Here is a 144,179-nt window from a genome sequence, read left to right as displayed (position 1 = left end):
CCTCGCTATGTTGGTACTAGTTGGTGGGGATATATGTTACAAGGCGGGTTTAAGAAAAAACGCTGTTTAATACAAGGCTAAACGAGAGACATAAGTTGATAACATGAAAATGTACGGTACTTCCCCGGATAAGAAGCAATTTCTTCGGTCAATATTGACTTAATTCCGTTGTCTATGTACTAGTGAAGACATAAAGTGTTCTTTTAAGCCTGTTATATATATATATATATATATATAAAAGCCTGTTATATATATATATATATATATATATATATATATATATATATATATATATATATATATATATATATATAACAGGCTTAAAAGAACACTTTATGTCTTCACTAGTACATAGACAACGGAATTAAGTCAATATTGACCGAAGAAATTGCTTCTTATCCGGGGAAGTACCGTACATTTTCATGTTATCAACTTATCAACTTATCAACTTAAGGGTGTATATATGTGGAGTGGTATATTATATATATGGAGATGGTACAGTGGTAAGAACGCGTACATCTTAACCGATGATTGCGGGTTCAAACCCAGGCAAGCACCACTAAATTTATGTTTATAATTCATCTCATAACTTATTCTTGCGCTTCAGACTTCATGCTCCTAACACCCTCAATGGGGGCCTTAGACCAGCATTGGGAAATATTCAGGCTGTTATGGCACTGCACTATGTTAGACGACTTTATTGTTAAGTGAAGTCGTTACACATTCAAAAGGATGAGTTGATAATTGGTTTATAGTTAAATCGAAGGATTTCTCTGTAGAAATGTTGCCCATGGATAATTAAATTCGACCATAGACGACAATTCGGTTCTCTGAGGTTTCGTCTTCTACTGAATTAATATGCGTCACACCCCTGTTACAACTAAATCATTGAATTTGAAAGCGTTATCGGTATATCTATAATATTGATCAAGCAGGTATTTATTACTAGATAAAAGAAAAATCAGGATAAAACCAGATAATATGGGCAGTCTTTCATCAGGGATGGTTTCAGAAGACGCCTTCTTTTCCAGACCGATATTGAGATCAGAGAGCCGAGATGGTCCGGTAGATAATACACGTACATCTTTGTGTTAGTTTGTGTTTATAATTCATCTCGTGTTCGGCTATGAAGGAAAATATCAAGATGAAACCTGCATGTGACTAATTTTGTGTATCCATCAACCCGCATTTGAGCAGTTCCATACCTTCTCCTCAAAGAGAGAGGAGGCCTTAGCCTTGCAGTGGAAAATTTACAGGCTGTCATGTTTTTGTAAATTGAGATCCCTAGACCAATAGGATATTTTTCTTTAAAAACTGCACATTTAAAATTGAAACATGATTCTTCATTTGATAATATCGCTAATGACGACCTCCGTGGTCGAGTGGTGTGTACACCGGTTTTCATGGGTAGGCCAAGTCGATGTATATTATAATTAGTTTTCTATGTTGTCTCGGCTATTAGTGGTACCTTCGTTACTTCTGATTTTTCACAACACAAGTGCTTTAGCTACTTACATTAGGATCAGAGTAATGTATGTGATGTAAGATAAACTGGTAGTAAGACAGTATGTATATTCTGGTGGGTACAAAAAATGTGAAACTATTTAATTAACTATTCACATCTACTTTACAATTACTTATGATATCTTCCTGGTCAAAATATCATCTCAGATCAGTTTTTGACTATGCACATATTTTTGTAATAATACGTCATATTTTGACAATACTATGCTTACTTTAGAAAACGTCATATTAACTCTATCAATGCCTGAAACGGATTAACTTAAATACAACAATACATAAATAATTACGAATAATAATCAGCAAATAGTACCTTCATAACGCTCATTCGAATCGCAAAATTTTACGTTTTCTTAACATATCATTAGCATAACGAGAGAATTGTATTACACAAAAGCTTATTCCCATGGAAACGGAATGAGGAAAATCGCTTGAAATAGCGAGAACAATTAGGATGATTACAACACTTTCATCAGGACGACAATCTGCCAAAGTAGTTGGATGGAGAAAAGAAAAAAGCCTCTTTTAACTCACAATGAGTAATAAAAATAAAGTCATTTTAATTAATCACGCGCAATTGTATCCATCCATCGAACTAATGATAAGAAGGAATATTCTGAAACGAACAAACTATCTACCAGTGGAGGCAATACGGTGAGGTACGGGACTTCGTGTTAATAATTATTTTATAACTATAATAATAATTAAGAAAAGAAGCATCTAATTATTATAAAACGAAACAAATAATTATTATCTGTCGTCTGTTTCGCTGTGTATATTGTTTGCAGGATATACATATATATATATTAATATTTGTGTATACTAAACTTACTAATATATTTTAGATTATGATTTTTTGAATTGTCACAAATACAGTCTTTGGAACAGATTTGGAACGGATTGGATTGGATTTTCACTGACTAAGTAGCCTTAGTCATTACTAATGCTACTTTTATTATAATATTATATATAAAATAATAATAAAGTCAACCTGTATTGTCCAAATACTGTCCACTTCCACGGGCAGTCCTCGCGCATACCATCACTCCGCCGTTCCTCACGTGCCTCCTACCAACGACTCAATATCACAAAAGCTGCCTAAATATAAATAATAAGTTAAACTAATATCTGCGAAAATAACAATAACTTTTTTGTTAAATTCAAATGCGTACGGAGTCGTGGGCGCAGCTTGTATTGTTATAAGATAAAGGGAAATATGAATAGAATATATAGAATAGTACGTAATTTGATAAAATTTAGTTCTGTAACTACTTGTGGAAAATATGGAAATTGTTCAACATTATTTAATTTTATAACAAAACCGCAAGCGAGGATTTTTGTGGCTTTGGTCGTCCACATCAAATACGTTTTATTTGTGTCAGTTGGTCATTGTTTTATTTTGGTAAATCAGTTTGAAAGTAAACTATTAAATGCCTTTTCGAATAACCGAATAACCTTTCTGGAATGAGGAAGTTAACATTGTTATTGTTTATAAAATAAGTTTTTAAAATAATCATAATAACAACTATATTATGCTAAAAATAAATTGTAGTAAATGAAAGTAATGAAAGTACTTTATTCAAGTAAGCTTTTAGAAGCTCTTTTGAATCGTCATTTAACAATTATATTCAGTGAAGCTAGCATCAGTGATGATATTAACTTAAATATTTAACAAACAGACTAATTTATTGATTAGAAAAAATAGATTCTTTTTTATATATCTTTTATTTTCTATATTATTACTGAATGCGATAATTTAATTTATTTTTGCAATATATTAAACCACTATTTTCAGCAAAATATGTGTAAGTCTTTTTAGTATTTTAGTGACTATATTCTACTGCCTGCAAATACTAAATACCAAAGTTCAAATTCTAGCCCAAAATGTTTTCAAAATTTTCTGTTAACCAATAGTCGTTTGCTTTGATTAAATTTTTTTATGGTATTCGTTGGCGGACGAGCATATGGGCCACCTGATGGTAAGTGGTCACCATCACCCATAGACAATGACGCTGTAAGAAATATTAACTATTCCTTACATCGTCAATGTGCCACCAACCTTGGGAACTAAGATGTTACGTCCCTTGTGCCTGTAGTTACACTGGCTCACTCACCCTTCAAACCGGACATATTGGGAATATTTATACGACTGTGCCTCGGAAAGCACATAAATGTATTAAATCAATGTTTGTTAATAAAGAGTTAATAAAGAGTATAATTGAGTTTAAGCACTTATGCTCGAGAATACGTTAATATGTTTTAAGCAGCCGCTATTCATACTAAATTTGAGCTACAGAAGAGGGCTATTCGCGCAATCTATAACCTAGGAGCTAAAGAATCGTTAAGGAATAAATTTAAAGAAATCAAGATATTGACTGTTGCTTCTCAATATATATTATGCAATGTTATGTATGTACGGAAAAATATTAATGATTTCATGAGAAAATGTGATATTCATAGCACTGGTACCAGGAACAAACACAAACTTGTTACTCCTGTTACTCGACTACATAGAGTCAGTAACTCCAGAAAGCGTTCAAAATGCCTCTGTTGCCAAATTTAAAAAAAATATTAAGGAACGCTTGTGTGCAAAAGGTACAAGTAATGAGTGTATGATCGATAGCACGCCTTGGGAATCAAAACGATCGCTTCCTGGCTATTTCATCTCATATTGAATTGTTTATATAATATATGAGACAAACAAACAAAAAAAAAACCGCTGAGTTTCTTTCGCCGGTTCTTCTCAGGTATTTTCTTTTCTGAACGGTGATAGGGTCTCAATTGACCATCAATAAGAAAGTGTAATGCTTCTATATTGAATAAAGTTATTTGAGTTTGAGTTTTGCTGCTTGCTACATCCTAACTGGTGGATGTTTGTTAAAAATCCTATACTAAACATTATTATTATTATATATTTACGGATATAATAATTATTATTATTTATATGCTGCTGAATAACATACGAAACAGAAGTGTTATTATCAATAACTTTTCTCATATTCGTAACACATGTTATTTTAAATAAATTATGGTAGATTCTTATTCAACACATAGTCCACAAGATAGGTTATCGTCTGTCGTAGATAAAATGGTGATTCGGATACAAAATTGGTAAGCGGCCTAAATTTACGACCTATGTCATAAGCGATGAAAGAAATAGAATATATTGTGTGTAAATAAATTATGATATACATGGTAAAAGATGAGATGGCCCAGTGGTTAGAACACGTGCATCTTAAACGTTGATTACGGGTTCTAACCCAGGCAAGCACCACTGAATTTTCATTTGTGTTTATAATTCATCTCATGCTAGTTGTTGAACAAAAACATCGTGAGGATACCTGCATGTGTCTAACTGCATCGAAATTCTGCCACATGTGCATTCCACCAACCTGCATTGGGACAGCGTGGTGGAATATGTTCCAAACCCTCTCCTTAATGGAAGAGGAGGCCTTATCCCAGCAGTGGGAAATGAACAGGCTGTTGCTTTACTTTACTTTTTTATGGTAAAATTAGTGTACAGAACACGATAAGTATGTATATACTTATAGTGTTCTCAAAGATCCAGTGTAGATAAAATCGATTTTTGAAATTTTAAAGACAAGATAACTCACTGATATGACTGATATAAACCCTTGATTTTATAACTATCCAAAATAAGCTTATTTACTGTGACTGCTTAACAACTTAATCTAAACAAATGTATATGTTCATTAAGTGTAAATGACAAAAAGTTGCTATATCATAGTGATTGTTAATTTCGTATAAAGGACATACAAAATGTAAGGAGACAATTTTTGTTGGATTATCCGATGATGGTTGTTGATTTATACGTGTACAAAAACGAAGACCAAATACTCTTTTATTTTCAACATTAGTGTTATTTTTATATAATAGGTAATTTGACTGGAGATAGAGCTGCTTGATAAGTCATCATTATATACATCGAAGAGATATCTTGGGAACTTTAAATGCTCTTATGGACAATTGAAATCGCTTTTGCCTTTTTTCTGTACCAAGCCGTAATTTTATTCTGAACTGAATTACGACTCCCGATTTTTTTATTGCTGCGCTAACCTACTTCAAGGGACGCCTTTAAATATTTACAAGCGGAGCGTATGTCTTAACTTTATTGAATGATTTCGATTGAGTTATTTGATTATGGTATCATCTGTTATTTTTCTTAATACAAATATGTGTCCATATTTTCTTATTTGCTTTGAATATATTTATACTAGTTGTCGCTCACGTTTTAGGGGTTTGTTGTCATGTGTCAGGCAAAAAAAGTAAAGCCTCCCTTGGAGTTCAAGTTTTCTTCATACCAAAATTTTCTTCATTCTTCGTCAAAGTCAATTTATTGGATCGGCTGTGAAAGAGCGACGGAAAGGGACAGAGTCATCATCCTCCTGCCCTTATCCCAATATTATTAGGTGTCGCCGCAGCATGTCTTCTCCTTTCTCTGTCAGACGTCATCTCACAAGTAACATTCTTTCTAACTATATCCTCTTTCACACAATCCATCCATCGTTTCCTTGGTCGTCCTCTACCTCTGTACCCGCCACATCCATGCTCAAGGCTTTTCTCGAAATATGTTCCTCATTCCTCTACATTACATGCCCATACTATGATGCAAACATGGGACAGAGTACTTTCACATTTATAATATTAGTATAGAAGTATAGACTGACTGAAGGGTGTAAGTGGAGTCGACAACAACCTAGGCTCCCTACCGTTAACCTCACCTGCTCGTGGTGCATCCTGCTAATCAACGAACGAGGCTCTGGCGACCGAAATCGTGGCGGTATAACCACACAAATGCTGAAATCCGAAAATTCTAATCCTGATAGCGGCAGCAGCGCTATTAGTGAAAGATTCCAGCCACTGCGGTCACCAACCCGCCTGCCAAGCGCGGTGACTAAGGCAAAAACCCCCCTATGAGCGACGACACAAATTCACGGCCCCCAATTCCCGGTAATCGCACTATTCCTGGCCACGGTACCGGCCATGGTAACGGTGCGATGGGGGGTGCTTAGAATCCCCGGGCTACGGCAGGGTACCACAAACGGCGACTGTTTCTGGCCACGTATAATGGACGCTCTCTGCGGCTGGACGAACACCTGACAGAATTGGAAGTAGAGTTAAGTCGTATTAACTGGGATATAGTAGGACTATCAGAAATCCGAAGACAGGGCGAGGACATGATGACACTAGATTCCGTTCACTTTCTCTACTTCCGAGAAGGACACCAACCATCCCAAGGTGGCGTCGGCTTTTTGATCCACAAGTCACTCAGAAGCAATGTCGTGGAGGTTGGCAGTGTGTCGGCAAGGGTGGCATACCTTGTCTTAAAGATAACCGAGAGGTATGCCTTGAAGGTAATACAAGTGTATGCCCCAACGTCTACATACACTGACGAAAAGGTCGAAGCCATGTACGAAGACATATTGAAAGCTATGTCTCGTACCACTACCTTCTACACAATTGTTATGGGTGACTTCAATGCCAAAGTGGGAGTACAAGAAGATGGTGAATCGAGGGTAGGAAAATTCGGCTATGGGCACAGGAATCATCGGGGGCAAATGCTGGTAAACTTCCTTGAGGCTCAGGGATTATTTCATTTCATGAATTCATTTTTCCAGAAAAAGCCCCAAAGGTCCACTTCGGACCTGGCGAAGCCCCGATAACACAGCGATGAATGAGATCGACTTCATTTTATCCAATAAGCGCCAAATATTCAGGGATGTCTCCGTGATCAACAGGGTAAACACTGGAAGTGATCACCGCCTGGTCAGAGGCACCCTGAATATTAACACTAAAATCGAACGATCGCGGTTAATGAAGTCGACTCTTAGACCAACTCAGCCCCAAGTCGAAGCTGGTTGCGAAAGCTTCCAGTTGGAACTACAGAATCGATATGCCATGCTGGAAACCAGGCAGGACATTGACGACGCCACCAATAGTCTGGTGCGTGTCATCCGTGAAGTGGGCCAAAATTACTTTCGACAAAAGAGCAATGGACATAAGTCGAAGCTATCAGGCGAGACTCTGAACGATATGACGAGGAGACAAGAACAGCAGAATATGACGCCATCTGAGTGCCAGGCACTTAACAGGAAGGTTAAAAAACTAATAAGGCGTGACACAAGACGAGCTAATACCCGGAATATTGAAGATGCCATAGCACTCAATAGGGGCTCAAAGGTTCTTGCAAAGTCACATACCTACTGTTGTCACCTAACAAAACTCAGAACCACACAAGGCACAACCGTCACCTCAAAACCAGAGATTCTCGCTGAAGTCGAAAAGTACTATGGCGATTTATACTCATCACGAGTACCTCCACCTGAGTCCCACAGTGCGGATGACCCACGAGCCAGACTGACACGCCACCTATCAGACGATCTTCCCGACATCGATTTGGGCGAGATTAGTATTGCTCTCGGACAACTTGGAAACAACAAGGCTCCAGGAGATGACGGAATTAACTCAGAGCTTCTTAAAGCAGGAGGCACACCAGTTCTGAGAGAGCTGGCTAACATCTTCAATTCTGTCCTCCATAATGGTACTACATCGAAGACATGGAGCAGAAGTGTGGTGGTTCTATTTTTCAAGAGGGGTGATAAAGCTCTTCTGAAGAACTACCGCCCCATTTCACTTTTAAGCCATGTTTACAAGTTGTTTTCGAGGGTAATCACGAATCGTCTTGCCCGGAAATTCGATGACTTCCAACCCGTTGAGCAGGCTGGGTTTCGAAAAGGCTTCAGTACCGTAGATCACATACACACACTTAGGCAAATAATACAGAAGACCGAGGAATATAATCAGCCTCTATGCCTAGCGTTTGTGGACTACGAAAAAGCCTTCGATACCATTGAGACCCGGGCTGTTCTGGAATCCATGCAGAGGTGCCTAATTGACTATCGGTATATCCAGGTGTTGAAGTGTTTGTACGAAGCCGCAACCATGACCGTCCAAGTACAAGATCAGAGCACAAGACCAATCCAATTGCATCGCGGGGTAAGACAGGGGGATGTAATCTCCCCGAAACTTTTTACCAATGCATTGGAGGACGTCTTCAAAACGCTCGATTGGAACGGACGCGGCATTAATATCAATGGCCAACACATTACACATCTGCGATTTGCCGACGACATTGTCATCATGGCGGAGACTCTGCAGGATTTGGAAGAGATGCTAAACAGCCTGAGCGATTCTTCGAGACGAGTAGGTCTCGGGATGAACATTGAAAAGACCAAAATTATGCCAAACAATCATGTATGCCCGGGACCAGTGGTCGTAAATGGCTCTCCACTTGAAGTTGTGCAGGAATATATCTACCTGAGCCAAACTATACAACTTGGCCGGCACAACTTTGAGAAGGGGCCTAAAAGAAGAATACGTTGGGGCTGGGTGGCATTCGGGAAGTTGCGTCATATTTTTGAATCGTCGATCCCACAGTCGCTTAAGACCAGGGTCTTTAATCAGTGCGTCCTACCTGTAATGACTTACGGTGCCGAAACGTGGACACTCACCGTAGGACTGGTCCACAAACTTAAAGTCGCTCAGCGAGCGATGGAACGCGCGATGCTTGGGGTTTCTCTGGGCGATAGAATCCGAAATGAGGACATTCGGCAGAGAACTAAAGTTACCGACATCGCGCGGAGAATTAGCTCGCTGAAGTGGAAGTGGGCTGGTCATGTCTCCAGACGCATTGATGACCGATGGAGCCGACACGTGTTAGAGTGGAGACCGTGCTTAGGCAAACTTAGTGTAGGGCGCCCTGTGACAAGATGGACCGACGATTTGAAGAAGGTTGCGGGCACGGGATGGATGCGGACTGCCCAAGATCGGGATGGTTGGCGTTCTATGGGGGAGGCTTTCGTCCAGCAGTGGACGGAAAAAGGCTGAAAAAAAAAATAGACTGAGTGTTAATTACTAATTATTACATTGAACAGATTATAAAGAATAATAGAATAGTAGAATTGTCGTTGGGTATGGTTTGAGACAAAACCATCTTTTCGGTTAACTAAGAGTTTATTTTAGGTATTCTGAATTAGGTGGTATAAATTCGCAAGCGTATAGTACCATGTGCAACATTTTATTTTTTATTCAAATTTAAGATGACGAAGAAATTGGATGCTGCCTGAAATATTAGTATTCTATGCGATTGGATTATGATGATGAAGTCCTCCTCAACGATTTTGGTCACGGTGACGATTTTCAAGAGTTCTGTAGCTGCACATAACGTGTCAAAGTGCACAAGTATTTGTACAAACACAAATGCACTCTCAATTCCCCTGCTCTCATAGTCCGATGGCATGGTGAATCCGGAGTAGAAAAACTAGTCGCAGAACGGCTTTATAATAATAAATAAATCATACTATGTCAAAAGACAACGTCACACATCTCCATAAAGGTTTGAAGAAATAATAATATTCGTTTGAGAGATTTACCAGGTGAATCAACCAGATCAAATAGAATCAATCAAAATCAAAGGAAAATGTTTGGCATTGTCAAACGTAAAAACAAAAAGTAAATCATGTCAGCTTCCATTTCTTTTACTTTCCGGGTTTATGTGGCGGAAAACTGCAAAAGGCAAATTTGCAACTTTTGTGTTTACATTATAATAAAATTTAGAGTGCACTTTGCTATTATGAAGTCGTCAAAATATTTTTGGTTATATGTGAATTTTATGTTTTCTTCTTAAGAGTTATTATTGACTGTTATCACGCCTCATGTAATGCAGCTAAATAAAAAAGATACATCAATGATGCATCTTTGAATTGCACAAAAATCCACAACTTGAAACATCGGCATCAAATACCTTCTACAGATTATTTTCGGAGAGTGTAAAATAATTAATGTTATTGTATTATATTGCTATGACATTGTATTCTAATACAAAAAAACAATACTTTCTTTATCTTTCAAACTTTAGTAACAAATTTCGCAATTCAGTTTAAAAAATAAATTGGTTACTTGATATCCCATTGATACATCAATATGTATTAATGGGATAACACTTATATTCAATGATGGTTCAGGCGTTTGTGGAGTAGTTGAATGTGAATTTTAACGAAGTACGTTTGTGTTTATAAATGTAGTTGATCTAGTAGTTAAACAATATGGAAAACATTCTGAAGAAATTTATTTATTGGATGTAAATGCCACATTTTTTTACAAACCTGCATTTGAACAGCGTGGTCACATAGGTTCCTTACTCTCATTAAAAGAGAACTTTCTAATAATGGTCTTATTTACCATCAAATCTATACTAGTCACAATTCTGATTTCTAAATGAAGTTCTCTATTTACCTATTTGTGGACATCGACGTTGGAGCAGAAGGAAATTAGCTTCGGTCTTATTTCCTGACAACACGGCAGCCTCTGTTTCAAGCTTTAGATAAACTGATCAAACTTCGAAATAGCGTTCCGTTTTAGGTTGCATTTTAAAAGTAAAATCAATACGTATTCACTTAGCTTTGTGCGAGTAATGTTTGGTATTCTTGGGTCACGATTTGAAGAGTGACTGAGCGAGATTTCTGGTACAAGGGACATAAGCTCCTAAGGTTGGTTATGCATTGATAATCTTGCGGCACCAATGTCAAAGGCTAGTAATAACTACTTACACTAGGTTGACCCATATGTTCTTTTCGTCTACCTATATATTTTATTAAAATATTGTATTTGTATTTTAGCGACTAATATTCAACTCAACACACAGAAAGTTGCAAAGTCAAATCCATTGAGTAACAATTAAGACTAAATTTTAATGTTCATAATTGATGGGGGTGGGGGGACATCCATGTAATTAAATAATTATCAAAAATACTTTTATCATAAAGAAGTATGCTTAGACATTATATTTTAAGTATCCAATAGCAAGAAAATATAGCAACGTCATTTTTTTTAAATCTATCCTGATCTGTCTTGTTTTAGCTTGCACGAATCTAAATAAAGTCAAGATGTATTATGAGAAACTAGAATAACAAAGTATGTATGATAATGCATTGTGTAGTAAAAACGTACAGCAGCGTCCATTAGAGCGTAGTAGATTATATGTTAACTATGTTATATGGCGAGTTACGACGTTATTCTATTACCTCGTTTGCTTTCTACGTTTATGGTGCCCTGGTACGTGAATAATTTGAACTCGTTTTTATACTAGGTTTCAGTCGTGTGTTTTATTTTACCGGTGATACCGTCTGTTTAAGTATATCTATACTCAGACACTAGTCATATATTCACATTTAAGTGAGCAGTGTAATTACTGTTACAAGAGACATAATGTCTTCAATTGTATGGTGAAAGAAATTGACTTTTACGGGGGAATATAATCACTTATCAAATGTTTCATTTTTTGTCTTTTTTTATGGTATAGATTGGCGGACCAGCATATGGGCCACCTCATGGTAAGTGGTCACCATCACCCAAAGACAATGACGTTGTAAGAAATATTAACTATTCCTTACATCGTCAATGTGCCACCACCCTAGGGAACTAAGATGTTATGTCCCTTGTGCCAGTAGTAAGACTGGCTCACTAACCCTTCAAACCGGAAAACAACAATACTGTTATTTGGCGGTAGAATAACTGATGAGTGGGTGGTACCTACACAGACCACCACCACCAAGTAAACTGAGTTTGCCTTATTAAAGTATGTTAAAAAGTGCCTATAATTCTTTAATTATTATTAAATAAATAAAGCAAACCGTAGGCTAGGTGTTGATTTTTCTTCATCGTTGAAATGGTGACACAGCCTTAATTCTCAACTGAAAAAAAAATCATTTGCAGAAATGGCGGATCCAACTTGACTTAAAAGACTTCATGAAAGTATCATCACGTAGATTCCCAGGAATAATGCCGAGAACTCAATGTCGAAAAACTCAGAATTTAGATCGAAAAACTATATTTTTTTAAATGACTTTGGTTAGCCTCATCGATCTTAGAAATTTTTCGCAGGAGAAACGAAGGAGATTTTTTTCTAGGAACCGGGTTATACTGGGTCATACAGTTTCTTTGACAGCTATTCTCGACACTGGCTTGGATGAACTATGGGATTGTTTTCAAATACGCACCCTTTCCAGTGCCTTGTTCTCATCAGTGGGACATATTGACCTCGTCCTTCTCTCATTCTTCGCTACAACCCCTCTACACTGCGCTAGGCTATTCTGGTTAGTGTTTTCCTCTAGGTTGCTTGAAATTGAACATGGAAGGCTCTTCCTCACACAAAACTACATATATTGAAAGTCACAAGGCTAATATAACGCCTAGCCTACTAATTAGGCTTGCCATAAATCCGAAGAGGATCCACGTATACTCGTCCATACATACACAAACTTCTTTAAATAAAATCAGTAAAATACCATAAACAACTTTAAGTGAAAATACGTCGAATTTCCAATAAAGAAAATATATATGTATCATTATAACTTCCAAGGGATAAGTGTAATGATATAATACGTAATGTAAGTGAATATATTTCCCGGAAATAAATATCCTGAAAAGTTATTTAGGTAATTTATATAATGTTCGAACTGCGGACTCGTTTTGTTTATTGTTTTATTATGCGTATGGTCCATTCATTGTTCTGGACCAATGCGTTTAAAAGATATATGAAATGAAACAAAATATATCTAATCGAGCGTACTCTATTAGAGGTAAGGTTTATTTGATAATACCTCATAGTTAGACTTATTTTAACCATCGAAACACTCCAGCTGCCGTCTTTGCAGATTCAGGTGTAAAGAATATATTGATTAATTTTTTACTTCAGAATATATTTAGATAACTAGGAGCCGAGATAAGCCAGTGGTTACAAAGCGTGTATCTTAATCGATGACTGCGGTTTCAAATCCAGGCAAGCACCACTAAATTTTCATGAGCTTAATTTGTGTTTATAATTATTGATCTAGAGCTTGACGGTGGTGAAAACATCTTGAAGTAATAAAACTATTTATAACGGATGAATCGCGTATATTAATTATTTTTAAACATCCCGACGTTTCGAGCACTTTGCAGTGTTCGTGGTCACGGGCAGACGGTCTGCCCGTGACCACGCGAATCATCGCGAAAATTTAAGACAACATTATCTTGAAGTAACCTGTATGGATCTAATTTTAACAAAGATCTACCACAGGTCTGTCTGTATTTAGTGTAATATACTCCAAACCATCTCCCCAAGTGGGAAATTTACAGGCCGCTGCTGTTGTACCGTTGAATAACTGGTGAATGCTACATATCCAAATGAGCTAGATCATATTTGTAGCATGAGTTATTGAGTTATCAATCCTATTAACCAATTCTGATCTCATAGTAAATTACAAAGGCAAGATGTTGGCTATTCCATGATTTCCTTTAAACATATCATCGCTTAGTAGCCAAAGTTAACCAATATTTTAGGGAAATCACACGTCAGTTAGGATAACAGAAAAGACTTTTACTTTTTGAGTTATTGATGTTTATATCGCCATAAAAATGACATCTTTGAAGTTTATCCAGCATGTTTTTAACCTTATATAAGTACGCTAGAAATACAACGAAAAAGATTGTCCGTATTTTTGGTTAGAATAAGTATTGTAGCTTTAAATAAAAGTTCTATTTCACACTTCAGTGAACGTCTACATTTTACGGGCCATAGACCGCAAATTTGAAATTCAGTAGTATATTAAGTAGACTGACTAGTTTAAACGTTTTACCGGTAATTAAGAAAATATGAAGATATAAATTAGCTTATTTAAGGTTGGTATTGTAAGTGAAAGCGACTTGATAGAACAAGACTGAATTATATTGCAGCTCTTTTCACAAAAGTATATTTTCTCTGGTGCAGTCAGGAACGGTAACTTAAATTTTTGAATGTCTTGTTATTTTATAATATCAAAATAAAAACTGTAAAGGAAAAACTTCTCTGTATATGTACGTTTATTATGTAAAAGTCTGTTTTGCGTTTTAGCTTCGAAAACTAGGAACATAGTCTTTTTTCAATCATTAAATTTATTTGCTGAAAGTCAAAAATATTTAATGGACGTTTTTTAAACCGGGATAATTTGAGTCGACTTCATGCATTGAGGATTTCATACTACTAGATAGATAGAAAAATAGGTTACGATTCGTATTTTGTCCTATATTGGTATGCCTAATTTCTAAGTAAAGAATACATTGCGGATGCTTTGGTTTTGAGTACCTTTGCAAATGGGAAATGCGAAATAAATACTTGGTAGTAGTGATTTGTGCAAGCCCGTCTGGGTAGGTACCACCCACTCATCAGTTATTCTACCGCCAAATAACAGTACTCAGTATTGTTGTGTTCCGGTTTGAAGGGTGAGTGAGCCAGTGTAACTACAGGCACAAGGGACATAACATCTTAGTTCCCAAGGTTGGTGGCACATTGACGATGTAAGGATTAGTTAATATTTCTTACAGCGTCATTGTCTATGGGTGATGGTGACCACTTACTATCAGGTGGGCCATATGCTCGTCCGCCTACCTATACCATAAGAAAAATGATCATATCTTTTGATTGCATAGAATGATTTAATTTATCATAGTTCCAGGAGACCGCAGAGCTTAAGTAGTTTTAATTTCATAGTTCTAAGTGTTCCTTAGAAAAAACGCCTTGTCAGACAGACATTAAGGCAGACAATGAAGTGATCTTACAAGGGTTCCTCTTTCTTTTCGAGATACGAAACTCTACGAAAGGAAATATTACATTTTGTTCTAAGACTGTAATAAAATTGATTGGCCGGTCAACCAAAAGGGCTGCTTTGTATTTTGGTTAAGCCAAATGGACCTTTACAACTTTTCCTGATAAGATAAACATATTCGACCCTACTGGTCCCAATTTAAACTGGGGCAAACATATGCAGGAGGTTAAGGATGTTTAATTTTGTTGAATTTAGATAAATGAACACATTTAAGTGTTCTTTTACGTAAATAACATTTTGTATGTTACGAGTATTCCAAATGATATGTAGGCAAATGCAAAAATTACACATACACGGATGTTTTACACACACATAAAAATAAAAATGCATTTCAAATTCAAAAATCGAACGAAAAGTAGCAAACAGCCAGTTGGGACTACACAAGATTGTGAAGCTAACGCTGCACTGAAAATCACACCACGCGATATAAATCAGCGCCACACCGCGTAAAACATTGTATCTAGCCACCGACTTGCCAAATGGCTAGTTGTGACATGGAATTGTAAGGCCAAGTTTGCTCGACGAAATCACATCTAGCGGTTTTTATTTACGGGGTTTAGATCAGGATCAAACCGCGTGAAAAAACTAATCAAAGTTATCGAGCATCGAGTAAATCTTGTTGAGTGAATTTTAATAATTACGTTCAATTGAATTGTTATCGTCACGTTCATTGCAATGAAAATTTCAAGTGATCTGTGTACTTGAAGTGTTTTATAATTAAGTACCTGCGTCACCGTAAAACTGTTGATATTGTTCGATTATAACCTAACTCGCCAGTTTGTAAGCCGTCGATACATACATTAAAACTTATGAAAGTCCGACAGTTTATAACCTTTCGGTTAGATTTAGCTCAAGTTGTTACAAGAATATTATATATATACAATAATTCGATAGCTTACAATCTCGCGAGATTGATTATGATCTAACGATATTTACACTTTTACGGTGACATATAAGTAAGTTTAAATTTAGAATTAAATCTTTAAATATTTTTTATACAACATAAATAAATATGCTGTCAAGGGTTAACATTTATAAATCCATAAAAAATCTTTGATTTCAAATTAATACAAGATTTATATTTTGTCATGTCATTCCGAATGCGTAAATACTCCAATATGGATCACAACGATTTCTAATGTGAATACACGTCTAAAAATCGTAAAGGCTGTCAAAATGGTGTTGTGTTCTAATCAAGATTTCCACTTAACCGATGTTTAATTTATACAAGAGGTTTACGACTGACAGATGAATAATTAAATTCAATCTTGGGACTGCGTGTTTATAACAAAAGGACGTACTTTGTTATGTTCTTGGTCCCGTAAATTGTTTTAATTTTGGCACCAATTTACGTTACACAATATATAGGCACCTATTTGTTGTATGAATACTCTTTAAACGTGTTTTACTTCACAAGTATTTATTGTATTACACGAGTTCTTTAAAATATATGCTTTTGTGTTTATTCTTAGCGTGTTAAAATAGACATTACAACGTAATTTTGGTTCTATATAGTACAAAACCTACTTATAACGCTCTTTCTTGTTATTTAAATAATAAAATAAAAAAAATATTTTTATCCCAAGCCCAGTTTTTAGTTATAAAACAACTCAAACAACTGTAATTAAATTTGAAAGTTGGAAAACTAATTGAAGATCTAAATTTATATTAACAGTTTGTAAAACCAGCTAATTTATTTTTGACTTTTAATTTATATGAATGAAAACTTCTTTCCGAACTAATTTTAAGATAACAAGGTTTCCAATTCTTCTATTATTTAAATATAAATTTGTCATATCATAATTACGAACAATATTTCGTTTTTTAATCATTACATAGTATAAAATAAAGTCGCTTACTGCTGTCTATCCCTGTGTATGCTTAGATCTTTAAAATTACGCAACGGATTTTGTTTCGATTTTTTTAATAGATAAGAGTGATTCTAGTGGAATGTTTTTTTTATAATTCATGGACAATATAGTAAAGAAACACTGATAATTTTAGAAATCTCTAATGTGATGTCGTAAATAAACAAATTCTGTAGTATACTTAGTATCAGCATTGTATCGATCGCTGTCGCTAGTATGATATAAATTTTAATGATTAACATCAATATAGTGTAGATTACTGGCGTAGATTACCAGTGTAGATACACTAGTGTAAGGGTAAACTACTCCCAAGCATAGATTGTAAAATACATCACCCTTAGCCGTTCACAATAATTGCCCATAAATGTACCACTACTGGTTCAGTGCCTCCGTGCTTGTTTAGAATTATCGGTGCATCTTGTACTTGTGGTTTGCAATACATAAAATATTTAGTTTAGTTAGTTAAGAGTATAATTAGTTCATCGGAATTGAGATTCAAGGGAAAAATACTGTTGGAAATATCACCATTCGAAACGGTCAGGATTTGTACTATATTTTCATTTTTTATTTATTTTTATAAATATATATGTAATGTGTTGCATGATATTGGACAAAAATAACACAAAATTGTATATTTAACTTAATGTAAAATAAATTTCTTGACAAGCGGGCTTAAAATACACCTTTTTGAGTCCACTGTAATTGTTACTACTAAGTTCCAGATATCAAATGTTAGGCAGCGCTCATATACTTGTACTTTAGTCCATGTACACCATATACAGTGTACAAAGCTTACATATACATATTATACATAAATATCATGTATGCATGCTCGATATTAGGTAATATACATTATTTAATTTTAAATATATTATCTCATTGTATCTCACTGTCCCTTACCTCTTTCTGTATCTGTTTACTTCCTCTACTTTAATGTTGCCTGGAAGAGATTGCGGTTTTAACAATAAGGCCATCTCTTGTGCTTCTTTCTTAAACGTGACTAAAGTATGTGTTTACTGGTGTACAATAAAGAGTATTTAGATCACTCGTAGTATATCGATCAGAGGAAAGGTCAACCCTATTATATCATAAAAGTTACTTTATCTGTACAATTTAAAAAAAAAATGAGCCAGTATTACTGAGGGTTCAAGAGTTCATACCCGTAACTTCGTCGTCTGAGGTGAGATAAGTAACTGAAGATCAGCACTGGCTGATAACCAGGTACTGACCTGGTCACTCATTAGACACTATCTTACAATAAATATCTAAAAAAATATTTGGCATGCTATCGTATTTAATTTAATTTAACAAAATAGTTATTGTTGTAGCTTAATTTACTTTTTCTTCTGTCTGCTAGTGAAAGTTCCGTCAATATCGTTCAGCCGTTCCAGAGATCAACCATAACAAACAGATAGACAGACAGACATGGAAAGTGTAAAAAAAAATCAAATGTATTTTATTTATTGATTTTTTTTAATATTACAAACAGACATTCTAATTTTATTATATGTATATTAAGAACGCACCTGAGTTCGTGTTGGGCTTAGTGAGTGGATCACTCTTGAGTAAATTAAGTGTCTATTGAAATTCTAGGGTTAAGTAAGTCGGTAGGAAAGGATGAAATATTATAGTAGGTCATTTATTAAATAACTAGCGACTCGCCCCGGCTTCCCATGGTTGCTATACTGATACTAAATATATTGCATAATATCTACAATGTTCACAGTTTTTCAGTTATTCTCTACTATATTGTCTATATCTGTCGGCGCGAAACTACGAATTTAAGGAAAAAAACGTGTCCAGAAATGATTATTTTAATAATTTAAAACTGTTTGATTGTTGAATTAATAATTAATTTTTAGCGAATTTTGAAATGTTAAATTAGTCTGAAATATTCTAGTGTTGGTAAACAGCTGTTACTTTGAGTGAATAAGTCTACCCACCTATTTTTGTTATAAAAGATCAAGCGCCCGCCGGTATCGACAGGCTTGGTCGAGCCGTCGGAGCAACCGGACCGCCTCATATTGGAAAAAATCAGAGAGGATTATTTCCTGAGTTTTATTTCATACCACCGAAGATGGTTAAAGATCGAAACTCTGACACTCGTGACGTCAGCTATGCTGACGTCATGTTTTTTTAAAAAATGGATTTGGACATGCTACTCCGTTATATCAATCCAAATCAAAATAAACTTTATTCAAGTAGGCTTTTACAAGCAATTTTGAATCGTCATTTTACAATTAACTGAAGCTACCACCTGTTCGGAAAGTAGATTCTACCGAGATGAACCGTCAAGAAACTCTGTAGTTATTATTTTTCAACATTTAAAAAATACAAAGTCAAGTTAGTTAAATACACTTATTTAAATTAATATATCCTGCTTGGAAGTCAATAGGTATTAACTCCACGCTTTTTTATCATTTTTAAAATCTTGTATCGAATAATACCTATGCCTTTTTTACCCATGTGTTTTTTTTTAACGATTTGAATTTACGAAATGGCAAAGTTAAAAATGTCTGCGGAATTTTATTATAGAAACGCATACCTTGCTCCAAGAAGGATTTATTGACTTTGCGGAGTCGGAAACTTGGCGCACAAAAACCTTCCTCTCGAATCACTCTATCTATTTAATTTTATCTACAAAAACCGCATCAGAATCTGTTGTATAATTTTAAAGATCTAAGCATACATAGGGACAGACAGCGGTAAGTGTTCGAGCCGATTAAAACCAAGGAGGTTTAATGCCATTCCATGTATAATATTCATTACGGCGAGACATCATTGTTTTAAGAAGAAAAAAAGATTGCGCTTGAAGATTATATATTGAACGTAAAACATTATTCAAAATTATTATACAACAAATATTATATCTCATAATTAAATTAATTATTTCAAAAGATATTCTTCTTATTTCTTCAAATGAATCATTGTCGCAATTAGTAAGTGACTTCGTTTTCAACCGACTTCAAAAACCACGACACCGGCTCCAAATATAACAATAACTATAACTACGTTATATAATCGTAAATCGACTTTTAAGTAGTCTAATATTTTTCATTACATTTTACTTAGGAGGACTCTAAAAAATATGTTGAATACGCAATTATTTTTATTACTTTTTAGTGCATATTCATTTGTTTTAAAATAGTGTTTTGTTTGAAGTCGGTTTTTCTTTTTGTTAAAATTTTTATATACTACAATATAGATATAGAATAAAGTTACGCAAAAAATGTCGTAAAACCCTTGTAACATATGAAGTTTTATTCGTTTTACATAAATTCAAAAGCCATTAGGGTCTCATAACGTGACACCAGACACGTACCCATTACGTGTATCGTTTTAACGTCGTTTGAATAAAACAGCTTTGTGTAATCAACTTTTAAAGTGTTTTGTATTTTAATTGTTAAACAATATTTTTGGTAATGTCAAAAGCAGAAAGCCTTAGCTCATATAATATAATGATAAGCATGTTTATCGTAGTACAGTTTTTACTAAAACGTTACTTAAATATCCATATAGAATATACAGTGCAACCTTCAAGTTGCTCTAAAATTTGTTATAAAAAGCTAAAAATAGTTTTATTTACATACATAATACATTACTTTCCATCAAACAACGATGATTGTTTTACGAACAAAAGCGTGTCGAAATCTGTCGCGACATGAATCACATACTATGAGATTAAGAGTCATACATTGGTATGAAATATGAAGGTTTTGGACTGACAATATTTGTTAATTAGAAGTATTTATCTACAGTTTTTATTGATTGTTGAAAATTCGTTATAAAGAGGTTGTTCGCAAAAAATGTTCAAATGCAATTGTAAATGTATATATTTTTCAACCGACTTCCAAAAGGAGGAGGTTATCAATTCGTCTGTATTTTTTTTTTTTTTTTTTTTTTTTTTTTTTTTTTTATGTTTGTTACCTCATAACTTTTCACTGGGTGGACCGATTTTGATAATTTTTTTTTTGTTTGAAAGGTAGTGCTTCCCGTGGGGTCCCATTTTTTTAAATTTTTTTTTTCCGATGATGGTATCCATGTGAAAACGACATAAGTGTTAAATTTGCATTATGTATATGCGCGACAAATAGGTGAATAACTGAAAATCACGTTAACCAATTTTGATAATTCTTTTTTTATTATAAAATATATACTTCAAGGGTAATTTGGTGAAAGTTTGGTAAGGTTCTGAGCACAGGATCCATGACAAAGTAACGGAACGGAAGGGAACGGAACAATTCTGAGGAGCACGTTAACGATACTCGGTCGAATCTTTTATGTATAGGTTATTTGGATATTTGAGTCACCTTCCGTAATGTGGTTATGTTTATGTAATTATCATAGTCGAATATAATAATCAACTAGCTACCCACCCCGGCTTCGCACGGGTGCAATACTGATACTAAATATACTACAGAATTTGTTTATATACGACATCACATCGCAAACTTCTAAAATTATCAGTGTTTCTTTACTATATTGTTCATGTTTTATATACACAAACCTTCCCCTTGAATCACACTATCTTTTAAAAAAAACCGCATCAAAATCCGTTGCGTAGATTTTAAGATATAGGGACAGAGAAAGCGACTTTGTTTTATACTATATAGTGATGGAACTCCTATACGGCTCGCAGTTAGGGTGCGATATGGGGCAGAATTTCTTACTATCTTTAATCAAATTTTGTGTATGTGATGTGATGTCATATGATGTACGAAATATAGTTGGTCTTTTTCAAAGTTTTTTTGCTGAGTTCGATTACAGCTCTATCGAGGGATCCTTGTAGTTTACGCCGCGTGACGTATTAAATCCGCATTTTCGAAAGTCTATTTTTGCTTTATTCGCAAGTTTCCTTTGAAATTGTCCTCGAAGTAGTTTCTGACTCATATAAACGGAACGTTTAATCTATCCATATTAAAAAAATTAGTTAGTCAACATCAGCTTCACTTAAAATCAAAAAATAAATAAAATTTTAACAAAAAGAAAAACCGACTTCAAACAAAACACTATTTTAAAACAAATGAATATGCACGAAAAAGTAATAAAAATAATTGCGTATTCAACATATTTTTTAGAGTCTTCCTAAGTTAAATGAAATGAAAAATATTAGACTACTTAAAAGTCGATTAACGATTATATCATGTAGTTATAATTATTGTTATATTTGGAGTCGGTGTCAGCCAATAAAACCCTACAGTATATCTATCAAAAAACAATACGAGAATACTTTGACAAATATGTTTTTTACAAATTACCTTTTACACAATAATATACTGGATCAATCAAGGGGCTCGTATCGCTTCTTTCTTTTGATTGTTGGGACAAGGGCACCGTGGCTGACACCGGCTCCAAATATACCAATAACTATAACTAAATGATATAATCGTTAATCGACTTTTAAGTAGTCTAATATTTTTCATTTCATTTAACTTAGGAAGACTCTAAAAAATATGTTGAATACGCAATTATTTTTATTACTTTTTCGTGCATATTCATTTGTTTTAAAATAGTGTTTTGTTTGAAGTCGGTTTTTCTTTTTGTTAAAATTTTATTTATTTACTCTTATGGACAATTCAAATTCAAAATTCCAAATATATTTTTAAATCGAGGAAGTCGTTATATTGATGTATATTATATTAAGGTTGTACTGTAGTATGTCCGGACGTAACCTGAATAAAGTATTGTTTATGACTGTTTAATAATATAAATCAAAATTGATTATATTCAAAACCATTTGGAAAACAAACAATTATAATTACACTTAATAATGAAAATACAAATATAATTAAACATAAGTCAAACATAAGTTACCAATTCCATAAATAAAAACAAAAACAGATAATGTAAATAGCAATTAAAACAGTTTAAGTTTAATCAATTTTTTTACGTAAGTAGTTAAGTATAATAATAACTCACTTGAATATAGTAAGATTTCATTTCATTTAATATTTGCTTGAAATGTATAACGTTCAAAGAAATTATATTTCAATGGATACGTGTTTAAAAGCTAGTATCGTTTCTTAACTGTAGTATGTTTTTTTATTATTCCAACTTAAGTTCAGATACTTAAAGATAGAATGGGAAAGAACTAACCTTTTAGCTCAAATAGCACTCCGACCCAAGAGAGCAAATTCCATTCATACTACTAAAAGTAGTTCAGAACGATATACTTCAGAAACCTATAAAATAAAAATGGAGAAATGAATTATATTGTAAATAAAGAAAAAATAAATGACGGCTACAATTTAATGTAATACAGACAACTGATAGAATATTGGTACTACAAGAAATATTAGAAGCGCTTATTTCATTTTAAGCTTGTGAGCGTGTAACTGTGTGTGTGTGCGTGTGTGTGTAAATAATTAAATTTCATTTGATTTTTTTTTTAAATAGAAACTATGAATAAAATATTCAAATCGATTGTCACTCATAGTAACCGTTAAAAATACAATTGAAATAACAATATCTTTAGCGCCAATTTCAAAATAAATAAGTAGCACAAGTTAATTCACCCGTAATCATCGGTTCGACATTCTAATACTGAAATATTTTTTCAATTTTCCTTGATATAGGTGCGTTTAATCCAAGAAAGCTTTCAGATAATGTTACGTATAGATAATTAATTATTTATTCGAATGCGCATTTCATTTTTTTTTTAATAATATAGGAACTGGCCTTTATTTAGTGTTAACAGAAAAAAAACTTATCTCTTTATATGAATAAACTAGCGTTCAATTCGTAAAACAAGTTGTAAAAGTTTTGCAAACAAAACATACAATTTTAACAAATATCTGACAAACATGCGTATTTTTTATTTAGTTTATAGTTTTCTTTGTTAAAGTAACTCATAAATATTTGGCACACAATCCATTTAAGAAAACTCGTGAAAAGGGCTAATCCGACATAAACACTGTGAACTTTACTGAAAAGTAAAAAGTGCTAGTATTAATCATTAATCCTTATCAAAGTAGATCTTTAAATTTTTCCAATTCAGTTTCGGTAAATAAGCTGTAGATGGACCGTCCCTATTTTCAGCAAACTTTCTTTTTTAAAAATACATTAAGACAAAAAACAATATATTCATATGATTGAGTTTTGTCTATTTATTAATTATTATATATTCACTTGAATCATTTTTTAAACCATTTTTGGAAACTAAATAATTTTACAACACCCAGACAACATAGAAAACGAATGATAATCTAGATTGACTCGGTCGGGAATCGAACCCGGGACCTCGGAGTGGCGTACCCATGAAAAATGTACACACCACTAGACCACGGAGGTCGTCGAATATTTAAATAATAGGAGTGTACTGTTTTCATTGCCGTGTTAAGGCCACCGAGGACAAGACTAGCAGATTACACACGACGCGTTTCCAAAGCAGGTTTTACACCCAACACAAAGTTTCTTCTCTTATTTTCTTCGAAAATGAGAAGTTGGTGTTCCTTACTCTGGTAAATCTGCAACTTCTAGTTGAGATTCATATTTGTTTTAAAGACATAATGATTTTGGATGTTCGTTAGTAATCATGATATGATTTGTTATGGTTTTCGTAGACGAAACTAGGTGAATGTACAACAGTTATTTATTCGGTCTTTTAAGGAGTGCTTACGGTTTCTAAGACAAAATATTTTCTAAATCTTTTTATGCCAATTTTATATAAATTTAACTAAGGAAATAGATTTTACTAGAAACCAAGATTGAGTAAGAAATAATGATATCGCGCTTTCCTGCAGTGTGCTTTTAAATACCCTTTTAATATTTCTATACTGTATAGCTTATACTAATTACTAATGACTGTAATCAAACAATCAATTTTAAAAGGCATATTTTACGAAATATTGTGCTATGAATATAATAACTTTTGAATTTAAAAATTCTAAATTGTTGTGTCTTGCTAATTGTTTCCAGTGAAAAGAAAACTCTGTACCCTGATAAATATTAGAAAAAAAAAGAAAAGTAACAGGCTGTAAATTTTCCACTGCTGGGATAAGGCCTCCTCTTCCCTTAAGGAGAGGGTTTGGAACATATTCCACCACGCTGTTCCAATGCAGGTTGGTGGAATGCACATGTGGCAGAATTTAGATAAAATTAAACACATGCAGGTTTCCTTTTCTGTTTTCCTTCACCACCGAGCACGAGATGAATTATAAACACAAATTAAGCACAAATATATAGTGGCGCTTGTCTGGGTTTGAACCCGCAATCATCTGTTAAGATGCACGCGTTCTAACTACTGGGCCTTCTCAGTTCCTGATAAATATATTAAATTGTATTCAAAACGTTCGTTGCCGTTATAAGATTATTGTAAATATCATTAAAGGTCGACAGTCTATCACGGGCGTGTGCAAAACTATTCAATAATTTTCATCACAATCTGATGAAAGGTCTAGGATTACATATAGGGACATAAGTTTTGTTTTTTAAGATGCAACAACACTTTTTTAATAAGTGGTTTTTATAGCATATATGTAAAAATATTATAGCATAAAACTTAGTTCTGTTCAAGACCACTTTAGTTAACCCCCTCATCCTCCTCGGCTGTTTTTCTCAAAAAGTTTTTTGTCTCACTCAAGCGGTAATATACTCGACCGAGTATTACTTGCGTAAAACTTATTCACAACTCGTGGGAAACTTTAGTTCTGCAGCTCATTGTAACTTGGACGTTCGTATGTGATATATGTTACGGTTACCTCATCAACATATATGGGGGTTGACATTACGACTTTATATATTAGCATATCTCGATATGTTTTTTTAGAAAAAATGTTTGCTTATATTGCAATGAACTTGATGTCTCATAAATTTATTTATTTGCTTACAATTACTTCCACTTCGTAAAATTATGCGATCGTTGACCCCCACTTTTAATTCTTAATGGAAATTTCTGAAACTATGAGGCAACTTATGAAAAAGTTAATAATCTACAATAAATATAGGACACTCATTGGTTACTATTGTCTTCATGGACAGCTCCAATCGACTTATGACCAATTACACTTTGTCTATACTTAGGTAATATGACATTTATCACCTTTTCAGATACAGAAAATAGTATGTTATTTTGCACTGGAAAAATTGTTACGAGTTTCGTTATTATCGCGGTTTTTAAAGAGACATTACCACGTTTCGTTTAAATATAATATAACATAAATAATATAAAATAACGTCAGATACACTTTCAAATTTGAAATTCGAACACAGGATTGGAAAGCGTCAAAAAATAAATTGTCTTTACTTGAATATTATTTCAAGTAGCTGAAAAAAAAAATTACGTCAGTTTCACTGTCAAATTTGAAATTCGAATACATGCTTAGAACACGTTTAAAAGAAAAATCATTACTTAAATGTTATTTCCGTTGGATTCGTTAAAAATATACACGTTTGATTAAAGGGACCAATAAAGAAACTTTGCGATCTATTGAACCGATTTCCTGCGTGTTACGCATTGCGGACAATTTCGTTCGTATTCTTTGAGGTTTTGTCGACTTCAGACAATACACCCAAATAATGCGTAAAAATCACATCATTTAAGGGAATGAAGTAACTCAAAACTTTCGAAAAACATAAATTTTTTTTGCACCTATATTTCCTATGTTATTAATGTAATTGTGTAGACGTACTACAAACATATTGTCGACAAAGATAAATAGCGACGAGATAAAATTAAAAATAAATATACTTTTAATAATTTAATGATTAAATTATATATAGATAATCTATATAAAAAGTATGTACATAAAAGTCAGTACGAGGCGAGAGCCTCCGGCAAGAAGACATCGGAGGCGGAGGAGATCTTCGCTGCTTTTCGATCTACAGTAGTTATTAAGCTAATAATGTTAGAATAGTTACTACTGTAAATTTCTGTACGCCAAAAATTGTCACAAAAATATTAAATTAAATTAAAAAAAAAGGCACGGGCAACTATGAGCGCGTGAATGTAGCGTAAAATAAAAAAAATCTCTCTTTTAAATGTAAATCAATATGTATTGTTATCAAATTAATATCGTCACCTGTTTCTACACGAAGTATAATTGTCACTTTATGGAAGTCACGTCAATTCACGTATAAACTAAATATTTGCTTCGAACATTAAACATGCTTCGAAGAATAAATACAATTATAACTTAAAACCTCACCGTCTCGAATTCGGTTCGAAATCACGAATTTATCGTCAGCAATTTTTTTTAATAAATTAAATTAAAAAAAAAAAATCTATGAACTTGTACCTACGTCATCATTTTACATAAATACATCGTTTTTTTTTAAAACATGCGATACGAATTATAAAGGCAACGTTTCTCTTAAAAAACCATAATATGGGCAGCGTGATGGAATATGCTCCAAATATTCTCCTCAAAAACTCAGAGGAAGCCATATCCCAGCAGTGGGGATTTACAGGCTGTTGTTGTTGTTCTTGTTGTAAATGTAATAATTAAACTTGATTATAACTAAAAAAACTTAAAGTGTATATAATATATCTATTTTATCTATCTATGTTTTAATTATGATTTATCTCTTAGGGTATGCTGGTATATGTAAGTCCCTTTGAGATATCCTAAGCATTCTTTGACTATATTTGTATTTGTTTTATTTTAGTACATATATTTATTCTGGGATAAGAAAAATAACTAGAGATAGAGATGATAGCAGAAAACAAAACAAACTGAATAAATTATTAATAGCGTCAGCAAAATAATAATATAATTTAAAAAATGCAGAATAAAATTTATTTTACTTCTTTATTTAACAATGTACCATATAGTTGTTGTGTTGAGTTGTATCATACGGTTGTTGTATTGACTTTGTGATTGGGACTGAGTCAATAAGTGAATTATTTACACTGAAAACGAGATCCACGTATATTCTGGGTCAAGATGATCAGATATCTATAGTGAAATTAAACAATGGGTATGTTTGTATGTTAGGTATTATCTTATAAACGTTATTTTACAAAAAATATCATCGATTTTTTGTTTACCATAATTTTATTTTTTTATTTAATCCGTGATTTGATTGCTTAACACGGTTCAATGCGGAGCGAGGTCTAATAAGCCTCGTATGCGTCTCCCTTGTGGTGTGGCTAAGAAAAACATATATTTATCTGTCGTGCGTGCCGTAATGTCTATTGTATATATTGTAGGAAAGTGATAAATATTTTTATATAATGCCTATTAAAAACAGAATGCTATGGTGTATCTACTTGGTACGGGGTCATCATGTACCCAAATAATCGATTTATAGTTCTTAAACGTTACGGGGTCAAATAAGCCCCGTACATGTATTATGATAGTTTTCATAAGAGGTGTTAAACGCCCCGTACCGCAGGACGAAAAATTAAAAAAAATAATGCCGCATCGAACAGTCGAAACTATAATGTACAGTCGGGGTAAGAAAAAGTTCGTCAACTTAAGATCTATTTTCGTGTATTCAGTATGGGCGATAATCTGCTTTACCGATCGAGAATGACATATTGCGTCGCAATGATTTGATGTTTAGTTCCAAAAGGTACTAACAGCTTAAGACTCGATAAAGGAATTAATTTGAAAACGGACGAAGGTTTTCTTACTCTGTACAATGATATTAATACCACGTAAATTTCAAGCATCAGAATTTGTTTAACACGCCTACACCACCGCCTTCTTCGATACAAGTTTAGCAAATTCTATTTTTAAAATTCTTGCGGTTATTTTTACAAGCGAATAAGCCGGCTCTATTGAAATAGTTGTCTTGACCCATCTGTTTTCATACCACCGCTTTTCTAGACTTGTGAGCTAAGTTGCGATGGACGATTTAACTTAAATCTATATTCATATTATTAATGTGAAATGAAAGTAATTCTGTATGTCTGTCGCTCATTCACGACCAAACTCCTGAACAGAGTTTGATGAAATTTGTTATGATCAAACTTGAACTCCAAGAAATATATGAGACAACATCACATACATTACTCTGATCCCAATGTAAGTAGCTGACGCACTTGTGTTACGGAAATCAGAAGTAACGACGGTACCACAAACACCCAGACCCAAGACAACATAGAAAACTAATGGTAATCTACATCGACTCGGCCGGGAATCGAACCCGGGACCTCAGAGTGGCGTACCCATGAAAACCGGTGTACATACCACTCGACCATGGAGGTCGTCGAAAGAAAGGACACGGGCTACTTTTTTATGCCTGAAGCATGACAACCAACATTCTAAATAGACGAGCAAAGCGAGGGCGAATACTAGTTTAAAAATAATTTCTACGATACCTGAAATAAAAACTTTTTTTCATATATTATAATTAAGGCACGATTGTCTGTCAAATTTCCGTTGACATAGTTAATATTATGTTTATCCATATTTTTCGATATTAGATATAAATACTTCCAAGACTTGAAAATTTATATTTTTCAATAGTAAGTTATATTTGTCCTTCTACTTAAGCTTTGCTTCGAATCTTAGCGTAATACATAATATATTTATATACGATTTCAAAGATCCTTAAATGGATGCATTTTTTCATGGTTAATGCATGTAAAAGAATAATATAAAAACTCTATACATATATATAGTATCGTATTGTTCACATTTGTTGTACATGGTAATATAGCACCACAAACAATAACAACATCCTGTAAATATCCCACTGCTGGGCTAAGGCCTCTTCTCAATTTGGGTAGAAGGTTTCGGAACATATTCCACCACGCTGTTCCAATGCGGGTGGTGGAATGCATATGTGACAAAATTAAAAAAAAAAAACAATATAGCACGAAATGTATTAATGTTTTATTAGTTACACAGTAAGAGCCTAATTGACGCTATAAAAAACCCTTTAACGCTGAAACAAATCTATTTGACAATGCACACGCACCCTTAACAAGGCAGTAGCGTTTTGACGTTCGTATGGAACGCACGCTGGTGCGTTGTGCTTTCGCGGTAAAAGTTCGCTCTGATCATCAGCGTAAATAAATCTGTGTTTAAATAAAATAAAACACTGTGGTTAACTGTGAGCGTGAATTTTTATTTATTTTTAACAATGGTAAGTTATTTATAATTAATTTATTAAAATATTTCGATATTAATAAAAGTGTAAAGTTTTATACGTTGCAAAAATATCTGGCATTACAATTGATAAATTGATCAACTCTACAATAAAAAAAGCTTTTACAAAAACGACTATTATTGCATAATTTTATTTTTGAAAATATGAAAGGAAATTTAAATTTAAAATGAAAATATGATTTTCCGTAGGTATGCGATTTTATTTTCTCTTAAAAAGTGCAGGCTATGTTATATTAATTGTGTTCAATTGCTCACTCAAAAAGTGAACACGTTGAATATTCGTTATTCTTTTTCTTTTTAAATTTATCCTGTAATATTACCAGCATTAATCATTTTAAAAAAATATTACTTATATTCAGTGCCTTAACATAATTCCTTAATTTAAAAAAAATATAATAATCCTACACTTAGCTATGTTTTTCAAAATGTATTTAGTTTTTTGTGATTACTTTATATAATACATGATGGTTAGTCTGTTTGGTAGTTTCATATAAACCTTTAAAAAGAGCTGCACAATAAGAGCACAGATATTATTTTATGGTATATGGTATATTCTTTTTAGCGAGGTGATTTCTATATTTATTGAATGCAGATACCAGCTTAAAAAAACAATAAGGGAAAATAAAAATTGATGTACTTGATAAATTGTTATACCCAACCGAACCAGAAAATTAACCAAATTATTTTAATATAATGTTAATTTTATTCGAGAGAATGCAAATAAGAAATAACTATTTGAAGGGTGGAAACGATTTACGTAAGATTTAAATGCAAATTCTGATTTTATTATTGTAGTTTAGTATGCAAATACTAAACAGTTCAATCTAAGGCTTTATTGTTTTTCAAGCGATTTTCTTTTTTTTTCAAAAAAATTTCTCAACTCACTTTTTTTATTTATTATCTTTTAAAGAGCATTGTTGTTCATTCTTAAAGAATAAATCGAAACAAATTTATAACTATGTACAAGAGACATACCCTGGCTTCGCACGGTTGTCAATGTTAATAATTTAATGTAGTTATTAAATATACAATTAATGTTTTCATAAAATTTTTATACATAGTGACTACGGTTGTATTTCGATCGCTAGCTCATCACTATGTAGTCGTCAGTTTCGTGCAAAAAGGATTTATATCCAATAAAAACATATGATAAAATGCAATTTATATTTTAATAAAAAAAAAGTATTTTCAGGAACGTTGTAATGTTCGATTCAGTTTTACAATAATTTATAATCTCCTTAGTGTTGAAGCCTTTTTGAATAACATTTTATTTCATTTTAATTTTTACTATATATACGATTAAGAAAATGCAATAACAGATATAAATATTAAGAATAATATAAATAAAAATAAATATATCATCTTAAAAAGAACATACATATAGCATTTTAATTATGTTATTTATATTGCGAAATTTAATAATATAAAACTTTTTAATAAAAAATCCAGTTGAGCTCTATTTCACTTTTTACTGCTAGAAGTTAATAGAACTGTGGTCGACGATAGCTGTACTTGATATAATTATAGTGCAGTATTATGTAGTGTTATTAAAAGAGATGTTAAATGAGCTTAATTTTAAGCAACTATATGCCTTAAGTATATAACAGTAGATGATATTGTTGTATGTCGTAATGTTGAATTAAGTAAATTTATCATCTAACTGCCTGCTTACTGTTTATAAACTCTTCTATTTTTACAAACTGTCAAAGGAATTAATACGATTTTAAATAATTAATCGAGCCCAGTAGTTAGAACGCGTGCATCTTAATCGTTGATTTCAGGTTCAAACCCATTCAAGCACCACTATATATATATGTATATGTGTTAAATTTGTGTTTATAATTCATCTCGTGCTCGCCGGTGAAGGAAAACATTGTGAGGAAACCTGCATGTGTCTAATTTTACCGAAATTCTGCCACACGTGCATTCCACCAACCCGCATTGAAACAGCGTGGTGGAATATGATCCAAACCCTCTCCTTAATGGGAGAGGAGGCCTTAGCCCAGCAGTGGGTAATTTACAGGCTGTTACTTTACTTTACTTTTTTACTAAAATAATAAATCAGAAGCAATCCAACAATCGATCTGACTGTTCTATGTTTCGCGTTCTTTTCAACCGACTTCAAAAAGGAGGAGGTTATCAATTCTTCTCTATTTTTTTATTTATTGTTTCTTGAAACATTCTCTATAAACAATATGTACATATGAATGAACCCATTCAAGTATTTCTGATCAGTTAGCGAAATTAAAATAACAATTTAAAAAATATATTCCAATTTTTTTTTCTAATTGAACACGTACTATTAATAATTTATAGTAATTGTTTTGTATAGCAAATTCGTTTTCACTTTTGAAAATAAATTAGTGGTTTATTTATTTAGAACATAAGGAATAAACGCCTTACCTATTTCGTGAAAGCTAGCCAATCTAAATGATTAGGCTATGTTGGGCTATGAATATGCTATGAGCTATGAGATAGAGTGAAAATAAAAAGATAAAACACAGGAGACCACTTACCATCAGGTGGCCCATATGCTCGTCCGCCAACCCATTCCATAAAAAAAAACACTCTTATAGTCCAATAGGATGGCATTCTCGCTGAAGTATAGAGAAATCGGACCAAAGACAAATAGCTTAACATGTTTTAGAAAATCAGTAATAAAACTGGCAATTTTCCAATGCCAGAATTGTCAATTTTATTTGGTGCAATCTCATTTAGGTAGGTATTACCAACTGGTCCGAAATTCTACCTCACAACAGTAGCTTTCATTGTTGTTGTCTTCCAGTTTGAATGATGATTGCCGGTAATCGGTAAGCCAGTATAACTACAGGCACAGAGCATAGGTATAAGTGACTACTTACCATCATGTAGTTTATTTGTACACACTTATTTAATATAAAATTAATGTTATAAATTTGACAGTAACCCTGTCTGTCGGTCTTTTACAACCAAATCGCTGAACCGATTTTGGTGAAATTTTTTATGACGCAAAATTTAACTCCAAGAATGGTCATAGTCTACTTTTTTGCCTGTTACATGACAACCAACAACCTAAAACGTGAGCTAAGCCGCTGGGGACTACTCGTATAAAAAAAAATTCATACGCGATCCGATAACTTCTTCAATGAGATTTGAATCCGAAGTCCCCGATCCGATACCCATCATCAATGGAATACGCTCAGACGCGACGTTAACGAGCGTTACAATGTTTTGCGGTTTCAAACATCTATGTAGCAGCACTTAGACGTTGCCGAGCATTCCACACCTGAAATATGCAATACACAATATATTTTATGACAAAGATAAAATAAACTGGCGTTGTTTAGAATATCCATTTTATTTGGCGTTTTCAGGTTCGTTTGTTAGAAATAATAGGTATATATCAGGCAATATTTGCCGAGATGGCTCAGTGGTTAGAACGCGTACATCTAAACCAATGAATGCGGGTTCAAACCCAGGCAAGCACCATTGAATATTCATGTACTTAATTTGTGTTTATAATTCATCTCGTGCTCGGCGGTGAAGCTGACATCGTGAAAAAACCTGCATTTGTCTAATTTCAAAGAAATTCTGTTACATGTGTATCCAACCCGCATTGGAACAGCCTGATGGAATATGTTCCAAACCCAGCCAGCAGTAGGAAATTTACAGGCCGTTGTTGTTGTCGTTAAAGTTTGAACTTGGAACTTGAAATTTGAAATATAAATTATAGGGAGACACTGTCACACAATATTCCCAATCGAAGATAACGCGATGTCTAACGTGACCAGTTGATTCCTGTCCAAAAAAATTTAGTTATTCTACCGCCAAATAACAGTACTCAGTATTGTTGTGTTCCGGTTTGAAGGGTGAGTAAGCAAGTGTAACTACAAGCACAAGGGACATAACAACTTAGTTCCCAAGGTTGGTGGCACAATGACGATGTAAGGAATAGTTAATATTTCTTACAGCTTCATTGTCTATGGGTGATGGTGACCACTTACAATCAGATGGCCTATATGCTAGCCCGCCAACCTATACCATAAAAAAATTTATCATACATCTTGTCGAATGTTTTTTTATCTTCTCTAATAAAACGTGTATCACTTAGGAAGTAGCAATTCTGTGTGGAGCAAGGAGGGAGCTAAGTGCACTCCTTACTCTCGAAGTGCTTTTGGCAATATAATGGAGGAATTGTTAAAATATTAACATGATATCGGAACTATATTCAACAATATTTTTTTTTATATTAAAGAATGTTCTGCAGATGATACCTGATGATGATAACCACGTTTGTTGACGCTGAAAAGATTCTGAAAGAGACTAGGTATCTGCCCAAAGATGTTGTAGCATACAACATCACATACTTTACTCTGATCTCAATATAAGTAGCTAAAGCACATGTGTTATGGAAAATCAGAAGTAACCACGGTTCCACAAACACCCAGACCCAAGACAACATAGAAAACTAATGAACTTTTTTCTGCATCGACTCGGCCGGGAATCGAACCCAAGACCTCGAAGTGGAGTAGCCATGAAAACCGGTGTACACACTACTCGATCGCGAAGGTCATCGGTCATATAGTTGTTTGTGTAACACAGATGCTTTATTTCATTGCTTTCGACATTTTGACACAACCCGCGAGACCAACCAAGTGCTTGGCTAATGCCTTTCGAGCTTAACTTAAACATAAATTACATGTCTAAATTTCTCAAGTGCGATATAACTTCATCACTACTTTCTTAACTGGAGTTATTATATAATTTTAAGAATTAAATATTTCTTCGCGATCATAATCAATATATTATTACGATTTTATTTTTGTCGTATTATACAAGATAGATACATTGGCATGACAAAGAAAAATAATGACATCTGTCATAATTAGTAATTACGCGAGTTACATGGGAACATCTAACAATTATTTTTACTGTACCTTATTATTAACCCTTAATGTTTGTGTTGTTCTAGGTTAAGGATTAACAAGGAAATTACTACGACTATGCTAATCTTCAAAATTTAATTGAGTTTGTTTCCTCAACTGTACCAATCAATCTCTTTCGTGTCTTCTCCATCTTACGTGTCATTGGCGAAATACTTTGTGCCCTGTCGGTACAACTAAAAGCCATTAAACCAAGAATTGAATTGAATTACATGGGAACAGATAAACAGACACATAATCCGAGAAAATCATAACGCTTTTTATGTGTAGTCAGTTAAAAATAAATAGAATAACAGTTTCGTATGAATAAAACCATCTAATTTGAATACCTATTGTTTTAAGCACTCGAACGAGATAAACATCGTTTCCAACAATTGAGTTAGCGAGGGAAAATTATTTACGAAATTCCCCATTTTCATGTTGACACAGCTATCTCGTGGGAGTGTTTCTATCAAGACACGTGTCGCGAATCCCGGTCACGCGGGTACTTTTGTCACGGCACGGAAACACGTCCATTTTCACTATGTTTTTCGATTTCTGCTGAAATGGAACACCGTTTCTTTTTAAGCTTGACTGTTTGTGACTCTATTTAGAGCTACATTCGTTTAAGAGAAAACTGGTTTTAAATAAGTTTATATTCTTTGAATATATTTTGCATTCAATTTAGAATATAAACAGTTTTTAGAATACGCGAATGTTAATCGAATAGTATGGGATTTTCGAACTCTATTTTGATCCCGCTAGTAAAAACTTTTTACACGTTTTACCCAGAATGAATTGTAAGAACTACCCAGAAAAAGAGCACCCTAGTACAACGGAATACCCCTAAAAGCTATCCTTTCTGTCTACACGGGAGCATCAGGAGATCGCTTTCGTATACTTCCGTGAAGTTTCATATGTTCCTAAATTGTATTTATCATCATGAGGCTTATGTAGGATGCGAGTTTGCCACACGTGTATCTGTTACTCCAATTATTGTAATCCCAAGGGTATTTAGAATATAAATAAAATAATATTTCGAATATTCTTTTAATATACATATTTCCTGTGAAATGTTACTATTCCTGGGAATTGGATGCGATTTTATGTTTATACTATAAAATTTATAAAAACTTAACTAAATCGAAACTATTAATGCTATGTAGTTTTGTCGATCTTAAGAAAACGAAGCCTCGAAGCTTTGATTGTTGGCGTACGTGCTTTGTTAGGCAAGGTGAAATTGCTGCACATCCCATAGCATCGAAAACTACACGTTTTGAAATATTGATAATGCTAAATAATTATATAATTGTATTGCAAAAGCAGGACACACTTTGATGAATAAAATAATTTTCCGAATTATTGACATACATTTGCGTCAACAGCTCAAAATATTTGCCGCAGAAGACGAACTTCTTTAAAAAAAAATTGTTTAGAAAAAATACTATGCTAACAAATTGATTTAATTTATTTTATATGCTCTAAATGAACATTGTCTTTTTTTAATATGGCGCAAAATAAAAATCTTGTTCATCTTACTGTTTACTAAGCGGTGATCAAAGCCAGTTTAACTAAATAACCGTTAGTTAGTGGTGAGATAGCCAATAGGCGACCAATGAGCATTAAGCTTACAGCCGAATTATGTAACCAGGATTTGATCGCCACTTAGACTGAACGTTATTGTACGAATTAGATGTCAATTAAACTTCACGGCGTGTCACGTCTGACAAATAACTTGTCACGTTGCCGAGGCATGTCACCCGAATATTTGGAGTTGCGAAATTGCTAACAGTGTGATGGATTGCTTACAAACAAATACTGCGCGCTGGTAATGTTTTTGTTTTGCCGTGTGGGCATGAAGATAGGTTTATATACAAAACCTTATAATGAAGTGTCTTTTCTCGAGCAATTCTAAAGGGTTTTGCTGGTTCTATTTCGTAATTTTTTACTATATAAAGGAAAAAAATAAAGTGTCCATCGCTATTGCTAATTACTGGCTAACTACTAAATATGGCATTGTATTGGTGCCCAAAACCAAAAAGACCAGTTTTGGCGGTATATGTATATGTGCGGGCTAATTTTCAAAAGGGATAAACGAAATGAAATCTAATCGAAATCAGTTTGGTTTATATGCCGTGTTTACTGCTTAAGCAATATACATAAATAGGTAAGTATATAGTGTGAACTCTAAAATTATTCTAACTATTCTAATTAATATAAAATAATTGTTTTTTAAGTTGATATTGTTTAAAGAGATGAGATGGCCCAGTGGTGACGGCGGGTTCAAACCCAGACACGCACTGTTCATGTGCGTAATTTGTGTTTGTAATTCATCTCGTGCTTTGCGGTTAAAGAAAACATCGTGAAAAAACCTGACAACTTTCAACGAAATTTTACCACGTGTGTACCCAACCCGTATTGGAGCATGTTGGAATATGCTCTCAAACAAAAGTAAAGCAGACCTTAGCCCAGCAGTGGGATTTACCGGCTGTTACTGTACTGTTGTTTTGATAGTTTTAAGTTTTAGAATATCATATTATTTTTAATACAAAGTTAGCACAGCTGTTACAAGTTTTTATTTAAAATTATGACTTTTATTATTTAATTACAAAATTAAAAACAGCATAACTTAACTATATTAATGTTACTAAAGGTTGAACTACTTAAGGAAAAAAAAACATAGAACCACTAACCGTATTTTAAATTAAAGTTCTAAATTAAAAACTGGAGAGGGAAAATTTCAAATTGAGATTAAAATATTTCCTTGAGCGGGGAAATTTCAATGAGTTCAGATGTTCATCGACGGAAAATGTTACCGCGATGAAATTCAAATTCATTAGAACACGTATTCATTGATTTCGGTTTTCTATTAAAATTCACCTGTACTTTGATTTTCGTTGAAAATTCGTACAAGAATTTTATGACGTCATCGTTTTTATTCTCTAAAATGTAATTATCACTACATAGTATAAAACAAAGTCGCTTACCGCTGTCTGTCTTTATGTATGCTTAGATCTTAAAAATTACACAACGGATTTTGATGCGGGTTTTTGAATAGATAGAGAGATTCGAGGGTCTTAAAATTTCATAACGGATTTTGATGTGTTAATAGATAGAATTATTCGAGAGGAAGGTTTTTGTATAAAACATGGACAATATATAAGAAACGCTGATCATTTTCGAAGTTTCTAATGTAATATAGTAAATAAAAAATCCTGTAGTATTATATATATAGTAAATTTTAAAACGGACATGGTAATAGTTAACATGCTGGTGTTTATATTTTACAGATAAATAACAGTTACTATTTTAAATTAGGAAAATTGAAGAAAGTTAAGCGTTTTGCGTAAAATAATAATATGCATGTGTTTATGCACGTTCGTGAGTTATTCTAATTTTTCAGTTTTAATAATTATTATAATTCATAAACACTCACAAAAAACCTTCACAGTTTAAAATTGTAATAAAATATACTTTGTAAAATAAGATAAGGTTGTCTATTTCGTGATATTTAGCACTTAATTGGCGGCTTACCGAGCTGCTTCACACTTCGTGATTATTTCGTGTCAAAATTGTCAAATATTTGTGCGCAAATAAAAAAAATAAAAAATAGGCTCATAACTTTTCATAACGCGCCCATAGAATTACATAGCTTTAAAAATTGCTGCTTGTATTTTGAAACTTGACCATTTAATTTAGATGCTTTGTATATTTTATTAAAACATATTATTATGTGTTTTTATTATCCTTAATAGTCTTGCCTAATGCTAAACATCGAGTGCTGTCTTCAATATAGTACGCTTGCCTAGAAGATATCTGTTAACTCTAGAAGACAACAACAACAACAAAGGCCTGTAAATTTCCTACTTTTGGGCTAAGGCCTTCTCTCCCTTTGAGGATAAGGTTTAGAACTCTAGCAGACACCATAATTATAATTGAATTTTTTAAAGATATCCTGGGTACTGTACTTGGTTATGTGCTCAGAATCGTCTGGATAGGTTCCCAAGATTGAGGTATTGAGAATGTTGAACAAAGGAATGATTCATAATAATGTATGGGGGTGTTATTAAGATGAGTTACACTAAAAACCGATGTTTTTTTATAATACAAAACACCATAGTGTATGTTGTCTAATTCATATTAATTAGATCTTTTTTCAATTTAGGTTTTTATGTACTTAGAGGTAGAAGTTTCACTCGTACCAACAACATTGAAATCAGTAATTAATTAAATGAGTAATATAACGCAACAATGACTCAACGAATTTTGATGAAACTTTGAAGAGATAGCTTATATCCTGATTTAACACATATAAAGTCCTCGTGTTTTTTGTCCCAAGATAATAAATAATGAAATCTTTTCACCCTTGAAGTTGAGTTTGAGTCAAATGAGGTATTTGTGTTGTATTGTTAAAGTTAACGTGCAATTTCATCATTTTAAATTTGTGAAGTAATTATTATTTTGCTTTAATTTAAAACAACAGTATAATTCTATATCGTGCAAACTCCAACGGACACAAAGGTAACCTAATATGATAGCGAAATTACTGACCTAAACGGTCCCAGTCACGAAAACGTGGAGTCGATAACAACGAAGGTGCTTCTCAAAATCTAAACATTTACCTGAGTCTAGACTTTGTGAAGTTGGAGGCTTTGACATGCGATCGACTCGTCCGAAATTAACTTCGATTTTCTATCAAAATTACCATGAACAAGGGCTAATTTATTCATGGAAACTAATTAACGGACAACATTATATTATCTTTTTCATTGGTGATTATAACAGTTTTAATGTTATTATTATTAATGTTTATAACGGTGGCAAATGGTTTAATGAATATTCGGTTCAAACGGTGATCGTAAAGTTTAATGATTATTTGATTTTGAAACGAATATTTTCTCATGATCAATGATTCCTTTTAATGTGGAACATTTATTGTTACTAATAGTGACCCGCCCCGTCTTCGCACGATTGCAATACTGATACTAAATAGGTATACTACAGAATTTGATTATTTATGATAGCACATTAAAAACTTCGAAAATTATAATTGTTTCTTTATTATATTGTCTGTGTATTATATACATAAACCTTCCCTCTCGAATTATTCTATCCATTAAAAAAGCGCATCAAAATAAATTGTGTAATTCATAAGGTACAGGTCAGTAAGCTACTTTTTTTATACTATGTAATAATAAAGATTATAATTCAAATAGTTTGTAAAAAAGACATTTAAAATAAAGCATATTTATTTCATAATGATTAAAATGCATCTTTAGTAGTCCGAGCCGAGATGTCTCAGTGGTTAGAGTGAAAGAGAATTTTAACAGAAGATTATAGGTTAAAACTCTAGCATGCGCCATATTGGGCTTAATTTATCTCTGCAATGCACTCGTTCTAGGCGATAAAAAATAACTTCCGAATAATAAAATCTCTATTAAATACTTGTTCTATTAAATTTGTCTCAATCTTGCCATCACTACATAGTATAAAACAAAGTCGCTTTCTCTGTCCAAATGTATCTTTGTATGATTAAATCTTTGCAACTACGCAACGGATTTTGATGCGGTTTTTTTAAGCGACTTCAAAAAAAGGAGTGTTCTCAATTCGACCGGTATATACGTATATAATTTTTATGTTTGTTCGCCGAATACTTCGCCATTTAAGAACCGATTTTGATGATTTTTTTTTAGTGAAAAAAAGATACTCCTGGAATGGTACCATGATGAAGATATCAGATTCTGATGATGTGATCCTGGAGAAATCGAGGGGTACCCTCAAATTTTATAGGCACATGTACCGTGTTTTACATATTTTCTGAAATTATATTGGCATTTGCTTCTGCCAATCATAGTGTTATACTGCTGAGCTGATGATGGAAGGTGTAAGTCCTCAATTAATAGGAGTTAGGAAATAGTTCTTTCAATATTTATATATGGATTTATACTCCTCTTCGTAGCTTTTATGACGAGAAGTACAGGTTTACTAAACATTTCTTTTGTTATGTTATTGTTTGGTATATCATGCTCCAGAACTGGTCCCATATAAGTTTTATTGAAATACGTTCAGCGCTTTTTGAAAAAATCAACAAATAAACATTTGTTACATAAGGACTTTTAATTTCTATTTTGAGAAATAACACTAAAAACAGTAAAATAAAATATTTTTTTTTTTAAAAATAACACCGACCTCAAAGTCGGTGCTACTTATTAGAAAAAATATTTTTTTTTTAGATAGAGTGATTCGCGAGGAAATGTTTTGTATATAATAATTTGACACTATATTCAAGAAACACGGATAATTTTAGAAGTTTCTATTGTGTCATCATATCATTGCACCCGTGCGAAGCCAGGGGGATATTTTATTAAGTGATGATTACTCTTAAAATACTTACAATTCTTCTTAAAGGTTTTCTTTGTCCTGAGTTATCGTTTCGCTCACTTAATATCTCACAAACTGCAATAACTGCGTGATAAATTGTGCTTATTACGCGAATTTAACCCGTATTTCAAGTACTTATGATTTATATTTCTATACTTGTCAAGATATATAATGTTTCTACAGGCAATAAAATTATTATTGGACTCGCAATAAGACAAAATGGGACTTTGATGCCATTCTAGTATTCTATATTTGGCAAATTGCCAGTGATATCTGTAAAAGCTTTATATGAGGTTGAGGGCTTTAAAATAGAACTTTATTATCGGATCATTTCATAGATTTTTATTCAAATTTAATGATATTGAGTAGTTATCTTGAGTAGATTTTCATGATTATTTTAAAATATAATCCAATTTTATACCTTTTAAATTGGTTTCGCAGTTATGATTTAAATGTTTACGCACACAATACTTTCCACAATGGTTTTAGTAAAATTTTATTAAAATGAATTGAATACAAATTGAGATATAATTAAATTAATTAATAGTCTAATTAAAAATTTATAATATAATAAGAATAAAAATTAAATTAACTGTTTTAATTAATTTTATTAATAAAAATTAATTAAAACGACTAAATGAATACGCATGGATTTGTCAATAAGTCCGTTAGTCAACAAGCTGTATCTCGTGAACTGTGGTAGGTAGACAGACGGACATATATATTATATAAATATTTAGGGTCTCCCATGCGACACTCATAATTTTGTTTACAATTTTTTTATAGGTAACGGCACGGAACCCTTCGTGCCCAAGTCCAATTCGCACTTGGCCGGTTTTCGACGTTATCGTGTTCAGACAAAGAAATAGACGCAGAACGGAGACTTAGTTCTATGATAAATTAGTACTAGATTGTATCTGTTGTAAGTTCTACACTAAATCAACTGCCACCTCGAGGTACAAGCAACAACATTGTTGTAACTTCTACCTTAAAATAACATACTAATCGCGTGTTAGACAAACAAGAGTTCAGAAGACAAATAGATACGGAGTTTCGAAATTGTTTACATTTGATGAATTAATCACATTGCTTCGTAGTGTTGTGATTTGCTATAATGTCGTCAATTTTCGGGCTATTCAGCGAATGTTACATAATCTCCAACTTACTTTATTTTTGATATATATTTTGCAATGCAAAGCATATTTATTTCATAAGATTAAAATGCATTTTTAGTAGTCAAAACCGAGATGTCCCAGTGGTTAGAAAGCGTAAATCTTAACAGAAGATTATCGCTTCAAGCCCTATCACGCACCATGTACTTAATTTATCTCTTTAATACATCTCGTTATCGGACATAAAAGAAAACTTCAAAATCATAAAAACTCTATTAAAGTACTTTTATATAGATATTAAATTTGTCTCAAACTTGTCATCACTACATAGTATAAAACAAAGTCGCTTTCGTGTTTTGATATACAATAAAGTATATCGTCAATTTTCGGGCTATTCAGCGATTGTTACATAATCTCCAACTTACTTTATTTTTCTGACACCGACTCCAAATATACCAATAACTATAACTACATTATATAATCGTAAATCGACTTTTAAGTAGTCTAATATTTTTCATTTCACTTAACTTAGGATGACTCTAAAAATATGTTGAATACGCAATTATTTTTATTACTTTTTCGTGCAAATTCATTTGTTTTAAAATAGTGTTTTGTTTGAAGTCGGTTTTTCTTTTTGTTAAAATTTTTATTTATTTTTTGATTTTAAGTGAAGCTGATGTTGACTAAGTATTTTTTTTAATATGGATAGATTAAGCGTTCCGTTTACATGAGTCAGAAACTACTTCGAGGACAATTTCAAAGGAAACTTGCGAATAAAGCAAAAATAGACTTTCGAAAATGCGGATTTAATACGTCACGCGGCGTAAACTACAAGGATCCCTCGAAAGAGCTGTAATCGATCTCAGCAAAAAAAACTTTGAAAAAGACCAACTATATTTCGTACATCATATGACATAACATCACATACACAAAATTTGATTAAAGATAGTAAGAAATTCTGCCCCATATCGCACCCTAACTGCGAGCCGTATAGGAGTTCCATCACTACATAGTATAAAACAAAGTCGCTTTCTCTGTCCCTATATCTTTAAATCTACGCAACGGATTTTGATGCGGTTTTTTTTAAAAGATAGTATGATTCAAGGGGAACGTTTGTGTATATAATAAATGAACAATATAGTAAAGAAACACTGATAATTTTTGAAGTTTGCGATGTGATGTCGTAAATAAACAAATTCTGTAGTATATTTTGTATCAGTATTGCACCCGTGCGAAGCCGGGGTGGGTAGCTAGTTGATTATAATATTCGACTATGATAATTACGTAAACATAACCACATTACGGAAGGTGACTCAAATATCCAATTAACCTATAAATAAAAGATTCTACCGAGTATCGCCAACGTGCTCCTCAGAATTGTTCCGTTCCCTTCCGTTCCATTACTTTGTCATGGATCCTGTGCTCAGAACCTTACCAAACTTTCACCAAATTACCCTTGAAGTATATATTTCATAATAAAAAAAGAATTATCAAAATTGGTTAACGTGATTTTCAGTTATTCACCTATTTGTCGCGCATATACATAATGCAAATTTAAGACTTATGTCGTTTTCATATGGATACCATCTTCGGAAAAAAATAAAAAAAAAATGGGACCCCACGGGAAGCACTACCTTTCAAACAAAAAAAAAATTATCAAAATCGGTCCACCCAGTGAAAAGTTATGAGGTAACAAACATAAAAAAAAAAAAAAAAAAAAAAAAAAAAAAAATACAGACGAATTGATAACCTCCTCCTTTTGGAAGTCGGTTGAAAATAGAACTTTATTATCGGATCATTTCATAGATTTTTATTCAAATTTAATGATATTGAGTAGTTATCTTGAGTAGATTTTCATGATTATTTTAAAATATAATCCAATTTTATACCTTTTAAATTGGTTTCGCAGTTATGATTTAAATGTTTACGCACACAATACTTTCCACAATGGTTTTAGTAAAATTTTATTAAAATGAATTGAATACAAATTGAGATATAATTAAATTAATTTATAGTCTAATTAAACATTTATAATATAATAAGAATAAAAATTAAATTAACTGTTCATTTAGTCGTTTTAATTAATTTTTATTAATAAAATTAATTAAAACGACTAAATGAATACGCATGGATTTGTCAATAAGTCCGTTAGTCAACAAGCTGTATCTCGTGAACTGTAGTAGATAGACAGACAGACATACATATATATTATATAAATATTTAGGGTCTCCCATGCGACACTCATAATTTTGTTTACAATTTTTTTATAGGTAACGGCACGGAACCCTTCGTGCCCAAGTCCAATTCGCACTTGTCCGGTTTTCGACGTAATCTTGTTCAGACAAAGAAATAGACGCAGAACGGGGACTTAGTTCTATGATAAATTAGATTGTATCTGTTGTAAGTTCTACACTAAATCAACTGCCACCTCGAGGTACAAGCAACAACATTGTTGTAACTTCTACCTTAAAATAACATACTAATCGTGTGTTAGACAAACAAGAGTTCAGAAGACAAATAGATACGGAGTTTCGAAATTGTTTACATTTGATGAATTAATCACATAACTTCGTAGTATTGTGATTTGCTATAAAGTATGTCGTCAATTTTCGGAATATTCAGCGAATGTTACATAATCTCTAACTTACTTACTTTTTGATATATATTTTGGTGTATGAAACATTTTTGTTAAACGTTACAAGCTGCAGTTTAACACTCTTTTTTATAAATACTTTGATGTTTTTTTATAAGGTCTCATGAACCGCAATAGTTAGACTTAATAGCTGTAGAATTATAAATGAAGTTATTAAATGTAAGAGAAATAAAAAAATATTAGATACATCGTTATCATATATATATATATATATATATATATATATATCATAGTATAGCTAATCATCAAAAGTCTGCTTAAACTCAAACTGTAATATGTAGACCGAGCAAATGAATCACCTGATTATGATAAGTGATCACCACTCATTTAAAGTAGTGCCACCAACTGTAATATCTGCCACTTGTGCCTTTAATTACGCTAGGTCGTACGTCAGACTAAATATTCTCTCTGGTGGTAGAATATATCATGAGTTGGTGGTACCTACAAAGTCTTAACAAAGCCATCCGCGCTTAAGGTGTCAGTGGCTTGATGTTCACCACGCGTCACTCTCAGCATAGATTCTGGTGATCATTAAACATTAAACCAGCTTATAATATAATATATTTTTTTAACTTCTTGTTCGTCTTTGTTTTTATACAAAAACCTTTGGTTAATAACTGTATAATTTTTAGATAGATCTACTTTCATACTATCGCGTCGGATGCGTTTCATTCAAACAATCTTTGGGCATTAAAATTTACTTTCTTTGCCAACATAAATATTACCTCGAAAATCATAATAAAAAAAGTATTGTTGACGTTAAAATGATTGATACTAAAGAAAATTTATTATTAGTCAGTGCCGTTCTACCGCAATTTGTCATAATAAAATTTTACCTTTTTTTAATCAAATTCTTTGATAAATTCAGTTGAACGGCGACTGAAAGATATTTTTGCGTTTGAAGAGCTTTTTCAATTGAAATTTATTATGAAAGGATTTTTTTTACTTTCAACATAATGGCCTTTAAAACACGTTCAGGCATTATCGAAATGGATTAATGGACCTGATTTTTATATATTTTAAAGACATTTCGTACAATGAATAGCATATTTTAAATATATTTGCATTTTATAATTACACTTGCGTCCTTTTGTATAATACAGATTGTAATTTTCATTTTCTTTTTAAATATAATATGAAATATTATCATTACAACACTCACACACTTAGTATAGCTTCATGTGAATATTTACTTACGTAAATCTACTGTTTTTTTAAGATGCTTTTTTATTTATTGTCTGGCAACACCGTGTTAAAACTTTTAGATTAGTTTATGTTAGAGCAACTCCTATGAACAGTAAATCTTCCTTTGTAATTTCTTCGGATGAAATAGTTGAATAAATGTTACAACACTATACCATACCGATACCAAGCATGATCAAGCACTTCTATTATCTGTTCTTAACTTGAGGCAAATACATAAAATAATTGTGTTCATATCATATTAATTACTAAAAATGTATCGTTTACATATCCAGTTTTGCAAAGCGGTTTTTGCGGTTACTTATGATCTTCGCATTTTTCCTATATATGAACTCTTGATTTTTTATTTCATTTTTACACGTAGGTGGTCTGGAAATTAGGTCACCTCCTGAATTTAAGTGGTCAAGTGGTATACACAACAATAATAGTATAATTCTGTTCTTGTTTGTTAGGTAAGTCAGCATGTGTAACTACATGAACAAAGGAAATAGAATTCTAGCTCCAAATGCTGGTGGTACCAATGTCTAGGGGCGGTGAACAGTTACCACCAGCTAGCCCATTTGCTAGTTTACCTACATTTATTAACAATCAAAATAAGAAGTAAATGTGTTGTTACAATATTAAACAAAGAATTTTCACTTTAAAAAAACCTATACTAGAACACAACTGATCTCAAAAATTATATGAATAAAAATTATTCTGATAGAACTTTTCTGTTTCTCTCTTTTTATCTTCAGAGAAAAAATTAAATGATTCCTCCCAAAGTGCTTTGTGATGAATGTCTTCAAAGTAATCTAAAGGTAAATATTTTAAAAGAAAATTATTTAACGCGTTAAGTTACGACAGTGATGGATTCGTTCGTTACTTTAATAAATGTCTCTTATTTCAAATCTCCTGTCTCGTTTGAATTTCGAATAAACAATTTAATAAAAATATGGAAATACCCACCAAAATATGATACAGTGTATTAAAAACTCTTTTTAATACTCTTTCACGGTATTTAAGAAAAGCTTAGACTGTAAGCTGTTTTTAACTAATAGCTTCTGTATTTTTAGAAATATTATAATCCTAACAGTAATAATAAGAAAACTGTTCACATTTATTTTTCAGGTGCTAATTAGCACGATCGCAGGTATTTTTAAAAATATAACAAATCTGAAACTAAGTAACATTTAAGTTAAATCGAATGTTAACGCAAAAAATGCAATGCTTTTAAAACTTAACTTTTTAACTTATCTAAAAATATACCAAATATTATTTACTAAAGCCTTGATGCTCGTAAACCTAAATTCTCAAATTTCAGAACAAAGTATAAAAGACTACCAGAAAAAGTTTTTTCACTTTTTTGGGCATTACTACAATTTTTATGAAATTTAGGAATAACTAATATTCTTATTTACGCCCCCTTTTAAGTTTTTCACTTGGAGTGGGTACCACAATAGTCCAAGGGGTCAGGATCGTTCCTGTGACTTTTAAATGGCTACACGGCCCGTAAACCTTTGTGCTATTGACAGTTGTTATTTTGAATTTCATGTGATTAAAACATTTTAGTACATTAAACTAAAAGCCTTTAAAGGTGTAGCTGTTTACAGTGTCCTGATTACGTCATTAAAGAGAAGAGAGAAATAAATGTTTATTTAGAACACGGCACAGTAAAAGTATAAAAAAACGTACTTCTTCTATCTACAAAAAAAAAACAACAAAAAAAAGAAAAATATAATTATATTGTATATAATAATAAATTTCCAGGTTCGAGTTTAAGTCGAATCAATTATTTCTACCAACCCCTAGTTAGTGGTAGTCATACACTTGCTTCAAAGAGCCCTTCAAGAAGTTCGTTCGACACCTAAACTCCTTCGAATTACCCTCTTCGGATCATGAAAGCGTGAAAATACAATGAACAATTAATAGTAGGAAGCAATTTCTCGTTTAAATGAAGCTAGTATCATAAAATCTTAGTTCACATTGTTTGCGATGCATTAATTGAAATAAAATCTTTTTTCGCTGACCATTTACATTCAGGCCCGTAGCGTTCGCATATAAAAAACTAAATATATATTTGTCTTAGCTTTAAAATATTGTAAAATATTATGACTACATTAAAAATTAATTGAAGAAATAACTTTTAATATCACAAAGCATTTTTTTAAGTTATGTTACGTTAATACAACCTTATTAAACTTTTATTATTGGTTAAAATCTTAATATTGTCGACTTACGTTCTCGTCCAGACTGTAATCCCAGTTGCGGTCAGACCTACGCTTGCTTCATAATGTACGGAGTAGCCTTTATTGCTCGACATTTTATATTAGTTTTTTTTAATGACATAAACTTGGAGATTTTTAAAATAAACTTTTATTAAAGCTGTTTATTTCAGCGATATTACCCTGTGAAAAGAAGACGTAAATTTTAAGTAAATGGTCTGGAAATAAGACGCAAATAAACATAACGGTTTCCTGTCGAAAAAATATCAGTGACAATCCTTAGTATAGAATTTAAAATTACGTACGTACTCTTGCTTCGTAAAACAAGTTAAGCCGTCGACCCTGTGCCTAAAGCCATTCAGATCGTTTTGGAATTGCTGTCACATCGAATAGAGTGAGTGAAGGGTTAGGACTTCCTATATTTTGTTTCAATTCAAGTGACTTTAAAGTATTGGTAAATAAAAATATTTGCAATTTCTTAATTATTCTGTAATAATAATTAAAATATCAGTCTACAAACATCCCAGGCTCCCTTTTTTTTCTTAATAAAAAGAGTATCTATCAAAACACAGCATAGAAGACTTAGATTTAATTAATTCTTGTGAAATGACGATTCGAAATGTTTGTAAGAGCCTACTTGAAGAATGTTTTGAAGTTGATTAAATCTCTCTTCAGATTTAATACGTACATTTCAAGAAATCTGGCTGTAAAGGCGGCACTCACGGAAGAAAACTAATTTAAGACGGTCAAAGCAATAATCTGCCATTGAAATTGGCCGTATTCAATGTGACTGTATTTATATATAGATAATGTATTTACTATATTTTTGTAATAAATTAACTTCTACTTATTATTTATGTATTATATATTAAGGATCATCAGCAGTCACTACTCTTAAACAAGTTATACATAAAAACATCTTCATCATCATCATTATCAGCCCGTACCCGTCCGGTGCTGAATATAGAACTCTCCAAGTGCACGCCACTGTGGTCTTTCTCCGGCTACTCGCATCCAGCTCCTGCCTGGCGCCTTACGTAAATCGTCACTCCACCGTGCCTGAGGATGTCCTACACTACGTTTGCCGAGACGCAGTCTCCACTCTAGAACACGTTTTCCCTAACGGTTGTCATCTCATTTCTGATGCGATCCCTCAGAGAAACGACGAGCATAGCCCTTTCCATAGGACGCTGAGCGACTTTAAGCTGGTGAACCAGCCTTGTCGAGAGTGTCCACGTTTCGGCTCCGTATGTCATGACGGGTAGGACGCACTGATTGAAGAATATCGTCGTAAGGCACTGTGGGATCGACGATGTAAAGATTCGACGTAACTTCCCAAACGCTGCCCAACCCAGCTGAATTATTCTATTCACCTCGTCCTCAAGGTTGTTGCTACCTAATCGCAAAGTCTGCCCGAGGTAGACATATTTTCGAACAACTTCGAGAACGGTACCGTGTATCGCAGTCGGTTCCAGTAGAACATGACCTTGGTTTAATCCATAGGTCGATACGTATAGAAGAATCAGCCAGCTCGTTCAGCATTTATTGTAGGTCCTGCAGCGTTTCTGCCACGTTGACGATATCGTCTGTGAATCTCAAGTGAGATATGTATTCGCCATTGATGTTGATGCTACGTCCTTTCCAGTTCAGCGTCTTGAACATATCCTCCATTGCATTAGAGAACAATTTGGGGGAAATAACGTCCCCTTGTCTCACTCCTCAATGCAATGCAATGCAAAAATCATATTTATACTTAATATAAACTGTGCAACTCTTTGAGACGGCTACAGCAATCATTTATAGTACAACATACCATACAAAACAAAAGTACATTTTTATTTTCTAAAATAATAGAGTTATTCTCTATTATTTTAGAAAATTAACTAATTACTAAAAAACTAGAGATTGACTAAATATAATTTGTAAAATTAAGCAATAAATATTATATTTATAGCACTCCGATTAGCTTTAATTGGTTGGATATACGTAATTAACTCAATTGGACTTTATCGATGATTGTATCGCACATAACACTCACACACACATACACTTACGTACAAAGTTGTGTAGTTTGCTAAGAAAAGTATCGTAGGTCCATTTAGCACGTTTTCTACACAGAATTATTATATAAAATTTCAATGTAAATAGAAATAAATAAAAATTTTAACAAAAAGAAAAACCGACTTCAAACAAAACACTATTTTAAAACAAATGAATATGCACGAACAAGTAATAAAAATAATTGCGTATTCAACATATTTTTTAGAGTCTTCCTAAGTTAAATGAAATGAAAAATATTAGACTACTTAAAAGTCGATTAACGATTATATCATGTAGTTATAATTATTGTTATATTTGGAGCCGGTGTCAGCCACGGTGCCCTTGCCCCAACAATCAAAAGAAAGAAGCGATACGAGCCCCTTGATTGATCCAGTATATTATTGTGTAAAAGGTAATTTGTAAAAAACATATTTGTTAAAGTATTCTCGTATTGTTTTTTGATAGATATACTGTAGGGTTTTATTGGCTGACACCGACTCCAAATATAACAATAATTATAACTACATGATATAATCGTTAATCGACTTTTAAGTAGTCTAATATTTTTCATTTCATTTAACTTAGGAAGACTCTAAAAAATATGTTGAATACGCAATTATTTTTATTACTTTTTCGTGCATATTCATTTGTTTTAAAATAGTGTTTTGTTTGAAGTCGGTTTTTCTTTTTGTTAAAATTTTTATTTATTTTTTGATTTTAAGTGAAGCTGATGTTGACTAACTATTTTTTTTTAATATGGATAGATTAAGCGTTTCGTTTATATGAGTCAGAAACTACTTCGAGGACAATTTCAAAGGAAACTTGCGAATAAAGCAAAAATATACTTTCGAAAATGCGGATTTAATACGTCACGCGGCGTAAACTACAAGGATCCCTCGAAAGAGCTGTAATCGAACTCAGCAAAAAAACTTTGAAAAAGACCAACTACATTTCGTACAACATATGACATCACATCACATACACAAAATTTGATTAAAGATAGTAAGAAATTCTGCCCCATATCGCACCCTAACTGCGAGCCGTATAGGAGTTCCATCACTACATAGTATAAAACAAAGTCGCTTTCTCTGTCCCTATATCTTTAAATCAACGCAACGGATTTTGATGCGGTTTTTTTTAAAAGATAGTGTGATTCAAGGGGAAGGTTTGTGTATATAATACATGAACAATATAGTAAAGAAACACCGATAATTTTAGAAGTTTGCGATGTGATGTCGTAAATAATCAAATTCTGTAGTATATTTAGTATCAGTATTGCACCCGTGCGAAGCCGGGGTGGGTAGCTAGTTGATTATAATATTCGACTATGATAATTACATAAACATAACCACATTACGGAAGGTGACTCAAATATCCAAATAACCTATAAATAAAAGATTCGGCTGAGTATCGCTAACGTGCTCCTCAGAATTGTTCCGTTCCCTTACGTTCCGTTACTTTGTCATGGATCCTGTGCTCAGAACCTTACCAAACTTTCACCAAATTACCCTTGAAGTATATATTTTATAATAAAAAAAGAATTATCAGAATTGGTTAACGTGATTTTCAGTTATTTACCTATTTGTCGCGCATATACATAATGCAAATTTAAGACTTATGTCGTTTTCACATGGATACCATAATCGGAAAAAAAAATAAAAAAATGGGACCCCACGGGAAGCACTACCTTTCAAACAAAAAAAAAATTATCAAAATCGGTCCACCCAGTAAAAAGTTATGAGGTAACAAACATAAAAAAAAAAAAAAAAAAAAAAAAAAAATACAGACGAATTGATAACCTCCTCCTTTTGGAAGTCGGTTGAAAATAAAGTGATATATTCAGAGGGTATTTTTATATCTATTTTTCCAAATAGTTTTTTTTGATTGAATAGAAAATGCTGTATTATGCGATGTAGATTAACATTTTATTTGATATTATTATTATTATTATTTAGAGTAACGATTACCGAGACACAAGGAGTTAAAGTTACAGACAAATTAATTTCACGTACTAGTATAGCCATCTCACTTCAGAATTTTCATTGTCAATACAATATTATGTCCACGACTGCCTCCTCGCGACATTCAATCAGATATTTATGATATTTCCTGTCAATAAAACGTACAAACGCGTGTAATGTCTTGGTCCGAACGTCCAATCTAAAATTACGATATACCTACGTAACCTTGGACGATTCCAACTGATTATGTTTCCAGTAAAGTAATAGAATCATACGATTAGTAAAATCATCCATTGGTAAAAACTAAGATATATCTCTCTTTCCGTTTTGTTACACTAATGTCCCATTATGCTAATATCCGGTTCATTTATATCAAACAGACTTATTCTGATATTCACACCATAAAGACTATCGGTAATGATATTGCTGGCAAATCGCCAAATATTAATAAAAGACACTAAGTTACAAGTTTGACTTATTTTCTGGTATATTAACCACTTTATAAGATATAAAACTGTCTGTAAATATTCCGCTGTTAGTAAAAGATGTTTTTTGCTTTGGAGCAAAATGTTTGAAAGTATTTCCAACATGCTGTCCAAGCCGAGCTGAGATGCCCCAGTGCGGGTGCGGGTTCAAATCCAAGCAAGCACCATTGAATATTAATGTGCTTAATTTGTGTTTAATCATCTCGTGCTCGGCTGTGAAGGAGACCTGAATCGAGAGGATTCATATATATGTGTATAATTTCATAGATTTTCTGCCACATGTGTATTCCACCGCATTGGAATAGCGTGGTGGAAGATGTTCCAAACCTTCTCTTTATAGGGAGAGGAGGCCTTAACCCAGCAGTGGGAAATTTACAGGCTGTTGTTGTTGTTCACTGTAGATTGGGAATATTAACCGGGTATATAATATTGCTTTGTTCGTATTTGGTTGAGTGAGATAATTTACCTAAAGATACAAGACATAACATCTTAGTTTTCAAAGTTGCCAAGTTCAATCTTGGTGGTGCAATTGCACTGAAAGGAACGATCCAAAATTCATACGATGCATAACGTTGATGACCAATTTACATAAGGTTGAACAATTTGGCAGTCCAATTATTAAAAAAAAAATCATCTGATTTTCATTCGATTAATAAAGTTTTCCAGAATGATTTTTTTTTCTGTTTGGCCAATGAACACGAGATGATTTATAAACTCTTATTATTAAATACACGAAATGTCAGTTTTTTCTCTAGGTTAAAACCCTTATCTTCGATTAAAATTGACGTGTCCTAACCATTTCGGCTTTCTATAGGAAATAACGCATCAACTTTGTTGTTAATCAAATATAGTCTGTATTGTATGGTGTTTAATATCAAATTGGTATAAAAGGGTCCAATAACCTGCTTTATGAGACATAAACTTCGCTGAGTGGTAACTCTTACGGTGCTTGAAGCTGCTATCGAAAGGCACCAGGACAGTATTAGAGCAATAACAATGAAAAGAAATAGGATTCATAGTGGAGGACTTATTGTATTGTTAGATATATAATTGGTAGCTTTTGCACATTCATATCTCTTGTAACAGATGTACCTATTGTAAAGCTTACTTATTTATTTATTTTATTTATTTATTTAATGACACACTGTATACATATCATTACAGGATTGTGCCCCAATTCGACATTACATTTAAAAAAAACAAATTTAAAATATCTATCCATGTTATAATAATATATATAATACTAAAATGTATATGATATATTCCAAGCAGCAATTATTGTGAGTTCACTCGGGCAACAAAACAAATCCACTGTTTCTGCTATCACATTGAGAGTACGTAACGTGCGCGTCAGTGGTGCTTCCTTGAGCAACATGGTTCGCCCGTCGGGCACCGCTAGCAACGACGTTCGATGTCTCCGCCACACATATCTGTCTGGGGCGCACAGACTCAACTAGCTAAGGACATCAGCATTATAGACTACACCTCTCAATACCTTAAAAACATATATTACAGAGCTAGTCCTCTCCTTACCCTTAGTTCATTATATCCTAGCATACCTAAGACAAATAAAGTTTACAAGGTCATGGCTATAAATAAAGATTGAATTTGTCAATTGACATTTTCTCTGAAGAGAGACAGAAGTGTATATCGTCTATTGGTGCGCCTTAAGGGTTATGCTGACCCATATGTCGTGATGGCAAATGCCGCCGCTATAACTTGTGTGTAATTCCAAACTTATCACAGTTTGGATTGTAGCCCGCGATATTAAGTAGAGTTCCATCTCGTCTATCTGAGTTGTAAACTACATAGCGTGTTAATACGCTTGAAATTCTGAAAATTCATCGTGTATGCAAATTTAAACAATTCGCTATTACGTGTATTAAAACGAAAGTAACGATTTAGGTTTTTGAATAAATAACAAGAGGTGGGGACTGAAACGGCCTCTTTCCTCATTCCCTCCGGTATTAGAGGTCATACTCACGAAATACGTTCGTTCCGTTCTGCTTTGTGACCGTACTTTTTTATGTACCCACTCATTTATTTTGCGAACCCTTGGCCGATTTCATTTGGAAATTCTTGTACAGTGGGTTTTAATCTCTCGATGCCGAATCGAAGGCTTCTACCTAAGCTTTTTAAATTAAATTTGAATTGAATTTAAAATTGACGCTGACAACTTCTGGCCTTACTTTGAGTAAGTAAAAGGGTTAATTTATTTTTATTGTTTTTCCTTAATAGCGTACCTTTTGGGTTTTTGTGACATTTTAAAATTTAATTGGTTGATGTTGGGAGAAATTATTACTGGGATTTTCCTCTCATTTGAAAGATAATTGCAGCTTAGTTCATTAGGTTCCAATATCGAGAAATTATGATCTCCTGTGGTGTGTTACTTGCTGACCTGTCGGTAAGTAAACTACATAGAAGTTAGGCTAAGTAATTTAAATGTGCTAGCATGTTTGGGTATCACTCTCTCATTGCATAGTTTACCCCCAAAGTTATCCATACTTGGAAACGTTATTGAGTTAGCCAATATCATTATAGGGACAAGGGACAAGATATATTGATTCCCTTCATTAGAATAGGGAGTGGCTATTATATAAGTACAAGTTTTGATGTGTGGTAGACCACTTGCCATCACTAGGACTCGTTGGCTACTACAACCAAGTGTTTTCAATAAAATAAAAATATTACAGTGACGTAAATAAAAAGTATTCGATTAATAGTTTAATCAGCATCATCTTGAACGGGGCCAGTAAAGTCCTGTTTTGCAATATTTGTTTTTTAATTAATTTGTTTTTAGAATTTACGATTTGCTTATATTGATTTTGGACTGAAAGCTTAATTTTCAGTTACAATTTATCTGAAAATATTAGCTAAACCTGCTGCTTTTGCCGCAAAAAATAATAATATACAACCCCTTCCAATCCCATTTTACCCCCTCAGGGGTATAGTTTATTAGCGGATGTTTACACTCGATAAAGAACCTACCAGCCAAATTACAAGTTTGTGAATGTTATAATTTTTGAGACTTTGTGATTAATCAGTAAGTGTAATTCCACTTTTATGTATATAAATTTTAACAATTTAGTAGGAAAATTATCAAATTGAAAATGATATGTACATAATAAAAACACATTAGGCTAGAAAAGGATGAGACACAAAAAGGCGAGAGAGAGGTGGCGTTAAGGAAACATGTAAGTAAAAAAGTAAGTAACAGCCCGTTAATTTCCCACTGCTGAGAAAGGCCTCCTCTTCCGTTAAGGAGAGGGTTTGGAACATATTCCACCACGCTGTTCCAATGCGGGTTGGTGGAATGCACATGTGGCAGAATTTCGATGAAATTAGACACATGCAGGTTTCCTCACGATGTTTTCCTTCACCGCCGAGAACGAGATGAATTATAAACACAAATTAAGCACATATATATATATAGCTGTGCTTGCCTGGATTTGAACTCACGATCATCGGTTAAGATGCACGCGTTCTAACCACTGGGCCATCTCAGCTCGGCAAAAACATGAACATGAAAAGCAAGGAAACATGACGGCATTAGAAAGTATCACGCCGTTTGCCGCTAAGGCATACGGGACAAACTTACCCCCAAAACGCGCTGATAGATATTTCACATCAAAAGGAATTCACAAGCAAAATAATAAATTTATTTAATTAAAATTATTCATAAAATTAAACTCTAAGTCGGATGTAAGATCAAAATGTCATTACTGTATGAATGTTCTGACCGAGTTCGGTAGTACGAGTATTCATATGTCTTTATCTCGTCGGAACAGAGGCGTGAAATCTAGTTCTGCATAAACATGAAGTGGTTCCGCGAAACTGTGACCCGATTTTCGTGTAAGTTTTCAAACTGTTGTGTTAATTCTGGTGTGTTGTAGTTCCTATGGAACGGAGGAAATTAATCGTTCCTGTTTAACCCTGTTTTGTAATTTAATTTAAATTTCGAGCATTTAAAGAATATATTTTAATCAACAGACGATAAATTTCTCACTTTTACGTTTCTATAATTTTAGACACACGCAGATTTCCTCGCGATGTTTTCTTTTTCACCGCCGAGCACGAGATGAATTATAAACACAAATTAAGCACATGAACATTCGGCGGTTGCCTGAGTTTGAGCCCGCAATCGTCGGTTAAGAAGCACGCGTTCTAACCACTGGGCCATCTCGGCTTATCATTTTAAAATCATGATCGATAAAATTTTGATGAGAAAGAGTAACTATTGAGTTTCTTACCAGTTCATCTCGATCGAATCGATATAAAATCTATTGTGTTGTATTGTACGACAAAAAGAATATGTTGACGTTGACAAATCCCAATTCAAGATAATGTTTGATAATATCTTAAAAACGTTGAGAAAATATTGCACTGGTTTTCAATTTTACATGCAATTTTCGACGATAAGTATTTTATTAAAAAATAAAACGTTGAACTATGTTAATAGGAATTTCTGGAAAATGTAAAATCCTTTATAACATGTATGGATGAAATTCTTTTTAACACCTATTGTAAATATTTTAACAATGGCTTCTCTATATTGCTACAGGGTCCTCGAGACTGAAGAGCACTCGACCCTCTTTGCTCCTTACAGAATTGCTCTTCCTGAGTGATATTCTTATCTCGTCATAAAATGAGCTAATAAAAAAACATGTTAGAACAATGTACCCTCGGGAATGATGATTTTTATTGTAGTATCAACTTACGCAGACGTTTATTTTCGTTTAATGTTGAGTACACATAACGTCGAAATACATTGTTGTTTGTGATCAATCGATCTCGACACTGTGACAAACACACATTTTTGTGTCTGTATTTCTGTTACTGAATGAACAACAACAACGGCCTCCTCTCCCTTAGAAGAGAAGGTTTGGAACATATTTCACCACGCTGTTCCAATGCGGGTTGGTGGAATACACATGTGGCAGAATTTCTATGAAATTTGTCACATGCAGGTTTCCTCACGATGTTTTCCTTCACCACCGAGTACGAGATGAATTATAAAGACAAATTAAGCACATGAATCAGCGGTGCTTGCCTGGGTTTGAACCGGCAATCATCGGTTAAGATGCACGCGTTCTAAGCACTGGGCCATCTCGACTCATGTACTGAATTAAATTATGTCAAAATTTATGAAATAAGCTTACACACAAAAAAGGATAAACTCTACATTTTTATACCTATTTTTCCTCCCTTTTTTTACTCGCGGAAAAAACGCATTACGCACTTCCCCCACTAAAGGAAAGGGGGGGGGCGGTTGTACTCCTCGGAGCCCTGGACGCCAAGTGTACTCAAGCACACCGAGTTTAAACTTCTCAAATTATTCGTAGATGTAATAATTATTATTAAGTGCATACGTTACAGATCATACCAATAGATGGCGTTATTTCAATGATTAGTGTTTTTAAGTCACGTAGTCGTTCTGTTATTATTATAATCTTATTGTTGGCACGACGGGCAGACTATATAGATTCACACTGCACTTACACCATCTCAGCCGTAATGAAGTGGCCTCCGGCTTCGAACGGCGAAGACTCGTTGACGGATGTGACGACCGCATGCACTTTGTACAGTGCCTCGTCCTCCACAACTTCATAAGCCGATAATCGTTCTGGCAAAACCCGTAAGGACGTTCGTCTCACTGACCTCTTGTTGGCTTCACATTTCTAGGATTCTGTATTCAGTTCTCGAACAGTTACGCTGTCAAGGCAGAGTTTTGCTATCTATTGAAATCGTTATCTGATCGAATTTTACATCATTTTTAAGTACATCAGCTTTGTGACGATACAAAGGAATGATTTTTTTTATTGCAATTTCGAAATTCGCGTATATCCCTCATAGTTAAGAGGTACGAACATATAGTTGTCTGCTTTTTTTAAGTATTAAAAAATATATTATTTGAACCCTGAATTTCTACATTCGTCATGTATATAAGTAACAATTTTTAATTTTTATTCCGATCATTAATTTATTTTATAGGTTATAAGTATAGATTAGTTTTTTATATAATTTTAGATTAGATTTAAAAACAAACTTAAACGAAAATCTTTCTTCAGACTAGAATAATTAAAAATATTTGCTTTTATTTACGTAATAGGCATGTCTTTAGGTACATATAAACCTTCCATTTGAATTTATTGATGAAAAAATATTGAAATTATTTGCTTCGATTAGAAGATCTTAGTGCATAGACGGCCGGAAGCTTGTTTAACTTTGTTTTATACTACGTTGAGATTAAGCTATGCGCTTTGGTATCTGGATTACTATTCAATATTATGGTGACGACATCTACAGTGTAGTTTAGTGTTGTCTTAAATTTTCGCGATTATTACACATTTAAATAAAACTAGTTATACCGGTTTTGAATCGCGTATATTAATTATTTTTGGCATCCCGACGTTTCGAGCACTTTACAGCGTTCGTGGTCACGGGTAGACATGTCTACGCGATTCAAATCCGGTATAACTAGTTTTATTTAAATACAGTGTAGTTTCCATAATTACATCAGGAGTATAATACCAAACATAGTATTGCCATTCAGTAACGGTGAGATCACAACATTATGTTTGAAAAATAGAATAGGTAATAAATAAGTTATATTTACAGACAAGCTTAAAATCATTTGTAATTTAAAGAATATAGTTCAAAAAACGCTTCATAAAATGGACTCCCATTTGGTAACCACTGCGAAGACAAATACACCAATTCCAAAGTATATAAAACTCCAAAATTTCGGATTACTGAGTCACACAAGTATAAGGTATTTATTAATATTAAACTATCTATAAAATGAAAACTCTTTTCTATGGATAATTTGTTCTTAAGAAAAAGTTCTTAAAAATATAAGAGTGAGTGACAACCTACATTTGTACACGTCCCAAATGTAGAAACGTTTTGCATCAGAACGCTTTCATTGTAAGTTATTTATAGGAAAGTTGCATTCAACTGAAATCTTTAAGCCTTTAGTGTAACTTTTATACAGGCTCGTTTTACTTGTAAAATTATAACATATAATACAATCATTGTAAAGAGTTTTTTTGTTAAGTCTACATGTGGAAGCAACTTCCTACAATTTCCATTACTTTCTTTATCCAGTTTTTTTTTACATTTTCTTGTATTTCATCTACCCATATAGCTTTAAGGTCCTCTGGCTCTTTTGCCACTTGGATCTGATCAATGACTCATCAAATTTATCCATCTGATTCGCCCATCCGATCTTGGCTTGTGACCAGCCCCCTTTCACTTCAGTCGTTTCATATGCTGGAGAGCATCTCTCATTTTTTGCGTATGTCTTCTGATTTATGAAAATTAAAATAACACAGCTAAATAGTAAACCTATTTTATTATAAATAAAAAAAGAAAACAAGAAATTGAAACTCAATAATATTAGTGTATACCAATATGAACCTTATAACTGTATAGACAGACACCAAATTATTTTGATGTCGAATCGATAAAGCATTAACATAATGGAAATAACGATATTAATACTATAAAGTAAACTAACAGTCTGTAAATTACCCACTGCTAGGTTAAGGCCTCCTTTCCCATTAAGGAGACGGTTCTGGAACATATCCCACCACGCTGTTCCAATGCTGGATGGTGGAATGCACATGTGACAGAATTTCTATGAAATTAGACGCATGTAGGTTTCCTCACGATGTTTTCCTTCACCACCGAATTCGAGATGAATTATAAACACAAATTAAGCACATGAATATAGTGGTGCTTGCCTGGGTTTGAACCCGAAATCATCGGTTAAGATGCACGCGTTCTAACCACTGGGCCATCTCGGCTCATACGGCAAATAATATAATTGACAGTTTAAAATAAAATAATCAGAAAAATTCACACGAAACTCATATCCGACGCACATCATTTCACAGATATTACAGGGATTACCGTAAATTTTAATACCGAAACATCGTAGGCGATTACTCCATTCTTCGTGATTAGATGTCGACGCTTTGCAAAACGTGCGAACGCCGTGACGACGCTTATGGAATACGAGATGTTAATATGGGAAGAGAGGAAATATTGCGTCGGAGGCATTCGATTTTAAGCTCTTGGTATGAAGTATTTTATCCTGTTGATATAGGAAAACTGTATATAACAGGCTTAAGTCCAGCCAAGTACTGTTCAATTGAATGTAATTAATTTGTGGCAATATATATTGTAAAATGTACAAATCTATAATGGTATTGAACTAAGGAATGACTTTTTAAAAATAATACTTGTTAATAAATAAATAAATATTGGACAACATTACATAAGTTATTCCGACCCAATGTAGGTAGCTAAAGCACTGGTGTTATGGAAAATCAGAAGTAACGACGGTACCACAAACACCCAGACCCAATACAACATAGAAATCGAACCCGGAGTGTCGTGCTCATGAAAACCGGTGTACACTCTTCTCGACCGCGGAGGCCATTAAAAACTTTTAGCCTTTAGGGTACAGATTATTATTAACTAACCTTTGATACGTCATCTAACAAATCTATGCTAATATTATGAATTTGTAAGTAACACTGTCTGTTTCTTCTTTAAAGATGAACTAGTAGTAGAAGATAGTTTTTTCAATTCACAACACAAGTTTATGTATCATAGTTAAATTTTTAAAAAATCGTTTTTGTAAATTCCCTTGTTGAGCTATACAACTAATGTTTTCCAAACTTAAAGTATTTTTTGCAAGCTTCCCTAAACGTATTTAGATACCATTCAATATTATAGCTTAATAAAAATACAGAGTCACTTGCGTAAAGAAACATCACAACTGTAATTATCATAAAGTTAATACCTGATATGGCATTTCTAACGTATTTTTATCTAAGGTAACAGTAGTCATAGTAATGTCTTTAACAGCACGTAATGGGCCCAATATCTGTGTAATAACACGACGCAGAAGCGTCATATCCTTGGTTCTTATACTGGTGTTAATGGCGAAGAATCCTTGTTCAATTGCTTTGATATTAAAACGCCGAGATAGTTCTGAGGCTTGATTACGTGAATCTTAATCGAATTATACGGGTTCAAAGTGGATAACTATTTAATTCATCTTGCGGTCATTTCGTACCCGGCGGACTAGTAAAATAGCCTGAATCTTGCAAGTATCGAATTAAATTCTACTATATGTGTTTGTCATTCGAAATTCGTGTGTCACATCCATACCTTGCATATTGCGTAATGTCTTTGACCCTGCATTTGAAATCTTTCCGGTCGTGTCAGATTTGCTTTTCTGTAAAGGAATAGAGGTAGTACCTGACACCCACTCTAGATATTAGTTGTCGTGGCCAAATTTGGTGAGGCATTAAATGCCGGGTATGATGGATTATTTAAAGGCTGTCACCTTTTTTTGTAAAATTTATCAATTAAGCTTCATTTAAATATTTTATAATTGAAAGGAAACTCGCCTTTGAAACTTATTATTACTCAAGTAATAAGGTCTGTTAATGAAAAACAATCGGTGACTATTTCACCATTCCGTTCGACTTTACATCTACACAGAACTGGTCAGAAGTGTGATTATGTAAGAGTCTATTTCGTAAGAAATTCGTAAAAATTTGAAATACGGTGATACGCCATTTTGATACATTAAGGTTTAATTTTATAATTGCTATAGTTCATGGTGCATATCATTCTGAAGATGAGTTTCGAGTTTCTATTTACAGAACAGAAAATCTCAAAATCTACATCTGATAGTATCTTTAAAAAAATGTACTTTTTGTAATATTAGTCTTATGTTCCCAATTGTGGGAAATCGATAATAATATACGCGCTGTCTTGTGTTTGTTATTGGATCAAGACGCATCCTTATCTCAGATCTTAATTTGCAGTGATTAGACCCTCATGTTAGTTGAGTGTAATTACTTTAGGAGATAATAAGATTTAGTGATTTTAATTTCTGATCGGACAAGCAATTAATCTTACTTATAAATTATAGCGTAAAATTTTTCAGAATATAATCTAGGTCCATTGAAGAACATAATTATAATCATTGTATATTGAAACATTATTTCAAGCGTCATAACCGACTTTTGGTGTTACACTATATTGATCCTTATAATCCATAATTTCATAATGATTACCGTCAATATTGCATATCACAATTTGACAGAACACGCTCGTGTTTTGCGCGTTCCGAAGAATTTTCACCCTCAATTAACAAAGTTAATAATAATAATACTAAACATTAGCACAGAGAATCATCATTTTTTAAATCGTTTAATTATACAGAAACGAACGCAAAATGAGACAGATAAGAAGGCTATTAGCATTTATTTAACTTAATCTATAACAATTACGTTCGTAACGAGAGAAACGTTGAGATATTTTTAAAGTAATTAAATTTATTAAGTGGAAAGGAAATAAATGTTCCTTTTTTCATCATTATTTTTTCCAAAGGCAACACTGAATGAATTGTGTACAATAGCCATTGTTTTTTTTTAAATTATATTTTTCTTTTTTTATTCGTTGTGAGTTGTGAGAGCTTATTGCTGAATGGATTTGTATTATTTGTTCGTATTATCAGAAAATACTTGGTGGCAGGGCCTTGTGCAAGCCCGTCTGGGTATGTACCACCCACTTATCAGTTATTACCGCCAAATAACAGTACTCAGTATTGTTGTGTTCCGGTTTGAAGGGTGAGTGAGCCAGTGTATCTACAAGCACAAGGGACATAACATCTTATTTCCCAAGGTTGATGCCACACTGACGATGTAAGGAATAGATAATATTTCTTGCAACGTCATTGTCTATGGGTGATGATGACCACTTACCATCAGGTGGCCCATACGCTCGTCCGCCAACCTATATCATAAAAAAGAGAAAATATATGATGTCTGTGTTTTTGAATCAATTAATATATCTCCGACTATTTGTTTAAGATTTGCTAAGTAGGACGAAAATCCAATTGGCTATAAAACTGGTAAGCAATGCTTCTATTGCTGTTACTTGCTCGTAAATTTCCTCGAATGTTTTTTCCTAAACAAAAATTGACTAAGCTGAAAAAAGTAAATCGTGACCAGTTTTGCTCTTGGCTCACACAATGCGGGCGAGCCTTGAGAAACCGCTTGTAATACAAAATGGCGTGCTACAAACTTTTGATAGTTAGCAGTCATTTTGCGCAACGTTAATGAGATTCAACATTATTTTTTAAATTAATCAGGCTATGTATATAGTACGACACAACTTGGATTTAGCATCGGCAAAGTTCGTAAAACCGATCACATCCGAATTAAGTACGCCATCCTGAATTATCAATATTTTTTCTTATCAGAATATGATCTTTACACAAACGTAATAACGTGTAATGCCATAGGGCTATCATATTCGTCAATTTGACACGTCGATTTGCTTTCTCGGGTTGAACCGACGCGAGAATCTACAACGACGAATAGCGTCAAATGGCGCGATAGGGAGCTATTACTATTAGATGTGTACATCGGCAGTAATCCGGTAATATATATGCTTATTATAATTGTATTTAACTAACTAATATAAGTTCGTAAATTCAATGTTAGAAAAAAGTAACTACTGAGTTTCCTGCCAGTTCATCTCGGTAGAATCTACATTCCGAATCGTAGGTAGTTCACTTAATATACTTTTGTAATATGACGACTCAAAAGCGCTTGTAAAAGTCTACTTGAATAAAGTATGCTATGATTTTAAAACATGATCATGAAATCATATTCTGTCTACTGAACCTTCATATACTTATGTTGTCTCTTTCTCTCCAAGGGTATGATAACTCCCATCTTCTTCAATTATAGTTGAGTCAATTCAACGTTGAACTGAGAAATTAATATACAGCATTACACCACAAAACTTGCTACAGTTGTTTCTTTATCGATGTTCTACAAGATGAACATAGAATAATGGCTCAAGAGCGTCATAATCTTATTCCATCATCACCATGCTATAACCCGAGAGCAGAGATGGCCCAGTGGTTAGAACACGTGCATTTTAACCGATGATTTCGGGTTCAAACCCAGGCCAGCACCACTATATATATGTATGTGCTTAATTTGTGTTTATAATTCATCTCGTGCTCGGCAGTAAAGGAAAACATCGTGAGGAAACCTGCATGTATCAAATTTCATAAAAAATCTGCCACATGTGCATTCCACCAACCCGCATTGGAACAGCGTGGTGGAATATGTTCCAAACCCTCTTCTCAATGGGAGAGGAAGCCTTAACCTAACAGTGGGAAATTTACAGGCTTTTACTTTACTTTACATTCTATTATCGGAATATTAGTCATAAGGCATGATATAACCTATTTTTGGACGAAACCCCGACAAACAACACTAAGAGGTTTGAGACAAGTTGCGTGTTTGCGGGTCTGTATTTTCGGGCGCCCACGACCTGTACAACTTCGAAACTATACATATAATAGGTCATCGGCACTTTGTAGGTATTCGAATATAATCGCTCCATTATCGATCCCGTGTTGATATTACAGTCTATATTGTGGTCTAGAGCAAACCTATAATAATAATCTTTAATGAAATACTAATGGTTATATTAATTCTAAAATCATTCTCGTTTCAATCAATCAATTTCATATAGGTAAGCGGATGAGCAAACGGTCCATCTGATAGTAGACGGTCACCATCGCTTGTAGACAAAGGTACTGTACAAATATTAAACAGTACTTCGGAAACTAAGATTTTATGTTCCTTGTATTTGTAGTTACACTGGCTTACTCAGCCTTCAAACTAGAATAAAACTTTGCTGTTTGACTGTTTTGGTAGAACATCTCATGAGTGTGTGGTATCAACTCGGACAGGCACAAAAGCCCCACTACCAAGTAGCTTTATCAATAAGTAAAGTTTTCTTGTGTTAAAATGGCCGACTATGAGATTCTAAGCACAAATTAAGCACTTTCAAATAGGTTCATTTGTAACTCTGCGATTTTTAATTAGGACAGAACATCATGTTGCTTTCCGGTCCTTTAAAGAGTTAAATAAAAATAAAAATGAAAGTAAAATTTTATGAAATGATCATCGCAATATTTATCTAAGTATTTCAAAAGCCGTTTCAAGATAAAGCAACTTCACTGTTTCTGTATAACCGTCACGTTGCTTTTAGTATATCCAGTGAGAATATTAAGTAATGTATTATATTGGCACGTGACAGAAAATATGAAGGCAGGTTAGGTCAACCGTTTACTTGTTTCACACGAATTTATGGGGGTTGCCATTCGGAAAAATACCGAAAAAACCTTACCTCGAAAAATGTTTATCTGACGCAAAATGTTACTTTTTCTGACGTAAATATCGTGCAGACCTTTTGCGATGGGATCGTCGGTGCGCCGATTTATAAGCTATAAAAGTTTGACCTTGGATTTATATTTTGTTTTAAATATTTTTAGATTCTCCTTTATCATTTGTCATATATCAAATAAATTGAAGCAAAATATATCGATATGTAGAATATATGTTTTCTTATCTAGTTTAATTTAAGTATGTATGTATGGTATTCATTGTGTATTCAGATGACAGTCAAGACTGCCTCATTGATCTAGGAGCTAGATGCAAGATTATAGTTCAAGCCAAAGTATGGCTGATAAAAAGATGTTGGGGGTTTCTGTTGAAATCGGATTACGATATGCACAATGCTGTCTACTGCCTTTTAAGAGCAAGATTTTTTTAAATAGGCAGGCGGACGGTCTTCGCTGTTGTAGGAGGTGATAAGTGTTCGCCACGGCAGGGGCACCGTAAAAAAAATTAATCTTCTTATTCCGCCACTTCCATTTCCATTGCGCCACTGATTTTGAGAATTAAGTTACAATATATTTTGTTGCTCTGGCTTAAAATCCAAACATAATCATACAAAACATTTCTGCTTGACTTTGGAACATAATGTACATAGTAATGTGATGAGCGAATAGTACCCACCTCGGCTTGCACAAACCCTTACCACCAGAATTATAAAGATAAAAAGATCACTTAGTAATTCAGAATGGGGTACTTGATCGATTTCAAAGCCGCAGTCTTTGGTTAACATTTAAGTGTAGGTACTAACCACTGAGCCCTCTTGATAAATACTTAATTCATCCCTTATTCTACAAACTCCCTAACCCCGGTCATTTTGAGTGGTATAAAATAAGGAGACTTATTTTAGGTCCAAATTTTGGGTCTCCATATTTATTTGAAGCGTTTTGTCTACCTATATTTTAGAATTTATTAAAAAAAAAAGATATTCTTAGGGAAATATGTGGATAAGATTTTGCATAGACGCAACTTCTCCAAGGGAGGTTTAAGATATTTCTTTATTTAATACCATATTTGCATACAAACCACATAACATAAAACAGACTTCCTAGATCCTATTATACACTTTCTAACACCGTAAAACTTGTGAGTTTAGCGAGCAACTTTGATTGTGTGACGTGGCACATTTCTAATTAAATCGGTTTTGTTGAACTTTGTCTTAAATTACTTTTCGAGGGTGAATTAAGTACGACGTATTTTACCACCTAGTTACCAACTTGTAGCCAAGATTAAGATCTTTTGAAAATTACTGTACTCTAATAATATCTTGTTTGTTCGTTGAATGAGACTGCCTTGGAGTTTGTTTACGTAATGGGACAACTGGCGGTATCATTAAAACCTCATTTCTAATCTAGATAAATTCATTCATTCAATTGATGTCATTAATTTTATCTAGAATAACATGCACTCAGAAGGAAATACATTATATAATAATGGTGATCAAAACGTCACGGGTACACAGCTTATTGCAACGTAGACGAACGTTTGGTTTGTATTCCAGATTGAAATGGCTGACGATTTTCTAGTATGTGCCATCCAGTGACTTGTGGATGGTCAAAGCGTAAAGCGATGAAATGGAAAATTGTTAACACTTAAATTGTCTAGCCTCATTAGAGTCATGGCTGCTTTTTTACATATATATAAGGAATAGGTTGGCGGACGAGCATATGGGCCACCTGATGGTAAGTGGTCACCATCACCCATAGACAATGACGCTGTAAGAAATATTAACTATGTTTTACATCGTCAATGCGCCACCGACCTTGGGAACTAAGATGCTATGTCCTTTGTGCCTGTAGTTACACTGGCTCACTCACCCTTCAAACCGGAACACAACAATACTGCGTACTGTTGTTGTTGTTGTTTAACAGTTATATGACCTTAATAGAGAGTGGTCACAGACACACTACATTAGCGTAGTCGCTTAAACTATAGCCTTATAGTTGAGGTCCTATGTTCTATATCCAAGTTGGCACGTGACACACAATTGTCGTAAAAATTTGACCAAATACATTAATTTAATATAATGAATGAACTCTATTAAATAATAAAACTCTACTGTTAATATAGAAAATATTAATGATAATTTGAATTTATAATCAATATAAATATCAAAGAGAGCATCTGTTATTTTAAAACAAAACGTTTTTTCAAGCGGAATAAATTCCTATTGGCAAATTTTGCCGTGGTAACAATCATAAAATCGTAGCTACATGAGGGTTCGATATTGTTCCAGTGAAGATAGGGCACCATAAGGGTTTCATATTGCAATTGACATAAACAATATCATTAATATATTCATCATAAGTCTTATGAAATTTAAAGGAAATCTGCTTTCAATAAGATTAGAAGCTATACATTTAATTTGTATTTTCCATTTACGACCATAGGAACCCGGTTATCTGGTTTTAAGTGATTGTCACTCTTTGACATTTGCAGAACAAATTTCATTTCCTTATTTGACATTTGCAGTTGCGGCAATGTGTTGCGGCCTTTGATGTATCTATTTGTCTCCATTTGTAAAGTAGCTTTATCTGTAATGAAAATAGGTATAAGTTGGCGGACGAGCATATGAGCCACCTAATAAGTGGTCACTATCATTCATAGACAATGACGTTGTAAGAAATATTAACCATTCCTTGAATCGTCAATATGCCACCAACCTTGAGAACTAAGATGTTAAGTCCCTTGTGCCTGTAGTTACACTGAGTCACTCACCCTTCAAACCGGAACACAAGTTGTTTGGCGGTAGAATAACAGTTGAGTGGGTGGTACCTACCCACGCGTTTGCACAAAGTGGGTTTCCATATAGAATTGGAAAAGTTTTGATGTTTGGACTGTGCTATAGATTCTAAAGCAAAAAACAAATGGAGTAAGCGGAACGGAGTGAAGCAACAACAATAAAAACAGCAAATACAAAATGCTGATAGTACGAGGCGACGCCTCACGGTCAATACTTCAAAAGCATTGTCAATTTAAATATAAACTATTGACGTATATGTATTCTATCTAACTGGCACAGCTACCGGGAATTTTTATTGCCTTTTGTGTTATCGAGTGTTTTAAAATTATTATGAAGACCCAAACAAATTTTTGAAATCAGTCATTTATTTATTGTAATAAGTTACACCATCGACGTATCACTAAACACTTTAAAAAAATTAATATAGGTGACATTGGAGGTGATACATCTTTATAGGTGTAAACAATATTGACGTTCAAAAATAGTAACCAGACTAACCTATGTAAAATGTAAAAACATATTTTAAACTAAATTATATAATAAATTTAAGAAACAACTAAACAAAACATAAAAGCTACTTATAAAATAAAAAAAAAAAATAATAAAATAGCAATCCTCAGTACTTTTGGGTTTGATGGACTAGTGAGCCAGTGTAACTACAGTCACGATAGACATATCATATTAGTTTCCAAGATAAGTGTCCCATTGGTAATTTAAGAGCAGTGGTAATAATCAGGTGATTCATTTGCTAATCCACCTAACTATGACCTAAAAAATAAATAGCAAATTTGGGCTTTATTATACAAGTTTTACTGATGATGCAATGCATTTTCCAGTACTGACAGGTGTAAACCAGAGTATTTACCATCATTCACTAAATATTGATGTGTATTTTTCCAGTTTAAATAACGAATATGCCAATAACCAGAGTAATAACACATACAAACGTCATAGCTCTCATGATGGATAACTCAACAACGCCAGAATTTTTTGTCTCTTATAAAACATCAAAAGCCGATTGTGACTGACTGATCTACTAATCCGTTTCTACTTGCTAGTCTTCCTACCTACACTAAATAATTAAATAGAATTTCTTCGTTCATAAAATAAGTGTTCAAGTCAAAAGCCCTTTATGCAGTAATAAGCTTATTATGGCTCTTGAAGGGATTTTGGTGGGTGCCTTAAGAAATTAGAAGTCCACCAAAATCCCTTAACTGTACTTTTATCATCGTGGGATTTATTTCGAGATACTTTATAAATAAATGAATGTTTCGTTAGGTTAAGGTCTAAGGTTGAGGTCCTATATTCAAATCCCAGGCCAGGTCCGTAAAATACGTAAAAGTAAATCCGGTGGTCTTCTGGTCTACGGTTCCGTGAAAGAATAAAGAGCATTTAAATTGGTGCACAGACTTGTGCACTATAACAATAATAATAATATTTACAATTTCTTTTAGACAAAACTCATAAAATCTTATTAATACTTATACTAAAGGGTTAGTTATATTAGCAGTTGGGTGTACAATATTTTAACGCCTAATAAGACTTTAATGAAGTGTATAAGTTAATCCAGCACGATTGCATAGCATCTCATGAGCGGCTCAGGTGATTATAGTCAAAAAAAATTTGAATTGCATTATTTTTAAAACATTTACCTACAGAAAGATTTTAATAATGTTGACCTCATTTTCACATTTTTTATAAAATGTATAGACCTTCTGCTTCCCAGTTAACTACTTTAAAATATTTTCCTTGTAAAGTTTGAAATTTATTTTATTTGTAATGCACCTGGGTTTAAACTCGAGCGAAACACAGGTGGCAAGTATTTTCATTCATAATCAGTATTTTAAGTGACTTTTAGAAATGAAAATAAACTATTTTCCTTGCATAAATTTTTAGGTACGTTGTAAATGATTTTCTTCAAAAAAATATATAGAAGTTACTTATATGATGTAATCTATACATATAATAAAATTCGAGTCGGTTTGTAATAGTATAAATAAAAATTTTAACAAAAAGAAAAACCGACTTCAAACAAAACACTATTTTAAAACAAATAAATATGGACTAAAAATAATAAAAATAATTGAGTATTTAACATATTTTTAGAGCCCTACCAAGTAAAATGAAATGAAAAATATTAGACTACTTAAAAGTCGATTTAGGATCATATAACGAATATCTAACAAGAGATCTACGAGAATACTTTAAGAAATATGTTTTGCTAGCTTTCAAACAAAAAAAAATTATCAAAATCGGTCCACCCAGTAAAAAGATAGGAGGTAACAAACATAAAAATAAAAGAAAAAAAATACAGACGAATTGATAACCTCCACATTTTTGAAGTCCGTTGAAAATAGCCCTTTTTTACTCCAAACATCTGTTGTACATATACACGGTACATATACCAAAATAAATTTTTTTTTACAAATTTTGTCCGTCTTTCTGATTGTTCCGGCTAATCTCTGGAACTGTTGGACCGATTTTGACGACACTTTCACTGGCAGATAACTCTTATATTAAGAAGTAACTTTGGCTACCATGATATTTTCTTTTGTTATATTCAAACGTGTACGAGGTCGCGGGCACAACTAGTCTAAAATAGATTCGAACTACGTTTATTCTACATATGAAAGGTTCAGGGCCCACTGGTGATGTAAGGCATGGTTACTATTTTACAATGCCAATCTATATATGGTATAAATATCTATATATGGCTGAGGATGTGCACTGCCCATGAGGTACCCCATTAACAGTCATTGTAGATACTTCATTTGATATCGAAAGTAATAAATTACTCAATGAAACCTAGGACTATACTATTCGCTTTATTATTTTTCCTAACAAAGCTTATTGGATTTATGCTAAGACAGTCTATACAATGGCTCGAGGGTCACAATAGGACTGACAAGTCGTGACTAGACAATCAATGCTCATTTTTGTTAAGACAATATCTCATAGTATTGAGGAAATCACAATATTTATCAAGAACACTAAAAATAGAATCTATTATTATGAAGTATAAATTCTATTCTTTCATCAAACAGCAAGTAGCACTAATAGTAAATAGTAGTATTGTGTTCTGGTTTGAGGATGAGTGAGCCAGTGTAACAAAACACGGGGGAAGAAATCGAAAGAAAGAACAGCTGAAGTGCCAAAATGGTGGGTTTTAATAGTGAGGTTGAATAACTTAAAATTAAAACTCATTTTCCAAAAGCACCAATTTTTGCGCTTAATCATTTCTTTCTTTTCACTGACGATATTATAAAAAGATTAGTAGGTTATAATTTCAGTTATTAACATCATCACTGTGTCACGTTACAACAACAGCCTGTAAATTCCCACTGTTGGGCTAAAGGCCTCCTCTCACTTTGAGGAGAAGGTTTGGAACATATTCCACCACGCTGTTCCAAGGCGGGTTGGTGGAATACACATGTGGCAGATATTCTATGAAATTTGTCACATGCAGGTTTCCTCAGGATGATTTCCTTCACCGCTGAGCACGAGATGAATTATAAAGGCAAATTCAAGAATTCAAGCACATGAATCAGCGGTGCTTGCCTGGGTTTGAGCCCGCAATCATCGGTTAAGATGCACGCGTTCTAACCACTGGGCCATCTCGCCTCCTGTGTCACGTTGCCATGTTCATACCCAATTACGATTTTTTCTATATCGCAATTTTATTTATTACCTAAATGACTTAAACGAATATCAGATTATAATAATTGACACAGAAGGTGTGGCCTCTACTAATCGATGTAAATTCTTTCATTAATATTCGCAATGTTTTCGTATTAAGGCAAGGAATATTAATGGATATTGACAATTTTTCGAATGGAAAAATTGAATTTTGTGTTTTTCATTTAGCCTTCGAAGCTGGACGTGAGTTTTCAATTATAATAATTAATGTATGAATTCATTTGTATTATAAATTACCCATATTGTCATTGGCTCTCTTGAATATTTCAACTATAAATCTACGTTTTATTTGAAGACGGAAATTGAAAATTTATTATCTACATTCATTTTATAATGAAGTTAAATTACTTTCGAATTAATTATTCTGACAACTACATTATTTTATCTTATTACCTTAATTTTTATCTATATCATCCTAAGTGTATCACTACATAGTATAAAACAAAGTTATTTTCTCTGCCCCTTTGAATGCTTAAATCTTTAAAACTACGCAATGCATTTTGCTGCGGTTTATTTTAATAGATTAGAAGGTTTTTGTATATAATACACGGACAATATAGTAAAGAGGAATAAGTTTAGAAGTTTCTAATGTGATGTCGAAAATAAATAAAGATTGTAGTACATTTAGTATGAGATTTGCAGCCGAGCGAAGCCGGGGCGGGTCGCTAATGTTTCAAAAGAATTTTGTACAAATTAATATATTTTTTGGTAATTAATCTGAAGTTACTTCCGCGCAGTACAAGTTAATTGTAGAATTAACCTCTTACTGAGTTTTTTCTTCTTTACAAAGTAACTAAAGTAAATTCACATCCTGTTGTTGAGGCTTTAGTAGGTTGTAAGACGGTTAGATTAAGGCTCTTCACTTGCTGGATAGTTTTTTTAGTTTATTCCACCATTCAGCTTCACTGTGGTTGGGTTGATTCACTTGGGCAATATTTTCATAAGAAATACAATATTTTTCTTCAAGACATGATGATTCATACAGACAAATTATATCTAAGTGTGTATAGTCAAAACAACATCCACGATAAATCTTCTGTATTGAGCGATTGTATCTGTAACGTTATATTATAACATATACTAATATTGTTAATGCGAAAGTATGTCTGACGGTCTGTCAGTCTGTTGCGTTTTTACGACATAACTTCTGAATCAATTGTCATAAAATTTGGTATTGGCAAGTTTAAACAGAACTATTTCTATATTTTACATATGTATTTTTATTTTACACCTGACCAATCTCTAAAACGCGCGCGAGGCCGTGGGCAAATACGGTCTATGTACCTACCTACTTAAAATTTTAGTATCGTAATATTTCGTCTTAGAAGCACATTTATACCGTCATTTGTTTTTAGGATTAAATTAATGTTAAGTCTTGCCAATACATATTTTTAGTTTCGATTGTGAAGCCACAACTGTTAAAGGCAGTTAAATATAACAGCAGCATCTCGTTGTATAACTCATATAACAGTAAATCTGTACGACGATAAATGTCACCGGAAGTTGTTGCAACGTGCTACCAAGATGCACCCATACAATTATATAAGAAAATTGGTTTGCGTTTTTTTTAACAGATGAGTTTCTGAATCGCGCTTTCAAAATGTTCTTTTTAAACATATAAGTTCGATACATTTTCGTGATATGAAATTACCTGACCGACAACGCTCTGGGCCGAGGTGCGATCTCTTAGGACACCCTGAGGACAAACGTCACTTCAACGCTGATTCTAGTACTCGCCCCAATAAAAATCCTAAAACCAATATGTCATCAATTTCTAAATAACCAAATAATTTTGGGTATGTTATCAACCTAAAAGTTCAGGATCCAAGGTCTATTTTTCAAATAAAACGCATTGCTCTTTCATATATATTATTTTTTTATGAATACTTGCACTTTGAACTACCTCATTCGATGTTGTTAATAGTGTATTTGCAATTCGTAGAAGTTGAATAAATCCCTCTTGAAAATTATTGACTATTATTATATATATTAACTAAGTAAAAAAATCAGTATAGTAATCATTTGACTGACATGACTTGGTTATCAATACATATTGGAAAGAGGGGACTTTTTGATCAATACATTTTATTATAGAAACATTTTTCAAATAATTTTGATAATTATTTTGAGATTGACCAAAAAAACACAGTTAGTTATATTTTTTTGAGAATTATCAAATCGACATATTTTATCCTTGCTACCTCTGTTAGCCACTACGATCATGCAAGTTTTTGTAACGATTTTGTTTTTGTGTGCACAAATAATATTAATGAAAATTTTGTTATTAAAATGTTAAAAAAATACAAAAGAAGGCGCTCGCTGCAAGGTTTATATTTGAAATCATTTTGTTTTTTAACAATAACGTGAAACGAAACGTATTTCAAAACACTAATATAGCGTTCAGTGACGTCACTCCTGTTATGATTACTTATTCGAGGTTATAATTGTAAAAAATTTAACATTAAAACGAAAGTCGGTTGCGTTTTTCAAATTAAAATGGATGTTGGGTTTTTCAAAGCAGACTCCAGATTGTTCTTTTCATCTTGAAACCACTTTTATCTCAATTTTGTGTCAGAAGGTCCAGTCAAAAACTATACTTATTAAAAATTTGAAGTAGACGAACACATTGGCTCAAAACATACTTCAACAAAGCTTTTTTCGGAGTATCGATAGTCCGTCTTAAATTTTCACAAAAATGTATCTCAAAGATTGAGAAAAAATTACATTAGTATGAAAGCCAGCGAAGACAAATACGATCAGTGGGCCAGTGACAGACAGCAGTGACGTTTTTTTATAGTTTGGCGGACGAGCATATGGGCCACCCGATGGTAAGTGTTCACCATCACCCATAGACAATGACGCTGTAAGGAATATTACAATTCCTTACATCGTCAATGTGCCACCAAACTTGGGAACTAAGATGTTACGTCCCTTGTGCCTGTAGTTACACTGGCTCACTCACCCTTCAAACCGGAACACAACAATATTGAGTACTGTTATTTGGCGGTAGAATAACTGATGAGTGGGTGGTACCTACTCAGATGGGCTTGCACAAAGCCCTACTACCACGTCATACGACATATGGATCCGTTGGTTACGCGAAAATTGAAATTGACATTTTAAAACCGCATTTTTTGCAGTAGCTTAAAGTGTTTTAGAATTTTAATACACTTGTGGTCTATCCTATTGGAGTTCTTTAAAATAAACACACAAATAAAAATATCACATCTTCCCCGTTAAGCCTAAAATGTTAGTATTTATCATCTAAATAAAGTATTTCGTATATTTATATATGCTTAGAAATGAAATATCTTATCATGAATTAATACTGAGGTAATATTATTTGATATTTACAAAACAAATGTTTTTAAAAAACATTGATTTAATATCAATGAATTGAACGGAAATATTGGAAATGTTAAGTAACCGCTGTATGTACGATAGGTTTTTTTAATCTGGCAAACTTAGATTATGAAAAACGAAACCGCTTTAACGGATTATGTACGTATATTTCTCCGCAATGCAGATTGCACCAATACTACGAGTGCTTGCAAATAAATTAATATCAATTTTTGAACAGTCTATGAACGTTTTTTTTCATATTATATAAGGTTTATGTACATAATGTCCTTATTTGTATAGTCGGCTTGTACTGTTAAAATATCATAGAAACATACCTGGTTAATATTTATATTTCCCTTTTGGACTAAGCTCCTTTCCTTTTAAGGTGAAATTTTTTAGAGTGTACACTACCACGTTGCTTTAGATGGGTGCCATGTGGTTTACTTTTATACTAAACAAGTTGTATCACAATGCTTTCTTTCGTGGAGAACAAATTACAAGTTACAACATATAAATACCAATTTAGTACATCAAATTTTGTAGTGTTTAAGATTAGTGTATGCTTATCCATTTAAAAAACTTCACTAAATTGGTGCAATAAAATATTGTCGATTACTTACTGGAGTCCGAAGTCAATTAATCCGAACTCAAACAAAAAAATGCTTCAAAAACTATGTAGTTTATATTAGTAATTCTTACAATCTAATTGTAGGTACATTGTAACATTGTCATTAGTACTTAATAAGTGAATAATAAAAACAAAAGAAGATCTCTGAACATTCGATTTTACAAATTACTTTTTCTTTATGAATGTTGTAAAAAAAAGGTTTTATATATTATGATGAAATAATGTTAGTTAAAAATAAATAAATTTAGATGTTTATATAATATAGATATAATAAAAATAAAAATCGCAGGCGCGAACAAATATGTTTACAAATAGTACTTAAAAATTAAAATTTACCTACCAGTGGATGACTGCGTCAGTTAGTCCACAACCTAGTTATTCAACTTGCTTACCTTGTTGTCGTTCTATCAACGTAGAACAATCTTGACAACACAACATTCATACATTTGTCATACCATATATGGTAAATATCAAGAGTTTTGCAATTGTATTAAGTACAAAGGATTTTTTCAAAAAATGCTATTTTGTTACTTTTGTATCAAAACTCTATTTCAAATTATCATTTAATACAAATATATAGCGAGTCGAGATGGCCTTGGAATCTTAACCGATGATGGGTTCAAACCCAGGCAAGCACCGCTGATTCATGTGCTTAATTTGCCTTTATAATTCATCTCGTGCTCAGCGGTGAAGGAAAACATCGTGAGGAAATCGCATGTGACAAATTTCATAGAAATTCTGCCACATGTGTATTCCACCAACCCGCATTGGAACAGCGTGGTGGAATATGTTCCAAACCTTCTCCTCAAAGGGAGAGGAGGCCTTTAGCCCAGCAGTGGGAATTTACAGGTTGTTGTTGTTGTGATACAAATAAAATTTAGTTTGTATTAATTATAATTCTCTAAAAGTAAAAGCTTTTCTTTGGGAGTTGATTACGATTGTTTATAATTTTCTTTGTTGCAGTGTTAATAAGGATGTAGCAGTGATGTGTGCGCCGGCCGCAGCGGCGCTGTTTTTCGCCGCGCTTGCCGCTCTTCCTTGCAAAGGTAAATGTTTCACAATATGATACATACATATATATATGCGAAATAACACTTATCATGAAATACTTCGAAACTATACATCCGCTTGAATTGAAATGTAACATAGTTATTCCTTTCGTGACGTAGGTGCTCATTATGATTATATAGATTGGTAGTTTTAACTTTAAGCGACGAAATGGGAGGGATAACGTTTATAGATCTTATATATTACATATTATTTTTGAAAATAATCAATTACTTTACCTTTCAAGTAAAAATTTGAAGCAATTAAATGTGTGTTATGTATTTTAATCGTATGTTTTTTTTAAGAGTTCATTCTACTTTAATAATATAATAAGTTTAAACAATTTACTATTATGTATGTATATATATTTTAATTAACTGGTTCCTCGATTCATTTGAAATAGTCGCTTTCTGTTTGAACGTCAGCCGTTCTAGTTTTTTGATGCTTCTAATCAATTGCTCACGTTATTTATATAAAAAAAAAAACATAGTTAAAAAATAATGAAATTAATTTCGATTTGATTTCCATATAGAAATAAAAAAAACTCTATTTTAAAATAGATTCTTTAAAATCATAGACAATTAATTAAATATGAATTATTGTTTACTTTCAATTTTACAAAATTAATTAAGTAAGCTTTTTACACTTAGAATAAACATGTTTAACTGAATAAAACTATTTTTGAGATAAAAAGATTAAATACATAGAATCGTTCAAATTTACACACGAGATTTTCTATTGAAATTTGTAAATTCAATACCGATTGAACACTAACCTCAATGTAAGCTTGAATTTTGTATTGAACTCTTTGTAGACCAATAACAAACACTTTCCAGAAATCTTATGGAAATAATCGGACGCCAATCTGGAGATCTTTTTGATATTATTCCACCATCCATTTGTTTTGTGATTGCAGCTGTTTCACTGCCCGTTCTGATTCGCGTCTTGCTGGAACGAGCGCTCATTAAATTTCGATTTATTCGAATAAAAAATATATTTTACTAAGCCAAAATGTTTTACTTAGTAGTAATTTGCGCGAAGCTCTCTGGGTATATCTCTGTATTTCTTGATATATATTTTCCCTCAAACAAGAAAACTCAGATTAACAGCACAGAAGTGTCCACTTACTTTCCACGGTTGGTAGCATTGATTATGTTTCGTAGATTCAAATCGTTTATAAAAATACATTGGTAGAAAAGGCATATTATTCGATACAAAATTTTGTAGATGATAAAAAAGCTTGGAATTAATACCTGTTGACTTCCAGGCAGGTTACATTACATACATATTTAATTGTATTTAACTAATATGATAGTATTTTTTAAATGTTGAAAAAGAGTAACTACTGAGTTTCTTGCCGGTTCTTCTCGTAGAATCTACTTTTCGAACCGATGGTAATTTCACTTAATTTTTAAATGACGATTTAAAAGCGCTTGTAAAAGCCCATTTGAATAAAGTTTATTTTGATTTTGATGATTTTGATGATAGAATGAATATTTCGTACAGTGCTAGAGTCTATGGGCGTTGGTAGTCACAAATACACTTCAATACTTATTCAAGACAACCTCCGTGGTCGAGTTGTCGGTACACCAGTTTGCATACCCATGCAAACCCGATGTAGAAAAAGTTCATTAGTTTTCTGTATTGACTTGGGCCTGCGTGTTTGTCTTATAGTTACTTCTGATTTTCCATAACACAAGTGCTTTAGCTACTACTACTACATTGGGAACAGAGTAATGTATGTGATGTTGTCGCATATTAAAGAAATAAAATACTTCAATATTTTTATTGATTTTTTTTGTATTTTTAAAGCGATTAATAATAATAATACGGAGAATTTTCGTACTGTGAAAGATACTGTCCACTGTCTTCTGAAACTTTTATATGTATAATAATACGTTTGGTTAAAAGCATTGTTACATTGTTACTACAAAAGCATTTAATATGTAATGTCATACTTTCAACAGTGAATATGTCATATAAAATATATTAACTAGGAGGTATGTTATGTGGTGAGGTATGGCTCTTTAAATACAGTACTCCGTGACATACCTACTTTATAAAATAAAATTAAAATGTCACAATGTATATCTATCTCATATAAATATATATAAAAAAATCTTTTAACAAAATCTAGCTCATAATTTTCATACCTTTATGTTAGGGTAATGAATCCGTTTCCGCACGTTAAACATTTTTTTAATATACTAAAACGTGCAGAAATGAAAAAACGTTGGTAACGACTGAATAATATTTTAATTTATATAAAAATATTATCTCGTTTAATTATTTTTAAAACAATTGTATTTATATATTATTATATATATGAATGATTATACCGCCAAAAAAATAATACTTTGTCTCGCTCGCTCACTCTTTAAATGAGTAGGAAGAGTGAGCGAGTGAGAGTATCTGCAGGCAAAGGACATAACATCTTAGTTCCCAAGAATGGTTGGGCATTGCCGGTGTAAAAAATAAAACGATTTACTTATGTATATTATATTTAAATTAATAAGACAGCTTCTACCTTTGCTGAGTACTAATAGGTATTAAGTTACTGGCACGCGTTTTCGAAATATATTAGACCGGGAGATGATAATGACAAAAGATTTGGTCATTTGTACCAGTATGGCGGTTCTTCAGGGGTCTAATTACGTAAAGGCAAAAAGGAAAATGATGGTCATACCGCTCGCACCGGCGGCCCAATCGCGTGGGCTTTAATCGAATGTGTCGGAAAAATAACGAGTGTCGAACGATTTGTTCCACAAAAATGCTTGTATTTTCAGATAGTCGAAAAAAAACGAAGTAGGTGGTACCGTAAATCCATACTTCTCGGGTGTGGCTTACCGCCCGCCATACCGACGCAAATACATTAATTTTAATGGAACAATTGAACCATTTGTACCAGGCTAATTTTTGGATCACTAAGTATCGTCGAGTTGCCATTCACGAAAATCACCTCGTTACCTATCTGTGTATCGGTTAAAATTTGGATACATCCTTAAAATACATATAAAAACGCGATAAAATAAATTCCAATATAATAGGTTGGGGAAAAAGTTTCTTCGTAATTTATATGAAAATTCAAAAAAAAAATTTTTTATATTTTATTTACATTTGACTAAAGTATAAATGGTTCGCCACCGGTTTAGACGGTGACGGTGTAAATGGCTGGACGGTTAATAGTTAGCTCCAGAATAATCGTAAAATAAAAATATTAAAAAGTTTTTATGTGCACAAAAAATCTACGAACAAGATATGTATAATATGATACTACTGTGAGAATGTTATCTTAACAAATAGTTTCGTGAAACAAAAACTGTGCTTAAAACTATATTGGCTGTGAATTAGTGTAAAGACAAAGTGATTAAGTTGGCGTTAACTCTCCAAACAGGTGAATAGTGCGTTTAAACAGACCATTAAAAAAGGAGAAGAAGAAAATAAGTTTATATAAAGAGATAAGTAAATAAAAAACATTAATTTGTACCGAAAATAATTATTAACTTTTGTGTATTAAATTGTATGCAGTGAAACAAAACAAGTATAATAAGTTTACCCACAAAAAACTCCACATTACTTCTTAAATAAATAATAAACTAACGCACTGATACTGAAGCGCTATTTTAGCAAATCCCTATGCGTTCAGTTGGTCTAGTGGAGACAACGGGTGAATAGATTCGCAAGCAACCAGAGTTCGAACTCACGAAAAGTTTGAATTTATATTTCTTTTAAAACATTATTTACAATACTAGAATCATATAAGTTCGAAAAAATAGTTATAAATAAAATTACACTTTAAAATATTTAAGCAAAATGGAATTTCATAACAATGTAACGACACGACGACCGAGGCAACAAGAAAACATCGAAATTAATAATATTCCAATGGATGACAGCTTTCAAACCCAGAACATACTTAATGAATCCAGTCAAAGTTTACCATATTTAACTGATGATGAAGAAAATATCGGTACATTATCGTGTTTAAAACAACAAATAAATCATTTGAAGTTAGAATTACAAGCAGCATATGAAAAAATAAATAACTTAACATTGGACAACGAAAGTTTAAAACAAAACATAAGAAAAAATTCGGAAAAAAAAGTTAATCAGAAAAAATCTTTACCAAATAATTTAAAATTAAATTCTGTATTAACACATCAAAATAAATTTGCACACAGTTCAGCATGCAATAGTAATATTGAACAAAAGTCAGCAGATATGTCTAAATTGCAAAATAAAAACTTGAAACATGAAAAATCAAAGAGAATGTACGTTTTTACTACGAATAAGTATCATAATTCGCTGTCCCTCGCAGAAGAAAAATTCGGATCAGAGTACCAAATATGTCGTTATCTTTATACAAATGTTGGAGTAAATACCTTGTTTCAAAGTTTAGATATCAATTTGAAATCATTCACCAAGGAAGATTTTTGCGTTATTATTGTTGGAGAGGAAGATTTCAACCAAACAAATGACTATTATAAGCTTGTTGTGCATATCAGAAACATCACTTTACAACTCAAACATACTAATATTATCATTTGTGTACCAAATTACAAATATAGCAAGTATTCATCACTTTATAATTACAGGGTAGAAATGTTTAATAATTTGCTGTATTTGGATCAACAAACTCATGAATGCGCTTACGTACTTGACTCTAACCGTAACTTAAAATGTAATTATGTAATGTTTTCGGAAAAAACAGGAAGAATCAGTCACAATGGCATGCGACAAGTTTTTCAAGATTTACAAAGTTTAATCAACAGTATTCAACTGGAAATTTTGCCAACTGAAAAAAATAATACACATACATTATCCAAAACAGGTCATGAAGACAACTCCTTTCGTTGCTAGCACTTATATGAGAATAATGCATCAAAATATAGCGGGTCTTATAAATAAATCTGATTTACTAACCGTATGTTTGGAAGAACTACTACAAGAAAAAAAACAAATTGATATTCTATGTATTACTGAACACTTTATAGCTACTGGGAATGAAAATCTTTTGAATCTGTCACATTTTAAAATAGCGAGCATTTACACGCGTGAAAATAAAAGAGGCGGGGCATGTATATTAACCAGAGAAGGTGTTTTTGAGTATAAAGAACTACCCTATGTAAAAAACTTATCTTATAAATGTGTTGTTGAATGTTGTGGTATTGAATTGATTGATTTTAATATAATATTAATTTGCATATATAGAATTCCTAACTCTGATATAAATTGTTTTTTCAATGTTCTTAACTGTATATTTAAAAAAATTTGTTTTAATTCTAAAAAAAAATGTATTATTTGTGGTGACATTAACATTAATATTCTTAATCGTAATAATATTGTATTTGACTTTGAAAATCTATTACTGACATATAATCTTAAGTTGTTAATTAAACAACCAACAAGACCTGGTTCTAATACTTGTTTAGTTAATTTTATAGTCAATTTCAAAGGTTGTAAAATTGAAATAGAGGAACTTGCGCTATCTGATCATAATGCACAAATTTTAAAATTTCCCATTAAAAAACAATGCCTTCTAAAATTTTGGTATATAAAGAAACGTGATTATTCTAATGAAAATTCCAAAAAATTCACTGAGTGCTTACAAAGTCTTTCATTCTATGATATATATAATAGTAATAATGTTGACATATCGTACAATATGTTTAAAGATATTTTTTGTTTATTTTATGAACTATGTTTTCCGTTAAAAAAAAATGTCATGAAATCAAATAAATCACCAAAATGGATAACACGCGGTATAAGAGTATGCAGTAGGAAAAAAAGAGAGCTTTTATGGATATACAGGAAATCAAGAACGATAGTAAATAGAGAAAATTTAAAAACGTATAAAGAAAGATACAATAAAATTATAAATTTGACTAAACGTGCTCAAAATAATTTTAAAATAAAAAACGCGGTAAATAAATCAAAAGCTTCTTGGGAGGTAATTAGAAATACAAATAATTGCTTACCCAGAATTACTGCTAGTAAAATCAATGATAATGGTGTAACAATAACTAACCCCACGGAGATAGCTAACAAATTTAATAATTTTTTTATAGATGAAATAACAAATTATAATAAAATATCTTATTCATATAACGTTACTTTGTATAAAAATTATAATATAGTTGAATCATTGTTTTTTAAGCCCACTGATTATATTGAACTTAAAAATATTATTCTAAATTTAAATAACACACAAAGTGTTGGGTATGATGGTATAAATACAAAAATACTTAAACAAAATGTAGACATTTTAGCACCATTATTAACCCATATAGTAAATCTTTCGTTGTGTTCTGGTAAATTTCCTGATGCTCTTAAACTTTCCAAAATAATACCAATTTTCAAAAAAGGATGTCGTTATAACATATCAAACTATCGACAGGGTTGCACTTATTCCGGTAATTGCAAAGGTTTTTGAAAAGGTAATATTTAATAGGCTAATTAATTTCTTAGATAATCATAAAATAATAGTACGTCAACAAAAAGGATTTCGAAAAAACAGTAACACCAATATGGCGATTTATGATTTACTAAAGGAAGTAACTTATAATATGGATCTAAGGAAACCAGTCTGTGCCATATTTTTAGATATGTCTAAAGCTTTTGATCGCGTAGATCATAATATATTAAAAAATAAATTATATGGAATGGGGATAAGGGGTATATCTCTTGAACTTATAATATCCTACTTAGAAAATAGATTGCAATATACTGAAATAACTAACCTAAATATAGAAAGAAAGGAAGAGTGTAAATATATATCACAGTATAAATCAAACAATTTTGGTGTACCACAAGGTAGTATTTTAGGACCCCTCTTGTTTCTATGCTATATAAATGACATTACTGAATCGACAAAACATGAAATGGTACTTTTCGCTGATGACTGTACTGTAATAATTAAGGGCGATAAAATCGAAAGTTATGAACAAGATATAAATGACGCATTAAGGGATATAATAGATTGGATTGATAAAAATAAACTAATGATAAATTTAAATAAAACTAAAATTATGCATTTTCAACAAAGAATAAAATCTACTAATATAAACTTACGTTACGAGGGAATTACAATTCCATCTGAAAACCATACAAAATTTTTAGGTTTAACAATAGATAGGCAATTAAATTGGAAATCACATATAGAGGACACTTGTGCAAAATTAAGTAAATTCGCCTTTGTACTAAAAAAGCTAGTGCGCATTTCTAGTCTTGAGACTACTCTCATAGCATACAATGGTTATGTTGCCTCAATTTTACGGTATGGTGTCATTTTCTGGGGAAATTCTACAGACTGGGAAAAAGTATTTAAAGCTCAGAAACGATGCATACGAGCTATTTGTGGTCTAAAGGTAGAAGAATCATGTAAATCACACTTTAAAAAGCTAAATATATTGACTTTTCCATCTTTGTATATTTATGAAGTAGCAATGTTTGTGAAAAATAATCCTAGCCAGTTTAATTTAGCACATTCAGTACATAATCGAAATTTGAGAAACGAGAGTAAGTTGCATCTGAGCCCCTCCCACACGGCCTTAATGCAAAAAGGAATTTTTAGAATGTCAGTAAAGGTATTTAATAAATTGCCAGAATACATAAAATCATTACCAATACCTCTATTTAAGCGTAAATTAAAAGTATACCTCATTGAAAAGACATTTTACAAAATCTCTGAATTTTTTGATATTAGTTAATGATGTTTGCCTAAGTTCGTATCTATTTTCCTAATCAATCTTATTTCTAATTATATTATATTTTGACATATTTTAATTAATGTTTTATTATTATTGTTTTTTTTTTATGTTTTAGCAGTTAATTATTTTTTTTATATTTCAATTAATGTAAAGTAATAATGTGTACCAATTTATATTTGTATGCCTAGTGGCGAAATTTTTGTTGTTTTCAAAAATTTTACAAATAAACAGTTTGAATTTGAATTTGAATTTGAATTTGAATATGTAGGTGCCATTTTGTTCCATAACTTTTTGCCATCTTGTTGGTAGTGACATGATCCCATTGCTGTAAAAATTTTGGGGCTTCTGATCGAAAAACTGCGACAAGTGGTTTTCGCAGTCCTCTCGTGATGTTAACCTGACACTGCCTAAGGAATTCTGCAGAGACCGAAACAGATGAAAATCTGAAGGTGCAAGGTCAGGACTATACGGCGGATGCATTAATACCTCCCAGCCAAACTCTCGTAATTTTTGTTGAGTGGCTAAAGATGTGTGAGGTCTAGCGTTGTCATGGTGAAAAAACCACACCCCTTCTGGAGATCAATTCTGGCCGCTTTCTCTCAATTTTTTGCTTCAATCTCATCAATTGTTCGCAATACAGTTCTGAATCGATGTTCCTGCCGGGCGGTAACAGCTCATAATAAATGATGCCCTTCCAATCCCACCATACACACATCATTACCTTGTTGCGAGTTAATCCGGGTTTTGCCACAGTCTGTGAAGCTTGACCGACCTTTGACTACGATCTTTTTCGCACGTTCTTGTCGTATGTGATCCACTTTTCATCACCAGTTATCAGCTTCTTTAAAAATGGTTCGGTTTCATTACGTCGTAATAAAGAATCACAAATGAGTACACGGTTCATTAGGTTTCTTTCAGTGAGTTCATGAGGCACCCATATATCGAGCTTTTTTGTGTACCCAGCTTTATTCAAATGAGTCAAAACCGTTTTGTGGTCAATTGCCAGTTCTTCAGCTACATCGTAACTACTAATATGCTGATCTTGCTCCACTTTTTCAAAAATGGCATCAATTTTGTCCGTAACAGGGCGACCAGAGCGAGATGCATCTTTGATATCAAAATTTCCTGCTTGAAAACGCTTAAACCAAACTTGCGCTACTCTCACAAATACTGCATTAGGTCCATAAACATCACAAATTTTTTTCGCGGCTTGAGTTGCATTTTTACCTTTTTCAACCGACTTCCAAAAGGAGGAGGTTATCAATTCGTCTGTATCTCTTTTTTTTTATGTTTGTTACCTCATAACTTTTCACTGGGTGGACCGATTTTGATAATTTTTTTTTGTTTGAAAGGTAGTGCTTCCCGTGGGGTTCCATTTTTTTTTAATTTTTTTCCGATGATGGTATCCATATGAAAACGACATAAGTCTTAAATTTGCATTATGTATATGCGCGACAAATAGGTTAATAACTGAAAATCACGTTAACCAATTTTGATAATTCTTTTTTTATTATAAAATATATACTTCAAGGGTAATTTGATGAAAGTTTGGTAAGGTTCTGAGCACAGGATCCATGACAAAGTAACGGAACGGAAGGGAACGGAACAATTCTGAGGAGCACGTTAGCGATACTCAGTCGAATCTTTTATTTATAGGTTATTTGGATATTTGAGTCACCTTCCGTAATGTGGTTATGTTTATGTAATTATCATAGTCGAATATTATAATTAACTAGCTACCCACCCCGGCTTCGCACGGGTGCAATACTGATACTAAATATACTACAGAATTTGTTTATTTACGACATCACATCGCAAACTTCTAAAATTATCAGTGTTTCTTTACTATATTGTTCATGTATTATATACACAAACCTTTCCCTTGAATCACACTATCTTTTAAAAAAAAACCGCATCAAAATCCGTTGCGTAGATTTAAAGATATAGGGACAGAGAAAGCGACTTTGTTTTATACTATGTAGTGATGGAACTCCTATACGGCTCGCAGTTAGGGTGCGGAATTTCTTACTATCTTTAATCAAATTTTGTGTATGTGATGTGATGTCATATGATGTACGAAATATAGTTGGTCTTTTTCAAAGTTTTTTTGCTGAGTTCGATTACAGCTCTTTCGAGGGATCCTTGTAGTTTACGCCGCGTGACGTATTAAATCCGCATTTTCGAAAGTCTATTTTTGCTTTATTCGCAAGTTTCCTTTGAAATTGTCCTCGAAGTAGTTTCTGACTCATAAATGGAACGTCATTAGTCAACATCAGCTTCACTTAAAATCAAAAAATAAATAAAAATTTTAACAAAAAGAAAAACCGACTTCAAACAAAACACTATTTTAAAACAAATGAATATACACGAAAAAGTAATAGAAATAATTGTGTATTCGACATATTTTTTAGAGTCTTCCTAAGTTAAATGAAATGAAAAATATTAGACTACTTAAAAGTCGATTAACGATTATATCATGTAGTTATAATTATTGTTATATTTGGAGTCGGTGTCAGCCAATAAAACCCTACAGTATATCTATCAAAAAACAATACGAGAATACTTTAACAAATATGTTTTTTACAAATTACCTTTTACACAATAATATACTGGATCAATCAAGGGGCTCGTATCGCTTCTTTCTTTTGATTGTTGGGGCAAGGGCACCGTGGCTGACAACGGCTCCAAATATACCAATAACTATAACTACATTATATAATCGTTAATCGACTTTTAAGTAGTCTAATATTTTTCATTTCATTTAACTTAGGAAGACTCTAAAAAATATGTCGAATACACAATTATTTCTATTACTTTTTCGTGTATATTCATTTGTTTTAAAATAGTGTTTTGTTTGAAGTCGGTTTTTCTTTTTGTTAAAATTTTTATTTATTATAGTAAAATTTTAAAATGTATAGAATTTCTTCTTTAGATTCACTCATTTTAACAACAACAAAAACAAGTGAAAATTACACAAATTCCTAATTTGAATTTGGAAGTGCCTTCTTTAAAATTAAAACTTTTTAATGATACCAAAACCAGCCAGATACAAATGGTATAGCCAAAGAGATTTTATTACAAGTTCATACATACTATATGCGAAAAGACTTTTTCCCCAACCTAATATATAGAGGAAGGGGACCTATGAAACGATGGATGGATTGTGTGAAAGATGACATGACTGGAAATAATATTACTTGTTATATGACGTCAGATAGGGAAGTATGGTAGAAGAAGACACGCAGTGCTGACCCCAAGTAAATTGGGATAAGGGCAGGAGGATGATAATGCGGCAGCCACATAGATGACCAAACCCACTATGGGATGTTATTTTCTAAATGCCGTAATCGTAAAAATTATAAAGTTTTATAATGGAAAAAATATTACGCGCACGTAAACGAAGTTGCGGTCTCAACTCGTTACCTAATAAGGCTCGTTAGCGTCCTGTTTCGTTTTTTGAATTCGTATAAATTTCGTTTTAAAATTCGCCTACCGTCACTGCAAGGAATTAAAATATACCGCATTTCTCTCTCAGCCTTTTAAGCGAAAGCTTGAAATGTTCTTCCTAAAAAAAACCTTTAATTAAATTATAAATTCGTCTTTAATTAAAATATGAGAGTTTCTGTAATAAATATTTATTTTCAAAGAGACTTAAAGGCTTTAAATTTTTAATGGTTGTCGTTTTGGAGTATTTACCCTTTCAACGTTACTTAAATATAAAATGAAACGATTTCATTGGCTCACCAAGGATTAAGTTGATTTTGTAAAGTTAGACAGCATCTTCAGAACATAAGGAAGCAAGTATTGTTTTACATGTCTTAATTAAAACATTATAAGTACAGAAGAACGTCATAGTAATTCAAAATACACTTATAAAGTATGTTAAGGTATTGTGTTCGAATCTAATTAAGCACTGGTAACATTTTAGTACTAACATTTTAGTAGCAATATATCTACCCAATTTTTTATTCACAATAAGTGGTCACCACCGCCAATAGATATTAGCGCTGAAATAAATATTGAACATTCCTTACATGGTCAATGCGCCACTAACCTTGGAAACTAATATGTTACGTCACTTTTGTCTGTAGTTACACTGGCTTACTCACATATCAAACTGAAACAGAACAATACCACTATCTGACGAGTGCATGGTACCTACTCAACAGGCTTGCACAAACCAAGTTCTTACTTGGTAGCAGGGATTATGGTTATTCTGTTATGTTAAAATTAGATGCTACTCATATCAATATTTCAATAACATATCTTTCCTGGCTACTGAAGTGAAATCGTCAATGTACTATGTTTAAAAAAAACGTTGAAAAGAGCAGTATAGGTATTTAACCTTTTCTCAGTAGCGAGTAAGGGTTTTTACCGAAACTTTAATGTCCCTAAGTTCGCCACGATCACCCGTTTAAACAGCCTCTTTCAAACTTTCCACTTCAAGTTATGTTACCTTTACTTCGAACAGGTAATCGCGTTAAAAACTTTTCCGAATTTCACCAAAATACTAAAGAAATTTCGGAGTCTTAAAACCATATTTATATCAAGATAACACTTCGATATAAGTTTGAGTATTAATAAATGTACTTCAAAAAATTTAAAAATATATATTATCTTATAAATAGGCATAAAATAAATGGCTTTTTCTCTGAGTGGCTCTAAAAATAGTACAAAAAATTAACCAGATCTGTAAAATGTAGACGTGATACCCTTCTTTCCTACGTCATTAGCAGATTAATTAAATAATTAAGGAAGGTAGTTTTTAAAAATCTTTCAAGCCAAATGATATTAGAGTTGAGATGGCCCAGTGAATTGAGATGGCCCAGTGGTTAGAACGCGTGCATCCTAACCAATGATTGCAGGTTCAAACCCAGGCAAGCTCCACAATATATAGGTGCTTAATTTATGCTTATAATTCATCTCGTGCTCGGCGGTGAAGGAAAACATCGTGAGGATTCCTGCATGTGTCTAATTTCATCGAAATTTTGCGACATGTGCATTCTACCAACTCGCATTGGAACAGCGTAGTGCAACATGTCCAAACCCTCTCCTTAATGGAAGAGATAAAATTCCACATAAATTTTTAACTTTGCCGTTTAGTAAATTCGTTTGTAAAAAATACATTGGTAGAAAAAGAATATTATTCGATACAAGATTTTATAGATGATAAAAAAGCGTGAAGTTAATATCTGTTGACCTCCAAGCAGGATACATTAATTTGCCGCAAGATTCAACGTTCGGACGTCGTCGACTGAGGTTGTGTTGAATTGTGCGATAAGATTTTACGATTGAAGATTTAAAACGACACCTGCTTGCCGGTTTTCGTTATCTCTGACGCGTAACATCTGGACTATTGGCTTTGTTTATCGGACACTTGTTTTGTTTAAGGATTGGTCCTATTGTTGTTGTGGAATAGATCTTTTTAGATCTTAATTGTTTCAGTTTAATATTTATTATTGTTTATAAATATTTTCGTTTGTTTTATTGTTTTGTTTATAGATGTTTTTCGTTTTCGGCGATGGACGTCGACACTGAGCTGTCGTCCGACGCCCTAGTTCGTAGAAAACGGCCTTATGGGGGCCTTGCTATTTATAACTCCGACTCTGAAACGGAGACGGAGATGAGGTTGGCTGCGAAGAGCAAGCCTGCGATTCGCGGCAAAACCGCGAAAGGACGGGGTAGTGGCCTCGCTCGGGCAAAGGCTGAGCTGAAAGCCAAGGCCAGCGAGGCCAGAGAGGAGGCTTTCGAGCGGTCCCTGCGTAGTCGGGCGTTTCGAAAGGACGCTCCACAGGTTGTCGTGGACTCCGAGGAATCCTCATCCTCGGATGTACACACCGAAGATCCCACGAAGATGGGAGCAGAGGAACTCCGGGCACAAGCTGGCCGAAGCGCAGCCCTAATTTTGGAGGTGGCCCAAAAGTCCACCAATTTAAAAGGTGGCTTTGCAAAGAGGCTGAAGGAGTCGGCGGCTGCACTACAGGGCATTGTAGACGCCTTAGCAGCTCGGACAGAAGCCGAGGAGACGCAAAAGCTCCGTGCCGATAATGGCCGCCTGCGCAAAGAGGTGGACAGCCTCAAGGCCGAGGTAAAGGCTCACCGCCGCGAGTTTGCAGAAATGCGGACCAAGGTGGCAGGGGCAAGTGATGCTTCCGGCTCGGCACAGGATGCTCAAATGGAGAGATTTAAAGCCTCCATAATTTCTTCGGTCGGCGACATGATCAACGCACGGTTTGCCGCACTAGAGGAACGGTTGCCTCCCGCAAAAATACATCGCCCTCCGTTAGCTGCGGATAAGAGGCGGGAGGTGGCGCAGCAGATTGCTACGCCCTACACGCAGGCTGTCCAGCCTGCTCCACCGCCGAAAGCTGCACCCGCGCCAAAACGGGCGCCACCTGCTGTTCCGACGGCATCTATTGCTGGTCCCTCAGGCGTCCAGCCTACGTCGGAGATAATTCCGCCACAGATGGTCCAGGAGGTGTCCTGGTCCACTGTGGTTAAAAAGGGAAAGAAGGGAAAGCAGGCTTCCCTTCCGACTGTTGCAACCACCACAGTTGCGCCTATGGTGCCTAAGGCAGGACAAGCAACTAAGCCTAAGCTGTCTGCGCCTCGTACAGCTGCAGTGGTATTAACTCTGCAGCAGGAAGCGGAGAAGAAAGGCATCACGTATGCTCAGGTCTTGGAGCGCGCTGAGCAGAGCGTGAAACTCCAAGACCTTGGGATCAATGGTGGGCTCAAAGTTCGACGCTCAGCGACGGGGGCCAGAGTGTTGGAGCTGCCGAAAGCACAGACGGAACAGGCAGAGAAACTAGCCGACAAGCTCCGTACGGTGCTGGATGGAGTGGCCAACGTTGCTCGCCCCATAAGAAAGGTGGACATCAAGGTGACGGGGTTAGACGACTCCGTCACTAAAGATAAAATTATTGCCGCAGTCGTTCGCGAGGGGAGTTGCCCCGCTGAAACGGTAAGGTGCGGGGATATTTCACGAGGACCTGGTTCCATGGGTATGGTCTTCGTGTCTTGTCCAATAACTGCGGCAAAAAAGCTGGCTGACACCGGTCGTCTTTTGGTTGGGTGGAGCTCGGCCAGAGTGTACGTGATGGAGCAGCGCCCTCTGCGCTGCTACAAGTGCATGGGTTTAGGCCATACAAGGTTGCTCTGCCCATTCAGTGCGGAACGAGGAAGCCTTTGCTACCGGTGCGGCGTTGATGGACACAAATCGTCTACATGTACCGGGAAGCTGCGCTGCGTAGTATGCGCAGACGCCGGCAAGCCCTCCGGGCACGTGATGGGGTCTAAAGAATGTAGCCCCCCCATCACGAAAGGTAAGGTGGCCCTCGCTACTCAGACTACCAATAACGTCGGACGACGCCAGGCTGAGGAGGAAGCTGCAATGTCAACATGAGCGCAGACTTCAGCTTCCTTCAGACGAATATCAACCACTGCGCCGGGGCTCAGGATCTTCTACTGCAGTCCATGGCGGAGTGGCAGGTAGACCTGGCGGTGGCCTGTGAACCCTACTACGTCCCTCCCCTACCTCACTGGCTGGGAGACTTGGACGACACCGTAGCGGTCCTCACGAGGAGCGGAACGGGCCCCCCCCTCTCACTCATCGAAAGGGGTTCGGGCTACGTAGTCGTGGAGTGGGGGGAGTACGTCGTCGTCGGGACGTACTTCTCCCCTAACCGCAGCCTGGCTGAGTTCGAGACCTATCTCGGCTTGGTCAGAGCTGCGGTGGCCAGGCAGTCGCCGAAACCGATAATGGTTCTCGGCGACTTAAACGCGAAGTCGCGTGCCTGGGGTAACCCTGTCACGAATCCGCGAGGGAGGGCCGTCCAGGTGTGGGCCCTGCTCTCCAACCTGTCCCTTCTCAACAGGGGACAGGTTCACACCTGCGTTCTCCATCACGGGGGTTCCGTGGTGGACGTTTCGTTCGCCACTGCTGTCGTAGCACGCAGAGTGGTTGATTGGAGAGTGGAGGAGGAGGTGGAGACTCTATCGGATCACCGGTACATCCGATTTGAGATCTCCACTTCTCGCAGGCCGGCGGAACCCCAGAGGGTGCCGACCACGTTGCCGAGGTGGTCTCTTGGCCAGGTCGATCGAGAGCTGGTCAAGGAGAGCGCAATCGTGCAGCGGTGGGGTTCCGCAGCGAGGAGGGAGGGCGCCAGCGCAGAGGAGCTGGCAGGCCGGATGCGCAGTTCACTCAAGGAAGTCTGCGATGCGGCCATGCCTCGGACCCGGCGCAGAGTTCCGCGCCGACACGTATACTGGTGGTCGCCCGAAATCGCCGACCTTCGGGCGACGTGCTGTCGGGCACGGAGGGCCTACGTCCGTAGTCGAAGACGCAACGGCCTCGACACGGATTTGGAGGGACAGTTGCTGGACGCCTATCGCCAGCTGAAAAAAGAGCTGCAGCTGGCGATACGCAAGGCCAAGGAGAAGGCCAGGGAGGAACTTCTGGCGGGCCTCAATCGAGACCCGTGGGGGCGCCCGTACCGCGGTGTACGCGGGAAGTTCCGCACCCAAGGCGCCCCCGTCATCGAGACGATGCCATCGGAACTTCTCCTTCGCCTGGTTGGGGAACTCTTCCCCCATCCAGGCGAGCACGTCCCTCCGCAGATGGCGCCCCGCTCCGTGACCGAAGACCCAGTGGTTTCACCACTGATTACGGAGCGGGAGATGGATATGGCCCTCGGTCGCTTGAGGGCCAGGAAGACGGCGCCGGGTCCGGACGGGGTTCCAGGGCGTATTCTGTGCGACGCCCTGGAATACCTAGGTGCAAGGCTTCGGGAGCTATTCGACGAGTGTTTGTGCAGCGGGCAGTTTCCGAAGCCTTGGAAAGAAGGGAAGTTGGTCCTGTTGCCGAAGGAAGGTCGGCCGTTGGATTCCCCTTCGGCATACAGGCCAATTGTGCTGCTGAACGAGACGGGAAAACTCTTCGAGAAGGTCCTCGCAGCCCGTCTCGTTCAGCACCTCGAGGAGGTCGGTCCGGGTCTCTCGGAGGCGCAGTACGGATTCAGGGCGGGCCGATCGACAGTCGACGCCCTGAATGCCCTGAAGACTCGGAAGCGGTGGCCCGGGGGCAGGTCGTCCTGGCTGTGTCGCTTGACGTGGCGAACGCCTTCAACAGTCTCCCTTTCGAGACGATACGGGAGGCACTCCGATACCATGGGGTGCCGACCTATCTGAGGAGACTGCTGGAGGCGTACCTCCAGGACAGGGAGATCCTCTGGGCGGGGGTCGATGGGAGGATCGTCCGGCATCGAGTGGGCTGCGGCGTTCCACAGGGGTCGGTCCTCGGCCCAATTCTGTGGAACGTCGGTTTCGACTGGCTCCTGCGGGCTCCCGTCCTTCCCGGGATGGGGGTGTTGTGTTATGCTGACGACACTCTCGTCACGGCGATTGGACGGGACTTCCGGGAGGCGGCTCGCCTTGCCGAAGTCGGAACGGCTCTCACCGTGGACCGCATGGGAATGCTGGGCTTGAGGGTCTCCATATCCAAAACGGAGGCCCTCCTCTTTCACGGTCCACGAAAAGGACCCCCACGAGGGGCGAGTATCACCGTCCAGGGGACGGTTATCAAGGTGCAGGCCCAGGTGATTCTGGGCGGACGATGGAGCTTCGGGCAGCATTTTGTTCATCTCGGCCCAAGGCTCATCAACGCCGCTGCCGCTCTTGGTCGCCTCCTTCCGAATGTGGGAGGGCCGGGGTCACTATGCCGGCGTCTTTATTCCGGCGTAGTGAGGTCGATGGCGCTGTACGGTGCCCCGATCTGGATAGACTCACCGCTCACCGCTAAAAATCGGGCTCTGCTGCGAAAGCCACAGAGGGTCATAGCGGTGAGAGGCATCAGAGGGTACCGTACGGTGTCGTGGACTGCGGCGACACTTCTCGCGGGCGATCCGCCCTGGGAGCTCCAGGCGGAGGTGCTCGCGGAAGTGTACCGGTTCCGGGTCGAGGCGAGGGACCGCGGCGACCGTCCAGGGTCGGCGGAGATCGGGCGGATCAGGGCTCTAGCCCAGCAAGCCCTGATCGCCTGATGGCAGGAGGATCTGGGGACTCCCACGGCGGGCCTAGCGACAGTGGAGGCGATCCGTCCCCACTTGAGTCGCTGGGTCGAGAGGAAGCACGGCACACTGTCGTATAGAATGACGCAGGTACTTACCGGACACGGATGCTTCGGTAAGTACCTACACGGGATAGCGCGGCGGGAGGAGTCACCCTCCTGCCACGAGTGTGGTGCGCCAGTGGACACGGCGTACCACACCCTGTACGAGTGTGCTGCGTGGGGGCCCCAGAGGCACATCCTTGCGGCGACTATGGGCGGAGACCTCTCGCTACCGAGCGTTATCATCACCATGCTCGGTAGCGAGGTGTGCTGGTCAGAGATGCGCTCCTTCTGCGAAAGTGTCATGTCGCAGAAGGAAGCAGCGGAGCGGGAGCGGGAAAAAAATGCCGCCGCTGACACGCTCCGCAGAAGACGACCGGGGAGAAGGAAAAGGCGCTACGCGCATCTTCTCTCTCCGCCTCAATAGGCGCCGTAGGGACCAGGGGGGGTCCCAGTACCCTGGGAATCCCCCCTAGCTGTTGAAGGCCCGTATAAGCGGGCCGACCGTCAGGGCGTCACGGTAGCATGCGTAAGCGATCCCGTGGCGTCCGCCGAAAGACGGAGAGGGTACCGCTGGTTTTTTAGTGGGTAAACCCGGTGTGCTTGGGCGCACTAGGCGTTCAGGGCTCCGGGGAGTCCCACACACCCCCCCACTTTCCATCACGTGGGGGAAGCGCGCAAAGCGTTTTTCCAGCGTAAAAAAAAAAAAAAAAAAGAATACATTAATTTAAATAATTGTATTTAATTAACATGACGTTGTATTTTTTAAATGTTAAAAATTCTTCCGGTTCTTCTCGATAGAATCTACTTTCCGAACCGGTGGTAGCTTTACTTAACTGTAAAATGACGATTCGAAAGTGCTTATAAAAGCCTACTTGAATAAAGTTTATTTTGATTTTGATTTTTTTTAAAAGGAGGCCTTATCCCAACAAAGGGTAATTTACAGGCTGTTACTTTAAATGATATTATGTCTCGAAGTATATGAGTTCAAAGTCTAAATAGTCTATAATTATTCGTAATTTTCGGGTGTAGACATTTGACAATATTTAACATTGCTTTACGATACAGAAGATAAATCATCAATTAATAGCAGAAAAATACCTTAACTTGATTTATAAGCATAGCAACGTTCATTCCTTTTCTCACACACCCAAACACTCACATATAGCGCACAAATGTATATGTATATACTAAAAAACACATAAAGCGAAACCAAATTATACATAATTATTTTGTAACAAGGGGATTGGCTGTTACAAATTATTTTATAACCTACCTAATTGTAATTGAATTGTATGATTATAATATTTTTAAATCATTATTATGCTAAACTTAATTATTAATAAAGTTAATTATTATTTTATTACTATAATACATATTTCTTTTGCTTTTTCATCTAATAAGATTTAAACAATTTCCGTATTATGAATGTGATTCTAGTGAAAGAACTTGCTTAACTTAGAAATCGAACGATGTTTCTTACGTTTTCTTATAGTATTTTGTAATAATTATAGTTAATGTTTTACACGCCCAATGTAATTATATATCTCCACCAACAATTTCCCGCCATAAAGAGTATCTGTCAATGTTTATGTTGCCAGATTGAAAATATGATTGCGGGTCCAAAACCAGACAAGCACATCTGAATTTTCATGTGCTTAATTTGTATTTAAATCTCGTGCTCGGCGGTTGAGGAAAATATTGTGAGGTAACCTCTGTCTTATTTCAACGAAATGTTGACCACATTTATATTCACCTACCCTCTTTGGGGTAGCGTGGTTTAATATGCTCTAAACCTTCTTCACAAAAGGAGAAGACGCCTAGCAGTAGGAAATTTAAAGGCTGTTATCGTTATGTATATTCTAATAGAAAGCTGTCGATATTTAAATAAATCAAGATTTGTCGTATAGTTTGACATTATTAATTAATCCAATTCATCTTTCCAGGAACTGACGCGGATTCATCAACGATACCGAAAGAAGAACAGGAATCAACTTCACGGCCCACATTAAACAAAGTTTATCAAATGCTACACGATATCTCGAGTTCGCACAATCAAGCTAAACCCCACAACTTTAATTACACTCTTAATGAACCAAATAGTTTCGAAAATAGTAATCAAAAACATTACCCGAGCACAGAGAATACTAACTACATGTGCTGTCAGGACTTCACTGTGACAAGTAATCAAGATGGCGCTGTACCAAAACCAATGCCAAGTAATGATAATAAGAGAAATAGAAAGAGACGGGTTGTTAATGTGATAAGGACGGATGAAAATTACACTTTAAGTTATGTACAAGTGACAACGGCTACGTCTGATCCAGAACCGATGGCAATGGAAAGGAGACGTAAGCCAGGGGAAGCTGGTTCCAGTGCTCCACTTCTGAACTACATATTTGATACTTATTCGAACACGCATCAACATCGAAATGAAAGGTTTTTATTTTAATTAATTAATTATTTATACAGGCTATCTATATAATTATAAAATGTAACCGAAGTTACTCCTTATAACATCAGCTGCCAGTGTAACTCAATTCAAAATAGTTCGAATCGTTCCAGAGATTAGCCGAAAAACAGTCAAAAATTGCAAATAAGTTATCTTGGTATAAAGACCGTGTATACATATATGCGGTCATTTTAATATTACAAATTATGTCTTTATCCCGTGGGACTTTTAGGATAAAATGTATCCTATGACACTCCCGTAATCAAGACAAATCTAACGATACCTCATACATCAAAATCCATCAAGCCGTTTAGGCTACAGGAGGTCACAAAGGAAAAGACATACATACATACTTACATACACTCGAAAAACATTACCCTCCTTCTTTGGCAGTCGGGTAACAAACACAACATCTATGAGTATAGATTGCCTCTTTGCTATATTTAACACATGAAACTGATAACGCTACGCTTGCCGAGTCAAAACAACCGCATGTCAACCATCGATGAAGTTCACGGACGATTGAACGGGTTTGAAATTGACAGTGATGCAAACTCTTCATCCGTAAAATATGAAACAACCCACACTTAAACGCGCTTGTATAAACAATATTTCGTTTTAACTAACCATATTATTGATCGCACAGTAAAAGTAAAATCGTCCTGTTGATATCCCACAAAAAAGGGTTGGCAAAATAAATACAATTTTATAATAACTGGTACTCATATAACTGATACTCAGTACTGGAGTAATTCTAAACCTTCTACAACATAGTATTATATTCCTACAACTTCCAGAAAATACATAAATCACCGTGCAAAAAGCTGCCATCCTAAATACACGCCGTATTGTCCGTTGTTTCATTCAAGATACGTTAACTAATTAAATACATAAATAAGATCATTTACTTGGCCATGCCCGTACATGAACAAAATACCTGCTGCTGAGAAAAACATATACATATATTAAAAATAATAATAATAACAACGAAATATATGTATAGTATACACGCCAATGATATTCTAATAAACAGATATGTTATACCCATACTAAACAACAGAAAAACGGGGACCGTTTATTTTAGTTTATTTTTACATTTCGTTAAAAGTAAAAAGGATAGCTTGATAAAAACAATAAGTAAAAGGGATAACTAGATGTTTTAATTACGCAAAACGTATTACTACCTAATTATGATATATTATAACGTATTACTAAGTAAAACGACTAAAGGCAAACGTCCCAATTAGGACGTTTTTTAGTCTTTACTTTTTGCGCGTTAATAACATATCACAAGTGAGGATAAAACGGCAGCAGAACGTGATAAGAAACTTTCATGATGAACCGTGAAACCGTCACTGCTTACGGAGACAGTCTAACCCTCTAGTCTAGTCTAAGGCTGTTTCACCAAAAATATAATATCATTTAAAAAAAAAAAACAAAAAAATATCCAAAATATCCAAAATATTCGCTGAAACTGCATACAAGTTAAGTCTTAAGGCCTTCGCCAAAAACATCAGACGATCAATTAAAAAAAATACATCCAAAATATTCGTCGCCAAGTAAAAAGCAATATAAACGTATAATTCTAAAAATAAAAATACAGGTCAATGCGACAATTTCATTCGAAACACTTACGAGCTATACGTATACGGTCGTTTTGGTTAAGTACAGTGTTTACTCGTAACGTACGGTATGGAAAAACATGCAAATACTGTGCTATTTCGCTTCTTCGGAATTAGGAACGTTGCTTAGTGCACGACTTTGCTCGTTTTAGATATGACACTGCACTGTCGTTTCATTACGTTTAATTTCAATATTTGAAAGAAGAATAGGGTTCACGGTCTTCTTTTCTCCAAAAAATGGGATTAAAATAACACTAATATTCCTTGGTGGTGGGGCTTTGTGCAAGCCCGTCTGGGTAGTTACCACCCACTCATCAGTTATTCTACCGCCAAATAATAGTACTCAGTATTGTTGTGTTCCGGTTTGAAGGGTCAGTGAGCCAGTGTAACTACATAAGGGACATAACATCTTAGTTCCCAAGGTTGATGGCACATTGACGATGTAAGGAATAGTTTATATTTCTTACAGCGTCATTGTCTATGGGTGATGATGACCACTTACCATCAGGTGGCCCAAATGCTCGTCCGCCAACCTATATCATAAAAACAAAATAATAAAAAATAAGTAGGATAGTACTTGTATTAGTAGTTGCAAAGATGTTAATAGTGATAGCTGTTAAGGCAATATTTGGTAAAATACCAAAAAAAAACTAGCTGAACTAACTAATTTGTATATACTATATCAAAAATGGTCATCTGGAATAATGTACTTTACAAATAACAAATGAGCTATGTTGGCAGAGTTTACTTACCAAATTCGCACTCTAAATAATTATAATATGATATATTTGGTTTTGGTTAAAAAAACATTTTATTCTTTTAGTATCGATAGAATCGACCGTCTATAGTAATATTTAGATTTTCTAAGGCGTAAATTATAAAATAAAATTCAGTTTTTTTTTTTTAATAAAAACACGTATTCATCTCGGGACGCCCGACACGAGTGCTAACATAAAATAATTATTGAATATGCCTAAGAGAAATGGAAGCCTGAGAGACTGTTGCCGTTACCCGTTACGTAACGAAGCGGTTTTCCTCCACATAATACATTATTACTTCAAAAATATTTTATAGTCTGTTACATAGTATTAATAAAATAAATAATAAGATTCTTAGTACATAGTACCTACTAAAATGTATCTTCAGTTACTTTTTTTTTTTATAAATAAATATGAGACAACATCACATACATTACTCTGATCCCGATGTAAGTAACTAAAGCACTTGTGTTATGGAAAATCAGAAATAACGAAGGTACCACAAACACACAGACCAAAGACAACATAGAGAACTTATGGTAATCTACATCGACTCCGGGAATCGAACCCGGGACCTCGGAGTGGCGTACCCATGAAAACCGGTGTAATCACCACTCGTCTAGGGAGGTAGTCAAAGTTACTGAAGAACACAACATGCACCGATTTGTGTTCGTAACATTAATATAATCGACCTTAATATACTAAAATATAATAGTCGCCCGCGGCTAAACTCGCGTTTTAGGGTGTTCTTTGTCATGTGTACTTGGTGGTAGGGCTTTGTGCTAGCCCGTCTGGGTAGGTACCATCCAGTCATCAGTTTTTCTACCACCAAATATCAGTACTCAGTATTGTTATGTTCCGGTTTGAAGGGTGAGTGAGCCATAGTAACTACAGGCACAAGGGACATAACATCTTAGTTCCCAAGGTTGGTGGCACATTGACTATGTAAAGAATAGTTAATATTTCTTACAGCGGCATTGTCTATGGGTGATGGTGACCACTTACCATCAGGTGGCCAATATGCTCGTCCGCCAACCTATACCATAAAAAAATGTCAAAAATGTAGCCTATGTCAATTCTTGAAGTTCAAGTTTGCTTCAGCGGTTTGACCGCGAAAAAGCAATAGACAGACAGACAAAGTCTTTCACATTTATAATATTAATATAGATTTCATTAGACGCCCTCAACAAATACCAAACATACAAACAATTGTATTGGTAATAATAAATATACATCAGCAATATTAAGACCAATATACATACCTACTATTAAATATATACACTATCTACGAACTGCCGGAAATTAGGTCTTCGAGCCGCCTTATGCAACGCTTCCTCTTGTACTCGATTTTACATCAAACAGCTAAACAACCTTTAATCATTCTTAATTATATGTTATTCGAAGCTCTTCTAAGTTATAATTAACTAAAGGCTCAACTTCACAATTCATAATAATCTATTTATGTCTAATATAATAGGGAGTATCTTTAATTAAACATTACATACAAAGTTTTGTTTTGGATGATTACTTCCGCTTATTAAAAATAATGTATTTTTTTTAATGCTGTTGCTTGGTCGCCGAGCATATGGGCCACCTGATGGTAAGTGGTCACCACCGCCCATAGACATTGGCGCTGTAAGAAACATTAACCATTTCTTTCATCGCCTATGCGCCACCAAACTTGGGAATTAAAATGTTACGTCCCTTATGCCTGTAGTTACTGGCTCACTCACCCTTCAAACCGTAACACAACAATACCAAGTACTGTTGTTTAGCTGTAAAATATCTGATAAGTGGGTGGTACCTACCCAGACGAGCTCGAACAAATCTCCACCACCAAGTAAAGTATAAGCAATTTCTTACCATCCGTTGCCAACTTACATTGTTGTTGTTTTAGGTTGTCCCTTAAATTGTGTGTGTAATCATTGTGTGAAAGACAATATGTTTGGAAATAAACATTATTTCCAAACTTGTGCGATGACGTCAGACAGAGAAGTATGGAAGAAGCATAAGGGCAGCAGGATGATGTGTTTATAACAATGCTGGTTCGGTACCACTTACCACAATAATCTTACAATAAAACAGAGAGCCTACACTATTCTACATATTTTCTTTTATAGTAGGAAAATAATTTAAGAGTAAAGTCCATGATTTCAAAAGCTGGCAACGCACCTACAAGCCCCAATGTATTTATTGCAAAGTGATTACCACCGCCCATGGATGGGGTGGTAATCACTTTTAATCAGGTGAGCCTGCTTTTTTGCCACATACAACATATATATATTACGTGATCACCTAATGTGTTTATAGTTACACATATCAGTGAATTTTCACGAGATTAAATTGTTTTTGTAATAATTCACTCGTATTTATCTCGTACTCGATGGTATAAGAAAACATTTAGAAACAATACGGGTGTATTGAAATAATTTAAATAAACTCCCACCCTTCTGTGTATAAGGCCCACATACAGATAAGGTTTTTTGTTACTTATTTATATCTAAACTTCAAATGTAGTAAGTAGCCTGGCCTACTGGCCTAAACCCATTTGTGTAGCGAGACGTTTAAAGGCTATTATATATTTTTTTATTATTTATTATAAAAAGAGGTTCTTTTGGTGATAGAATAAAATGTTCTAGGCTCGACTAGGCTGGTTTTTGTTGCGTTAGTTTCGTGGTTCCAAATTCAAACTCGGTGACGTCATAGAATATAAAATTCGATAAGACCGGAATCTTCATCGAAACATCAATGACGGTACAACAGTCGTCGGATACGTCCTCCTCAAAAAAATGTTAATAAGCTCATACTCAAACACTTAAGCGATGTCTCTTAATTGCTACATCATTTGAATTAATTTACGAATTTACATAATGTTATGAATTTATACGTTGTAATTTAATCCGAATCTCAATTTTCCCTTCAAATATATTCGACTATCTTCATAAACTAAGTTCGAAATGTTTGTTAGAATCTAAAGTGTAACTCGATTTACTACTCGCAAGTAATAGTTTTGTTGTGTTTGTTTATAGTTTACTTATTTTGTTTGGATTAAACGGAACAAATACAGTATTGTTTTTCGTAGTCGATTTGTTTTGGTGTATTCTAACATTTAGGTTGAGTAAAAATTTGTTTTCGTTTTGTTTATTGTATGCTGTAGGTGTTTTCAATTAATATATACATATGTTCTAGTCAAATCGTTACAAGGTATTGAGTACCTTCCTGATCGAATCCGAAGTCCCGGTTTCGATTCCTGTGTTGATGTAGAAAAGTTCATTAGATTTCTATGTTCTCTAGTGTCTGGGTGTTTGTGTTGCCGTCGTTACTTCTGATTTTGCATAACACAAGTGCTTTAGCTAGTAATATTGTCCAATATTTATTTATTTTATTAAGTTATGTATCGTGCTTCAAATCCCAATAAATATATGAGAGGGCAACACTGTTTTCCTTCTCTTTCTTTCTCATTCGCCAATGACCTAGTGCTGTCTCGCTCGCACATCATCCCACCACCACCTGGCAGTGTCGAACTTTAATTTGGTTCGACGTCCCGCATTGGCATCCGAATCCTTACTCGGAAAGGTCGAATTGAATTTAAGTTGAAAGTGACTTTTCACTAAATTTATAATTCGAATTAAACGACCTACTTGTGAATTCATCCATTCGTCAAAATAGGTTGACCGTCATTCTGCAACAAGTATTAAAAACCGACCGTAAGTAATAAAAACAATAAGTATAATTATTAATACGTAATAATGATAACTTTTAATACATTTTAACGATTTAACGGGTTTCCGTTCGGAATATTATGTAAATTTATTTAAATATTACATATATATATTCATTTACCCTCCAAATAAATAAAAAATGTTTGGCTTAAGCATTTGTTAATATATTTGAGGGTTTCTAAAATAAGTGCTGTTGCAGTTTACTATGGATAATAATGACAAAGAAATTCAAAGCGGAGGAAAAGTTGGTGGAGCTTATAAAAAGAGGACGCGTTCGCCGAGTTCGTCATCCACTAGCTCAAGTTCATCAACTTCATCTTCCTCAGTTCGTAATAGAAGAACTAAAAATAAAAAGACCAAACGACGCAGGCGCAACGACAACATCCTTGAAAAGTTGGCAAAACAGGTAAACGATTTGCAAAATCACTTTTACTATCATACTCATGCTAAAACAACAGATATATCGTGTCCGGGACAAGGAGTGCCCGATATTCATCTGGATGTTAGTAGACAACTTTACAGTGACGAGGAGAATGACGTAAGGGCGTCTACTCCTGTAACTTCCGATTTCAATATTACCCTCAGTACTAATGTCAAGGAGCCGTCAGTACCAAATACAGCCCCCGAATATTTAACAGCTTTACAAGGCATTCAAAGATTTAATAGCCCTGAATGGAGTGGTATCCGGTATGCGGAGGCCCAGAAGGTATTTTCTTGTTCCCCCGGTTTCATAGAATGAAAAAATGCAATGAGGAACTTAAAGCGTTTGAGACTCCTCGTTCTCGTCATCTTCAGCTATCTGAGAGGTCCTACGCTGCATTAACCCTTGCCCTTATTAAACAGCAAGAAGCACTGCAGACGGGAATAAGAGATTTCTTATCCTGGATCCGAAACTCTGGTGAAAATTTTTCATATGAATCTATTAAAGAAAAAAGATAATACTATCCTTGGAGGTGACTTACACAAAGTGTCCTCAGATACCTTGCAATTAGTGTGTGGTCGCAGAGCCGACATTGTAGAACAACGACGTGACAATATTTTAACCTTAACGAAAGATCCGCTCATTAAAAGTACTCTTCGCAAGATTCCTCCGTCATATTAATTCCTGTTTGAACCTACCGCTTTCTGCACAGCTATCGAAAAAGCGGGTGGCGTGAAAAAAGCCTTCTGGTCACAACCAAGGGTTCATTCCAAAAAGCCTGGTGCGCAACCAAGCTCAAGTGGAATACTTAATTTACCCGCGCAGGGAAACCGAAACTTTGCACCTGCGCAAGGTGGCAACAGAAGTAAACAACATGCGCCTGCGCAAGGTGGCAACTGCTGTTCCATGTCAGCACACTATAATTGCAATCGTGTAGAACAGCACGGTGAGTCTAATTTCTATCGTGACGCAGGGAGAGCTCATCCAATCCACAGCCGTGATTCCTTTCGAGGCCGCTTCAGCGGACAGGCTAAAAGAGGACAAAGAAACGCATCCCGTGGAGGAGACAAGCGATCAGGCTCTCCATCATATAAAGGAAATAATAGACAATGTAAATATTGACTTACAACCCCTTCGGGCAGGTCAGCTGTCCGAATATCACTTTCAATGGAAAGAAATGGGTGCCCCAAATATAATTTTGAAAATGTTGCAAGGGTACCGAATACCTTTTGCTCGAAAACCACCATTATCAATGCCAAATCTGCAAAAATGCACTTATCAAACTCCAACATTCAAAGAAATGACCAAGATCATTCAAACACTCGAAAAAGATGCAGTGATCGAGAAAGTAGATCGAAGTCCAAGCTTTATTTCCACCCTTTTCTTGCGGCAGAAGGCCAACGCTACCTCTCGAGCAATTTTCAATCTCAAAACACTGAACGATTACATAGACACAAGCCCTTTCAAACTCATAAACATGTATCAAATCCCAAACTTTCTGCAACCAAACGATTGGCTATGCAAAGTCGACTTGTCACAAGCGTACTATCACCTACCAATTGCAAAGTCGCACAGATGTTTTCTACGACTAGTCTACAACAACAACCTCTTCGAAATGAGGGTACTTCCTTTCGGTCTGAATACGGCTCCAAAAACTTTTGCTACCATAACAAATTGGATTGCTCAAACTCTGAGAAATCAAGGAATCAGAATCATAGTCTACCTCGACGATTTTTTAATTGTAAGCTAAGATTTGACGGTTTTAGAAAGTCACATGAAAATTGTGATAAAAACCCTACTCAAGTTGGGCTGGAAACAAAATTGGCAGAAGTCCGTAATTGTGCCGAAAAAATCATTAGAATATCTAGGGGTAATATGGTACCCTTGACTAAATCAAATTGCTCTCCCAGAAGAGAAATATCAAATTATCAGCAACGTGGTATCAGAATTACTAGTAAAGAGAAAAACCTGTCGGAAAGAGCTGGAAAGCCTATTGGGATTGTTAAATTTTGCAAGTTTTGCTGTACGCAGAGGCAGACTGAACCATCGAGGACTACAAAAACAGCTCAGAACTTTACCCGAAAGTCAGCCGTTAAAATACTTTCCTGTAACATGTCAAGCAACAAAAGATCTGAAATGGTGGACAATAAATTGCAGGAATCGAACCCTGCTCCATGTTCCATATCCGGAGCACTATCTGACCTCAGATGCTTCAAGCATAGCTTGGGGTGCAATGTTGGACGACCAGTATGTAACAGGAACTTGGAACACTGCAGAACAACAATGCAATGTGAAAGAAATGTTAGCCATTTTAAAATGCTTAAAAAGTCATTGTCAAACCCTGAAACGCAGTTCGATCCTAATACAAACGGACAACAAAACAGTGATTGCATATTTACGCAACGAGGGCGGAACAGGATCTTCTCTCTTGATGGAAATAGCGTACACAATATTCAAAATCATGGATACTTTTCACATACATTTTACCATCCATCACATACCCGGCGTGTACAATACCGAAGCCGATGGTCTGTCGAGGCAGCGAGTACCCGCAGAATGGCTTCGCAAGTGGGGTACCCCTGTACTAGATCTGTTTGCCTCGAAAAATGCCCATGTAGTTCCAACATACGGAACATTCGACAGGAACGACGAGAATGCTGCTCTTTTCAACGCACTAGCGAGACCATGGGATTATCGCCTAGCATGGGTGTTCCCACCACCCTATCTAATTCCAAGAGTTCTGCGACACATAAATCAAGCAACAGGAACATTCTTGATAGTAGTTCCCCGGTGGGAACGCGTATTCTGGAAGGCAGATCTACGGAACCGAGCCATAGCAGCCCCCTACACAATAAAAAATCTCGAAAGAGTCCTGCTGGACGTAACGACTTGCCGGCCACCTACGGGTGCCAACGAAATGACGTTGGAGATATGGAAATGTGGGGGTGGACTCCAACCTTGAGTACTTGGAAGAGTTCGCAACGAGACCTACTGAAATCTGCTTGGCGACCATCTACTTTTAATACATATAGACCTGCATGGACTCGTTGGGCCCTAACAAACAGAGTGAAATTAACTGACCCTTCTGGAAGTGATGTTGCAAGATATCTGGCTGATTTACATAATATTGAAGGTCTATCGTATAGCACCATACTCGTACATAAATCAGTTATATCCACTTTCTGTAACGCAGAATTATCCAATAACATAAGTTCCCATATTTTAGTTAGACAGGTGTTGAAAGCAATTGCGCTCAAGAAACCTAAGGAAACTAAACCTCCTATTTGGGATATTAACCAATTGAAGAGTCACCTGGTCCAAAGAAAACTAGACAGTAATTTATACGACACCTGTAGACACACAGCAGCTCTACTATTGTTATGTTCAGGAAGAAGGGTCCATGACCTAACTGATGTGTGACTCAAATCATATGGTATATTTATCAAAAGACGCTGTAGTATTTTGGCCAGCGTTTGGCTCCAAAACAGACTCAATAAATCATAGACAGTCAGGCTGGAAACTGAGTCGTAATAAAACAAATAAATGTTTGGATCCAATTTTCTGGATAAATAGACTTATCACTCTTAGTGAAGAACGTAGATCGTTGGCAAAATGCAATAACCTGTTTATACGCACCAAAGGTGCAGCTCAAGCAGCCACACGTACAGTTATTGGAGGATGGGTGAAATCTGTATTGAAAGACGCTGGTATTAAAGCTACTCCTGGTAGCTTTAGAGCCGCTGTAGCATCAAAGAATTGGACAGAAAATTTCTCAGTCGATGATATTCTAGCTAGAGGCAATTGGAGCTCTGGTGATACATTCAGGAAATATTACCAAAGGGAAGTCGCAAGTACAGCGCCCTCGACCCCTAAAAGTTGTGGAATCTCAGAATCGTTCACACCACTTGATTGATTAAATTTTGTAATATTAATTGAACATTTATGTACTGATTATGTTATATATTTTGTACATACTTAATACTACTTAATTAATAATAAATTAAGTATCATAATTTTTTAACGTCAAGTACATATACCTAAGTAATAATATCTGAGATATTACTAATTAAATAACTGTTACATATTTCATAGTATTCTGATAAACTGTAATTATTTCATAGTCAGTATATATTTTGATTAATAACTCTTATCAGACTTTTAATCTTGATTTTCATTTGTATTAAGTAAGTTCTTCCATAGCACATCACCCACGAAAATGATTTACAAGCTATCTAGTATTTCTACTTTATCGAATTCCTGTGTGTAAATTAAGAATAATCACATTGGCATCCACCACCAGGGGCGATAACAAACACCTCTCATATATTTATTGGGATTTGAAGCACGGCACATAACTTAATATTAGCGTTTTACCTAACATTAAAACGGTTATTAAGTTCTTACCTGATTCAAATCCCAACAATATAAGTCCTGACTGCTGGACTATTACATGAGATACAATGCGGGACGTCAAACCAAATTGAAGTTCGACACTGCCAGGTGAGGGTGGGATGATGTGCGAGCGAGACAGCACTAGGTCATTGACGAATGAGAAAGAAAGAGAAGGAAAACAGTGTTGCCCTCTCATATATTTATTGGGATTTGAATCAGGTAAGAACTTAATAAGCGTTTTAATGGTAGGTAAAACGCTAATATTATTTACAACACGTGAGTTAGTTGAACTTGCTATATATATTTTTGATAATTGACACCACTGCTGATCTTGTTTCTATATTAGAATCCTGCAAATTGTAATCAATTAATATCAATTGTAAACACTTCTATATACATATATATAGTATAGCTTCTTTCTACTGAGAGCATATATTTAATGCCAGACCTTTTTTGTAATGAATAATATTATTAACGGTCTCACCTATATGGGCAGGGTGCGTTAGTTGCGTCACGGTAGCATGCGTAAGCAATCCCTGGGGCCCGCCGAAAGACGGAGAGAGTACCGCTGGTTTTTTAGTGGGTAAACCCGGAGTACCTGTGCGCACTCGGCGTCCAGGGCTCCGGGGAGTCCCACACACCCTCCCATTTTCCATCACGTGGGGGAAGCGCGTAATGCGTTTTTTCAGCGAGAAAAAAAAGGTGCGTTAGTTTGTTGACTTTTTATCATGAAGGTATTCAAACAACAATTTCCTATAATACCGTAATAGAAACAACACTTCAAACGTCATGCATTTTACTCTCCGATTTAAAATGTAGCGAAAAATATGACGAGCATTACTATAAAGATATTTCTTTGTATACGAAAACAATGAAAACTTTATGATGCTCTTTAAGTTTAATGTCACGTTATACCTCACGAGTATCCTGCAAGAATGCTTTTAACTATAATTTTATCTGTTTCCGCTTTTCCGCTGCTTCCATTATACTCACAATGCGATCTACATGTTAAATTATATCCAAATAAATCTATAATTACAATATACCAAATAGCAGTAAAGCGAACAAGTGTCAAGAGACTCTGGGCTGCCTTGAGAATTCTTCAGTAGATATGACAAAAAAAGTTCTGGCCAAGTAGAGAGCGACTATGGCTGTACATAAAAAAACAAACAAACATAAAACGTACAAAAATCAAGCCAAAACCTGTCATAGGTGTCACGCGAAATTTGTCATGCTACCCACTAGTGAGATTAAAGAAGCTGTCAATCAATGAAACATTATAATTATCAAGCTATATATAATGTTTCTATCGAGTTATAGTTCAAGGTCAAATCTGACATTTGAGTTTATTCTTGATAGAAGTTTCCGCAACCGTAGCATTATCATTTCTTGTTATATATATACATATATATGTATATTAAGAAATTGTACTGTTCTACGAGAAACTTAAGGGCAATTTTGTACCATTGATTTTTATGTACTCGTTTAAAGTAAGCACGCAAGATTAATATAGAACACTGATCCTTTTTTTTATTTGCCGTCTCAATTTGGGATCGCAATCAGGAGAAAGTTATTTTGACTTACAGTTTTATTAATAAAACATGACAATCTCGTGTTTCAAATGCTTTATTTCCTCGTTCACAATTAATGAGGGAAACCGATATTTTAACGCACATAAATTTAAAAAATATATTGTAATTTCAGTAGTTCGGGATGGCCAAATAATATAACGTTTTACAATGATGCTCCAATCTCTCTATATTTTAGAATGCCACGCTATCGTCCAATTGTTTTCTAATGACAGCTCAATCCTATTTAAAATGCTACGTCATATGAAATAATATTAATTACACTTTAACACATTATTGATCAATTAATTACAATAATAATTGTATATAATAAAGTTAATACAATAGCCCCTGCTATATTCATAATATGCAATAGTAATGTGATATAAATTATGATAAAGAATCAAATGTCATAACACCATATTGAAGGCTTAGGTTGCTCTTGTAACAATATTTTTTTTTAATTAAGCCTTGTAACTTCTGTATTACTTCTGATTTAGCACTAAGTTAAATTCCACGGTTTTTAGATCATTAGACATTATTATTAACACTAAAATATTTTTGTCTAGACCAGGAAATGGCAACAGTATCTACGTAGCCGCTGGACCAGAAATTGAAGCGCTGGTTGGTTCCACAGCACATCTGGACTGCAAAGTTGACGCTCTTCACGATAAACTGGTAATGTATGTTCCAGCACTCCAGCTTTCCAGCAGTCACGGATTAAGGATATACGAAGACAAATGAATAGTTAGGCGTTTTTACATACATATTCGTATGTATACGATGTTTATCTGCCCATCTCGACTTATATATTACACATTCTCGTTGTATCCACCCTCATTGGAACAGCGTGGTGGAATTATGCTCCAAACCTTTTTCTCAAAGCAGGCCTTACTTCAGCAGAGGGAAATGTACAGGCTGCTACTGCTGTTGTTGTTTATAATGCATTGTACTACACGCCCTGCGTAGTTTTTCACTTGTTTATATTAATATTGCATAATTTTTCTAAAGCTATTGCTTTAAATTACAAAGTATAAAAATCAATATTCATTTACAATGTAAATTTTCTCGGTAGTAGGGCTTTTGCAAGCCCATTTGGGTAGTTACCACCCACTCATCGGATATACTACCAGACAAACAGCAGTACTGGGTATTGTTGTATCCCGGTTTAAAGGATAAGCCAGTGCAACTACAGACACAAGGGTCATAACATCTTTTTTCCAAGGATGGTGCATGGGTGATTTAAAAAGTTAATATTTCTTACACTACCATTGTGACCAATTGCCTACAGATGGCCCAATTACTCGTCTGCGTACCAATAACATAAAAAATATATTATGTTATTTTTTTTTTGATAATTTATTAATCAGTTTATGAAAAAGGCTGGTTATAAATATTTCATATCTTATATATTAATAGTGTAAGCCGATTTTTATCCCAACGATTATGGGACGAGCTGCACATAAAAAGTCGATTATGGTCTCATTTCGAAGAGCTCCAGCCACACATATGCAAATAAAGAGTATTCTTGAATGCAATTTACTAAATTATTACGATATAACAAATAATTATTTTAGAGATCGGAAAAAAGTTACTGGCCGGTTAGAAATTGGTGATACGACTGTATAAGAAAAAAAAGAAAGAAAACGTAAACATTCCAACTGTAGAAAGGTTTCATCATTTTGACGCTAAACTTCCTCGAAAAAACTTTTGAATAAACGCAAAATTTGGGAAAGACCCACTAGTCAATAATAATACGTCTATTTTATTCAGTAGAACCATAATCGAATATATTATAGTTAGCAAGGTGAAGAGAGAACGAGAATAAGGGAGATAGCTTGTTAGTCTTTGTCAGGACATCTTTGGTGTTCGGTTTTTCTTTAAGAGCAATAACAACGAAGGGTCAAGTCCTACTCTCACGAAACTTGACCATGACGTAACTTTTAATGATGATATGCATTATTTACACGAACGAATTGGAGCTACAGTTTTATAATAAAGGTCGCTCAATTCGTTTATTATAATGTTATGTATGTACGCAAACATAAATGATATTTCAAGAAATTGTGACGTACGTACACAGGGTTAACTCTTGGGGAAATGTATATGTTTTCACAACAGGGTCCCAGACATCGTTAAAGAAAAAATAAATAATTGTAAAATTCAAAAGAATCGTTAAGAGCGTTTGTGTGATAAAGGATATTAACATGGAAAATGACTTTTTAGTTGATTGCACACATTGGGATTAACTTGACCGCCTCCAAGCTATTTCAAATAACGAAAATATATTTAATATTATTGTACAAGAAAACATTAAATCCATACTTGTGAATATGAAATTAAAATATATCTCGGTAGGTAACGAAACAGTGGTAGATTTTTGACTATTATAAGCTTGTGTAGTCTCTTCCATATTTAATAAAGATTTTTTTGAGAATCCCAAGCACAAACTTTCTAGTATATCAAGTTCCTAACACAGGAAACCAGCACGGCAAATATATTTTAAGCTGCATTGTTGTTTGAAAACATCAATTATTGTAAGGCGGTCGCTGGAAATCAGCGTTGGAAGGCGAGGCCGATTTATACTGCCGACATAAGCTCAATGCAGTACAATACAGTGCAGTACAATAGTAAAATTTACCTTTTATTTAAGTTACTTCTCGTGTCGACTGTATTTTACTGTTATCATTGTTATTTCAAAATATATATTTATTATTTAAGTAAAGCAAAAGTAAAAGTGTATAAATCCTACATTCCTAGACTAAAGCTCTTTTTCTAATATTGAAAAAAAAATTGAATTCATAAATGTTATTTTCCTATTTTATTCAGAAATTAATACGGTAAAAACAGTACAGTAACAGTCTGTAAATTTCTCACTGCTGGGCTAAGGCCTCTTATCCCACTAAGGAGAGGGTTTGGAACATATTCCACCACGCTGTTCCAATGTGGGTTGATGGAATGCACATGTGGCAGAATTTCGATGAAATTAGACGCATGTTTTACCCCACGATGTTTTCCTTCACCGCCCAGGCTGAGATGAATTATAAACACAATTTAGCACACATATATAGTGGTGCTTGCCTGGGTTTGGACCAGCAAACAAGTTAAGACGCACGCGTTCTGACCACTGGGCCATCTCGGCTCTAAATTAATTACAGAAATGAATAAGTTTGCTTAAGTACCTCGACTTTATCCGTACGAATGATTTGCTGTAACGCTTATGTTTTCTTAGTCCCTTTCTTACCTCAACGACAACTTCCCTATTTATTAATATTTATTAGGATCGTACTGAAAAATAATAGCTTAATATTTCTTGCATTTAAATTTCGAACAGGTACAATATAATTGCCTATCGTTTGCTTATTATAGTGTTGTTGTAATAGAACATGAATCATGAATAACAGGCTATTACGGTCAAATCATTTAATACTATTGTAATTTACTATGATAATGTCATGTTGGTCTAATTAATATGCGAGGTTCGTGAACGATACAATTTGTTGCCAATATCCAATTAACGTTAACAGTAAGCAGTCTTAAATGATAAATGTTTTTGATAATTGATTTAGATTAATTGATTAATTACTATAACATATGTCAAATTAATCAGCGTGCCCGTTTCTCGTAATATAAGGTTTATAATCTTTGCTTGAAACAAAACGTTTTTTCTTTTTACTTGGTTACTGTTTAAGGTCGGAAATGCAAACACCATTTAGATGATAGAAGATTTTAGTGTCAACACGCTCCAGAACTTTGGAAAAACAAGTGAGAGAGTTGTCAAAAAAAACTGGGATCATTATTCGAGACCCATTTGTTAAGAAACATTTACACAGTAAATTGGCATGGTCATTATGTGAGACCCAATAAATTTTATTTAAAGACAGCTCTAATACTAACCAGACGCGAAACATCAATACGTCCGGTATTTCTGAGTTTCAGTGAGATAATTGTTTGTAGTTACTCAACTACAGATACAAGAAACATAACATTTTTGTTTCCAAGAACGATGTGGCATTGGGGACGTAAGGAAAGGTTAATATTTATCAGCGCTATTGTCTATTAGCAGTGATGACCACTTACCATTAGTTGGCATATTAGCCCAACAACTTCCTAAATTATAAAATAAAAATGAAAACTATTGTTGCATAAACGTATATGAAATTGAGTTTATATGGTTTTTAGTTGAAATAGATTGTTAGAAGTTAAAAAGACACCAATGACAAAATACAAACATTATTAGATATTCCAAAGTGGTTCCTTTATTTACCAAACATTCGTCGAAACATTTAGAAAGCATTGGCAAAGTGCCTGCATGTGTAGGATAAAAATCTGTCACATGCATAACGTGGAATCCGACCAATATCGTGGAAGTACTAAACCTATTCCTCAAGAAAGGATGTTCAGCCCAGCAGTGGATTATTTATGGACAAATTTATTACAAAAATTTTTTTCGCACTTTATATATTTTTTGTATAAATAACATAAAACCCAACGAGATCTTTCTTCCATCTTAATTAGTTTTGGGTTGATGCGATATGAAGTATATTTCCCTAGCGGCTCGAGTGATGTAATGAACAACGCACGTCGCTATATGTATAAATTACACGAATTTTGTCAACGACTCCAATTGTGTACAACATTTACGCGACACATTTCTCTTTTCTCTCGAGGACGTAGTTTGCCTACATAATATTTAGACAATCATCAAGGATTTCGGTGAGCTTGCATTCCGCATTGCAGCAGCGTTATACAAATAACGTTTAAGTTTCCAGAACTCCTATATATATGAGTAATAATAATATAAAAAACAGCCTAAGTCCACCAGAGAGCAGACTCCAGCCCATCAGTGGAAAACTATGACGTACTCTTATAAAAGTATAAAAATTGGCGATGTGAAAGATTATTTTTTGTAAAACCTTAAAATTTATTGCTGAATAAATAATGTCAGTATTCTAACTATGGGAAAGTTGAATGGTTGAGAATTCATATATAAAATAAAGCATAATCAAATAAACATTTATCTCGTTCAAAACACTGAATATACTTGTAAGACTTATTAATTTATAGAATTAATAACGAAATCAAATTAAGACTACTAAAAAAATCACAAACTAAAAAGTGTGAAAATATTAACATTCTCATCTGAATATCGTCTATTAAGCAAAAACACATTTACCGTCTAAAAATTGACAAAGAGTTTTGAAATAAATTATTTCGCAAATACTAAAAAAAATATGTTATACAGGTTTCGTGGGTTCGTCGGAAAAACGACGAGCTGCCAATGGAACTGCTCACGACCGGCACGCAGCAATACACCGCTGACGACAGGTAAATATATACATAGGAATCTATGCATATGTGTTAGTCACCTAATTTTTCCCACACATTGGAAAGTGCCTTTGGATAGTTGAGACATCTGAGATTCTTACCACCAAAGTAACCACTGCGATGACAATCTTCGTCACGGATTAAAGTGGCTGGTCTTACTGATATTTTTATATCAGCAAGACCAGCCACTCGCGATCAGCAATCCGCGATCTCTTCCGTCCTGGGCTAAACTCTTGGTTTGATTGAGGTTCTTAGGCATGTGTGAAGATATTGATATCTAAGCTGCTTAGACTTGTTATGATGAAATGATAGTCAGTTAAGGAAGTCAGCAATGATATTGTGCTAGAACTCACTTTGAATGTTGGTCTTCAATTGTTGGAAACCAACTTAAGTACACTGTTACGCAAATTTGATGCGTATATCCTTTAAATGGTATAAATGTTATAGTCAATATTGCTTAACACGTAGTAACGTTTTACGATCATATACTTACTGCTTTGAGATCCTCGATATTGTACTCTCTAATATCTTGATGAGTATTATTTGAAAGCAAATGTTAATAGTATAAAAGTTTCTAGTATAGTTTGGTATTCAATTTATTGTCTTATACATTATTTTAATTTATAAATTAGTTATATTATTTTGAGTATTTTTTTGAAAAAGTCGATTATTAAACGGAGTGATGGTTTTACAAACTTTAAAAGTAAAGTCTATTCAATTTTGTCTAACCGAGGTAAGCCCCAAAAAATGTAACCTAGTTTATTTTGTAATTGAATCAAAACCATTGCAAAACCAATATGTATTCAACTAAATAAAAATCACAGCCCGCGAAATAAACTCTATCAATTCTATTTAGAAACTTTCCATTGACAAACTTTGTTTGAAAATTACTTTTTAGATGCAACATAATTAATGAGTTAATTTACTGTACAGATTTTTGCATATTTTACCTTAAGTTCATTCCACGAAACGAGCTCCCAGAGGAAATTTATATTGTGCGCTCATTTGCTCATTCCTTCTTCAAACGAATCATTTCTTACGATTATCTTACATACCGGAGTCCCGCTTATATCAGAATTGACCAATGGCGTGCGAGCAATTTGTTCTCTAGGAATTCGACTCGTGGAATAGAATAAGTGTTTATAATTATGTATCGTGCTGAAGTATTATTTGTTTCAAACCGACATACAGTACTATTATAGTTTTAAATATTTAGACAATTTGATTAGATACATTGAGATATATACATATACCGTATATAAATGTTTCAAACTTAATTGCAAATATCTTAATAAATAATAATAATATTTTACTGCCAAAAATGTGTTTACAAGCTTACAAAGTAATTTAAGGTGCAAACAATATAGTTATCACATCTGTAGCCAAACTAGGAAATTTATGACGTAAATCATTGCTTAAAAAGTAAATGTAATATTTAAAAAAGAATACAAAGAATAAACTAGATAAAAATAAAAAGATGTACATAAATAAACGTTGATTACATTTGACCTTCTTCCATATGTATGTGTGTGGATGAATGTGTATGAGTGTGCATATACATATGTATATGCGTGTATATTAAGAGTAGTATAATAATTGTGGATACACACTTTAGCTTAGAGAAAGTAACCGCGAGTTTAGCTTAATACCTTGTACCAATTGAATTGAATAAAAGCCTAAAAAACAGACATTTAATTATTATAATACAATAAAAATGTGCCACTTGATCATATGATCTTATATTCATAAAATTCTATGCCAAAAAATAAAAGAAATAAATCGGCAGTCTTCAAAAAATTTAAGCCTAAAACAACGTCGAATCGATGACCTCTTTTGGCAGTTAGCTAAAAATATTACACTGTTCACTGTTAAAGGTATTTTAGTAATCTGAAGGCAGAACAAATCACCTCCACATAAACCTGTCGCGCAAACGAATATTCGCACAGATGAACGTGAAATTGAAATGTTGCTTCTACGTGACCATTACTCTGTGGAAATATTTGTTTTCATTTTTCTATACATATAATAAAATAATGAAGGATGTTGGTAGGTTCATGGACGAACATTTTTGTTTGCGCTTTGAAATATTCTTTAATTCATTTTGATCATCAATATCTCACACATCATCTTCAATAATCTAAACATTATGGGAGATTAATTAATTGTTAACTATAATATCTATTAATAGCAACAACCTTAAATAAAATTTCGATTATATTATAAACTATTTTCTATGTGGCAACATTTTTGTCTTATACTCTAGGAACTGTTATTTATTTATCATTGTGGAATCACAGTTAACATGACATGACCTTGGCCTTATTAGAAGCTTTAGACAAAATGAAAAAAAAGAAACAAATTGTTCGAATTTTAAAATTACGAAATTACCTACAATTCAATTAAATACCATACGTAATTGTTTTTAGTGGTATTAAGAGCACAAATTATATCGCGATACAAACACAACTATGTAATACAAATTTTAACTATTACACATAAATCGGTACACGGCTGCCGAGAGGTGACATCACGTGAGTAGTATGCCGCCATAAACCTGTCGAGCGAACCTGCACTCACTGACGGACGACGTATGTTCAATTGATGTATATAGCTTTAGGAATTTATGATACGTATGGTGTATGATATCTATGACAGCTTTTGACTATTGAGCGAATAAATTAATGATTATATAGCCCACTTCATTTTTATTGTAGAATTTTGTTACGTTACGAATACGAATGTCCACCAGCGTCCTTTCTGCTGATTTTTGAAATAATTTCCTTCCTTTTTATACATTTTTGGAAAGCTAAGAAAACGGTTATGTTTTTAAAATAATCTGGATGCCAAGTTTCATAAAGATTTTTTTTTGTTTTTGATGCATTTTTGAGGAAAAAAAAAATTTAAAAATATCGAAATAATATCGTTTTCCGTCTCCCATGATAATTATTATTTAAATATTGACAAATATCCAGTGTTTTATAAAACAAAAGAAAAAAAATAGATATTAATTGAAATTTTTTTTTTATAAAAATTTTTGAAGTTGCATTTTTGACAAATTTTGAAAAAAAACTAAAAAACGTGATAACTCAAAAATGATTCACTTTTGGATTATGCATATGGGGGTTAAAATTATTGCAAATAGTCACCCCTATCACCTCCTAACGGATATACGTCCAGTTACCAATAACCCTGTATAATACTCTTCCGTTACTGATGGACTGAGTGACTGACAGACAACGCATAGCCACTGGACCTAGAGACTTTAAATTTGGCACGCTTATACCTTGAGTATCCTAGAAGAAGGAATTTTTCAAAATTTCCACGGGATAGGAAATAAATGGGATTTATGAGGATATATTTATTATGGGAACCAAAGGGGCTTTATCTCCATAACTATAATTATTAGGTCATAACAACAACTAAAAACTATTTGATGGATATTTCGGCATTCCCAAGGGACGGGGATTAAACTAATAATAAAAAAAATATTGATAGGGCTTTGTGCAAGCCCGTCTGGGTAGGTACCACCAAATAACAGTACTCAGTATTGGTGTGTTCCGGTTTGAAGGGTGAGTGAGCCAGTGTAACTACAGGCACAAGGGACGTGACATCTTAGTTTCCAAGGTTGGTGGCACATTGACGATATAAGGAATAGTTAATATTTTTTACAGCGTCATTGTCTATGGGTGATGGTAACCACTTACCATCAGGTGGCCCATATGCTCGTCCGCCAACCTATACCAAAAAAAAAACGGGGCTTGTTTACTATAAGTGTTTAACCCGTGCGAAGCCGGGGCGGATCACTAGTCATTTATAAATAAGTTTACTTAAGAGCTACTTTTATGTAATAAGTACTACAAAAAATAACTCTTTCAGGTTGTGTTGGAATATGTACTTGTGTTTGCGCACAAACTTGTGCACTTTACGTGTCCCACTTGGTAAAGTCCTATTGGAACAGCGTATTGGAACACTTGTGAGGGAGGAGTACATCTAGTTATTTTAACTTTACCTCTGTCTTTTTATATGACTTGGTAATTGTCAGTAGACATTTTGTGTAGCAGGTACATTTACATATATAAAAAAATGACTTTTGACAAAATTTATTAAATAAATAAAAGTGTGAAGCAATTAAAAACTTTACAATCAGACGCGTAAGCAACCCCATCGGATGTCCCATAAATCAGCGACTTGAAACACTGCTATCAGTCAATAGAAATATTTATCTTGTGCGGTTCCAAATCCACAATCTACCTAAACCTGCCAACTTGTCCAATAAGCACTTTGCCAATCAGTTTTATAAGGGAGTACTTATTTCTTATATATAAAACTGTGATGCAATTATTAATGCTCGCCAACAAAGCGACATTCTTCTATTAATTAAGACACACTTATATTGCACATATTTTATTTATTGATTTATTTGAAACACCATCGACATATTCACAATAACACTTATGTAATAACAGTACACGGACCAGTGCAGTGTGATACACCACTACAGGCATTTACAGCACTGATAAATTAAATACAAAGTAATACACTTTTAAGTAATATTAAAAACTTAAATACTATTAAAAACTAATATAATTTGTTACATAATATATGAATACAAGAATGCCAAGCCAAAAAAAAACCAAAATATCAAAGAATATTTAACTAACCGTTTACAAAATAAAATCACCAAATAAAAAATAAGATAAAGTCATCAATAAATAGTAATATCGATTTAGCCAAAACAATTGTAAGAATTAAGTTATATTACAATTAGAGTATTGTACTTAAATTAATATGTTACATAATTAATGAAATAAATGAATATAATATTAAATAATTGGCACGTAGTAAACAGATGGGAATTGATCGGGATTTAAATACTTATAATTATTTACGACCTTAAATTGTTATGCAGGTATTCAGCACGCTTCATTCCACCAGACATCTGGAGATTAGAAGTGAAAGAAGTGAGACCTGCTGACGCTGCCTTTTATGACTGCCAGCTGTCAGCTCATCCACCACGAACTGCTCGGGTCACTTTGAGAGTACCAGGTAGGTACTTTTTAATACTATGCGATAAATATGAATTTTGAACTTGTGTCTTTAATAAAGTGAGCTAGGATGGCCTAGTGTTTAGAACACGTGCAACTTACCTGAAGATTGCAGCTTCAAAACATAGCCAAAGTAACCTACTTATTTAATGAGTATTTTTTAAATCGTATTGTTATAGGATTTACTTTAAATGCTTATCGGATTCTTACGATAAATAGAACGAACGTTCTATTGACCCAGTATATAAAATATATCTTGTTATGTACATATTTGCTTAGTTTGACATGCTTTCTCATAACTTGAAAAAATTAACTAACTAAATAGGTATGTACAGCGGTCGTTACCGTCGTTGTAGGTTACTATTCCAGCATACGTAATCATAATTATAGTTGACCAATTAAAGCAATTCGAAATTAACTCTTCTCTGCTATAAAAGATCATCTGATATACCAATAACTTTTACTAGTCCCTCTGATATTCGAAGTCTAGAGTTCCGCATTTTTAAGGACTACAAATGTCTGTTCTGATTCAACATTCTCCTTTTCAAGTTTTGGATCTAGATCGATTCATTTCATCGTTGAACAAAAAACTCCGACATATGCTTTGAATTTGAGAAGCCTCCAACTTCCAGAATAGCAGCACCCAGTAAATTGGTTTTATTCGGAACACGTGTATGATTGGGACCCAGGCGTGACCCAAACGCTTAAACCGATTGGAAAGTATGCAAAACAACTCTCAACAAAATACGGACACCAGACTTATGTGCATGTAACATTGGAATTTTAGGACCGTGCTAAAGAAACTTTTGGTGACTGCATACTTGGTTTTATTAGTAAAATAAAACTTCATTTTAAATAAATAAATAAATATTGAACAACATCACATACCTTGCTCTGGTCCCAATGTAAGTAGTTTGGCTACTTAGTAATTGTTTTATGGAAAATCAGAAGTAACGACGGTACCACAAACACCCAGACCCGAGACAACATAGAAAACTAATAAATTTTTTCTACATTGACTCGGCCGGGAATTGAACACGAGACCTCAGAGTTGCGTACCATTGAAAACCGTTGTCCACTCTACCCGACCACGGTGGTCGTAATTTTATTGGAATATCTATATATCAAATTTAAAATCGATAATTTTTAAACAGCGTTAAACTCATAAGATCAATCTTTAGTCCAAATGTAAACTACGTATTTATTTACTCCAATTCCATAGCCAGTAATTCCAGGTAGCATGATGGAATTTCACTATAAGCCTTCTTCTTCTTAATAGATGATGCGGAGAAAAGGGTTAATCCCCGGGATATTTATTTGCTGTCACTTTTTTACTTTATTGGTTCCTTTGTCCAAAAACCGTTCTGTTGGTTCTAAAAATAAATACCAATAATTGCCATGACTATTTGGAAACAAACAAATAGCACTATAATTATCTCTGTAGAAAGTTTTAGTAGCGCTCGCTATCGATTTATAAGTCTGATAGCGTCAAGGATAAGAACAGTCTCACCACCTGATAACCAGTTATTATATTCAAATAAATTATTTTGGCAAGTAAGATTTGCTTGAATAAGCCAGCATTTCATAAACATACAAATATTGGAATACCTTGGATCCAATATTATGGTCAAGGGTTATTTTATCTTTGCTGTATAAATGTTCTGCAAGAACATACTTGAAACCCACTGCAGGACTTGAAAGTTAGCGACAAGTGCTATGCGATTTTGGTTATGACAATTACCAAATGTAAAGTAAACATGCATCAAAATCGCGTAACAGCCTTAATCGCTGTTCAGCGCTTTACGATTGAAATACAAATTGCTTCTTACCAGGACTCGATTATTCATATAAATAAATGTTCGTGTTCTTTTATAAGAATAAATACTATATTTCGTAATAATAAAAGTCATGCTATATGTAATTATATCCCTCTACAATTAATTAAACTTGGAAAGTCTGAAAGAGACGGCTAATTAGCCATAAGTCTGCTCCTAGAATATAACATTTTTTTCGAGTCATAAGCAATTTTCTGTATTATATGTTTCTAGTGTATGAACATATAATACAGTAAATTGTTAACACTGAAACATAGTCCGCGCGCTATAGAAATGGGACGGAACTTTGTCAAAGTATATCGAAAATGACAGTTCTTGAGTAAAGGAGCGTTAACAAAAAAAATTCTGAATAAAGTACGTCTCTATATGTACAACAGAAAGAATAATTTCCTGTAATTGTCTTTTCAAATTTTTACTTCCCATTCTAATTATTCAGGTTAAAGAACTTTAATTACTCATAAAGAACCTTACAATTAATTGTACATGAACCTATATATAAAGTTGGATTCGTTGGTAGAATCTGCGACACTGCATGTCCACAATGGACCAAAAAAAAAAAAAACAAAAGAATGCATAACTTTAAATTACAGCAACATTATTTTTTAAATATATAATATAATAATTTTAGTTTATTTTTTACGCCACTATCCTAATGATCTTATCACTCAAATAATTGCACAATATTTATTTTATGACTGTTAGACACTAACAAATGAGTAACTACATCCGATCTCGAGAGTTATAGAACTAGTTTGCTAACGCTACCGCTATCGGGATCGCGCGTGTCTCAGTTCTAAAAGAACGGATCCCATTTTGATCGCACGGATTATATCAATACTAACGACTTGCTCCGGCTTCACATGGGTGCCATTCATCAATAAAGATTTTTACCAGTGATAGTGCATGTGTACGAAAACTGTTTTTATATAGAAAATCGTAATAGTTCAATCATTTCACAAAACATTTATATATCAATTTGTGAAAATAATCTCAAAATCCATTGCTATATTAAATCGAGCCGAGGTACAGACAGAAACAGATTATGCCTTTTTTATACTATTTAAAGTTTTATTTATACTATTTTAAATTCCAAATTAAACAATATGTAGATTAATGTATATAATGTATATTTGTAGAATTTTATTGTATAGGCAAATATGCATCTATATAATACTAATCTTATTCCTAACACAAAATATATTCTATATATTTGAGCATATATTTAATTAAAAAAAACTACTAGGTTGCTTGCTGATTATTTTCAATAAATCCGGTAAAGCTTATTAATTTAAGTTTATTCCGTATTCCGTAACCTTTCAAAACTCTCTTAAAGACCACTTGAATAAAGAATATTTTGATGTTAATTCTGCTTTCTTACAGAGGTGTCAGTCCGCATCGTGGACGGAGCTGGCGCTGAGGTGTCTGAACAAGTTTGTGAGCTAGGGAGCACCGTAGCTCTGCGATGTGAAGTGAGGGGCCTGCGTATGGAAGGGGGCCCGTCGCTTCTCTGGTACCGAAGGGAGGCCTTGCTTAATGATGACACGACTAGGGGAGGTATTAGGTAAGTCATATAAAAATTCAAATTATTTTTATTAAATTAAATTGTATTGAATCATTTGATTACTAGATGGCGCTGCATGTAAAAGTTTAAAATATATAAGAACGTTTTATATAAATCTATATTATAGATTGATTCCTTTCGCAGCTACTATTTTGTTTTATAAAAACTTAATAGCAAATAATTCACTTAGTACCTCAATCGTGAAATGTTCACAGCTGACTTACTTACCTATACTTCATTTTGATCCGTAGGGCCGTTATATTTTATATTCCTATATAATTAGCCAAAAACCAGGGTTGCCAATGCCTATTCACCTAATTCCCCAAAAATCTTAGCGATATTCCCCAAATTGGAAAACAAATGTCCCCATTTCCCCACAAATTCCCGAAACACAGAAATAAAGGAAAAAAAATCATGTTATTGTATGTTTATTTTTCATTTCCTAACAATAAAATCAAATTTTCGAAGTATATTTCACTACAATTTCAATTTTTGTACTGACGGATAAACAATCAATTACCGATAGTTTTGGTATAAAACGCATAAGTATAAATTCCCCTCATTTTCCCCACATACGACAATCCCCACACCAATCCCCGATCAACTTGCGATTCCCCGCAATTTGGGGAATTCTCCACACATTGGCAACGCTACCAAAAACACATATGACTTACATATTTAACGTTCACGTATTACGGTGAGTTTTGAGTTTAATCTTACAGAATATAGAACCTGGACTAAAATATGACGCATCGATATCTCAAATTTTATTAATGAAAATATAAAATCAATAGTGTAGTGATGGTATCGTAAATATACTAATTCCATTTAAATTTTACATTCGAGATATTTTATTATACTTTTTACTATTTATCAGTAAATAATCTGTAGCTTGATGCTTTGTTAATTAATGAGATTTGGGTATTGTCGTAATTCTCTTCGGACTAGTTAAACCGCTGTATTGAACAACATAAATTAATTACAATGTTTAAAGTCAGAACCAATAGAGTAAGTTAATTCATAGACAAACTTTGCAGTGTTCGGACAGAGTTCGGCGCGAACGGCGCTAACTCCGTGCTCCGTGTGGCACGTGTGCGAAATGATGATGCGGGGAGATACACTTGCAGCATCGCGCGTGCTCCACCGCCCACACCCACACCAGCGCACGTTTATCTACATGTTATTAAGGGTAATATATTGGAACTAATATTTATTGGATTTTCTATGCCATTGGAGGGTCGGACGAGTATATGTATCACTTGATGGTATGTAATCATCATCGCCCATAGATGGCGACACTAACCATACTTTCATCGCCAATGCGGTAACAACCTTAGGGACTAAGATGTTACGTCCCTTGTACGTGTAGTTACACTGGCTCACCCTTCAAACCGGAACAGAATTAGGTGGCCCATATGCTAGTCCGCAAACATCCATCATAAAAAAGTAACAAAATTGATGTTATATAGCACTTTTATAATTTCCTTTTCTTTCATAATAGTAAAGTCTTTCACTACTTTAAATTTCGATGTTTCACATATACCAGACGTTCCATGGCGATTAATTACTAAATCGGTTTCATCAATTGAGCTGAAAGTTAACAGAATTGGCGTAACCTATATTCTATTACAGAGCATAATCTATCATTATGCCAGATTTCATCCAGATTTGTTCTCAATTTCTCGCGTAATTGAGTTACAAACTTCACCCTCCCAAACTTAAGCATTTATAAATATTAGTAAGATTATTAATTTACAAATATTAATTAAAGGCTTGTTCTAAAAAAGGTTTCTTAGCTTGAAGATTTTTAATATACCTTAATTGAATTTAAGTTTTTTATAAATTATTTATTTTATGCATACTAAGTTATATTCAACTATTAGTCGCCCGGGGCTTCACTTGCGTTTCATGGTGTTTGTTGTTATGTGTTAGACAAAAAAAAGCCTTTCTTGAAATTCAAGCTTGTTTCAAACCAAATTTCATCAAATTCGGTACAGCGGTTTGGTCGTGAAAGAGCGACACACAAACAGACAGACAAAATTACTTTAACATAAAATATTAATATAGATTTATCAATAATTGTTATTGTCATTAAAATGAATCGACTACCCTACAACTATTTAACAAATATGAAGATCTATTTGTACAGAATGTAAGGTATTTGACCTACGCGTATTTAGGAGACAATGAACTCCGAACCATTCATAGGATAGAAGGAAAACTAATCGAGGTCCATCAGCATTCATTCATCAGTCATCGTCGTTCCATTCACTAACAGTCTCAGATCAATTCCATAAAATAATCATATGATTGCTAGCATCGCTTTGTAATAATTGCCGAACATTTTATCTTCTTATAAAATGGTTCGGATGTATATATATGATGATACTACATATTAAAGATACAACAGAGATCTTCCATTGTTAATTTTCGTTGATTCTGATATGGGTGCAATAGGGTATTACATGTTATATTATCTATAAGAAATCGTCATAAAGTGGAGACTTTATCTCTTTGAGAGCTATCATCCTAGTGAATTTATATGATGGCCTAAGATCTGATTTGATTAATCCATTCCAACACTTTTTGCCAACTAATAGATTTGATGCCTTCAAAATTCCAAAGAGTTGAAGGTGCATTGATCGACAAAGCGTTTACACCATTATTGATATGTAGCTGAGAATCTCAAAAATTCGACAGCTGTAGTGACTGTTATAGATTGGTGCTTTATTAGAATTTATAATGAAACAATATAATTTAATTACAATCAATGTATAGCACCCTATCATTATCTCATAGTGATTGTTTGGGTCTGAGAATGAATTAAGCAACTATTTTTGAAAATGGAATGGAGTTGATATTTTCAATTGCATGCTAGTTCGAAATGAAATCACGTTAGTCCGAGAAAGTTTCGGAGTACGTATTCTGCTATAAATATAGACAGAATTACAGACTATAAATGAACCGATCCTTCTTCTGTATCCAATCACTTTCTTTCCGGTGTCATTGCACTTCTCATATGTGGATTTATGATACAATAACGTATCGGTATCGGCAGACAAATAAATTGTTTTTGTTTTCTCCAGTATACAATATGAAACAAAGTCATTTTCTGCTGTCTGTCTTTCCCTGTGTATGCTTAAATATTTAAAACTACCAAACTATCAACCACTAACAAATTTTGATGCGATTATTTTATGTGATAGCTTTGTTCAAGACAAAAATTTACATGTATAACACAGACACAATATATTATTAATAAAATACCTTGAATATATTGTGCATTAGAGCTGAGATGGCCCAGTGGTTAGAACACGTGCATCTCAACCGATGATTGCGAGTTCAAACACAGGCAAGCACCTCTATATATGTATGTCATCTCGTGCTCGGCGGTAAAAGGAAAACATCGTGAGGAAACCTGCATGTGCATTCTACCAACCCGCATTGGAACAGCGTGGTGGAATATGTTCCAAACCCTCTCTTTAATAGAAGAGGAGGCCTTTACCCAGAAGTGAGAAATTTACAGGCTGTTACTTTACTTTTTTTACTTTTATATTGTGCATTTAATATAGATCAATAAGGCCACTTACAGACATGTAATTTCAATGAATATTGTCAAAGATATAACATACTTTAAATGCATGGAGGTACATATTATTGTCTTATGACGAAACGCTGCGGACGTTGTATATAAAATTCTGTATATTTAGTAAGATCATTGCACCCGAGCAAAGTTGGGGCGGGTCGTTAATCTATGATAATTCTAAGATTTTTTCATCATTATAGTCTAGTGGAGTGCCCAGTTTCTGTTACATAAATTCACTTCAACCTGTATGATAGTGAAAGAAAACATCAGAATAAATAAATAATAATAAATAAATATGAGACAACATCACATACTTTACTCTGATCCCAATGTAAGCAGATAAAACACTTGCGTTATGGAAAATCAAAAGTAACGACGGTACAGAAAACTAATGGTAATCTAGATCGACATGGCCGGGAATCGAACCCGGGATCTCGAAGTGGCGTAACATGAAAACCCGGTGTACACACGACTCGACCACGGAAGTCGTCAAAAAGCTAAAGATCCTTATATACAATAAATGAAGTAAAATCATCAAAGTTGAATCATTTTCGTCGCTTCAACATTTAATAAACCAGTACAAAATGTACAGAGGTTAACTTCAAACATAACGGTATCCTCGTTTCAATAAATATTGCAGTAGCAATACTCGGAAGACAATATAATGGTAGCCAGAGACATTATCCAATATGCAAATCGATGACAATAATCCGAAGCGAGCAAGACACGTGTGCGGTATCCGATACTGGCTTGAATATGATCGTTTACGAATTTGTTATGCAATGTTATACCCCTTTGTATATCCCTTAGTGTTTCTACCTCAATAAATCTTGTTGAAATTGACTATTACCTATGACTCTGCTTTCTGATATTATTATAGACCGTTACATGCATGATTTGATAGCTAATTGGAAAACAGATATATATTAATATTATTATGTGGCAGTATCTCTGTCTGTCTGTCTCTCTTTCACGACTAAACAGCTAAAACGAATTTGATGAAATTTGGTATGAAGCAAATTTGAACTTTCTTGGAAAAGACGTAGGCTACATTTTGTAGGAGCTAAGATGGCCCAGTGGTCAGAACGTGTGCATCTTAACGGATGATTGCTTGTCCAAACCTAGGCAAGCACCACTATATATATGTCCTTAATTTGTGTTTATAATTCATCTCGTGCTCGGCAGTGAAGGAAAATATCATGAGGAAACCTGCATGTGTCTAATTTCATCGAAATTCTGCCACATGTGAATTCAGGAAATATACAGGCTGTTACTTTACTTTACTTTACTTTTACTTTACTCTTTTGTCTAACATGATATGACAAGTAACACCCAAAAACGCGAACGAAGCCGCGGGCGACTACTAGTATTTTATAATGTGTTCGTAAAATAATCTTTCTTCTCTTCTATACTCTAATCGTGAATTATTTGTCATCGCCACAGCATATCCTTTCCTTGCATTCACCTCTAATATTGCTCATCTGATCGTTCATCCATCTCTCTCATATCCTTCACCATATACTCCATTCATCATCCAAGGCCATCTTTCCCTTTATTCCTCTACGCTCGTTTCCTCATTCTCATCACTCGTAGTTACATATGTCTAAGCGCTGCACCTCAGACAACCATTTAAAAAAAACAATAGCACATAAATGTTACCCATATTTGAGATCCTTTAATTCGTCAAAATTAAATTGCTCTATTCCCGTTGGTGCAATACATTATTTAGTTGTACATACGTCAGTTGATTTAATTTTTTTAAATATCGAATCGAATCGAATACTTAAATATATTTGCATAATAATTTTTACCCACACAATTGTCTGGTAAATGCATTAGGTGATTTAATTAATTTAAATCAAAATTAATTTTACTAATTTAATTTTCGAACCTATTTTCATAACTTCTCTCATAAAATCTATTATCTATCTATCTGAAACTTAGTAAAATTAATTGGTCCTTCGAGCCGGATAATAACTTTTGATTCCTTAAATTATTTTCTAAACTTATTTGTTTTATTACAGGGGAAAGTCTGGCTGAGCTACATCAAGGACAGGGATTAAAGAGGGTCTCATTACGTCTAGTATTCACGCTCGCGACGTTACTAGTTTTACGAACTTGTAATATTGTATAACAATAAATTGTTCATTTTTGATTATTCTAGTTGTTTTATTTTCTACTATCAAAACAAAACTAATAAACGTATAAATAATCTGCTGACAATGAAACAACGCAATATCAAAAGATTATAAAATAGATTCATTGCCTTGATTTTGGTATTATATTATACAATCAAAATTTCCATTGATTTTGTCATTTCTATTGTCAAGTGATTAAATTTCAGAACAAGATTTAAATGATTAATGTCCAAAATTTCAACGTAATTTAAGTAAATTCACACCAGAATTATCTTCAATTTAGAATAATACACGAAGTTCGAGTGTTTGCATATTTATGAGGCGATCGTAACTGTGGTTATTATACGGATTTATCGATTCAATCCAACCGAGATGGATTTCAATTCAGTTTTCGCGTTCAGGTGTTCGCTTCTTATGGTAATTAAATACGATCTCTGTGAACTGTTACGGCCAGTATTATTGACTTAACGAAATGAAACTCCATTTCAGAGGTGGTGGTATTCTCTCTTAATACATTCAAGTAATCTTCATCGTCATTATCGTTAATTATTCGGGAAGTCTTATGGAAGTTCTTTTTACTTTCTTTCTTATTAATGTTTTAGAAAACTGTTGCTTTTTAAGTAAAAAAAAAAATATTATTCTACTTACCTACTCTTCTATTCAGCAATGGATGAAGCAATAAAAATAAACAAAAAATATATTTATGAATTTCATGCGATTTATCAATAGATCGGCTATACATATACTGTGCTCTTCTAAAAATTCTAGATATATCATGATTTATAGAAAAACTCTATATCACTTAACTACTTATCACTACATATTATAGAACAAAGTTAAACATTACAAAAAATATTAATAAAAGGTTAAAATATAATATAAACTTATATCCTCCCATGCAAAGCCGGGACGGGCCGTTAGTTTTCACTTTATTTTAACTTCCAAATTTCCAATAACATTGTCATCGACATCCAAAATTGCATTCTATCGTAACTCCATAATATCAATAGCTTTGACATTGTTGTTTTATCTTTTGACCTTTATGACTGGAATAGACTATAGATAGACCTAAGTGATTACCACTGCTCATAAACCAACGTATATGTATCAATACACCGTGAGAAATATTTAATAGTCTCCACCTTTCAAGCAAGAAGTATTGGTACAATATGTGATGAGTGCTTGGTACCCAGACTTAATCGTCCAAAGACCTAAAACTAAGTATTTTATACTAAGGAACACGAGTAACAATATTCTAAACAACACACAGTAAGCTCTTTATCTCTTCAGCTTTAGTATGTTATGATAAGAATAAATGATCTCTTCGCTAAAAGTCGAGTTTATGTAAAAATAAACAATAAGCGTCTCTTTTAAATATTAACTTTGTAGCTCTCTAATAATCCACTTGGTGATATGCCATTATAATACGTATATTCAATATTCTTTTATAATTATTTTAGTCAATATCGCTAGTAACATTCTGTCATTTCATGCTCGTTCTGCGATGAATTTCGAGACCCTTCTTAGAGAATAACTTCTTCTTATATAAGAATATTTCAACTATATTTCGAATATTATTTTATTGTATTTATAACTTTCATGCTATAATATTATAGCCACAAAAACTATGGTGGAAATATGAATATTTAAATACAAAAATAAGGAAACAATTACTAGCTGGTAAATTATACAATATGTGCATAAAATGTACATTATATTTTGCATAAACATGAAATCCACCTGGCAATTAATGATAGGTATCTGATTAAATATTATTTATAAGCCGGTATTTAACTTTAACCGCCTGGCCACGTGAATTTCGCCGACGCGAAATTTCGCGCAGTGCGAACGGCGAAGCATGTACATTGCTATATAGACCGGGAGATGATAATGACAAAATATTTGGTCATTTGTACCAGTATGGCGGTTCTTCAGGGGTCTAATTACGTAAAGGCAGAAATGCCATATTGGTACAAATGACCAAATATTTTGTCATTGTTATCTCCCGGTCTAATACGTTTGTTTCATTCGCAGACGCTTAGCCGTTCGCATCGCGCGAATATTCGCGTCTGCGAATTTCCCGTGGCCAGGTGATAAGTAGCGGTAAATTAAAAAGTATCATCATCATCATCAGTTGGATGCTTGAGATTATTATACGCTGATCCAATACGGTTTGGTGGCAGAATATGATTGAAATTAGACTCATGGTTTCTTCACGGTGTTCTCCTAGAAGAAAGAAGGGATCTTAATCCAGTAAATTACGTTTACTGGCTCATACTAAACTTTTTATCAATCAGGTTGGTGATCTACAATGGGCTATCTCCAGTACATTTAGTATCAGTGGATCGAATTGGTCAATTTGATTAATTTTCTGCACCAATTGAACTTAAATTTTTCGTGAGCTTTTTGGTGTTAATGAACAAAAGATAATTTTTTTTTTAAATAAACAAAATCTTGTCTTGAAATGTCAATGTCAATTTTAAAATGTTCTCATCGCCATTTGGAAAGTTTCGATTAGTACATATGCGAAATCATCTCTTTATTACAAATAACAAACGAAAATTTATTTATTCCACTTTGCATAATAACAACAAATTATTTAACAATAACAGTATTTAAAAGGTTTAACATTTATCTAAGCTTCACTCAATCTTTTAGTCGAAAAATTTCGTAATGTATCGATTACACTATCAGCGTATACACTCAGCGTACGTTAAAATTTTTCGCTCGCTTTCCTAGACTGATCTAAATTGAAATTCAATAGAATTTCGAGATTTGCAAATTTTTTTATGTCAGGTCTCCGACCTCAGCTAATATAGATAGAAATAAAAAAGCATTTATCGCACTTCCACGACGTTCTTTATTTGAAAAAAATCTTTCGTTCTCAATTTAAAAAATCCGTAAAATAAGCCAGCGCCATATTTCCCAGCTAAGTACTTATTCCTACACAAACATTTCAAACTCAAACCCCTAACCACGATCAACTTTTTTAATTTCCATTTTCAAACTTTTTTTATCCCGAAACTAGAAAAGACACCTTAAAAATCTTCAAAGTCGTTTTGTTATTCAGCCTTGCTTTCAAGAAACTTATTTTATCTTGAAATACATAACTGTATTATCAGAAAACCTAGACGAAATAAAAGATAAACTAACCTCGGAAAATGCTAAAATTATTACACAAGGTAGAGAAACGTATAGATGAAATTCTATCATTTTTACTGTTGGAAATAAAAAGAGCGTTAGTGAAAATGTCGACGACTGCGTGACTGATGAATATTACTTAAACACGTTGTGTAGGTTAATGCACGGTTCACACGAGCGCTTTTTAAATATTTTAAGAACGTTTCTGTAACTTCGCACTTTTTTGTCGGACCTCGTACTACGTACTCGTAATGTGAGAGCACTATAAAAGTCCTGCAGTTGACTGAATTTGTGGAGAATGTTTTTTTTTTAAATCGTTGCGACGTTGATGGTCACGTGTGTTTTTAAAATGTTATCTAAATTGATATCATCTTGTAATTATATTTCGTACAGGTGTATCTAATTGATAAATGTGACAAATAGTAAGCAATCTGTCGTTTAGTCACCAACCCTCATTGGAACAGCGTGGTGGAATATGTTCCAAACCCTCTCCTCAAAGGGAGAGAAGGCCTTTAGCTCGGCAGTGGGAATTTACAGGCTGTTGTTTTTGCTGTCGTTTAGATACTTACAGTCTTTATGCCACCGGATCACAGTTTATGGGTCGTCGGATTGTGAAATTAAGACACCAAAGGATGCACTCTGTACACAGATAAGCACTACGATCTTCTGGGTATATCATTATCAGTTAGCAGGATATCATAATGAAAGTTAAGCTAGATATTCATCTAAAATATCAGTCATCCCCATACGACAAAAAAATCTTACAGAATTAAGTACATATATCACAGTTAAACGTCACATATTGACCTATCCTAACCATAAAACGCCTTGTATTAATTTGTAAAATATTGTGTTTATTTGGTAGATCCACAATTATTTTTTTTATGGAATAGGTTGGCGACCATCAACCATACACATTGACGCTGTAAGAAATATTAACTATTCCTTACATCGTCAATGAACTACCAACCTTGGAAACTAAGATGCTATGTCCCTTGCGCCTGTAGTTACACTGGCTCACTCGCCCTTCAAACCGGAACACAACAATACTGCATACTGTTGTGGTACTTACCCAGGAGGGCTTGCACAAAGCCCTACCACCAATAAATATATTGTTGTCTTTTAGAGCGATACTTATTTTAGCTAACTCAAGTGCGAATTTTCGCGAATTCTACAGAATTATGTACAGTTAGAGTAAGAAAACCTTCGTCAGTTTTCAAATTCATTCCTTTATCAAGTCTTAAACTCTTAGTACCTTTTGAATTTTAATATCAAATAATTGTGACAAATCGACGCAATATGTCATTCTCAATCGGTAAAGCAGATTATCGCTCATACTGAGTGTACGAAAATAGATCTTAAGGTGACGAACCTTTTCTTACCCTGACTGTACATACGAGTACACAATTATGTAAAACAAATATTTGTAGACTTCTTACATGAATAAGTGACAAAATACTTTTTACTTTTGAGGAGCTTTACTTCGAAACATTTCACCTTGTAATACATTTTTTTTTAATTACTCAATTATTTACAAAGTGATACACTACAAAAAATATGCAAGTAATATTAAATTTCTATTTTAATTCTTCATTTAAAATAATGTTATGAAAATGTGAATCTGTATTAATTACGAGTAAAGCTTATAAATTAAATAGTTAATTTTCTACTAATTAATCACATTCAATTATAAATATGACTTTGTAAAAATCAATACGAAATTCATATTAGGTTATATAAATAATTTATACATATAATAAAATTGGAGTATCTATTTGTAATATTAAAAAAGGCCTTTTTTACTCAATGCAAATGTATGTATGCACGGTACATATACAAAAATATATTTTTTTACAATTTTTGTCTGTCTGTCTGTTTGTTCCGCCCAATCTCTAGAACTGGTGTACCGCTTTTGACGGGACTTTCACTGGTAGATAACTAATATAATAAGAAGTCACTTAGGCTACAATAATATATTCTTCTTGTTAAACTCAAACGCGTAGATGATGGCAAGATGAGGAATAGGTAGTCAGAAATAATTGAATGTGTGCACATTTCCTTGAATACATACTTTCGAAATATAATTCGTGTTTTTCCTCATTCGATACCGATCGTGGATACGCTTATCCCTTAGAGAAATACCTGATATTATCCAGATACGTACCTAAGCGAATATTGACTTGACGTATCCGGGTGTCAGTATTAAACTTTGTTTAACCGGACGCTTTGACCCAGTTTTAATTGGTCGTATGTTAATAAAATTGAGAAGGTAAAATACATAGCAAGAATTTTGAGAATGACATTTAATTAATTTTGTAATATGATGTGAGAAATTTGCAGCTTTCAAGCTATTCCAAATTTAAGTGTTTTAATTAAAAACTCCAGTTTCCTAACTAAAAGGTGTCCACTGATACCCTATCGTGATTAATATATAGGAAAAATATCTATCTCTCTATCTATCTATCTATCTATCGTCAAAACAGTAGCAGATGCTATTTAAAATTTAAGTGTTAGCCTTATACAATATATTATATATTGAACACACAAAACTTTAAATATTTCAAACTATCGTATATATGATATTAATGAATAAAAACTGTTCAATCAATAATCGTTATTAATTGCTAGATTTAAAAATACACTCCTCACCTATAAAAATAGGATTTCTTAAAAAATCTTCCGTAATGTAAATTACGATTTGTATCTTGTATGTTTGAAAAGAGACATGAGGCAGAAGTATCAGAGAAATAGGGGATTATTACTGACTTCGTTTATCTTAGCGTAATAATAAATAGTCAATAAATAAATATGAGACAATATCACATACATTACTCTGATTCCAATGTAAGTAGCTAAAGCACTTGTATTATGGAAAATCAGAAGTAACGACGGTATCACAAACACCTAGACCCAAGGCAACATAGAAGTGTACACACCACTCGACCACGGACGTCGTCATAATAAAACTTATATAGTTTTAACATAAACAATGAATGTTTGAAAGAATTGAAGATTATTTTAAGAATTGTGTTCAACTGATTCAAATTTATTAATAGCACAAAAAATATCTCAACATTTATTTGACTGGTTGACGGCTTCGTTTGCGTTTTGCTGTTGGTTGTTCTTTCTTGGAGTTCAAGTTGGCTTCATAAAAAATTTCATCAAATTCGGTTCAACAGTTTGGTCACGAAAGACAGACAGACAGAGTTACATTCAAAATTATAATATTAATATAGATAATCAAACGGTTCAGATATGTAAGTTTAGGGATGGTATAAGTTATTCAGATTGTAATAAGCGTAGGCCTAAAACTACTTTATATTCAAAATCCAGCTAACTAGCTTAAATTTCGATCTAAATGCTCGTTTCAATGAACTAAAATGGAACTAACTATTCACAGTACATTATTGATCGAATTAGGTACGTATCGGTCACTGCTGATGTGACACATATTATGATCGATTTTTAGTTTTAAATAGTTAAAGGTCGATGAACCCCCGTGACCTTGAATGTGTTTCTTCTAGTACTGTGAATCGAAGGGCTATATATTAGCTTATAAACTTTATAACAATTGATCAAATCAAAAGCCAGGGGTTAGAACGCGTGCATCTTAACCGATGATTGCGGGTTCAAACCCAGGAAAGCACCACTATATATATGTGCTTAATTTGTATTTACAATTCATATCGTGCTCGGCGGTGAAGGAAAAACATCGTGAGGAAATGCATGTGTCTAATTCCCTCAAAATTCTGCCACATGTGCATTCCACCAACCCGCATTTCAAACCCTCTCCTTAATGGAAGATGAGGCCTTATCTGAGCAGTGAGGAATTTACAGGCTGTTACTTCACTTCACTTACTTTAAATCAAAAGCAAATATAATGCAGACTGAATGATTCAATGATTTGCGTATAAGCAAACATACATCCTGCAAAACGTCAGATTCGACCATTCGCAGGATCACCGGTAGAAGCTGGATGAGGGAAGCAGAGGATCGAGTAACGTGGCGCCCTCTGCGGGAGGCCTATGTACAGTGGACAGCAATAGGCTGATGATGATGGTGCTGAAACATACATCAGCTGTAGTCTACCCGTGACCACGAACGCTGTAAAGTGCTCGAAACGTCGGGATGATAAAAATAATTAATATACGCGATTTAAATCCGTTAAAACTAGTTTTATTTCAATGTGTAATAACCGCGAAAATCTAAGACAACATAACATACATCAGTTGTTATGAATATGATAATAACCTTGATTGATCCCTCGCCGTACTTATGATTGACATTTATAATATTGTAACAAAAATATCACAATAAAACTTATCCATATATTTTTGTCCCAGTGATTATGGGATAACTGCACATAATTGATCCTGTTCTTATTTTGAAGAGATCCAGCCTTAGAAAGCAGCAATTAAAGAGAAATTTGAATTTGGAATCTTAATTGCCATTCACTAAAATTTTAATTAATTTTAGAGACCGAAAAAAAGTTACCAGCCGGGTAGTAAACTGAGCTATGCTCGTCAGTTTGTAATGAAATTAAATCAAAATACAGAATCTGTACATATAATAAAATTGGAGTGTCTGTTTGTAATATTAAAATAGCCCTTTTTTACTCAATGCATATGTACTTATTCACGGTACATATACCAAAATAACATTTTTTACAATTTTTGACTGTTTGTTCCAGCTAATATCTGAAACGGCTGAGCCGATTTTGAAGGGACTTTCACTGGCAGATAACTAACATAATAGGGAGTTACTTAAGCTACAACAATATTTTTTTTCGTTATATTTAATGACGTACAAGTTCGCGGGCACAGCCAGTCTGTCATAAGTTAAGTAAATATGTGAAATAAACGCGTACTATGATGTATTATTTATGCTTTCGTCGGTGGATTGAACAGCACGAGTGAATCCTTTCAATTTCATTCATAATATTATTTATTACCGTAGCGATGGAATAATTTTATTTGTACATCCGTGTCATAGCTCATTGCCAGTGTCAATCGAAGCCAATTGCTATTCATTACTTCTATTTCTTCATTGAAAAGATTATATCTTCTATTCGATATTTGATATCTTATATTTATGAACCGTTGAACAAGAATCTTGTTAAGTTAGTTATTACTAAAATTAAATGGAATATTTTATTCATTTTCTATTTCAAGTAAATACTAATTAAAATTTCGAACGAAAATTTTATCCGTGCACGGCTAGACTCGTAGAACTATATATATAAAAAAATCACGATGACATCCATTAAATGGACGAATTAAATGAATTGTATCCGAAACAATAAGAATTGTTACCCAAATAAACAAATATTTAAAAAAAAAGTATATGTCATTTTTTTGTTCATTATCGTCATACATATGTAGTATAAAACAAAGCCGCTACCGCTGTCTGTCCCTATGCATGCATCTTTAAAATCATGCAACTGATTTTGATGGGGTTTTTTTAATAGATAGAGTGATTCGAGAAGAAGGTTTATGTATATAATACATGGACAATATAGTAAAGAAAGATCCGTCAAAGAACCAAAGTCATCGACATAGCCCACCGGATTAGTAAGCTGAAGTGGCAGTGGGCTAGTCATATTTGTCGCAGAACCGACAACCGTTGGGGAAAACGCGTTCTAGAGTGGAGACCGCGTCTCGGCAAACGTAGTGTAGGACGTCCTCAGGCTCCGTGGAGTGACGATTTACGCAAGGCGGCAGGCAGGAGCTGGATGCGAGTAGCCGGAGAAAGACCACAGTGGCGTGCGCTTGGAGAGGCCTATATCCAGCAGTGGACAAAAACGGGCTGATGATGATGATGATGATGATGATAGTAAAGAAATACTGATAATTTTAGAAGTTTCTAATGTGATGTCGTAAATAAAAAATATCATTAGATGTTTCAGTTTCATTTATTTTATTTATCGAAGGCTACTGATATGGCCTAACGTCGGTAACGTGATTTTGACGTGATGTGACAACGTGATGCTTCCAGACATTTAAAACGAGCCATCATTCAGTTATCAAAACTGAAGAAAGTCGTATGCGCCAAAATTTTGTTTTTGAAAAGTGACTTTAATATTAAGTTAATAAACCGCATTTCACAAATGAAGTGATGTATGACATGTGTGATTATTTACAACCACGATCACGTTCATGAATAATATGTCATTATTTATATTGCTAATGAAAAACAAACACATAAACATTTGTCTGTATTAATTTAATTCAATGTGATTAAAGCAAAAAAGTGCTACCGTATCGTATAAATTATTGTTTAACTTCGAACCAGATTGTTACCGTATAAAAAACGCATAAAAAAACCCTTGAAGTTGAACGTGCCGTAGAGAGCTAATCTAACTTTTGTTTGTAAAGCGACAGCAGAGCCGCAGCTTTTATACAACACGAACGAATTCAATTAAACACCGAGAAAATTTTGCAATTCAATTGTTACCGTGTTATGTTTAAAGGAAAGTGCTCTTAAATAATGGATGAATTTAAGCAAAGAGGTCCAGTATCTTGTACTATATCGTAAGCACAGTGAAAAGTATGAACAGTCCCATAATATCCCATTGTGGGGCTAAAGACTTTTGTTCACTTCAGCGGAAAAGATTTTGGAACTTATTCCACTTAATTGCCCCAAAGGGTGAGTGGTTTTTGCTCGGGTAAAAATTTGTTTCACCAGTTCTTTATATACGAAGATTTAAATACGCACGTTTAGAGACAACTATTGAACCAAATACCAAATTAGTTTTCAATCGTATACCCGAAAGACACCAAAAAGCAAATTTTGTAACAAAATATATGTTTTATCTTTTTAATTTATTTTATGGTATAGGTTGGCAGAGGAGCATATTGGCCACCCGATGGTAGGTGGTCGCCATCACCCATAGACGAAGCTGTAAGAAATATTAACTATTCCTTACATCATGAATGTGCCAACAACCTTGGGAACTAAGATGTTATGTCCCTTGTGCCTGTGGTTACACTGGCTCACTCATCCTTCAAACCTGAACACAACAATACTGAGTACTGTTATTTGGCGGTAGAATAACTGATGAGTGGGTAGTACCTACCCAGACGGGCTTACACAAAGCCCTACTACCAAGTAAAATATATAATAATATATTGTTCAATAAAAATGCTCCAATATTTAATGGTGAATTGGTAATGGACGGAGTTTACAAACATTTGCTTGTTTTCGTTCTTAAATAAGTTTATCATCTCATTTTACTATTACTAATGAAAAAAGTGGGTAATACAGATTCATAAAAAGGATTTTTCAGGTCACGAGTAGTATTGATAATTTCCTCTTCAATCCTATTGCAAAAAATGTATAAAGTGTAACTAATATTGACGCTTCGATTTTATTTAATATTAACAGTGTATTAACAAGGTATAACATTATCGATATCGAGTTTTCTAATTGGAGATACATTAATTTATGCGAATAATATTGATAGATTTTGTTCTAAAGAGGTTTTTGTTTTTTGGAAAATGGGCAAAAATAAATTTTGGACAAAGGCGTCCACTCATTCAAAGCGTAATAATAAGAATCTTAATTCATAAAGCTTCGTTATGAATCGGGAAAAATAATCCATCACACTTCGAGTACATAACATATTCATGTACCAAAATTTATTTTGATACCTATTTCGAACGAAGATTTTCTTTGAATATATTTTTATTGAGAATAAGAAATATATCGTATAAACATATTTTAAACTTGAATACTCAACTTGCTCGGAGCACTTTCAAGTTTTCTGTTTTAGGCAAACTTTGATTCTATTTTAAGTTGTTTATTGAAACAGGTGAGAAATAATATTGAGACAAAGTATTTAATTTCCAATTTATTATATAGATAACCAGTTAATTAACGATAGATGATCGTGTTAGGCGATACTACACACACCGCTTGTCGCCTATATCTTATTTATTTACGGATAGTGCAGTATTTTTCGTACATTTTTTATGGTATAAGTTGGCGGACGAGCATATGGGCCACTTGATGGTAAGTGGTCACCATTACCACTAATAAAAAGGAGTATTTTCTCTTGGGAGTATCTTTTAAAGATTTCCTCTCTATGAAAAAAGAGTATCTCTTTTCTATGACTAAATTCGAAATTTTACCCGCATCACCTCGACGTCCGAAAACCCACAACAGCGCGAATTTTAAGACATTTTCGACCTGGCAGAACCACTCTGTGGAACCAGCGTTCGCCGGCGGTTTTTAAGAACCGATACGACAGTGGTACCTTCAAGGAAAGAGCGTACTCCTTCCTTAAAGGCCGGCAACACACCTGCAAGCCCCCGTTCTTGCAGAAACCAAACGTCATCCATTCGATTGACAATCCGTTAGAAAAATGGTATTTTAAATGTGATTTAATTTCGAATTGAAATGCTCGCACTAAATACGACCGAAGAATTAATCAACTGTTGAAAAACTGTCACGTCTCATCCAGTGTGTGTTCCAATTAAAAACTTTTGATGAGAATCGAAACTTGGGTAACAAAACTTCGATTTCTCTTTGTTAACAACCCTTGAGGAATTAACACGTATAGCGATATTAATGTGGTGATGTTATCCATTCAATAATGTGCTCTAATACATGCGTATAAATACTAAAATTGTTTGAAATTTAATTGATTGGTAACTCATAATTTCTAACTTCTCATCTCAATTAGAACAAGTCTGTGCTCTTTCTTGATCCCTCATAATTTACTCTTGAATACACTAAGTCTACAGAATTTTGTGTTCTAACGAAATACTTCCTATATGTAGAAATTGTGTTGAGTGGATAAATTTATTTTGTAAACAAAAGTAAATAAAACACAAATTCTTACTGTTGCTTTTGAATAAGTGATTGAATCGTAAATACGAGTATAGGTAGGGAGGCAGGCAAGTTAGATATGCTATAAGCGATTCCGTGGCGCTCGCCGACGAGATGAGGCTACCTCTGGTTTTGGAAGGTATTCCGAGGTACCAGGGAGAGTACTCCACCTCTTGGGCACTGGCGAGTCTCACATAAACACCCCCTTCCCCCCATTACCAAACCAAACAAGTAACGTATTTAACAGCGAAAAAAAAACTTCTACAGTATCAACTTATTGCCAGGTTATAATGTTCGTTAGTAACATACAGAATAAATAATAACTAATTATTATATCACGAAACTTCTTGTACCGTTAAATTTATTACCGTTGAAAACACGAGCTTGAAGCATTTAACCGCAATATAAACGAGAATTAAAGTAAAGTTCGTTAAACAATATAATAAATTCAACTTATAATGAACATAGACATCAAACGTTTCAGTTTCGTTATTATAATTATTCAAAATTAACATTCATTTTGAATAATTATAATAACGAAACTGAAACGAAAACTTCCTATATGGTCTAACTTCTTTACATCACATCAATGCTCCACCAACAATCGAAGCTAAGATGTTATGTCCTTTGTGTTTCTTGATGCACTGGCTTACTCACTCTTCAAACTAAAATAAAATGATTGTATTGCTATTTGGCGGTGGAATATCTGATGAGAACCTACTCAGAAAGCCTTGCAAAAAACTTTCCATGAAGTCAATATCCTCAGAGATTGGTCATTGTCATTTTGAATATAGATAACTCTGATGAAGATTTACAATCAGAGTTTGCTTACCTTTCTTCATGTTAAAAAAACGTTTTCAGAATTTAAATTGCGACGCTTTAAAATTAAAGTAATCTGTCAATGCCTAAAGCTTTCACTTTTGTTGATAAGGTTTTTGGAGCTCATTACAATACGATGCAGGGCTACGTTTTACACATCTTCGGTATTATTTTCTTCATCTTCGAGCATGTGATGATTTTTACAAAAACACTTAATATTTTACTAGTGTATGTAGATTTTGAACCCGTAAAGATTAGTTAACCACGTGTTCTAAACATTTGGCAGCTCGACTCTACAACTCTTTATATATTTGAAGAAGGCAGTAGTATTTTCTCTATAAATACAGTAGCTCTATATTTATAGAGAAAAGTTCCTTCAAGTTCTGAAGCCTTCGTCACCTTTGTGAGCCCTTGACATCAAAAGTGGATCCGTCAATTGTTTCACGAGAGAAGTAAAACAGCTAGAGTTTTGTAAAACAACACAATTTGTATGATCAATACATAACTTTTAATCAATTATTAAATACGTAAGATGTTTCTGATTCTTTTTTAATATAATCTTTGCTTTAGATCCGAGGTATCCCGGTGGTTAGAACGCATGCATCATAAACGATGATAGTGGGTTCAAACCAAGGCAAGCACCACTCTCTTATAAGAGAGTAAACGAGCAGAGATCCCCGAAGAAAAGGGGTAAAACAATCAGGTGATCTTTGCCTCTTAATACTTTATCCATCCTCCATCTCTTTCTTATGTATACGATGTCATATAACAAAGTTTAAACTTATTTTTTTGATTTTTAGTTACAAATTTATTTCGTACCTTTCACTATCATTATCAAACGTTGTTTATTAATTACATCCGATATTTAAAACTTTATGTAAGGTGCTTCACAACGCATCACGTTTTTCAACCGACTTCAAAAAGGAGGAGGTTATCAATTCGTCTGTATTTTTTTTTATGTTTGTTACCTCATAACTTTTTACTGGGTGGACCGATTTTGATAATTTTTTGTTTGAAAGGTAGTGCTTCCCGTGGGGTCCCACTTTTTTTCCGATGATGGTATCCGTATGAAAACGACGTAAGTCTTAAATTTGCATTATGTATATGCGCGACAAATAGGTGAATAACTGAAAATCACGTTAACCAATTTTGATAATTCTTTTTTTATTATAAAATATATACTTCAAGGGTAATTTGGTGAAAGTTTGGTAAGGTTCTGAGCATAGGATCCATGACAAAGTAGCGGAACGGCAGGGAACGGAACAATTCTGAGGAGCACGTTAGCGATATTCAGTCGAATCTTTTAT

General features: G+C 34.2%; 1 protein-coding gene across 1 annotated transcript; it reads left to right on the top strand.

Annotated features, from left to right (window-relative positions):
- Positions 1-29,980: 29,980 nt before the first annotated feature.
- Positions 29,981-130,103, top strand: LOC124533730. The gene is made up of 9 exons (XM_047109182.1): positions 29,981-30,127; positions 77,752-77,834; positions 97,602-98,094; positions 111,160-111,268; positions 115,836-115,918; positions 120,828-120,964; positions 124,179-124,359; positions 125,397-125,548; positions 129,970-130,103. Exons 2-9 carry the CDS (start codon positions 77,774-77,776, stop codon positions 130,077-130,079), a joined length of 1,326 nt encoding a protein of 441 aa, XP_046965138.1. The 5' UTR covers positions 29,981-30,127; positions 77,752-77,773; the 3' UTR covers positions 130,080-130,103.
- Positions 130,104-144,179: the final 14,076 nt, after the last annotated feature.

Source organism: Vanessa cardui, chromosome 11 (genome assembly GCF_905220365.1).
Source record: "Vanessa cardui chromosome 11, ilVanCard2.1, whole genome shotgun sequence".
NCBI classification, from domain to species: Eukaryota; Metazoa; Arthropoda; class Insecta; order Lepidoptera; family Nymphalidae; genus Vanessa; species Vanessa cardui.
The sequence above is the reverse complement of the archived record's forward strand: the minus strand, read 5'-3'. Positions and strand labels throughout refer to the sequence as shown.

What these genes read in the sequence shown, in the direction of transcription:
- LOC124533730 (XM_047109182.1), top strand. Translation starts at nt 77,774, where the DNA reads ATGTGTGCGCCGGCCGCAGCGGCGCTGTTTTTCGCCGCGCTTGCCGCT. An exon ending in CATCAACATCGAAATGAAAG is followed by an intron (nt 98,095 to 111,159) that starts GTTTTTATTTTA and finishes ATTTTTGTCTAG; the next exon opens with ACCAGGAAATGGCAACAGTA. An exon ending in ACGCTCTTCACGATAAACTG is followed by an intron (nt 111,269 to 115,835) that starts GTAATGTATGTT and finishes TATGTTATACAG; the next exon opens with GTTTCGTGGGTTCGTCGGAA.